This window comes from Podarcis bocagei (genome assembly GCF_964188305.1).
Source record: "Podarcis bocagei genome assembly, chromosome: Z".
Classification (NCBI taxonomy): domain Eukaryota; kingdom Metazoa; phylum Chordata; class Lepidosauria; order Squamata; family Lacertidae; genus Podarcis; species Podarcis bocagei.
Genome location: NC_138140.1, coordinates 26,273,064 through 26,400,674, shown reverse-complemented (window position 1 = coordinate 26,400,674; position 127,611 = coordinate 26,273,064). Strand labels below are relative to the sequence as shown.

The 127,611-nt window shown below is 44.6% G+C and overlaps 1 protein-coding gene and 3 long non-coding RNA genes across 4 annotated transcripts; 2 read left to right on the top strand and 2 right to left on the bottom strand.

Annotated features, from left to right (window-relative positions):
* Positions 1–9,665: 9,665 nt before the first annotated feature.
* On the top strand, positions 9,666–14,453 carry LOC308578812. The gene is made up of 4 exons (XR_014004130.1): positions 9,666–9,733; positions 10,956–11,048; positions 12,928–13,029; positions 14,243–14,453. It is a non-coding gene; the product is annotated as an uncharacterized lncRNA (long non-coding RNA).
* Positions 13,515–28,275, bottom strand: LOC308578824. Its single transcript, XR_014004144.1, has 3 exons — positions 28,123–28,275; positions 21,605–21,698; positions 13,515–13,993 (listed from the first exon to the last, which is right to left on the bottom strand). It is a non-coding gene; the product is annotated as an uncharacterized lncRNA (long non-coding RNA).
* Positions 28,276–28,724: 449 nt separating this feature from the next.
* On the bottom strand, positions 28,725–115,970 carry LOC308578784 (neuronal migration protein doublecortin-like). The gene is made up of 4 exons (XM_081179350.1): positions 115,838–115,970; positions 113,827–114,217; positions 93,758–94,098; positions 28,725–29,231 (listed from the first exon to the last, which is right to left on the bottom strand). The coding sequence occupies exons 2-4, from the start codon at positions 114,188–114,190 to the stop codon at positions 29,022–29,024; spliced, it is 915 nt and encodes a 304-aa protein (XP_081035476.1). The 5' UTR covers positions 114,191–114,217; positions 115,838–115,970; the 3' UTR covers positions 28,725–29,021.
* LOC308578818 lies at positions 83,668–96,471 on the top strand. Its single transcript, XR_014004138.1, has 2 exons — positions 83,668–83,892; positions 96,208–96,471. It is a non-coding gene; the product is annotated as an uncharacterized lncRNA (long non-coding RNA).
* Positions 115,971–127,611: the final 11,641 nt, after the last annotated feature.

Here is a 127,611-nt window from a genome sequence, read left to right as displayed (position 1 = left end):
GGTTGCACATCTAACCCACAAGACAGCAGTCTGGTGACAAATGTGGAAGACCCCAGTGCTTTTGCACTCCTTGGCTGACATACTGAAAAGAGGTGCAGGGGCAGTTGTGTCCCTCCATATGGCAATAATGTGGTAAGACTGGGGAAACATCACAGAACAATTAGTAAAGCAGAAGGATGCATGGGCAGTCAAAAACAAATTCACCACTAATGCACTGTTGTGCCAATGACACGTTGTGGAATTGCATCATTCTGGAGGGACCCTTTCTATTTGTCAGAGATGGATGTTCAGAGAACGAATTAGGGACACTTCCAGGTTATTATTATATTACATATGGGATTCAGTCACATACTCACAAATTCAGGTCGCAGAATTAAAGGGAATTGGGCATTAAGATAATATCCTGCCAAATCTCCTTCTCTTTCATTTTTTCTTTGTCTGGGTGTGTGGGACTTTGCCCAAGCCAGGCAGGACTACAACTGAAGAAACAAAATGGTGGTCCTGTTACACTGCCCCACCAGGCTTAGGTTTGTATAGCACTTCTGTGCGAACTGAGATTTTTGCTCTGCTTTGCGCATTAAAACTCTGTTTTAAAGTTGTAGCCCTCATTGATTATTATTATATTTTTTTGGAATTGTCCCCTTGTGCACCATCTACTTTGACTGCTGTTCCTATCAACAGCACCTGTGTAATATCACAGATGTAAATGTACATGTGTAAAGAGAGATAAGATGAGCCTCTGCAAGAGTTGTAAGCCAATTCTTCTTTGCAAAGCAGAACCTCTGCTTCTCTTCTCCCTCCTGTGATAGCTGATGCTTCTTATCCAATGCTTCTCTGTCCTTGTGAAAAGGGCTCCACAAGTGTTATGGCTTGAAATTCTAGAAAGCAAAGCCCTCAGGATAAAGGCCAGTCCCTCTGCGCTGAAGAGAACACCTCTGAGTTGCTTACCTGGACAGCCATGCTCTCTTGCTCTGGGCTCCCTTTTGACTCAGAGCATTAGCCTCTGGAGTCTTGGTTAGCTGCATAGCGACCTTGTGTGTAACTCACAGTTACCATTCCCAAGGCAGCCAACTAGTCAGCGGTCTTTGCATTTGGGTTCTGGCTCATAAAGATACTGTTCAGCAAGACCAACAAGAGTCATTTGGCACACTTTTTAGAAAATATTTTAAAATTATTTTCTCAAGTTACCATACAAGAAACTGTAGTAGAACAAAAAAAACCCACCTTTTGCAAAGATGTGAGGTAAGATTACTTTGGAGTGTACATTCCTTAAACTGCTGTATTTGCAACCGTGTTGCAGTTCCAGTTACCGCATGCAATCCTAGCTACCAAAAAGTTTTTGGTTTTGTGGTTAATTTTTCTATCAGTGCTAATTGCATGCCCAGGCGGAGACCCCCTGACCCCCAAGAGACCACCAGAAGGAATGAATAACTCATGAAGTGTTATGGGATTTACATTGGCCACAACTTTATTAACACTTTCAGGAAGACCTTGGCTTAGGCATTGGGTGTGTGTCCCTCCCAGCCGGGGGACAGAGGCACATCAGGGTTAATTGGATCCGGGGAGGGGGCACTGTAAGACGTTTGTTTACGCAGCAGCCAGGGCCCTTTTCTGTGCAACCCAGGGGAGTTAACTGACAACCTTTCAGTGTATGGCCAGCGACTCCCTTCACACAAACCCCTTTAACAGGGAACCCTGGAATCACCGCCGCACAGGGTGGGGGGTGAGTCACCACTTCACACCACCCCCTATTTAGGGAAGATAGACTAAAGGATTTCGCCCAAGGCCTAAAACCACCAAAGTTGTGACAATTGCTATGGGGAAGGCAAAACCTGCGGAGCAGGGGGAAATTCCTTTCTGGTATTTTTAACAACAACCATCATAACCACATAAGACGTGCCCAGTTGCATCAGTTTAGAGGTCCATCTGGCCCGGTATTCTGTTTCCTACCGTGACCAGCCAGATGTCCCGATCAGAGGCCTGCAAACAAGACATGATCGCAATAGTCCTTTCACACCCATGTTCTTGCAACTGGCATTCCAAGGCATACCATTATCGCTTCTCTGGAACCCTCAAGTGGGAGTCCAGCAAGGACAAGTTAAAAATAGACCATAATTTAATTGCCATTAAAGGAAGACCATCCACACAGCCCATAATATAGAAAGTTTGAGGTGGCTGTGGCACAAGACACCAACCCTGCACCCAAGAAAGCAGGGAGACAATTTTGGATGTTGTACAATAGCCAGTCATTCTCTGCTTTTGCATTGTGGTCACACGTCCAACACACATTGGCACTGGAAAGAGAAACTGCTTTCTCTCATATGTGTGCAGTTTGTCACAATGCCCATGTCAGTGCAAAAGGGGGACACGTTTTAAAGAAAATAGTGTCTGGGGCAGAGAACCAGAAGCGCACAACCATGGGCTCTGGAGACAACTTGAATTTTACTCAAGGCATGGCTGGAGACTGAAGGTGTGGAGGTGAAAGAGATTAAAGAGGAATGCCATACAATGTGCCACAAGGGAAAGTGTGTGTTTCTCTGTTCCAGAGCCCCAAAAAGGATCAGATAGGAAGGGGAACAAATTTCTTTTCAAGTTTTAAGGTGCTTGTGTTTGTTCATTCTGATATAGTAGTAAAAAAGCATTTTGTGTGTCTGTGTGTTTCTGTATTGAAATATAAATGAAAAACGTTTGGTTCAGTGCTACTGATGTGATACAAGTGCTAAGAAAGTGCAGGACGAATTGAAGTGTGGACAGAACCTGAGTCTCCTGGGCTAGAACTGACTGTTGAAGCAGCCACAGCATTCAGAGAAGCCGCTATTGACACACACGACCTAAACAAGCCTCTATGGCGCATTAACGCCTGGATACCCCAGGTCAGCCCTGGAGATCTGGCAACCCTGGATATAAGGAAACTTAGATGGTAAAGTCTTGTCATACAACAACTCCTTATTTCTGCTCAATGACTCCCATTTGTTCTGTAATAAATCTAGTTTTATTCACAAGTCCACCCAAGTCTATGATTACCAGACGTCCCCATTTCCTGGGGACAGTCCCCGGATTTACAAATCAATCCATCAATTTAGTAGGAAGTTGAAAAGTGTCCCCGGATTCATTGAAGAAAATCTGGTAGCCTTGCCCTAGTCTCTTCTTTAAAAACCATGTTTCTCTGTGCATACACCGCTGTGCAACCTTCCCTTTTTCTTATTGATTCCCCACCACCACCACCATTTTTTATTTTATGGACGCAAGCTGCCTTTGCGACCTCAGCCTGTCTGATGTATAGCATTTCTCTACGTTTGCTGACTACCAGTTCTCCTCATTTTATTGTGCAAAGGTGGTTCGAGTTCCTGTCATCTTTAATCTCTCTCTCTCTCTCTCTCTCTCTCTCTCACACACACACACACACACAAACACACACACATACATTAAACAAAGGTTTCTTCTCTTTCCCCTCACTATACTTTGGGAAACATTGCTGTTGCTGTTTCCCCCTGTTCAAAAGTATACCGTTGAGTATCTTTTAAATGTTATTCCCATTTAGTGCCTCATAACTGAACTTCTAAGTGACACTCTTCCCCACCTGACTTGCCTTAGCAATGGGATTGCTGCAACAAGGAGGGCAGGGTCAGATGGGAATTATAGTTGCCGAGCGGACCTGAGTGAAGCCTGCCTCTCTCAGGTCCATTCATCAGCCTTAAGGCTGCCGTGGATTGGCTCATTTGAATTAGCAGATTTGGCGGGAACCCCTGAGCCCCCACGGCAGCTGAGGGAGACGTGCTGCGCTCAAACTGGTGTGTTGCGTCTGAGCAGTGAGGGAGGCCCCAAGTCGGGCCGCAACCACCACTCACCGAGGAGATACAATAAGTGGCCCAGGTGGCCACTTGGGGGGGGGGGACCTTGTGAACATTTTCAAAATAAAATTCTCTCCCCGACTTTCGCTGAGTTTCTATGTTTTGTTCTTTAGACAATTTATTTGTGACACTCTGCTTTGGACTGTTATTATTACCAATGCTATTTTTCTAGAAATTGAGGTGCCTGAACTCACCATGAACACCTCCCTTGTTCTCTTATAATGGCAATGGCGCCCACTGGAGAGGGGCCAGAACTGAGATGGGACCTCAGTTGGCTTAGCTTCCTCTAAGCCTTAGGGGTTAACTTTATTAGTCTTCCTCCTTATGAAGCCCTGGAGTTGCCTGGATCTGGAACAGATCAGGAGGAGGAAAGGAGGCCTTTAATCAGAAATACCAGAAATGTTATTGTTTGTGTGTGTGTGTGTGTGTGTGTGTGTGTGTGGGTGTTAAAGAAGACAGGGACTCATTCATAAGAGTCAACTCTTAGGGGCCATGGTCCCTTCAGCCCCCACCTTCCAGAAAATATTTAAGGAGTCCAGACCCCCCACCCCAAATTGATAGGCATTGCCATTCAAATTATACCATTTGCATGCATGTGATCGATTGTGCAGGATGGGACTTAGGTAAAGGTAAAGGGACCCCTGACCATCACGTCCAGTCGTGGCCGACTCTGGGGTTGCGGAGATTGACACAAACACATGCTTAATACTGTTTTAGCTGTGTCTTGGTGTAGTACAACAGAAGTATTATCTCACCCCACATGCCCTGTGTAGCTATAACCAAATAAAACGATACAAGGATAGTCATCTGGGTTTCTCCAGCTCAGTAGGTGGTGGAGACAGTCACTCTGCTGACCACAAAAGGGAGTTTGGACTCAGCAAAGGAGTGGAGCACTAGGCTTTGTGACCTCCAAGAGGGCCAAGGATGTACGGGAGGCTCCAGGCCCTCATCCCAGAATATTCATAGATGCAAACTAAATTCTACTTGCATTTTTAACATTGTGAAAATTGTCTCTACTAAGATACCTTAGAAACAACAACCACCTGCATACTCTACCTACCTAAATACCCACCTAAGCAGGGATGACAGATGACATTTTGCCACCTGAGGCAAAATGGAAAATGGCACCCACATCCTCCTCCTCCACATGAAGTGACTGGAGGCGGCCTGGGGAAACCCCGGTGTGCTGAAGGCAGGGGAGAAAAGATGAGGCTGGAGAAGAGAAGGTGGTGTGAGCAGTGTGCTCCCTGGGGCAGAAGAGGAGGGAAGCGTCTCAGTGGGCAGGCAGCGATTGAGGTTCCTCAGACCTGCCAGCCCTCTCAACTGTCCCCAGCTTGCTGCCTGAGGTGACTGCCTCAGCAAGGCTCATGGGCCCGCCAGCCCTACACTTAAGCTGACACCACTCATCCCCTACATCTAACCCTATTATAAATAAGCATGTGAATGGCAAAATAAAGATATAAAACAAATCATAATAGTTCCATGTTGCTGATGGCAAGCTAGGCACCACTTGCATTTGTACCAATGCTTTCTTCTGTTAAAAAGAGGGTGTACTGAGAATCCTTGGCCACCGCATCGTTAAAAGTAAGCCCACTCCACTTCAGAGTTCTGAGCATTTTTACCCCCACACACTGAAAGTTGGCAATATTCCCTCCATTCATGGAGTGGGCTCCAGTCACAGACTGACTCTTCAGATTTCCAGTGGGACAAGCTGTGATGTGCATGGTGTGCTAGAGCTTTCTGAATATGGGTACTGATGAAACCATTTCTTCTGAAAATAACCTGGTTATCTTGTTTCCCTGTGGATAATTAGCTTCAAAGAGGTGGATAGGTGGATATGCTTAGATAAACTTTGAAGGTTATAAAGAGCCATCATGAAAGAAAGGAGGAAAGGAAGAAAGGAAGAAAGAAATCTGGTGCAAAGGCGAGCCCATTGCAAGGATGACAGGTGTGCTGTTAAGTTTGGTGTTGACTTCCTTATACTTGCTGCAAGCTTCAGACAGCATCGACATTCAGCCAGACCTTGATGTTCAAAAGGTAACAGCCTTACAAATGCCAGTTTTGCAGGACTGTGGCAACAAGATAAGTGTTCAATTTCTCCTTTTACTGCAACAGTTCAAGGCGTCAAGTCAACAGCGAGGCAATAATTTGGCACTGCCATTTGGGGGCCTTGAATTTCGGGGCACAATGCCCACCTGCCTTTGGCTGCTTGCCTGAAAGTAGGGGAATGATCAGGTAGAATCAGAATCTTCATTGCATCAGCCACTAGTCATAGCAATAAAATAAAATGTACTGAAGAAAGAGGTAAAAACTTAACTATAAAAAATACATTTTGGAGGTTTACATCAATAATCAAATAATAGATCTTATTCTAATTGCCCCCGCTAAGAACCTTGCAGTTTTTGCTGTCATCTTGATCACCTAAAAGAAAGGACACAGTTGCAATGGTTAAGTGACCAGGCATAGACAATAATAGAGGAATAATAACCTCACTCCTCATATCATTATAAATAGAGTGCAAGTACATGAGCCACTGACTCAATACTGCCATCTCCACGTGGACATAACCATTTTTCCAGTGGAATTTTTTGAAATCGACCCTCAAGTACAGTCATAGACAGTATATTCAATCTTGCGAAAGTGAAAGCATGTCTGTATTTTGGAATTGTTAAATTTTGCAAAATAGGGTGCCAAAATGTCAAGGTGGGAAATAATCATACCATGGATAAAATGTCCTTATTGTGGCCAGATTATTCAGTCGCACGGTATTATATTAAATTATTTGCTTTACTGAAGCCCAGTGTTAATAACTGTATTGGTGATAAACCAGAAAAGTAAAGCTTTTGGTTGACAATTTTAGTCCCAGCGCTCTCATGACAATCTTGTGATACAAAGTGTAGTAGACCAGTGGGGTTTAAATTTAGGCAAAGCCAATAAATAAATGTCCTACACCAAATCTGTAATTCTAAGTGCAATGAAGCATTTAGAACAAAGAATGGAACAGAAAAAAGTTTCCTTAGGATCTTAGATTGAACAGTTTCTCTAGATCCAAAGTGAGGGCCTGTCCAAATCTGAGCCGCATATAATAACTCTGCTAGGGGTTTAGTTTTAAACACTTCAAGGGGTGATGGTATGTGTTTGCCACCTTTTGTATGGAAAAAGCATGTCAGAATTTTGGCACTTTTCCTTTGCACATCTCTGATCGGATCAGGTAAATATTCCAACAATCCTTTAGCACAAGGGAGCATTAAATAGCACCATCTGAAGATCTTTGACATATGGGATATGGGACATTCTGGGATATGGTCTCTTATTTGCTTGTTCACTGTAAATCACAAACTCCCAGGTTTGGATTTTGAGTATAGATTTGAACTTGTATGAATTTTACTTCCAGCTCTTACTGTCTTTATGTCAGGGGTCTTGCAGCCTGCGGGCCAGATCTGTCTCCTCAAGAGAGTTTTTTGTTGTGCCAAAGATCTCTTAATTGTGAAACTGTTGCAGATTTTAAATAGACAAATTAATTTCTGTATTGCTGCTACCAATCACTGCCCTTTATTTTTCCTTTAAAAGTTTGTGATTATTTCATAATGTTCATAATGAAGCCCCATCCCACCAAACACTGTCTCCAGTCTCCACAATACAAAGCAAAAACTACTTCCTTACTTAAGAGTAATTCTGCAGTACTTGCTACATTCATGTGCCTCTTGTGGCTGATTTGTGATCTCAGACTAAAGCAGCATTTCATTTCTCTTCTCTTCTCTTCTCTTCTCTTCTCTTCTCTTCTCTTCTCTTCTCTTCTCTTCTCTCTGCTACGCAACCACACCATGATGTCAGAAGGAGATGCTTCTACATGGCATCTTCCTCCACATCATTGCACAGTAATCTTTATTGCTTTTCAAATAACACACAACTGAAACAAAGCAAAACCTATCTATAATGTGAAGGGTAAAAGTGCTGTGATGCAGAAGAGTAGAAACACAGTTTTACACTTTTCACATATTTTTTCTGGGAAGAGAAAAAGACCACATTTCCAGTAAATGTAAACTGTGTGTGTGTGTGTGAGAGAGAGAGAGAGCGCGCGCGCGAATGAATAGTGGATTAGTGACACACAGCACATAACATGGCCCTTACCTACCTCTGGTTGGAGAGCTGTAAAAATTCCCTTTATTGCCATGGCTGAAAAATACATAAATCCTAAAACAGGCCGCCTCCACATCAGTGACGCCATTTTCCCTTTGCACAGAGGATCCAAGAAGGTCATAAGCTATGTGAGAGAGTTCTGTTTGTATCCTCTGATTCTTCCAAGATAAGGTATCTTACACTAGTCGAGGTGCCTTAAGGAAAGGGGGGGGGGGACAGAGTGGGGATTGCTGCCTGGACTGATGCGAGTGGAAAGATGATCATTTCCCTGCATGCATTTCTGAAAGAGAAAAAAAACACTATACCAACTTCTTTTTCTAGTTGGCTGGAAGATGGACTCTCGTTGCACTGGTGCTAGATAGAGGTGAACTAACGCATTCCAACAGACATCTTGTTACAGTGGTACCTGAAAACAATGGAGAACTGGTTTATCAGTAAGTTCTCTTGGATTACTTTGATCACTACCTTTCTTTGTGCTTCAAGATTCATGAATACACTTTTCGAAGTGGGGTAATCACTAAAATTCCAGAGTCTTGACAGCTGCAATTCTGCAAGTTTGTAGGGACAGAATATTATGCAAGAAGATATGTTCATGCACCTTCCTCCCACCCCTGAATCCTTCTCTTTACATTTTGATGGCAAAATGTTTTCTGTGTGGGGTTCCCCATTAGCCGTCACAGTTTCCAGAACTCTATTCCCCAGGCAGCTACTTGTGTTGCCCATCATGTTGGGCAAGGAAACAATACCTGGAGAGTTGGAGACACCCCCCCCCATGACCCTCCAGGTCAGAGGATGTGATGTTGCTGGAGTTGTCAGGCTCAGAACACACACTTTCTAGGCTGTCCTTCTCACCTCCTTCCTGGAAGAGCAAGCAGATGCAGAATAGGGCAACAGGCCTTTGGATAATGTACAGTACACTGTCTGTTGGCTCGACACCTTCTCAAGAGCTATCAGACCAGCCTGTCATAATAAGGCCTCAGAAGGCATCAGCATGCCTGATTCTGAGAGAACTCTGTGCAAACATGCCAAAGAAAAGTTCTCCGAGGTCCTGCCCAGCAATTTCCCACATTGGATTGGACTTATTGACTCATCACTTGAAATGTAAGGACTTATTGACTCATCACTTGAAATGTAAGTGCTCTGGACTCTCACGCTCTACCAACCCCCAAGAACTTAGCCCAAAAGTAGCAAGAACACTCAAGAGCATTCCATTTGCTGTGGAACCATTTCAGAGCTTCATTGTCAAGAAACACCTGGTGCCCTCTAGATCAGTGGTTTTCAACCTTGGGTCCCCAGATGTTTTTGGCCTACAACTCCCATGATCCCTAGCTCACAGGACCAGTGGTCAGGGAGGATGGGAGTTGTAGGCCAAAAACACCTGGGGACCCCAGGTTGAGAAAGGCTGCTCTAGATGTTTTGGACTACAGTCCCTATCAACTCCAACCAGTCCAGTCATGTTCTTATTAGTTTCTGTATCATGCAGCCATGCCGGCTGGGGCTGGTGATGTTTAGTCTAGAACATTGGGAGGGCATTGGATTGGCAAGGATTTCCCTACATAGACTCACAAGACTTCCCCACACCAGAATTTCAGTTGGTTCAGGCATGGATGGGGTGGCAGGATGTTTCCTGTTGCAGACACTTTTCTGATCTTATATATTTTTTTCCCTTGCCAGAGATAATGAATGCAAAGAGGTGGTGAATCGATTGATTCTGGGTGAGAAGCCTGGAATATATAAAAAAGGTAACTTCAAGTGGCTCATTCCTCCCTTAGGCTGGAGGGAATTTATAATATTTTACCCACCTCCATGGGAAACCAATCTGTTCTCAAACCACCTCTGCTCTCTCTACCTCTCTCCCCACCAGTTAGGGCTTCCTAATGGGGGCTTAATATTGCAACTTGGTCCTTGAGGATAATCACAGATAGGTTGTTGGCAAGAGACTTTTTAAACTTTGGATTCCTCTGAGAAGTGATAAATACGGATTCAGTGAGGGGAGGGGATATGGCTTGTCAGCATTTTGATTCCAGTAACACTTTGAGGATGCTGCAAAAAGTGATAAAACGTTTAAAAACTAAAACAAACCCAACATGGCATGATGAAGTCTTTGCCCATATACAGGGGTGGTGGTGGTGGTAGTAGAATCAGTTCTTCATGGGACCGTCCTACTCCAAAGGATATAAGGTAGGAGAGGCATCCAGCGCAGCTAGACATGCCCTTCTTGAGGCCCATGCTTTAAATGGCTGCCTCTGGACATTCAAATGGGTAAGGTTATTTATTGTATTACACTATTTAAAATGAACATAGTTCAACACAGTTTTGAAAAATCAAACAAGGCTATGCCATTTTGTTCTTCTGAAGCATGAAACAACGTAGTTAAGGAGATCCCAGTTATTCATGTATATTATTCATCTTGCATGCAGTCTTGTACAATTTTCATTGTTTAGAGGGTTCCTGTACACCCCCCCCCCTCTTCTGGTATTTTTCTTCTTTGTTTTGGAAGAGTTAGCTGGGCAACATACAAATGTCCTTACTTGTTTTTCACTTGGGCATAGGACTTATTTGGTGTAAACATGCATATACTTGAGTGCAGTGTGTTCAGTGAGTCTAACTACATATTAGAAAAATGTTGTAAACTGTTTTGCTATTTGTTTTATAAAATTGTAATATACAATTTTTATGAATAAATAAATAAATAGGTGTTCATATGGTTAAAATGAGCATATAAAATAACTTGTTGGGAATTGAAATGAGTAAGTTCTTTTTATATTTCAGTTTTCGAGCTTTAAGACTCCCTCATAAGCTTTAATTGTGCCAAAGGGTTTGCATTAATTGGGGATTAGATTTAACTCATAAGGTTTCTATTTAGTCAAAAGGCTACATACCTATCAGATCTAGCAACTGTACAAGGAAAAGCGATATATGCACCCTTAAAGGATATTTTTTGTGGTTCTTTTTCACATCTAGGGCCGATCACCTTATATTTCGTGAAAGCAGATTACAGCCGTTATCACATAGTTCTCGTTGACACAACAATAATGAAGGCCCTTCATCTTTATAGTATGTGCCATTGGGGATGGGGGGGGGAGTGCACTGGTGTGTGTGTTTGCAAGGAGTGTGTGCTATTGGATGTGTCAGGTATACCTGCCAACTAAAAATATAAAAATACAGTGGTTATTTTTCTTTAGACCCACCAAAAAGGTTGCACTCACTGAAGTGCAATCTGAACTGGAAATGAAGTTGTTGGGGAGAGGAAAATATGTCTCTTTCTTCATTTCCACTCAAATCATCTTCTTCCAAGTTCTTCTTTAAAAAGAAAAATGGCAGCATTTGGTTTTGTAACATTCATTTGAATGAACTGTATGAGCTAAAACCTAAGAAAATGGAACTTGCTTGAAGTCGTGGCGCTAATCCGGTGCTTCAGCTAGTACTGCTCATTAGCCTTCATTGTTACAAAACATTCTCCATAGTTCAGTTGGTTAGAGTGTGGTGATGATAATGCCAAGGTTGCAGGTTTGATCCCTGTGTGGGACAGCTGCTTATTCCTGCCTCGCAGGGGGTTGGACTAGATGATCCCCAGGGTCCCTTCCAACCTGACAGTTCTATGATTCTATGACCTCTGGAGAAAAATGACATGGAGAACATAGCCAAAGTTTTTGAGCAGATCCAGGGCTTAAGATGGACTGAGCATCATCTTGAATCAATGTGAATTGTAGAGGCTTGGACGCTGCTGCATTATAAAAGAACTTTAGATCACTTTTCTCAAATTCGGAATATTCAGCAGCATAATACATTATATGAATTGGCTTCATGCACAAGCAGAAGCCATTCATAAACTATAAGCCACTGAAGATTTTATGAATTAAAATGCATCTGACCTGTTTTCAGAAATATGTCTGCTCCACACTATCTGCATCACCTGGATTTCAAGGTTGTGAGCAACCCTTTGTACTTTAGTGCTGTGGTACAGTTAGCATTTGAAAGATATATTCAGCCAGCACAGCTAGATATTTTAGAACAGATTCATGCGCTATTATACATTGTGTCTGCATTGTTATGGTAGGTTAAATGGCCTGTTATGGTAGGTTAAATGGCCTGTTATGGTAGGTTAAATGGTAGGTTTCTATTGGCCTGTTCCCCTTTTAAGGCTGTCCATGTTCCCCTTTTAAAGCTGTCCATCCTTTTGGTGGACGCGGGTGGTGCTGTGGGTTAAACCACAGAGCCTAGGGCTTGCTGATCAGAAGGTTGGTGGTTCGAATCCCTGTGACGGGATGAGCTCCCATTATTCGGTCCCAGATCCTGCCAACCTAGCAGTTTGAGAGCACAGAGTGCAAGTAGATAAATAGGTACAACTGCAGCGGGAAAGTAAACAGCATTTCTGTGTGCTGCTCTGGTTCACCAGAAGCGGCTTAGTCATGCTGGCCACAGGACCCGGAAGCTGTATGCCGGTGCCCTTGGCCAATAAAGCGAGATGAGCGCCGCAACCCCAGAGTCATCTGCAACTGGACCTGGATACCATTACATTTTGTCAGACATGTTTTCTGCATAAAGGCATACTCTTTTACCCCAGGAATGTTTCCAGTATCCATTCATTTATGGTAGGTCATAATAATACTACTCACAACAATGAATGATTGGTTTCAGGATTATGCAGGTTTTGTGTACTCAAACCAAGGTTATAACAGATTAACATTGCCGGATAAATAACCTAAATGGCTTTCTGTGAGCTTTGTTCAGAAAGTTGCATGTTATGAAGCTCACTAGATTCTCACTAAGTTTGTTAAATATTTATTAATCTTTCACTCAATCATGATAGCAGCAAATAAGGCTTTATCTTATACCTCTTTAACTATGTGCCCCCAACCCAAAATATGTCTGTTCCTTCCCCCTCTCTTTCCTTATCCTAATTTTCAATGTGACATCTTTTTGGGGTCTGAAGCTAGGGAACCAGTACCAGAAGCTGACATAATAGACATATACAAGGCTGTCGCCAAATCCCTGGATTTGCCAGCGGACAAGATTATCTATCTACACAAATCTGGTAAGAGTAGTTGTCATCTTATGACCTATTATTTCTCAATTTGGGGTAAATAATGGTGAAGTTTCTCTTTCTTTCTTTCTTTCTTTCTTTCTTTCTTTCTTTCTTTCTTTCTTTCTTTCTTTCTTTCTTTCTCTCTCTCTCTCTCTCTCTCTCTCTCCCTCCCTCCCTCCCTCCCTCCCTCCCTCCCTTCCTTCCTTCTCTTTCTAAAAATGGAACACAAATGAGATTAAGTTAAGGAACATTGCATTAAACAACATATGTAAAAACAGCCAAACAGCCAAATAAAAGAAAGGCAGATAAAAATATATACTGTATTTTAAAAATCTTCAATTGCATCCGCCATCACCTGATCAAGAGTAGTATGTCTAATGGAACAGGTGAATCCAAATAGCCCTGATAGAAGCAACTGGTGATGGATCCAGGGAGATCTGTCCAGCAGGGCATTCCACAGTCAGGCTACTTGAATAAGAGACCCGCCTCCTTTACCTCAATCAGGCATCTGACTGAGGTAGATCAGAAAGCAGAGGTGAGGCCATTGATCTGATCAAGCACAAACAGCTTCAGATGGGAAGTGCATCTCTCAATATATCCTGGTCCCAGGCGGTAGCGTTTGTTACGTTAGTTTCTCTCAGCAGTGTAAGCTGTGTGGGCTCTAGGGTGTTTTCTGGGGAAGGGAGGCTTGAGCAACACGCTCTCTATGTGCTCCCCTTCCTAAATGGGCCTACCTCTTCTGCACCATTGGTCCTGCTGCTCATTTGCTTGCCTCTCGCTCTGGATCCAATCAGCACTACCTCCCAGAATGAGCGTGACGGAGGTGTGCAATGGAGGTTGTCTTTCTTCTCCTTGCTCCTTTTGCTACTCACCCACTTGCAGAGTGCAGGTGAAAAGCCAGCAGCAGAACCGACAAGGTCTTACAATGGGCCTCCTACTCCTGTGTGGGCTTCAGCAGTGGTGCCAACCCTGCCTGTGAATTAATGGGGAAAGGGTTGCTGGTTCTCTTAAGCCAACTTTCCTTGTACAGAAAGAGCACCTAAAATGATCAAATGGCTACAGCACCTTCCCTACAAGGAAAGAGGATGAAGGAATCAGCATGTATATTAGCGCTGAGGTGTCCATACAGCTAGAGTGTCCCTATTAGCTAGTTATCAGGTTTCTGCTCCCTGGTCCCAATTCCACATCTTCCTATGAGACATTATCTTTTTTTCTTCCACAGCTCCATGCCCGAATGCATGAGTTAAATCCTGGAACCTGGGGTTGTGTGTGTCTGCAAATATGGCTCAAATTTGTAAAAGCATCCCATTTGGATAGAAAATCAACTGGATCACATCCCTAGAGATGTAACAAAATGGTGTATCAATGCCACTGTCAGTCATTTAATTGTATGAAAACCCATCAAAACCAATTAAAACCATCAAAGACAGAAATGTGTTCAATTTTATTTTAATCTATTTATTTTTAATTGGCAAATTTATATGCCGTCTTTCATGACACTGCAAGACAGTTAACACAATCACAATTGCAAAAACGGATGATATGTAAAATGCAAAAAAGGAGAGAAAAAACAAGTTGCCATTATAGCTTGAATAATATATATATATATATTAAAAATAATAATCTTAAAGGAATTCTCAGTTCTTTGTGGTTTCTCTGCAGTCAGTCACACAAAAAGTGGGTGTGGCCAGAGGCAAAAGTGGCCAGAGCATCTTTGTATTGAAGGGCCATAGCTCTTGCCTTCCATGCAGAAGGACCTGGGTGTCACCCCAGCTTCTTCTGGGGAGGAAAAAACTCAAACACATGGCAGAGTTCCCAAAAATAGACCAGAGGCAATTGTACTTCATCCAGCAGAGCTTTTACTTGCTACTGAAGGCAAATGAACATAATGGTCACTAATCCAGTACATTCAGGATTGGCACAGTCCATAAAAAATCCAGTTGCAGTACTTACAATAAAACTTACAAAAACTTATAACAAGACTAAAACTTAACAACACTACAGCATACAGAAAACAGAACACTGGAAGAAAACAAAAGAGAGGGAGAGAGAGAGAAAGTGAGTGAGACCAGGCTCCTCCTGGTCTTACTACAGTGGTGCCCCGCAAGACGAATGCCTCGCAAGACGGAAAACTCGCTAGACGAAAGAGTTTTCCGTTTTGGAGGTGCTTTGCAAAACGAATTTCCTATGGGCTTGCTTCGCAAGACGACAATGTCTTGCGAGTTTCTGCTGGTTTCCCCCCTCCCCCCCTTTTCTAAGCCGCTAAGCCTCTTATCAGCTGATCCGATCAGCAGATAAGCCGCTAAAAGCCGCTAATAGCGCTAATCCTTCAATGGGCTTGCTTCGCAAGATGAAAAAAACGCTAGATGAAGAGAATCACAGAACGGATTCTTTTCGTCTTGCGAGGCACCACTGTATTATAATCAGCACAATCTTGACAAAGATAACAGAACCAGTTTAAGCCAACTGTAGCTCAGCTCCCCAGCAGAAATAACCCAAACAAAAACCTTATTCCTGTTTCCTTCACATAGAAAGAAAACTTTCTTTCACAAAGAGAAGAAACCTTCTAGAACCCTCTTGAAACTAATCAGAATAGGAAAGACCTCTACACATCAGATCAATACTTTCTGTACTAAGAAATGCAAACTGACAGTGCAGTCACTGGGTATCTCCTGGTAGGGCTGGGAGTTTGGATTTGGATTTGGGAATGCCCCCTGCCTTAAATTCTGGAGATCCACTGTGAATCCTTGAAGAAAGTTCCAAGCTTCATGGACCTAGTGGTCTGATTCAGCATAAGTCGCTTCCTAGGCTACATTCCAGCCATGCAAAAGTCAGAAAACATTATCTCTATCCAAGATACCTAAAATGATCAAAAGGCTAGAGCACCTTCCCTAAAAGTTGATCTCCTATTGAGACAGACAGACTGCCATTGCAGGGATGTGCCACTTCCCCTCATCTTGTTATCACCTTTACCATTGTGTTTTGAGTCTGGATCTTCAGACCACCAAAAACGCTGAATTAAGCTGCAACCCAGCCAAGCAGAGGTTTAAGGTTCACACACACACAAACACACACTACTTTTTCATCCAGGCAATTAAGAGGCAATATCACCATTTGATAATACATTCCAGCCATGCAAAAGCACTTGAAAAGAGTGGGAATTAGGACCATTAACAAGTCTGGTTGGGGATGTGGCACTGTCTGAGGAGTTTCAATGGAGCCCTGCACCTGAAGTTCCACATCAATGGCACCATCTCCATGTATGCAAGCTGTTTTTTCTAATATAATGCCATTCTCATATACGTTCGATGCACACCATCTGCTTATATATGCATTTCCTTACATATTGTTTGGATGGAGAACTGCTGTTCCACCATCTATTGTTCTCTAATGGTGATCGTGGGGGAGAGTCCCACACCTTGGTGCATGTTACCTAGCAACCAGCACCACATAGTACAAGACATTTTGGTCAATACTGGGTGGAGCATCTATTTTCACTGGCAGCTGGGCAGTCAATAGCTCCTGTCTTTTTTAGTGGCAAAGGAGCCTAATGAAGTCTCTGGGGAACAATGCTGTAAAATGTCCGCTCACTGGGCCTTACATGTTACTGTTGCTATACTGGCTGTTTTATATATTGATTTTGGCAGCTCTGGCGTTTGAAGAAGAATCAGGAAGCATATTGCTGAGCAATCTCAAAGAGTGAAACACTGGGAATGAACAAAAAGCAGCATGTGAAACAATTCTTATTTTGTGCATTTTGCTGTATAACAGAGCTTCTGTTAATGGGGGAAGCCCTCATCTACTCAATAACTAAGCTGAAGAAGGAGCCTCTGTTATCATTAATGAGATAAAAATAAAAACAGAGAGCTGAGTGTTGTGATTTTTTGATATATATTTTTTAAAGAGACAAGAAGAGAAAGAGAACTAATTTGGTTGCTCTGAAAGGTTGTTTGTTCTGCTGATGCTCCAGCTCCCAGATTCCCATACAGTCAATGCTGGGGAAAGAACATCATGGCCGCCTGTTTTTCATTCCTTACCTCTAAATATTCAATTATATCTATTATATTCCTTAGGTTATCTTTCATCTGTCTTCCTGGAAGAAACCCTTATTGATCTTGATGAATTATTTCTAGCAAGGTGCCTTTCATTCTGTTAGCTAGTATATTTGCAAATAATTTATAATCCTTATTTTGAAAGGGACTTTCCTTCAATTTAATAATGAAATTGGTCTGTAATTTTAACCTCCTCCAAGTCTGTTCCTTGCTTTGGAATTAAAGGCCTCTTTCCAAGTTTTTGGTATTCGTCCTGCATTTATAATTTGATCAATAACATTTTGTAGTGGTTGAATTAGATAATTTTGCAATTCTTTAAATAATATTTCGCTGTTAATCCTTCTGGCCCCAGTGCTTTACCTATTTTTGCTTGTTTAATGGCATCTGAGAGCTCTGTGATATAGGTGCATTTAATATTGTTAATTTTTCATTTGGAATTTTTGGCACTTTGTCTTAAATATCTTTCAGTTTCTGCTTTCTTTTCTAGTCCTGCTCAGGATAAATCTGTAAAATATTTTATAAATTGTTTCCTAATTTCCTTTCGATTATCTGTTACTTTCCCTTCATAATAAATAATCAGATTATTTCTTTTCCTTTTATTTATTTGCAAATAAACAAATCAATTAAAATACTTCCAGCCTGCCCATCGGAAGTGACGCGTTGGTCAGTCCAGGTGGAGGGTTCCACTTAGATCAAATAGGGCCACCCCTGCAGGGACCGCTGTCTAGGGGAGCACCATTGGCCCTGGCCCTGCCTGGGCACACAGACATGACCTGGATCCCTTTAGCAGGATACCCCAGCGTTTGGAGGGGCAGGCGGAGACTACAACCACCCCTCCATCCAAGATAAAGGATTCCCCCGATGCCCAACCACCAATTGAGGAAAATGCTTACTGCCAAACCACTTACATCTGCATCCAAGCCTGATAACTGCTACAATGTCTGCTAACCTAATATCGTTTCCTGTGGAGGAAAGGTGCATGCGATCAGGCCTAAACAGAGTCTCTTCCAAGAATTTAATATTGGGGTACTGAATCACCCAGCCACCCCACTGCAATATGCGGCACCTAATTGCACAGTTAGGGATGCGGGTGGCGCTGTGGGTTAAACCACAGAGCCTAGGACTTGCTGATCAGAAGGTCGGTGGTTCGAATCCCCGCGACGGGGTGAGCTCCCGTTACTCGGTCCCTGCTCCTGCCAACCTAGCAGTTTGAAAGCACGTCAAAGTGCAAGTAGATAAATAGGTACCGCTCCGGCGGGAAGGTAAACGGCGTTTCCGTGCGCTGCTCTGGTTCTCCAGAAGTGGCTTAGTCATGCTGGCCACATGGCCCAGAAGCTGTACGCCAGCTCCCTTGGCCAATAAAGCAAGATGAGCGCCGCAACCCCAGAGTTGGCCACGACTGGACCTAATGGTCAGGGGTCCCTTTACCTTTAATTGCACAGTTGATTCCCACTGGGTCAGGGTTGCGCCATTGATGCCACTCAAGCATATTGGACCAGCCAAGGCATATGGTGGAGTACAAGTTGTGCAGCATCTGCAAGTCTTTGATTATAGCCCATGTTAAGTCAATTCCCTTGCGTTGGCCCAAATCGTTTCCCCCCAAATGGATGATGAAGGTGTACGGGAGCCCTTGTGACTCGATTCTCGCCATGATCAAGTGCATAAACTCTTGCCATTTCATGCCGTGGTGGCCCAGCCAATGCATCCCATTGGGAGGCTGAGTGCAGCTCCCAAGCCAGTGGTGACGGAGTGCATCTGTGCCCAATGCGCATTACTGTGCCCGCATATCCAAATGTTCTTGCTAGACGACCCTGGAATGAAATTAGGATAGAGTAGTGTGTAAGTTATTGTTTCTGACCACGTATATACCTCTTGTAGGCCTCCAACTGCCATCTGCCCATGGTCTTTATGTCCTCAGCTGAGGCACCCAAGCTCCAGGCAATAGTGGCTGCCCCAATTCTGAATGAATGCGTGACAAACTGTTGCGCTTGCAGGCCGCACTTGGCAACTGCCTTACGCAAGACCCTAGACTAAAGAATTCATGCCTGACCGGGGGAGATCCATCTTCATGAATGAAAAGGGGGCCTTGAACATCGGGGGCACAGCTGCAGAAATCACCTATCGTCCTTAACAGGGCATGGGCCAGCACTCCCAAATGTAGGGAGGCAGATGGCAGCACCCTTGGCTAGCTGGTCTGTTTTGGATGCCTGGATGTTAATGGACAAGGAGGATGGGGTAAGAGCAGAGGTCGGCAAACTATGGCTCGGGGGCCGGATGCAGCCCCCCAGGCTCATAAATCCAGCCTGCGAACACTGCCACCCGCTTGGTCAGTCCCCGTGCGCTGTAGATGCCTCGCTGTGCAGGGACTGACTTCCGCATCACTGGCACAGCATCTGGGTGGGCAGTGACATTGCCGCAGCTTCAGATTGGCTGCAGGAAGTTCCTGCAGCCAATCCAAAGCCTTGTCGCCCGTGAGCTGAGGTAAAACCGGTGTAGCCATGGATGGAGAGGCTGGTTGGCAGGCGGTGGGTCTGGGCTGTGCCATGGGCATTGTGACGGGCGTGTCACGGGGCTTCAGCCAGAGCTTGGTGCGCCTGGCTCCTGGCTGCTGCTGGTGGTGCACTCGGTGGCCGCGCTGGAGCAGCTGGAGGGCGAGCTGCACACCGCCTGCCCAGTGCTCCACGTGCGTGGCCTGCCCGCTGACCTGGCCTCGGATGACAGGCAGCAGCACGTGGTGCACGCCAACTGGGAGCTCCGTGGTTATGGGCCAATGGAGCTGCTGCTGCCCGTCAACAACCCCGGTGAACGGGCACTGCCAAGGCACGCTCCTGAGCACGTGCAGAGTGCATTCCTCCTCCAAGTCCGGAGGCATCTGTGGGACCGGTTTGCAGGGTATTTATATTTTTCAAAATATAGTCCGGCCCCCCACAAGGTCTGAGGGACTGTGGACCGGCTCCCTGATAAAAAAGTTTCCTGACCCCTGGGTAACAGCAATATCACATAGCTCCAGACTACTCTGTCTCGCCTGGCCCGGTCTGTTTTGCTCATAGACACATTCCCCCACTCTTAGTGCTCCAAAGAATGCCACAGAATATGCTGCCCTGAAGAGCCTATCCTAAGGTTACCAGATTTTTTTCAATGAATCCGGGGACACTTTTCAACTTCCTACTATATAGATGGATTTTGTCAGGGGACTGATTTGTAAATCCAGGGACTGTCCCCGGGAAACGGGGATGTCTGGTAACCTTAGCCTATACTCAAAGCAGGACCAGCAAATAGCCGGCAGCTTTTTCCAAATCTGCTTTACAATGTCAAAAGTTATAGGTTGTGCTTGTCAGGAGCTGGGAGGTTAAGTCTATGCCATCCTTCCAAAGCCTTTTTAACCAAGAAACCTGAGCATGGATTGATGGAAAATAAACATTTTGAAAATAAGGCTGTTCCTGCAGCTTGGACAGTTAAAGTCTTGGCTCCATTTCCTAGAAAAGGTGAGTGGACTTGTTCCATCATCCATGTGACAGCCCTTCAAATATTTGAAGCCGGCTATCATATCACCTCTCAGAACGTTGTATTGTGGAATAGAGTCTTTGGGAAGGAGGCAAGAGGTCTTAAGGACCCTCTCAGAACCCTCCTTCCTCCTTCCCAAAGCCCAGCACCTCACTTTGGGAAGGCAGTATGAGAGCTGGGAGCAGGGCATCAAATGTTGCAGAAGGCCACAAAAAAAGGCCTCAAGGGCTGCATGTGGCCCTTGTCCTGCGCATTGGACCACACTGCCCTACTTGCAAGGGTGCTCAGCATTCCCACTACATTTGCATCAGGAGCTGCAGACCTTGGTATTTCTGTCTGTTCCAATGCAATGAAGGGGCTTTGTTTTGCTAGGAATGTATCATGCGGCTAAATTTAGTGCTGGTCATGCCACAAAGAAAAGGCAAAAAGAAGCCCACAGGGCTTTTTTTTAAAAAAATGCCTTGCAATTATGCTGGAAATCACATGAGAAGCAGATGTGGCTGGAGATACGTGAAGGTTGCTCAGAATTAGTACTGAGGGAATATGCAACCCTATCCGGGTTCTGTGGCTGATTTAATTTATGAGGATTCCAGAAAAACTGGTACCTGCTTTTCAAAGGTACTGAATGCTAACAGATGCCATTGGAAGCCACCAGTCTCTGCATTATTCTGTTTCCCTTTTATGAAATGCAAAGAACATGCCCACTTTTACAGGAGCACCATCAAACCTTTCTCATTTGACTTCAGAAATAGCACATCTTGGCTCTGACTAAATCTCACTACTGAGCCAGATAGAAAGACAGGAAGCTGTGTTATACTGAACAAGACTAATGGCCCCTCTAGTTCAATCCTGCCTAAGCCATGGGTAGAGAATGTGGGGACCTCTACATGATGTTGGACTGCAGCTCTCATCATCCCTGATCATTGGGCATGCTGGCTATCCCTGGCTAAACTCTCTACACCCTCCAGCAGTTCTCCAGGGTTTCAGTTCTCCTGTTTCTGTCCTACCTGAAGACCTAGGCATCTTACCTCTTTGCCATGACTGGAACACAGGGCTTTTTTCCCCAGAGAGTGCTCACTGGAGCTCAGCTCCGATACCTCTCAGGTGAGTGCCATTGCCATTCTAAGGGAACAAGGGAGAAGTTTCTGGTGAGCTCCAGCACCTCTTTTTCTAGAAAAACAGCACTGCTGGAACACATATGTAACCAGTGTATGTGAGGGTAGTTGAAGTCACCCATTGCAACCACGGCAGTGACTGCGGTAATTTCCTTACAAGAGACCCTTTTCTAAAGTTATTGAACTCTAAAGTTATTACAGTGGTACCTCGGGTTAAGAACTTAATTCGTTCTGGAAGTCCATTCTTAACCGGAAACTGTTCTTAACCTGAGGTACCACTTTAGCTAATGGGGCCTCCTGCTGCCGCCGTGCCACTGCCACATGATTTTTGTTCTCATCCTGAAGCAAAGTTCTTAACCCGAAGTACTATTTCTGGGTTAGTGGAATCTGTAACCTGAAGCATCTGTAACCTGAGGTACCACTGTACTTTGGCCTTGAAGGACATTAGAAGCTATGCAGAAAGTTTTCAGGAGAGAGTGGAAAGACTCCTCAAGCAAAAGAACCCCAAAACTTCTACTATCCATTTCCCAACTAGTCTGCTGCAAAGGAGCAAGTGGTACTGTGCTCTAAACCACTGAGCCTCTTGGGCTTGTGGATCAGAAGGTCAGCGGTTAGAATCCACCCGATGGGGTGAGCTCCCTTTGCTTGATCCCAGGTCCTGCACACCTAGCAGTTTGAAAGCATACCAGTGCAAATAGATAAATAGGTACCGCTGTGGCGGGAAGGTGAATGGTGTTTCCGTGTGCTCTGGCACTTGTCACGGTTCTTCATGCGCCAGTAGCAGTTTAGTCATGCTGGCCACGTGACCCAGAAAGCTGTCATGCGGACAAATGCCAGCTCCCTTGGCCTGAAGCAAGATGAGCACCGCAACCCCACTGTACAACCACTGTACAAGAATGCTTCTTCTTTTGGGTGCTTTCTTGATTTCATTATACATCTCAAGAGCTACCTGAGCATTTTGATCAAGGAGATGATAGCAACGTCACCAGTCCTAAATTGCTCTTGAGGTGTAGTATAACAATATAGGGAAAAAATAAAACATTTACATATATGAAGATAGTTAAAGCCATTTAATATTTAAAACTCCTTCTCTGCCATCTGCTGCCACTGACTCATCCCCTGTCCCACGGACTCCTCTGCCTCCCCAATTATAAGAAAAAGGGGACCAAAAAGAGGCCGTGTGGAGGGGGGGAGGGAGTCAGCAGCAGCAGTGGGGAGGGGGGGAAGGTGGCAGTGGAGGAGGATTCGGCACTGGGAGGGCAGAGGAGTCAGGGGTGATGGCGCAGGAAGTGGCGGAGGTCCTCATAGGCCATGATCTGCTGCCTCTCCTTTTTTTCTCCAACCTGCCAAACTGATGCAATTGCTTTAGCTTGCCTTATGGGCAGGCTGGCCCTGGATGCAGGATGAGGAAGAGAATGGAAAGACCTGCCTTTCCAACTATTCAAGATCCAGAAAATAGCACAAGGCTTGCTAGGTCAGGCCACCTCACCCAGCATTCTGTCCTCACAGCGACCAACTAGATGATTGTTTGAACCCCCACTTTATATTTTGTTTACTCACTGCATTTATATACCACCTTTTTCTCAAAGGAGCTCAGTAGTCTGTCCCCCCCCCCACTCCACATTTAATTCCCACAACAAGCCTGTGAGGTAGGTGAGGGGCAGTAACTGGCCCAATGTCACCTATTGGCTTCGTGACTGAGTGGGGATTTGCGACCCTGGTCACCCAGGTCCTGGTCCTAGTGGTATCTGACCACGGCATCACACTGTCTCTCATTTGTGCCACCTTGGATACAAGTCAGAGGGTGGCCTAAACAGAAATGCCAGGTATATAATGGTAACATGAGATCCAGAGGTGTAGTAAAGGTTGAGAATGCAGTGAGGGAGAATGATGCTCTCATCACAAAGGTGATAGTAGAATCCACACCTGTTGATTCAGTTTATGAGATGTGAGTCATTTCTTCCACCACCACCTACAAAGGGCCTACAAGGTGTTTTTTGAACATCTGGCAGCTAAGAGGCAGACTTAATATAAAAAACACACCAGGGGAGAAGCCTTCAAACTCTCTTAAACATGAAAAGGTTTACTCTGAGTCTCTGTAAGGGTTAGAACTACTAGATTTTAAAGGGGTATGGCTCTGAGTTCTGGCATTGAGTCACTAATTGGAAAGCTTTGAGCAGTAAAATACCCCATCTCTAGAACTGCAAACAAAAAAACAAAAAGAAACCCTGATAATTAAAGGTCGGTATCTCTTAGCCTAAACTACCTCACAGGGTTGTTGTGAGGATGATCCAGCTCTTTGGAAGTAGGAGGGAAAGTAATAAATACCTGTTAGGTATTTTGGAAAGTTCTCTGCCTGTTATGCACTTAGACATATATTGAGATGTCATAACCAACTTTTTCAAGACGGCTCCTGAGACTTTTATTATTTTCAGAAGACAGTTGGATGCCATTTTGAATCAAAATGGTGGACTGAACCTTTCAAAAGTATACTGATTTTAACCACTGATTTCACAACTTCATTGATTTTTCTTTTTCATAGAATTCCTGAGCAATACTGGGTATGAGTTTGCTAGTACTTAATGAAATCTGGTAGAACAGGATAAAATACTTTCAGAGCCTTTAAAGGAAAAGTATCATACATTGAATAAACAGATATAGAAGAATAGATCTAAGTCCTCCAGATACAATACTCTGGCACACACTAGTTTTAATGTCAGGTTTTTTATGGGGTTTGGATATAAAGGCATATTCAGAATTAAATCATATGCTGTTAGCCAGAAATGACTCAACTGCGGGACAGGGAAGATTACTGTAAGCTTCATTCAGAGTTAACTCAACCCATGACTCCTGGACAATTGGATAGTCAAAGGGCAGTCTGTGTCTGAAATGCTTCTGGCTTAGTTTTCCATCAAGTCTGGGTTGATATATGGGTCATACTGGAGGTCACAGGAAACCCAGTTGGTCTGAAACTAGTCCAAACCTGAAGATTCTGGTTGTTCTTTGCTAAGGCTTGTGGGATTCATTTGCATCTAATAATAACAACCAGGAGATGAAAGAATATACCAACTGGGGAAGAAAGAGCACTCCATAAATTCCTGTTAATTTATTTGCCCTGCTTTAACGTCCGTGTGACACTCCAGTGATACTGCCATATTGCTGAAAGGCTGAGTTTCAAAAATGCAAAATGCCCTCAGATCTCATTGGTGTGTGTTTACTTACTTACTTACTTACTTATATCAAACATTTATATTCTGTAGTTTCTAAGCAGCATACAATGATGTTAGAAAAGGAATGCAGTAAGAAAAGATTACCTAAAACACATGCCAAAATAGACAAGTTTTCATCAAACACCAGAGCTTTAACAGGAAGGGGGCATGTCTCATCTCATCTGGGAGGGAGTTCCACAAAACTGGGTCCACAATGCACAACATACAGCTCCTTTAGCTGAGTTTCCAAGGCATGAGGAATTGCTAAGAGTGACTTTCCAGAAGATCTCAGTGATCAGGCAGGGATATTAGGAACCAGGCAGTTCTTAAGGTTTCCTGTACCCAAGTTGCTAAGGGTGCTGAGAGTTCTTAGTGGGGGCCTGTTCCCCCAACAGAGCTGCAATTCCCGGAGTTCCCTTGGAACTGGGATTGATTATGTACCCTCCAACATTTCTTTGATGAAAATAGGGATGTCCTGTTCTATCATCATCATCATCATCATCATCATCATCATACACCATTCATCTAACTGGGTTGCCCCAGCCACTCTGGGAGGCTTCCAGCATATATAAAAACATTGAATATTAAAAAACTTTCCTATACAGGGCTGCCTTCAGATGTCTTCTAAAGGTTGTGTAGTATAGTAACTTATCTCCTTGGCTCAGGGGTCATATAATTCCATACACTCCAACATTTCTCCAATCAAAATAGGGGTGTCCTAAGGAAAACTGGGACATTCCAGGATCAAATCAGAAACTGGGATGGCTTCTGTAAATCTGGGACAGTGCCTGGAAAATAGGGACACTTGGAGGGACTGTGATTATTTAACCACTCTGGTCCTAAGATGTTTGGGGCTTCAGACATCAAAGCAAGCACCTTAAATTGATTCCGGAAAACAACAGGGGACCAGTACAGCTGACAGATCTATGGCTACTGTCTATACCAGGAATCAGAGACCAGTATCCCTCCAGATTTTGTTGGACTCCCATTGGCCCTGCTGGTAAGGGCTTATAAGAGCTGGAGTCCAACAATGCATTGAGGAACACATGTTCCTTACCCCTGTGTATGCCAGGTTTAGCTTATGCTGTTAAGAATCTTCCTTGGTGACGTGAGGAATATGCGCCAGCTCTCTTTGGGGGCATCTGGGGGTGGTGGTCATTGGCACAAGGAGAGACTGAGGTTGCAAGCTGGGCAAAGATAATCAGTGTTGTGTCTCTCCCAGCCTCAGCTCTGCCAAATGACTCTTCTTGTTTACAACACAGCACTTGACCTGACGTATTTTACAGCCCTGAAGATGTAAGTGCTTCACAGCCTTGTGATTCTCACTTGAGAGTAAGATTCTCAGCAGCAAAAGAAGCCTCCCAAACACACACTTGAAGCTCTGCTTTTGTGTGAGATTGTAAAACAAAACCATTGAAAGAGAAGAGCAAGAGAGGCCAAAGACCTGGAAGCTGCACAGATACCTCAGCGCATAGCAGCTATGCTGACTGCTGTATTTGAAGGCGCAGCGTGCAGTGCCTGAGCCCTGTTCAGAAGGTGGGGAAATACATTAACAAAGCATAAAAAAATAATTTGCAACAAACAGTGTGAGCCTATGTATCTGGTTGCAATATTTTGCAATCTCGTCAGCACTCTGCCAGATAAATGAGCGGTGCCTGGGTTTCTTTTTTGTAGAACCCAATAAGGTTACAACTGTGACAGCGCAGTCTTTGGGGATACTTTCAGATGCCTATTTATTGCCATGGGATCAGTTAATGCTCCTCATGCTCAACAGCCTTCTTGTACAAGTGATGGAGGTGATCTCAGGCATGGTGATAAAGACATCAAGACTGTTAGTGTTACTTCTGGGTGGCAGTATTTGCACACAAAAATCAGATATCACAGGCAGTATTATCCTAACAGATCCAGCACTAGAGCTTTTAATTATTTGATCTCCTGATGACCCTCAGCTAAGCCAACCTGATCTGGTGGTTCTTCTGCTGGCAGCAGCACAATTGGAGGTAGCCAGTCACTGGAATTTGGCTGGACTTTCTATTAAGAGGCTGTCTGGACAAAATATGGCATTGTCAGAAAGATTAGCTTACCAGAATCATGTGGTTTGAGGAATAACTAAAAAAAGAGAAATTTGATGCAACATTCCGGCCTTTTATTTCTTATAACAAGGATAAGAATCACTTTCTGTAAACTGCTTTGAGTTTATTTGTTTAAAATCAAGCAGTATATAAATTTTATGAAATGAAATAATTAAATAAAATAAGGACGGACATTTACTACAACCTTCAATGTGTCAGGTTAGACTGTGGAGGGTATATCTAAATAGCCAAAATTCTGCCTAAGAACTTCTGCTTATAAGAAGAGTTTGGATTTGATATCCTGCTTTATCAATACCCTAAGGAGTCTCAAAGCGGCTAACAATCTCCTTTCCCTTCCTCCCCCACAACAAACACTCTGTGAGGTGAGTGAGGCTGAGAGACTTCAGAGAAGTGTGACTAGCCCAAGGTCACCCAGCAGCTGCATGTGGAGGTGCGGGGATGCAAACCCGGTTCACCAGATTACAAATCCACTGCTCTTAACCACTACACCACACTGGCTCCCATTATATTGGACACACACTCTAAATTCTCTTAAATTCTGACTCACTGCATACTTCCTCTGATATTCTGCGATATTTTGCGATATGAACATTGCTTTAATGTACTTTGTCTACATTGTTCTATGTTCATTTTATGTTTTTCAAAACTGAATAAAATAATTTACTAAGGATGACTGTTTGTCTTGGGAGATGTCAACATTCACACCAATGCCATATTGTTTGGAGTAGCTCAGGACAATCATGGGAACATCCCAATATTTCATCAGAGCAGTATATGTAGCTAGCACACTCTGGATTTCATTTTCTCAAGCAGGCAGGGAGAAGGTGGTCTGAAGGTGGGGGACTATAAAGCAGACCCTGTGTCATGGTCAGATCACCTCCTGGTGAGTCTCACAATGTCTCCTGGTGTGGCTTACAGTGGCCTTTCCCCACCCTATAAACCACTTTGTGGAAATAAAGAACTGTCCTCCATACGTTAGGTCAGGTGGCTACCCTGTTTCTACTTCTATGTCTAGGAAAACACAACTGAAGGCTTCTGGAACTCACAAATCTATCATTGTGGGTAGAAACTGTGGGTTTGCAGCTGAATTAAGGAAAGAAGAATGGTACTTATCTTTCAAGCAACTTACTGGCTGTAAGTGGGTGCTGAAGTATTCCTGCTCCTGAATCACCATACAGGTCTGTCAGCAATGGCAACAAAAACTCATCAGGAAAGGCTGATTATGTTCAGAGAGAGAGAGAATATGACAGATGGACACCCAAAAGACCAAACATATCAGCTGGCACGCTTTGTTCCTTGAGGAATCTGTGAGCTCTCAAAAGCCATCCAACCACTGAACTGAATCTCTGAGTGAACGAAAATCATTTCCAAAGGTTGCCTGTTCATGACAGTCAATATTCTGAAAAATGTCGTAGTTTTTAAAAAATGAATGAATTCTGAGGAGTGGTTTATCTTTGCCAGCACTGGGAAGCTACAGGATGGCCACCACATTGAATGAGAACCAGTGTAGGGGTACTTAGGGTGTTGAACTAGGACATAGGAGACCATGGCTCAAATCCCCACTCAGCATTGTATTCAATGCAGCACCAAGGGGAAGATCCCATCAGGGCAAGGATTTATCCTTGTGCAACATAATCTTCTCCCCTTCTCCTCCAGCCACACGTTCACCTAAATCTATTATGCGGTTTCCCTCAACCCTCTGAAGCAGATTTGTGTAGGGTGCTATGGAAGGGGGGGGGGAGAAGTCCCTCTGTTCAAGCAAAACGAGTTCTACTGCCATAATTATTTGGTTGAATACCATCCTTTGTTCCAGGTGGGTTTTGGTTGTGCACTTTTTTCAACTGCCAGGGTCACTCTTAGCTTAGGGAGTGCCTGCTACACCTCAAAATGCCTTGTTAACTGCACGATCCAACTCAGAAATAGGAGTGTTCCCCAAATCACCTTGGTTTACCTTGTCACAGAAGTGACACACACCCTTAGTATTTACTGGTACATGCATTCATGCCCACACATCTAAAATAAAAAGCCCTATGGCAATCCAACTTCAAGCTGATAAAGGTATAAAAAGATTTTACCCCTGCCTCCTACAACACACAAATTTATTGATAGTACAACAACAGTGTGATTGATATTACCATTTTCATCCAGAGAAAAGTCATCCTGTGCATAGCGGAATTTCTCTGGACCACAGGCAATAAACACATCATCGTCACCGAAGAAATCGTGGAGACAGGTCACCTATTGAGAGAACAAAGTCATTCATTGTAGTTTTAATTCATACCACACACTTACAGAACAGTCTTCATGCAAGCATAAAGCAACTTTTACCCCTTCTCTCCATTGCTATTTCTTCATTTCCCAAAAGCCTGCTGCTTAACGTCATATATTCTCAGAAAAACAAGGATAAACTATTGGTTTTTTGTAAAGAAGAAGACAACGACCAGGCACCTTAATACCTTACAACATTTTTTTCTGATGAAAATAGGGACATCCCATTCCATAATGATAATTTTACTATTTATCCCCCACCCATCTTACTGGGTTGCCCCAGCCTCTCTGGGCAGCTTCCAACATATATAATAATATAATAAGACATTAAACATTTTTAAAAACCTTCCCTATACAGGATTGCCTTCAGATGGCTTGGGGGTTGGATAACTCCATACCTTCTAACATTTCTCCAGTGAAAATAGGGACATCCAACCACAGCCTTCAAAATTTATCTAATGAAAATATGGACGTCCTAAGGAAAAGCAGGACATTTCAGGATCAAATCAGAAACTGGGACAGCTTCTCTAAATCAGGGACACCCCTGAAAAATAGGAACATTTGGAGGGACTGCACCTTGCACAATGCAAAATGGTAGTGGCAACAGGATTTCCCCCTCAGCAAAAAGAGACTAGCAACCTTTGGGCCCTTCTCTCCTTCTGCTGTGTTCTGTTCCATCTGGTTCTTGCAAGAGCTCTGTAACTAAGAACTAGTCCCTGAGTTGGCTTTGCACCTCTTCCCTCCCAATCCCCTTTATGTTTAAATTATGACCTTTAGATTATAAACCAGAGAGCAGTGTCTTCCACTTATATTAGTAAGCCTCACTGGGTCCCTCCACCTTTCTCCAGTTAAACAAGCAGGGCAAAAATGTTTTCAATGATAAATATGAACACATTGATTTGAGTGGGCTTAGCCTCTAGTCTACATTTCACAAGCCAAATTTTATTTGTGACATCTACAGGCATCCAGGCAGGTTTCCCAGTCCTGCACCCCTTTCAGTTAAGGATAGGGGATAAATTTGTTTGGTTTGCCTGCTAATGGAGAATCAAGACAGGATCCCATGTGCCCACCAGCACTCTTTCCTTCTTTAGATGATGGTTACATAAGAGCAATGGGGATGCTTGACTATGCTGCCATGTCACAGGGCGCCAAGAACAATGGAGGCAACACAAATAATAAGCAAGGTGTCAGAAAAAGCTCCCATATGCTCCTCAGTAGCTTCAGTCATGACAGCTTAATTATACCTTACATTTGAAATATCAGTTACGATTACACAGTAACAAGAAGATAACTAAGTTCTTCATTAATCTACTGGAAACAGCAATAATTTCACAGTAACTTGTGTCACCTAATCTTTGGAGAGCTCAGATTTAAGGTGAGTCAGAACAACAGAACCACCAGGATGGGAAACAATAGCCTCTGCACAAAAAGTTTCTTTAAAGAGTGTTTCAGAAAACCCATCTTGCTCAATATGCATTTGATTAGCAACTTGGGATAAATGCTTTGGAATTCTGTACAGTGGTGCCTCGCAAGACGAAAATAATCCGTTCCACGAGTCTCTTCATCTAGCGTTTTTTTCGTCTTGCGAAGCAACCCTATTAGCGGCTTAGCGCTATTAGCGGTTTAATGGCTATTAAAGGCTTAGCGGCTAAAAGGCTATTAGCGGCTTAGCGGCTTAGAAAAAGGGGGGGAGCAAAAAAAATCACAAGACTCGCAAGATGTTTTCGTCTTGCGAAGCAAGCCCATAGGGAAATTCATCTTGCGAAGCGCATCGAAAAACGGAAAACCCTTTCGTCTAGCGGGTTTTTCTTCTTGCGAGGCATTTGTCTTGCGGGGCACCACTGTATTTGTTACATCTATTTTCTGACATGGTGATAACCTATATTCCTGACATGGTGATAACCTATATTCCTGACATGGTAATAATAATAATAATAATTTTATTACGGCCGTAGGCCCATACAGATAAAAACAAGACATAAATAACAGCTTGTGCACGTGGGAAAAAACAGCCACTAAAACACTACTATAACAATAAAATACTATGAGATGGAATGGCATACTACGCCTTAATTAGCTTGTGGTGCTCCTTGGCAACGCTTTTGGGTAAGGACAGCGACCAGGAACCTAGCCACTTTCAGGGTCGTATGGGTATCCTTATCCTGCAAGATTTGGGCAAGGTGGAATTTTGGTGGGGTACCCTCTAGTTTCTGTATAATTGATCCCAACAAATTTGCCCGTGGCACATTGAATAAGGGGCAAGTGAACATAATGTGCTGAAGCGACTCCGGCGTCTCCTTATCACATTCGCACATGGTGGAGGCTTGGCCCTTTGAGAATCTATGTCTCAGGACATTGGAGGGAAAAACGTTAAACCTCGCTTTGGTGAAGGCCAGCCTATGGGCAACAGTCGAAAGGGAGGAGACATGGTGATAACCACTCTGTTTTTGGGTCAAAGAGTGTCTTGTTGCTAGTCAAAGTTGAGCTTTGATTTAGTGGAAACAAAAAAAAACCCAAACATGAATTGCAATCCTATTGGCATGTACAGATTAGACAGACGTGCATAAGATTTAGTTGTAATGCTGCAGATCTATACACACCAGGAAGTAAGTCTCATTGAACTCAATGGGACTTACTTCAGCACAGACATGCACAGAATTGTCCTGTAAAATTACATGAACGAACATAGGAAGAACGCGCTGAATCAGGCCAATGGCCCATCCAGTCCAGCATCCTGTTCCTATAACAGCAAACCAGATATCTCTAGGAAACCCCCAAGCACAACCTGAGCACTGGAGCTACAACTCCCACCATACCTGACCATTGGCCATGATGCCTGGGGCTGATGGGATCTGGAGCTGAATAACATCTAGAGGGCCATAGGTTAGCCAACCACTATGTACAGATTGTTTAGAATGCCTCTCCTAAAACACTGGGTACTCACAATCCATTCCCATCTTTCAAGATCAGGGCATGCCCTCAAGATGGATTTGGACTTCAAACCTTCCTCCATTGCACAAATTAAGTACCAGGCATGCCCTACACAAGCTATGTTGTAGCATTCACAGTTTGCCTGTGTATTTGCAGAGAGTGCCATGCCTAGTGGGTATACTGTGCACATCAGCTTACTGCCTACTGAGCTAGAAGTAGTTCATCTTCATTGCCACAGACTGATCTGAATTGGACTGTGATTAAATTAATTTCAGGCTATAATAAATCAGACACAAAGCTTTCCATTACCTCAATGGGTCTCAGCATTTCAGATGGGTGACTATTATTGCAGATTAAAACCAGACAGACAGATAAAACTACGGAATAGTTGCCATTACAATTCTTTGGTTTTCACACATCTTTCATTTTCCAAGCCAGGAACTTTGGGGAAGTCCCCCCCCCCCCCATCCACCTACATGGTGAAAACAATGAGACCCAGTTTATAGCTGATATGGGCAACATACCCACATAAGTGTTTCATGCAGCCTCTCTCCTTCAAATTTGCTAAAGGGAGAATGTCTGAGTTCTTCCCACTGAAAGATCTTCCCGGAGATTCGAGTTCTAAATGGCTTGATGTTCTCTTTCAAGAGAAACTGATAAGTCAGGACTCCCCCACAGCTCCATTCTTTAACATTTCAGAATTTCAGAAAAAACATGCTGGATCAGTCAATGGGCCACCTAGTCCGGCATCCTGCTCTCAAAGTGGCCACTCAGTTGCCTTCTAGGAAACCCACAAGCAAGACCGGAGCACTCTCCCTCTGTGGTTTCCAGCAACTAGCATTAAGAGGCACACTGTCTCCAACTGCAAAGACAGAACATGTCCATCATGGCTAGTAGCCATAGATAGCCTTCTCCTCCATGGATTTGTCCAATCCTCTTTTAAAGCCATCCAAGTTGATGGCCATCACTGCCTCCTTGTGGGAGCGAGTGAAACAAGTGGTATGTGAAGCAGTACTTCCTTCTGTAGGTCATGAATTTTCCATCCTTCAGCTTCACTGGGTGTCCACGAGTTCTAGTGATATGAGAAAAGGAGAAGCCCTGTTCTTTCTCCACGCCATGTATAATTTGATAAACTTAAAAGAGCAATAGGCATAAACACAAGGAGTAGTGGACATGTGCAATTACAAAATGGTCTGGGGCTTTGTGGGAGAAAGAATCCTGCATGCATGGAGAAGGTCCTAGGTTCAATCCTCAATATCTCCAGGTAGAGCTGGGAATGTACTCTTCCTGAAACACTGCTGCTCAGTGTAGATAACACTGTGCTAGATGGATCCATGATCTGAATCTGTTTAAGGCAGTTTCCTATGCTTTGGCTTCTTTATGTCTCCTCCCACCCTCACATTTCCAATTCACATGTGGACACAGACAGATAAAAGTTGGGGGGGGGGGAGAGAGAAGCAAACTTTATGTTATCTGCACTAACAGTCATCTTGATTATCAATGGTTATGGAGAAACTGGAGAAATCCAGTTCCCCTTCATCTTAGAAGCAAAGCATTGCCTCTTCCCATATATGTAGTATGTGCACTTCTCATTTTTCTCAGTTCATCTGCATGCAGTGTTTATTATTTAAAACATTGGCTAGGGGCTGCTTCTTATGTTGAAGGTGGCTTACACATGACATACCTTATGGTTGCTGGGAGACTTATATTCCAAACCTGAAAGAATAAACATCTGCCAACAATTAACACTTGCCAACATGCAATGGTCTGAGGACTTCACTGCCCTAGCTAAACTTGAACATGATTCTTCTAAATGGCAATTTTGTGTAGATACTTATCTGGACAGTTGGATGGCTTATATCAACTTGTATGTTTAAATTAAGATAGGTGCATTGCTGATGGTTGTGTTCTCTCTGTTTTATATATGGGTTGGTCATGTGCACAGCTGGTGTGCTATACTAATATATGTGTTGTAACAAAATCTAGTGCACATGGTGTGCATTTAAATCTGATGGGAGCCACATGGGAAACTTAACACTGGTGATGTCCTCTGCCGACTCTAAACTGAGGCTAATGAATACTTTACCTCTAAGTAAGCCTGACACACTTTAAAAGACTGGTTGCTACTTGTGTCCCCCCCCCAATCAGCTGTTCTAATTAAGTTCAATAATTAGCCAGAGAAGCAGAGGCATCCCAGGAGAAAGGGCATGTCAATGCAAATATATCCAAGCAGATATCCGGCACATCATTAATTGTTCTAAATGCTTCTTTATGCTCCTAGCAATGAATTTATTAAGTCAAAGAACAGGAAATATGAAAGCAGCTTGTTTGCAAAGGTAGCAAGCTGTTGAAGCTAGAATAAGCACAGCACTGGCAATAATGTCATCACAACAGCTTTCAAGCCAACAGCAACAAAGAAAAGCTGCAAGATTTCATTGTTTGAAGACCTCTGCTCCCTTTGTTTTGTACACAGTGAGTAAACAATGAAACTGCAATGGATGAAATGGGTAATAGCAGGACATTTAATATGGTACCTTTATGCAATTGGTCCATCCTGAGAAATGGGAATACTGAGCAGAGGCGGAGCTAGCTGCTCCAGCACCCGGAGCAGCACACATGCTGTGCACCCAGGGGCGGGGCTAGCTGCCCGCAGGGGCACGGCAAGCATCCCAGGGGGGTGGTGCAGCGATGTCACCCCCCCCATGGATGACACCTGGGGCGGACTGCACCCACCACACACCCCTTCCTGCACCAGTGACACTGAGGACTGGTTGAATGGTTGTAGGTCATACTGATGCAGCAGAGGGGAAGGAGAAGACTGAAGTTGGACAAAATTAGGCATGTCCTTCAGTAGCACAAAAGGAAGAACAGATACGTGGACTGGCTGGGGTAGGGAATTGTGGGGCAAATAAGTCAATGGGACAGTGAGGCAATGGAGTAAAAGGCTAGCATTTGGGAGAAGTTGAAAGTGGAATTGACTGAGCTTTTCCATACAGCATCCAGAATAAGTTGCACAGGCAGTAAAACGTGGCTTAGGTACAGTGGTGAAAGTTCCTAAATTACTGGTAGAGAAATTGAAGAATGGCTTGTAAGAGCAAATCAGCCAAGTAGAAGCAACCAGATTACGTTTCCGAGTACAATTCAAAGTGTTGGTGCTGACCTTTAAAGCCCTAAATGGCCTCGGTCCAGTATACCTGAAGGAATATCTCCACCCCCATTGTTCTGCCCGGACACTGAGGTCCAGCGCCGAGGGCCTTCTGGTGGTTCCCTCACTGCGAGAAGCCAAGTTACGGGGAACCAGGCAGAGGGCCTTCTCAGTAGTGGCACCCGCCCTGTGGAACGCCCTCCCACCAGATGTCAAAGAGAACAACAAATACCAGACTTTTAGAAGACATCTGAAGGCAGCCTTGTTTAGGAAGCTTTTAATGTTTGATGCATTACTGTATTTTAATATTTTGTTGGAAGCCTCCCAGGGTGGCTGGGGAAGCCCAGCCAGATGGGCGGGGTATAAATAAATTATTATTATTATTATTATTATTATTATTATTATTATTATTATTCTCTAGGCTTGATTACCTTCCTTCCAAGGTGAGGGTGAGTGATCTACCTAAGCCCGGCAGGATAGCTTAGACAGCTTACTCTATGGCATTAACCCATTTATGCAATAATTAGAATTAAGCATGTTGGCTATGTGAGGCTGGTTATCCCACAAAATCCTGGAGAACCACTGACAGCCAATGTTGATAGTACTGAGCTAGACGGACCAATGGTCAAAGTCAATGCAAGGTAGTTGTGTTATGTTACCTAGTATCCTCCAAATGTTTTGGACTACAATTCCCATCAGGCCCAGGCAGCATGGCTATTGTATGTTATGTTATTGTATGTTATTGTATTGCTAATTTATGTATTTTTTAATGAAACACTTTACCTCAGTATATGCATCACTGAATACATTATTTGGCTAGAGAACTACACAGCAATTTTTAGGGATGGCTGTGTTTAACTTTGCGTATTGTTTCAGAGACCATGGATTAGGTAGGGTCACTGAATCAAATTTCTCCCACATATGTATGTGCAGTGCTATTATCTCACAGGATTAAAAAATAATAATAATGGGAGGCTGAAATCTGGAGCCTAAGACCAACAGGGATATGACTAGTAATCTCTCACCCTCTTTGCCTTCTTTTCTCAAGATCCGCTCTCTGCACCCCCCAAAATCACAATTCCTCTTTGTCAGGGGTTCAGGAGCAGAGGCAAGGGCAAGGGAGGAAACAGAGAGCGAGGGGGAGGAGGCAGAAGAAAAGATGAGTGATGACGACGACCCGAGATCTCCAAGTCTTTCCAGTGAATCAGAAGATTCACAGAAAGGAGCACCAGTGGTCAGGGCAAGGGGGGAGCCTAGGGGGACACCCCAGGAAGATAGAGCCAGAGGGGACTCAGAGGAGAGCAGTTGGAAATCGGGACCAGCGTCACAGCCAGAGGGCAGGGAAGAGGAAGAGCGCCAGAGATCAAGCGCTGGCAGCTCGCAACAGGGGGGAGGGCACGAGTCAGGAGTGGCCACACCTCCATCGGGGAGCGAAGAAACGGTCAGACGGAAAGTGGAAGGTTGGGCGCGCGCGCCAAGTTCAAATGCACAGGAAAGTGACGCAGTAGGCAGCCAGGAAAGGGAGCCAGGTCCTAAAGCCCGGCGCAAGGAGACAGGGAGTTCCGGGGGGTCGGCGTCAGAAGAATCCCGGAAGGAAGAGACCCCGGGGGGCAGAGGGACCCAGAGGAGAGCAGTCAGGCGGAAAAGGTGGAGCAGGGCTAGGATATTAAGTTGGTGCACAAGGGGCGGAGACTCAGACGGAGCTTCGCCGATCTAGCCATTAGACGTAGAGTTGCACGCAGCAGCTTGGGAATGGAAACTGTAACTCAATAAAGACTTTTACTTAATGACCGCTGGCTAGCGTGATCCTCTGTGAGCTAGGATCTTGAAGCAGCTCTGACAGTAAGCTCCGTCTCCAAATTGTGGGCATCTACAGCCTCAAGGAGAGGAGAGAAGCAGGTGCCTACTAGCTAGCTCACGAACGGCAGACAACATGACGGCTGAGCAGCAGATAGAGGAACTCAGAAGAGCAGTGTCACAACTGAATGCCGAGGCTCTCGCATCCAGGAAGAGAGAGGAGGAGGCAGCTGCCGCCTGCAGGGATCTCCAGGTCAGGTTGGACATGCTTACGAAGCACGGGCAACTGACACCCAGACAGGAGGGAATTGGGTTGGCGAGACGAACAGGCGGTCTGGTCTCTCACTTCGATGGGAACCTGCAGCAGTACCCCAACTTTAGAGCAGATGTAATGTGCGCACTGGAACTGCTGAAAAAAGACTTTAGAGATGAGCAAGAGAAAGTGGGGTTCATCATGTCCCATTTGCATGGGGAAGCTAAAGCATGGCTGCGCAATTTGTGGAGGGATAAGGATCCGGCGCTCCAAAATGCGGATGCCTTTATTAAAGCGATGGATGGGTGTTTCTTATCAAGCATTGACGTGGATCTTGCTCGGCAGCAGATACATGGACTGAAACAAGGGAGGGCCAGCGTAAGGCAGTATCATGCCCGCTTTTTCGCTTTGGTCAGTGCTCTGGAATGGGACAGGGATTCGGCTCCTGTAAGAGACCTGTTTTGGGAGGGATTGCACGGCTCTGTTAAAGATGAAATTGCGAGGGGGGAGAGACCCCGGACCACGCAGGAGATCGTTCAGAGGGCGCTAGCCGTGGGGGTGCGGCTGGAGGAACGTCCGTGGAGCAGGGACGAAGGGCGTGGAGGGCGCGAACCAGCCAGGGGCTCCTCCTTCCTTCCCAGAGAAGCAGCGCGTGCGCAATCCACGCCTCCGCCAGGAGGAGGAGTGGAACCTATGGAGGTTGGAAGTGCAAGGGCTCAATCAGCAGCCAGAGCCCTAGCACCGACAACAGTGAAAGCGAAGCCTCCTAGAGGGAACAGGAAGTGTTACATCTGCGAGGATCCAGGGCATATGGCGAAAGAGTGTCCCCGGAGGCTCCACAAGCACACTGCAGCCTCAGCAATGGTAACTGCAGCAACGCAACAAGGAGGACCACAGCAGGGAAACGACGATGTCTGGCTGGAGGAAGAGGCAATGGGGCCCAGCCAGACGTGTCAGTGAAGAAGTCCCCGGAGATTTCACAGCCCATGGACCCCCCTCCCGCCCAAACCAGTAGTGAGGCTCACCGCATCGCTCCAGCTGCCCAATGGAATCACCATGGACGTGCCGCTCACCATTGACTCGGGAAGCAATGCGGACTTTATAGGGCAGGACTTTGTCGACCGGCACGCTGTACAGTTGCTGCCTGCCACGCTGCCCCTGCAGGTGGTCACGGTGGATGGCAGGGAGCTGCTAGGGGGGCAAGTGGTGAAGCAGACGCCACCAATGGTGATGCGACTTGGGAATCACAGGGAAATCATCAGCTTCAACGTCACTCAACTATCGGACACGCCCATTGTATTGGGCATGAGTTGGCTGGACAAGCACAGCCCAACGCTGGCTTGGTACCAGAGGCAGCTGACCTTCGGCTCTTCCTTTTGTGCTGAACACTGCATCGTTCCCCGGCAGGAAGGAGGGGAAGAGGAGTCACAGCTGCTGCTAGGCACGCTGCAAGCGATTCCCCACAAGTACGCAGAATTTTTGGAGGTTTTCTGCGAGAAGGAGGCGGACAGGCTACCCCCCCACAGACCATATGACTGCAAAATTGACCTGCTGCCGGGGGCGGCGCTGCCTAAAGGGAAGCTGTATTCCATGTCTGAGGACGAACTGCAGGAACTCAAAGAGTTCATAGATCATAATTTGGAGCGCGGTTTCATCCGGGAGTCCAAGGCAGCGGGGGGCAGTCCTGTATTCTTCGTTAAGAAGCGGGACACGCCCCAAAAAAGACTTGTGGTGGACTATCGCATCTTAAACAGTGTGACCAAGCCATCGGACTTCCCCATGGCCCGAATTGACGACCTCCTCGCAAAGGTACGGAAGGGCAGCGTGTTCACCAAGTTAGACCTGCGAGGGGCGTACAACCTCATTCGCATGCGGGAAGGGGATGAGTGGAAGACAGCCATGTTCACGCCGCTGGGCACCTACGAATATAGAGTTATGCCTTTTGGATTGCAAAATGGCTCCCACGTTTTTCAAGCGTTCATGCATCACGTGTTGGCGGGGCTCCTCTACAAGACGTGCGTCTGTTTCTTAGATGACATCCTGATCTTTTCGGAATCGCAGCAGGAGCATGACAGACACGTCAAAGAAGTGCTAAGCAGGCTACAGCAGCATAGGCTCTACGCCAAGCTGGAGAAGTGCCAATTCGACGTGACGGAGGTGGATTTTCTGGGCTACAAGTTGTCTGACAAGGGGCTCGCCATGGACAGCGCCAAGGTTCGAGCGGTGTTGGACTGGAAGAGCCCACGCAACCGGAAGGAGGTCCAACGGTTTGTCGGCTTCGCGAACTTCTATCGCAAGTTTATCAAAGGCTTCGCTATGCAGACAGCGGCCATCACGGACACGCTTAGCTCCAAAAAAAAGAAGTTCATCTGGACAGAGCAGGCGGAGCAGTCCTTTCAGGCACTCAAGCGTCTCTTCGCGTCGGAAGAGCAGCTGCTGCATGTCGACCCCAGCAGGCCGATGAGGGTGGAGACGGACGCCTCGGACAGAGCCGTGGGAGCAGTCCTGCTGCAGAAAGACCCGCAGGGGGTTTGGCGGCCGGGAGCGTTTTACTCCAGGAAGCTCAGCAAGTCCGAACAGAACTACACCATCTGGGACAGGGAGTTGCTGGCCATTCATGCAGCATTCAAAGCATGGAGGCACTTCCTGATCGGCGCCAAGCACACGGTGCAGGTCTGCACGGACCACAAGAATCTGGAGCACTGGCGCACGGCACAGTTCCTGAACCAAAGGCAGATACGTTGGGCTGAGTTCTTTGCGAACTTTAACTTCCGAATAGAGTATGTCCCGGGGGACACCAACATCATGGCGGACGCTCTCTCTCGTAAGCCACAATATCTGGAGGACGCCAAGCCAGCGGCCGCCATGCACATCTTCGCACCAACAGTGTGGGCGTGCGCTGCGGCAACAGTGGACCTGGAGGCGGTGCGGCGAGCGTTGCAGGATGACTCCTTCGCGCAAGCGAAGATGGCAGAGGTGCAAAGGGGCACGGCAGCGACCGACGAGTTCCAGCTGAGAGATGGATTGCTCATTCGCAAAGGGGCCATCTACGTGCCGGGAGACGACCTTCGCGCCAAGGTACTGCAGCAGCTGCACGACGCGCCCACTGCCGGGCACTTTGGCAAGGAGAAGACGGTGGAATTAGTCTCCAGAGACTTCTGGTGGCCCGGAATGAGAGGGGAGGTCGCGGACTACGTGGCGAGGTGTGACACCTGCCAGAGGGCCAAACCGGTGCACAAACCGCCGGCCGGACTGTTGGAACCGCTGCAAACTCCAGTCGAACCATGGGAGAGGGTGGCCCTGGACTTTGTCACGGATCTGCCCAGCTCGAGGGGCAAGACGGCCGTGCTGGTGGTGGTGGACTTGTTCTCCAAGATGGCACATTTCATTCCGTGTGCCAAGGTGGCCACGGCGGAGCAAACCGCCAAAGTGTTCATAGACCACGTGTTCAAGGTTCACGGTCTGCCACGGTCTATTCTGTCCGACCGGGGGCGACAGTTCATCTCGAATTTCTGGCAGAAGCTGATGGGCTTCCTGAACGTCAAGATCAACCTGGCGTCGGCGAGACACCCGCAGACCAACGGGCAGGCGGAGCGGGTCAATGCCATCATGCAGCAGTACCTGAGATGTTATGCGAATCAACAGCCTGCGACGTGGGTGGATTACCTGCCGCTCGCCGAGTTTGCCTACAACAACACGAAGCACGTGTCCACGGGGGTCACGCCGTTCTTCGCTAACAACGGGAGGCACCCCAGAACCTTCCCGGGACTGGAAAGGATGGGGGAGGGGGAGCCGCAGACAGCAGATGCGTTCGCGTCGGAGTTGCAGGAGGTCCACGATCAGCTGCGGCGACACCTGGAGCTGGCCAAACATGCATACAAGGTGCAAGCGGACAAACACAGAAGGGTTGGCGAAGAGATCCATGTGGGAGACTGGGTCTGGTTAGCAGCCCACGCAGTGCCGGCCAGGTCGTTGGCCAAGAAGAAGCTGGGGCACAAGCAACTGGGGCCCTACCAAGTCGAAGAGCAGGTCAACCCGGTGGCTTTCAGGCTGGCGCTTCCGGAGGGTTCCAGAATGCATCCGGTGTTCCACAGATCGGTGCTCACCCCCTACAAGGCACTGCACAGGTTTCAGGAACCCGGAACGGCACCGAGTCCGCTCAGAGAAGGAACCGGGCACGCGAGAGTGGCACAGAAGGAACGCATCAACGAAGTCACGGAGATTTTGGACTCCAGATGGGGGGAAGAAGGGGTAGAATACCTTCTCGCCAAGGAGGGCACCCCGGCCAGTGCGAACAGCTGGGTGCCGGGCTACGCCTTGGACGAACCTCTGCTCAAGGACGAGTTTCATGCCCTCTTCCCACATAGACCAATGCCAGCAGAATTTTTCGACGACTGGCTTTTCACGCCAACGCTTTCTGCCAGCACGTTCCGGGGGTTCGACTCGGACGAGGACCTGATACGAGACGCCCGTTCCCCGGAGGGGTCACCCTCGGGATCTGCCTCAGAACCCTCGTATTGGTGGGACGATAGACCAGAGGAGCAGTGGCGCAGGAAGTGGCAGGAAGGTCCAGGACGAGCAACGCCGCCAGGAGGAAGTGAGGGAGAGACGGACATGGACGTTTTCGGGGACGACCCTGGTTTCGAGCACGGCGGCACAGAGATGGAAGCGGAGGTGACCGTCGTCGACGAGAGCAGGGAGGCAGAACCGGGAGACTTCAGATGGAGGCCCGCCACGGGAAGCGAACTGTATCCGACGTTCGTCCCTCTGACACAGCAGCACCCAGTTCCCGCACCGGAAGGAGGGGAGGGGGGAACGGGGGGCTTCGAGGGGGGGATGGATGTCAGGGGTTCAGGAGCAGAGGCAAGGGCAAGGGAGGAAACAGAGAGCGAGGGGGAGGAGGCAGAAGAAAAGATGAGTGATGACGACGACCCGAGATCTCCGAGTCTTTCCAGTGAATCAGAAGATTCACAGAAAGGAGCACCAGTGGTCAGGGCAAGGGGGGAGCCTAGGGGGACACCCCAGGAAGATAGAGCCAGAGGGGACTCAGAGGAGAGCAGTTGGAAATCGGGACCAGCGTCACAGCCAGAGGGCAGGGAAGAGGAAGAGCGCCAGAGATCAAGCGCTGGCAGCTCGCAACAGGGGGGAGGGCACGAGTCAGGAGTGGCCACACCTCCATCGGGGAGCGAAGAAACGGTCAGACGGAAAGTGGAAGGTTGGGCGCGCGCGCCAAGTTCAAATGCACAGGAAAGTGACGCAGTAGGCAGCCAGGAAAGGGAGCCAGGTCCTAAAGCCCGGCGCAAGGAGACAGGGAGTTCCGGGGGGTCGGCGTCAGAAGAATCCCGGAAGGAAGAGTCCCCGGGGGGCAGAGGGACCCAGAGGAGAGCAGTCAGGCGGAAAAGGTGGAGCAGGGCTAGGATATTAAGTTGGTGCACAAGGGGCGGAGACTCAGACGGAGCTTCGCCGATCTAGCCATTAGACGTAGAGTTGCACGCAGCAGCTTGGGAATGGAAACTGTAACTCAATAAAGACTTTTACTTAATGACCGCTGGCTAGCGTGATCCTCTGTGAGCTAGGATCTTGAAGCAGCTCTGACACTCTTCTTCTGAATAAAAGGATTACAAAGTGGGATTCCAACTTTTCCATAAAGTTCAGGAAACAAAAGTATTCTCCACAAATATTACAATGACTTTTGCAAAACAAAAACAAACCTCTCTTAAATGAGTAGTGACCTCTCCAAAGCAATAGCAGAATTTGGCACGGTAAACAGGATACTCTCCCAAATTAGGTGCAGATTATACCAGCATGCTCACTGCATGCCTGGGGACATGATATATGAGGTGGATGGGGAGAAGCTTGTGCAGATATGCATTTATGTGCACATGTTCTATAGGGGATTTTCAGACCATTGTGGAATACAAAGAGAAACGGCAAGTGATCTTGTCATTTCATAGACCTGTAGAGCTAGAAGGGATGACAAGGGTCATCTAGTTCAACCCCCTGTAATGCCATTTTAACCTGCATTGAAGGGGCCATTAGAATATTGTTCTCTATATGATCCAAAAGAACAAAAGAAAGAAAACTGTTTAAGGCATTTTCTTCTCTCTCATAGGTTTTTCCAAAGGGGTGAGGTAAGAACAAGGCTTTCTCGCCTAAATGTTACAGGGCCCCTTGGAATGTCTAGCCTCGGCAGTAAAGAGCAAGGTTGAATAGGCTCAAGTTGGGGGGAGACTGAAGACAAGAAGGCGAGGGGGATAATAATGCAGGAAACAAAGCCCCATTTTATTGCCACTAGTATAAATCACACGTTTTACATTTGAGCACGTGTTGAGGTTCATGGCGTGGAGAGGTGGTGCAGGAAGGAGAAGGGGCGCAAGCAAGCCCATATAAGGTCAGCCCATATAAGGACATAGGAAGTTGGTAAAATTACGATTTCCCAGAAATCAGGTGGCAATATTTTGCAATGTATAAAAAGGGCTGGCAAGCCCAGAGAAGGCGGGCAAACATTGGGTAATGTGTGTCTGTACCATTACTTTGTCATGACAAAATAAAAAAGTAAATGTTTTACTGCTGTCTGATTGACTCTTTGAAGCGAATTCTGATACTCCAAAGGAAAGGTCTATCAGCAGGTGGTGTTTTGTAGAAATGCTTTCCTAAATCCAAATTTCAGTTTATCTTTTGGCTACTACATTTTGAATCATCATCCTTTGCATGTATTGCAATTCCTTCCTACTTTCCTTTCTCCCCCACCCTTTTAGAGTTGTATTTCTCTACACCTAACTATAACTTTAAGCTAGAGATTCTTGGAGACCATTAGAGTTTCCCTAAAGGCACATTACAGATCACAATCTCCTGAGTTTAATGTGTGGAATTCGTATGATTAACAGAAAGCATGGGAACCTGGACAATCTAGTTCCTTCCTGGCATATGCAGAATATAGGAGACAGAAATATTCTAAATGTATATTTTGCCTGCTTTAAAGATGCAATTCTAATCTTAAAATCACAGCTGAGCTGAAATGGCTCTCAGAAGACCTTTGGAGGGCGGTGGACTTGAGATTCTCTGCCCCCCTCCCCTTTATTAGAACAAAAGGAAAAAGAATGAGGAAAAGGAACAGTCAGCTAATAATCAATAAACATGTAAGAATAATCCATCAATTTAATGATATACATTAAATTTAACATAAGCCTATGGCTCAGAATGTAACAGAAAAAATATTTTTCTTTTTTCTCAACCCCTGAAAAAAGGACGATTTTGCAGAATCATATCTGAATATTCTCTGTGTGCGTGTCTGTGTGGGCTGCCATTTTCCCTGGAATGACACTATGGATGATGCAAAATGGTGGCTAGGCTGTCAGCACAGTTGCTGCTGCTGTCATTTGCAGCAGCAGCAGCAGACCCCACCCCAACAAAACTCGTTAGGAAAAGTCAAAGAAGCTGTGCTATGACCATTGCTAATGCTTTGCCCCCTCCCTTCCAAGAAACGGCTGGAGAATGTCTTGTTCCCCTGGAGAAGGCCTTTCCAATTTATCTTCATATATTAGGAGAGGTCAGTTGCTTATAGCTCTCCCCACAAGATAAATCTTCTTACGGAGCCTTCAGTCCTTTTTGCTATTTCTTATCTGTATAAGGTGTGGATCTCTCCTGTAAAACATTTGGCTAGCTCAAAAAGCAAACCCAGCCTCTTGCAGTTTTTGCATATTTTTAAGCTAACCCATCTCTTTTTTTATTTTGCATTTTAAATGCAAAATCCAACCATACTTCAGAGTTGGGGGACCTTGTGCTGGGAGGGAGTAAATGCTGCCCTCTAGGCCTCTCTAACTGGGCCTTAGATTTCTCCCCAGACCACGTCTCCTCATTGGTCCTACTTTAAACCCAAACATGTTTCTTGGGTTTCTTGAAGGTGTCCTTGAATTCTGATAATGCCTCTTTATCAGGATGGAGGACTGAGAGGGGTTGTGAGTCTATGTAGAAACTAGTCTACTGTACAAAGGTGAAGTTTACATTAATTGCTCTGCCCCCCTTTTGCCTCTGCCTTTGCCACCACTGACATAGGACTCTCGGAATGTTGTCCAGAAGGAAATGTGGCCCACAGTATCATAAAGATTCCCCATTCCTGCTCTGCTTGAATTCTTTAGTCATTCTCCGACTTGTTGATTATTTAACATTAACTTTTATTCTATTTGCCTCTTTTAGTTGTTCCTGGTTAGTACAGGCACAGGAAGCTTCCTTAAATTGGGTCAGGCCATTGGCTCCATCTGGCTCAACAATGTCATTTGGTGTTTACAGGCACGATAGATATTTTGCCCAATTCTAAGAGTACTTGAAGGTTTCTCTTCAAGCAAAAGTGAGGGATTTGGAAGGAAGACAAAGACGTTTTACCAGGGCTAGTGAAAGTTCTGAAGGCGTAGGTGTGTGTTGCAGCGACTTGTGGCACTGCCACTATTAGTATTGCAGTTTCAAATGTTTTTTGTAACACATGATATTGTGCACTATGCCATCTGTGCTGCCAAAATATAACAGTTGTTTCTTTAGCAATGTTGAAGAGCTGGAGTAGAAGAAGGAAGTCAGCAGATGGAGAATGTTGAGGAAAAGACCACACCGAGTTGTAGACTATTTCATGAAGCAAATTCCTTCTAAAATCTCATGGATTTCATTTTAAGCAGCAGAATCTAGCTCATTTAGATTTGCTACAGCTTGCCAAGTTTATTTTTGAGACTGAGTTAAATAAACAAATTCAAAACAATCCACTTGCTCTTAACAGTGACAATGTCAGATAGTCATTCAAGTATGTGATGATGTCACTGAGGGTAAACAAAATGAATTCAGAGCGAGGTCATTGCCCTCACTCCAAACTAGCTTCACAAATGATATTACACACAGTCAGAATGGGCTGGCAGCCCGATTATGCCATAACTGATTATATTTAAATAATAAACAGTGCCAAAAATGCAGTTGATTAGAATTCCAAGCATCAGCAAAATGGTGTGATAAAGGTAAGCTTTTGGAAATCTTTCAGGAAACAGTTTGGACCTATCATTTTTGTGCAGATTTTTTTTTCTTGCGGGGTGTATTCATTTCAGCCCTCTCACATGAATAAATAAGTGCTGCTCTATTTAAAGGCTATATAATAAGCTTGCTCACCCCCAACTGTGTGCCACTTTGAAATAAAGCCGAATGTAACTTGGCCAATTGCCAAGTTGCCCAATATAAACATTAAAAGGGAATTGAACATGTCTGGTGAACTTTTGGTGCCTCCAAAACATGAGAAATCCAATTAGTCCCAAGCTGAGATGCTATTTTCCCCCATATAAACATTGTATTTACAGCCAATGGTGTCAGAGGTTGGATTATCGACCTGTGTTGGAAAAGAGATTCATTGGTCTACAGTCAACATTTCTGGCGACGGGTCAGTGCTGCAAACATGTTGAAGCATTAATACAAAAATAGTTGTAGATTCCAATTCTGGTCGATGGCAAACAAGCATTAATTTCTCCTATTCCTCCACATTGTATGGGTAAAGTCCACATACATGTTTGAAACTCCTGGGTTTCTCTGTCCACTAATGAGACTTCCCTCCTTCCACCACTTGTAAGGAGTTGCAGAGACAGCATACAATAGGAAGTAAAGCTTTGTTTGTTTAGGAAATTTTTTAATATTTGTTGTTTTATTCTGTTTTTAATCTGTTGGGAGCCGCCCAGAGTGGCTGGGGAAACACAGCTGGATGGGCAGGGTATTATTATTATTATTATTATTATTATTTATTTGTTTCTAGAAAGTATACACCACCACCCCTACCATTAACTCTCCCACACACTCCATGAACATTGTAAACACAAGGAGCAAGAGAAGTGGAGACCCAGTTAGCTTAGAAGGAAGATTCCAGTGGCAAGCTGGTTCTTCAAACATTAGATGCAAAGTAAGTAATCACCACTTCATTCCCTTCATTGACTGGAACTCTGCCTTGTCTGGAGGCACCTAAGAGCATCATCTACCTTACCTACCCAGCATGCTCTGCTTCTTCCACCAGTGCATGCTCCATCAGGAGAAGCAGAACCTTTTCATTCCAGTGACCCTTACAGGTGTTAAAAGTTCACAGGAACCCACTTCATAAAAGGAGGTACAAAGCTACATATAATAACATTCATTGGCTTCACTGGATATTACCATTACACCTGTCGAGGCATTTTTCTTAGGCTAAGGATGCTCAAGGAATGTAATCTTAGTGAATTCTGATACGAACTGACAGGCCTGGTCCACCATTTCCAGACTAATGTGTGGATTAGGAAGTTGTTCTACCTTGGCTTTTGCACTTAACAAATGTTCCCAAAGACGCCATTAGAAATGAGCATCTAGAGAGAGAGAAATATCTGTTTAGATGTGATTTTTCATGTGGGTTTTTAAAAATACAGGCAGCTCCCCATTTGCACACGTTTGGCATGTGTGCGACAGCTGGTGCACATGCCGTTTTCAACACCAAAAGGGGGCAGAGCAGGCTTATGCTCACCCTGCTGATGTATGCGGTGCCTCAAAATGCAACCCCTGTGCAAATGGGGCATTGTCTGTACAAAAACAAATGGCAGATTACTGTGGAAATAGAATGGAACAGGTTTGTGAGCAAAAATGGCACTAACCAAAAATAGACTGATTTGCACATTCATGATTGTCTGTGAAGATGAGTTTACAACTGTGATATCAATGCTAACACAGGTAACACAGGGTTCACTTCCTGGGACGTCGCCACACAATAGGAGGCAAGAACATGAAATCTGGTCTGCTGACTCCATAGCAACAAAGATCCCAGCATTACTCTTTCACCCTGTCCCCACTGACTCTACCATCCCCTACTGATGCCTTCCCATACATTTTCTGCTTCCTACAATGCAAAAACAACCCTGTGTTGAGGGAGAGGGAGAGGCTCACAAAGAGGCAAGGAACAAAGCTTGGTTTTGCTCAGGGATGTGAAACTGTTGCTCTCCAGACATGCCTGGACTCCCACAGTCACTGCAGACCACTGGCCATGCTAACTAGAGCTAGTAGAAGATGGAGCCTAAAAGCACCTGGAGGTCCACAAGTTCCCCATCCCACATTTAGCATCAAGAGCACCACAGGCTTTTATTTGGTCCTGTTTTTCAGCATTCTCATTTGGCTATTTCTGTGCAAATTAAAGGGTCTCTCCCAAATCCACACCCCTCTTCACAGCTCTCTAGTGTGTAACCATAGAAACAATCAGTGCAGAACACATTCTCCAATACACGCCAGATTTGGAGTGCACTTCTCTCTCTCTTCCTCTCTCTCTCTTCAAAATCCCAGGCATACCCATCAATGTTAATGTGTGAAGCAGATGGGATGGAGGGAGGAGGAGAGGAAGAGAGAGTATGAAGCCCTGCATCATCTCACAGACGTGATTTAAGGGCAAAGGGACTCATTGACTGATGGGGTGGCCTTTTAACAGAAGTCTTTGGTGTCTCAGGAAAAACCCCAAAGCAGGAAGAGGAAACTGTATGAAACGTGAATGTGTTTTTGGTATCTGACAGCTCCGTAGGAACATTTCACTCAGCATGCCCGCCTCTCATTAAATTCTATAGCTGTTGCACATAGAGGCCTTTCCTGCTGATATCAATAGCTCCCTGCTGGAATAAATGCTGAAGGAAATCAATGTCAGCCTTGGTGTTATTGTTGTTATTATGGTATCAAGTCTACAGCCTGGTCTTGCCTCTGTCAGAGCTCATGTTTGTGTGTGTCTGTTAGGGAACGGGGGGCGGGGGCGGGGAGGAGAGAGAAATGGAATTCAGTTTGCATTAAAAGGTGAATTTACCAGGTTTGCACTTTCTGAAACAATACAAGAAGTGAAATGAAACCGTCCCTCAAAATCTGCACGTATCCGAATTTTGCAATGCAGTTCTCCAATCAATCAGTGTTTACAAAAAGATGCATATTAGGAGAAAGTGTATTACTGGGTTGATTACTTGCAAAAATGCAGTCAAAACTGCATACAGTATGGTGTTTATTAGGAGAAATTCCAAATTGCACCTGAGACACAAATAACATTGGGAAAAGGAGAAAGACAGAACTAAAATTGACAGATCTTTCCATCCGCAGTGTGAATTAGGGGTGGAGGTGTTACTGACTTTGGTGTGAAGAACTAGCTCTCGTACTACAATAATTTGACAGCTATCTGGGTTTCCAAATATGGTGCTTACAGCAAGAATCTTAAGAAATAATTTATAGATAAATTTTCCAACCACGCTATGCTCCCACAATGGATGAATGACTCTATCCTGCAGGTCAGCTTTACCCAGTTTTCCCCACCCTTTGAATGCCTGTGCTTGCATTTATTATCTTTTCTCAGTATTAATGTATCCAATACATGTTTAAGGGGATCTTTTTTTGCTCAGCAGACACTGAAAGGTGCAAGCAATGTGTTAAGCTAAATCTTCACACCGAGTGCTCTCGGTCTGATATGCATTTATAATGAGTGGTTCATAGCTCCACCACCCAGAGCCCATGATTGTGAAAACTGGGTTGATTAATGTTCAGAAATCTGCTTATTACCATGTGTAATCACAAAGTATATAGGCTGTGTGGTATGCAAATTAAGGGCATTAATATTATTACTAGTGGGTTTCAACAAGCTAATTATGCCCTCTTCCAAAATATTCCATTATAAACACATGCACACACACTTTTCCTCCTATTCACTCTTCCTAGGGTTGCCATACTTCAAAAAGTAAAAACCAGGACACCTTGAAAGCTGTTGAGCGCATATATATATATGATTTTTCTATTCACTTGTCTAAGATACAGGACAAAGGGCAGCCCTACCTCTTCTACAACAGGTATAACCACTGAACTTGGCACTTTTGTAAGGAAGTTCTGGACCTGAATGCAGCTGCCATATGTGGTGAATGGCTGAACTGTATCTCACAACCTTCCCACTGAAGAACTTTCCATCACTGAACTGATTCCATCCACTCAAGCAATCCATTGGATCCCCCTGGAGAGGAAGGTGTAAAAGAGGCTCCCTGTTTCAGCTGAGCAAACATAATTTGGTATGTTAGAAAAAAGGTTCACTAACACGTGGATGAATTCAATTGTTGGAATAACCAGGCCAGCTTCTTGATGATCGTCCCTATGTATGAGATATTAAGGTAACAGAGGAAGTGGTAACAAATGGGTCCTGCCCCCAATAGTCTGGTCCATGAGTAGGCAAACTAAGGTCCGGGGGCTGAATCCGGCCCAATCGCCTTCTAAATCTGGCCTGTGGACGGTCCAGAAATCAGCGTGTTTTTACATGAGTAGAATGTGTCCTTTTATTTAAAATGCATCTCTGGGATATTTGCAGGGCATAGGAATTCATTCTTTTCTTTCTTTTCAAAAATATAGTCCTGCCCCCCACAAGGTCTGAGGGACAGTGGACCGCCCCCCTGCTGCAAAAGTTTGCTGGCCCCTGGTCTGGTCCTTATGAGGTCAAAAGCCAGTGCAGAATTGTGTGAAAGGGCTGGGCTAGAAGTAGGCAGCAACTGCAGAGACAGAGCCATGACATATTTCTGCTGGGATCCAAGGCTGTGGCTATGTGAGAAGTAAGACCGGATTGTGTGAATGCTATGAGCCTCTCCATCAGACGCTCAGGTTGTATATATGTGTAAACAAACCATACTGTATATCCTAAAGATGCCACAGTCTCTGCTGTACCTCATTCTGAGGAAATTGAACCCTGGCTAAGTGCCTGGAACCCCTGGAATCTTGCATTGGTCAGAGATTGGGGTGGCCAATATCTATTGAACCCTCAGTCTTCCTTTGCTGTAAGAAATCTAACTGGTGGTTTTGCATTCAGCTTGTCCTCCAAAGAAGTACTTGATGCAAAAAAGACTTGCTGTTTTACATCTGTGACAATCAACCCTGAAAGAATTTGCATACGAGGAAATATTATATTCTTAATGAAGATTATCTGAAATTAAAGACTTTAATTACAAATTAAGCTGCCCTTAGCTACTGCAGAGACAGTGTACAGATGTTCTTAACCTCTGTGCAAATCAGATTTGTACTTTGTCATGGCAAAGCTGATGGCAATTATTGGTTAAGCACTGAGGTTGTAAGTGCTGACACAGGAAAAAGGGGTTTCATGCTGCTTACATCACCCTTTTGATTGGAAACCAAAACTTTCCTTCAGATTCTGACTTATTTTTTATTCTGGCAAATATTATTTACGGTATTTACAAGTTGGGCTCTTTTAAGCTGTGAGTCTCCAGCATGCGGTGCAATTCAAAGTTTACAGAGTAGGGAGAGGGAGCTCATGGAGGGTTGGTGGGCAGTTTACTACCTTAGTAGCTGGCACACAGCCACTCTGTTTGGCATTAGAGGGAACAAGGGGGAACCAGCAACAAAATGTTGTACCGCTTTCCCAGTCCCTAGCCAGAGAGCTCTGGCTTTCAGGGTTCCAGCCAGCCTGAAACAGGGGCCATGGAGGAGGCCCAGAAGAAAGCCACTGTTGGGGGCACCCTACCAGAGAGATCTGCAGAAACTCCATTAGAGGAAAATTTATTCTCTAATGTGCATTATGCAGAACTGCTTGCAGAATCGTGTGTACTAACTTCAAGAACTTTACAATCCATTGTAAAGATGTTGGATTCCTTGAATATACTGGTATCTCTGGCCTCCCAGAACTCTTGAAGTTCTCTGCCACCATGAAGGACCAGCCTAAAATTCTCCCCTTGGAGCAGCACCTTTAATTCCTTCACAATGCAAAAGGAAGTTTTAATCACACCCACCCTCCACAGCTGACCAAAGGCTAGGCTGCAATCCAGCACCAATTTAATTGGATGGCTTTCAAAGGGGACTGGACAAATTCATGGAAAACGGGGCTATCACTGGCTTCTAGTTACAATGGCTTTGCTCTTCCTCCCTTCTGACTTCCAGTTGCTGGAAACCACAGGACGGAAGAGCGCTCTTGTGTTCAAATTCTGCTTGCAGGTTTCCTACAGTCATCTGTTTGACCACTGTGAGATCAGCATGGTGGGCTAGATGTACCATTGCCCTGATCCAGCAGGCTCTTATGTTCTTTTGTTCTTAATGCCGTCAACAATTTCTGCCCAGTAATGTGACAACACAGGACATACCTACATCATGGTTGCTTAAAATGGCATGATACTGCTTTAAATATGTAGCACAGATGGAGGCAAAATCACTAGTCCATTCGAGCATCCACTTTAAAACATTGCAATATGCATTTATAAAAATTAATTCCCTCTGACAATTTAGGAAATGCCTGAGCACTGAGAGCTGATTTACCACAGAAAGGTGCAGTAATTGAAAACACATACTCAGCATTTGCAGGGAGGTGCAATAAAAACAGCAATGACAAGAATCTTCTATCCAATCCTGTTAACTAATATAATGTATAAATCCCACTATCAGCTCATTTCTTCTACAAAAAGGACTGCCTCTCTATCTTATACATCATAAACCTAGCACAAGCATATGCTTCAGAATATGACAGACAGAAAATATTTTTCTTTTTTCTCAACCCCTGAAAAAAGGACGATTGTCAGAGCTGCTTCAAGATCCTAGCTCACAGAGGATCACGCTAGCCAGCGGTCATTAAGTAAAAGTCTTTATTGAATTACAGTTTCCATTCTCACGCTGCTGTCTGCAACTCTACGTCTACTAGCTAGATCGGCGAGGCTCCGTCTGAGTCTCCGCCCCGTGCGCACCAACTTAATATCCTAGCCTTGCTCCACCTTTTCCTCCTGACTGTCCTCCTCTGGGTCCCTCTACCCCCCGGGGCTTCTTCCTTCCGGGATTCTTCTGACGCTGACCCAGACCCTTCTGCCTCCTTGCGCCGGGCTTTAGGACCCGGTTCCCTTTCGGGGCTGCTCACTGCGCCGCCTTCCTCTGCATTTGAACTTGGCGCGCGCGCCCAACCTTCCACTTTCCTCTTAACCGTTTCTTCGCTCCCCGATGGAGGTGTGGCTACTCCTGACTCCTGCCCTCCCTCCTGTGGTGAGCTGCCAGCGCTTCCCTCCTGGCTCCTTTCCTCTTCCCTGCTTCCTGGCGGTGACGCTGGTCCCGATTTCCAGCTGCTCCCCCCTGAGTCTCCTCTGGCTCTATCTTCCTGGGGTGCCTCCCTAGACTCCCCCCTTGCCCTGGCCACTGGTGCTCCTTTCTGTGAATCCTCTGATTCACTGGAAAGACTGGGAGATCTCGGGTCGTCGTCATCACTCATCCTTTCCTCTGTCTCCTCCCCTTCGCTCTCTGTTTCCTCCCTTGCCCGTGCCTCTGCACCTAAACCCCTGACAACGATTTTGCAGAATCATATCTGAATATTCTCTGTGTGCGTGTCTGTGTGGGCTGCCATTTTCCCTGGAATGACACTATGGATGATGCAAAATGGTGGCTAGGCTGTCAACACAGTTGCTGCTGCTGTCATTTGCAGCAGCAGCAGCAGACCCCACCCCAACAAAACTCGTTAGGAAAAGTCAAAGAAGCTGTGCTATGACCATTGCTAATGCTTTGCCCCCTCCCTTCCAAGAAACGGCTGGAGAATGTCTTGTTCCCCTGGAGAAGGCCTTTCCAATTTATCTTCATATATTAGGAGAGGTCAGTTGCTTATAGCTCTCCCTACAAGATAAATCTTCTTACGGAGCCTTCAGTCCTTTTTGCTATTTCTTATACAGTACTATCATTTTAGTCACCCGTAATTTGTGGGTCTCTCCTGCATAGCTGGCAATAGCTTTTCCCTTTTCTTGCAAGGAATCCTATTCGGAATAAGGGAATTTCCCTTTAAAAAAGGGAAACATTGACAGCTATGCTCTCCTGTAAAACATTTGGCTAGCTTAATAAAGAAACAAACCCATCCTCTTGTAGTTTTTGCAGTATTTGTAAGGTAAGCCATCTCTTCTTTTATTTTGCATTTTAAATGCAAAACCCAACCGTACTTCAGGTTTGGGTGACCCTCTAGGCCTCTCTAACTTAGAATTCTCCCCAGACCATGTCTCCTCATTGGTCCTGCTTTAAACCCAAGCATTTTTCTTTGACCTGAAGGTGTCCTTGAACTCTGGTATAATAATAATAATAATAATAATAATAATAATAATAATAATAATAATAATTGTGTACCCCGCCCATCTGGCTGGGTTTCCCCCACCACACTGGGTGGCTTCCAACAAAGATTAAAAAGACATTAAAATGTCACACATTAAAAACTTCCCTGAACAGGGCTGCCTTCAGATGTCTTCTAAATGTCAGGTAGTTGTTTATCTCTTTGACATCTGATGGGAGGGCGCCACTACCGAGAAGGCCCTCTGCCTGGTTCCCTGTAGCTTTGCTTCTTGCAGTGAGGGTACTGCCAGAAGGCCCTCGGCCAGAACGATGGGAGTGGAGACGCTCCTTCAGGGATACTGGGCCTGATAATGCCTCTTTGTCAGGATGGAGGACTGAGAGGGGTTGTGAGTCTATATAGAAACTAGTCCACTGTACAAAGGTGAAGTTTACGTTCATTGCTCTGCCCCCCTTTTGCCTCTGCCCTTGCCACTTGTCCCATGATTTCTACGCACGAGCCTGACAGGTTCTTTTCTCACACTGCCTCCTCTGGGAAAACCCACTGTTTACTGCTTTGAAGCAGAAGTCAATTGGTATATAAGGAGAAAGGTACACCAACATGGTAATGAATTTCCATGAGGACTTAAAAAGAAATCACAAACTGATGTGGTAATATCATCACCAAATAATTTTACTGTGACCATTATCAAATATTTTAATTAAACGAAGACCATTAAAATTTCATTTCAATTTGCCAAAATGCAAACCATGCCCGACTGCATAAGATGATTACATAATAAAAGGCATCAAGGGTTTAAAGAGAGGACAGCAGAGTTCATAAGTATCACCTGCTAACTCATACCGATCTTAACTTCCATTAGAACTCCAAATCTCTTGTGCAACTTGTGATATCGTCTATCTCTTTCTTATCTTTCTTGCAGCCAGAACATAAAGTGCCACTTTATGTGCAACAATTCTGTTAGTGTCACTCAAAGGAAAGGGAACCGTTTCTGCTATAGTAATTCTGCTTACAGGAATTAGCAAAGGTTTCGGGAATCAGTCTGTTGGATTCCTATATAAAGGGCACATTAACAAGAAATGGGAACTTTGGAATGCCTAATTAAATGCAAATGCCTTCTTGAATCATTCCCAAAGTTGTCTCTTATTCATTTTAAGTGTAGAATTCAACTATGAGAAGTAATAACTATCTATAAGGTTTTGTCTTATAAACTTCCATTATTGGTTATTACCCCATTCCAAATAACACAAAGCAGGAAAACGTTTGGCTGACAGGCTTGCAGTTCAGCTGGGTGCTGTCAGCTCTTGCCTTGATTGTTGGCTACCCCAGTTCTGTACATAAGAGAGCTCCAGAGGTTCCTGAAGGGAGGGACTAAAAGTTTCTGAAGAAATTTATTCTGCACTACTGTATTTCTGAAGTTTCTGAAAGACGTTTCTGAAAGAAATTTCTGAAAGAAGTTTCTGAAAGAAAAGTTTCTGAAGAAATTTATTCTGCACTACTGTATTTCATTGCGGGACGCGGGTGGCGCTGTGGGTAAAACATCAGTGCCTAGGGCTTGCCAATCATATGGTCAGCGGTTCGAATCCCCGCAGCGGGGTGAGCTCCCGTCTTTCGGTCCCAGCTCCTGCCCGCCTAGCAGTTCGAAAACACCCTTAAGTGCAAGTAGATAAATAGGTACCGCTTTATAGCGGGAAGGTAAACGTCGTTTCCGTGTGCTGCACTGGTGCTGGCTCGCCAGAGCAGCTTCGTCACGCTGGCTACGTGACCCGGAAGTGTCTTCGGACAGCGCTGGCCCCCGGCCTCTTAAGTGGGATGGGCGCACAACCCTAGAGTCAGACACAACTGGCCCGTACAGGCAGGGGTACCTTTACCTTTACTGTATTTCTAAGGCTTTGATGGAATTAGAACCTGAGCCCCAAATGTGATGTGCAAATGTGGAGAGCTGAAATTAAGACTGGAAATATAAGGAACCGAGAAACTGAAATTGTCATATTTGTCCCTCTCTATTCAGAACTCCAGTGTTGCTCCAGTGGAATTTACAGGTAGATAATGGTGACTGTTGCTTTTCATATGTAAGCTGAAAGAGAACTAAGTGTAGGGCTTTTATAAGAAAGGAACAAGTTAATTCCCAAACTTTTAATCTTCCTGAATTTTAACCTAGGCTATAAATATCCTTGAATTCACCACCTCCTGTCAGCAAGTCTTTAAATATGAGATAAAGATTCAGCCAGCAGAGCACCCTAATTAAGACATTCTGGTTTCACTGCCTTCCTCCCAAACCTCCTTAGCTGCAAGGTATTAGGGAGAAAGTCACTTGCCAAGCTATTCTGAAAGGGGCTGAGAAGAGTCTTTGACTGGCTAAATCTCAGTTTTCACACAGGTCTGTATTAGACTATCAGTTTTAGAGATTAGCAAAAGGCTAAAAACAGAGTTGCTTAACAACTAAATTGCACCAGAGGCTATACTGAAAAACAGGAATGGCAGCTATTGCCTTACAATGATGCTTTAAGGTTTCAGCAAATGTAAGTAGCTTCCTTAAAGATACGAAAACCTTCATTGTTTTGTAAAGTGGCACAGCATTTAAGCGTTGTGTTGCCTTGTTTCCCCTTGATTTCTCTTAAACCACACATACATCAAGTAAAAGCACTTTAAACTGAAATGCTTGTTTGCATGGTATCACAAGTAGGGATAGTTGTGGAATCTTCCTCAACCAGATTCAATCCTCTGTTTTGCAGTTGTGTTTTCAATATCTGCCCCAATCAACCAATGTGTTCTACCAGCACAAATATCTTTGCACAGGAGAACTCCTGGTCTTGGCTCCTGTCTCAAAAACTACAACAGCAGCTCTTACATCTGAAGAAAGAAATACTGATTTATTTGAGGCTTTCAACGGTACAGGTCAGGCTACAGGTGCAGATCGCCAAAGGCATGACTAGAGAGTTCCAGAGCAAAATCAGGAGTCCAAAACCAGATTAAAGCTGAGAAGATATCTCAACAAACCATCATGCCCCTCCCGCCAGCTTTAAAGGTGTGATGTGGCATGCTCATTCTCAATACTCTTTCTCCTCATGAGACTGGTGTGCTTGGAGGTAAGTGCTTTCCTGGGGGTGGGGAATAAGTCTGTTCCCAACAGCATAGATGGCATCAAGTTCTCAGTGACATGATGGAGAACAGCTCCTCTGGCTGTTTTTAGGTGCACCCCTTAGAAAGTGAAGTGTGTAGAGGCCCACAGCCCAATTTAAATACATATATAACATACTGTATATACACCCTGATACCTCCATTGGACCAGAAACAAGCTCCAATCTAGTCTCTGGTTACTACATGAATTGAGTAAGTGATGCAGTAAGACTGAAATAGATGGAGTGTTAAAATAGGAGGCTGCATAATTGGAGTGAGTACAAATATTTCTACAGTGAGAGAGAGTCCTGATTTATAATCCTATCATGTTCACTTGCTCCTGGGAATCAGGAAAAATTCATTTGAAGAGGATCCGAACATCCAACTAACAGCCCAGGGGGAAACAGTGGAGGCAGATGGTTTTAAGAATGGATCTACTGCTTCTCTTATCCCAAGGATGGCACAGGGCAAGGAGAAATGTGATGCAATATTTAGTATAATTCATGTTTCTTCCCCCCCCCCCCAGGATCTCAAAAACACCAATGGTTTTTAGTTTTTTTAGCAAATGAAAATTTTTTGGGATTGCTACTAAGACACAAGTCAAATTTCAGGCAGTTAATCTACACTTTCTGACTTCATACTTTTTTTTATTTACAAATGTGCAACTTGAGCAAGGTGTGGGAGAAATAGCAAATTTGCAGATAGGCAGCGTTAAATCTTAAACAGCAATTCCCCATCTCCCCAAAGGCACACAATTGCACTTTCTCAAGGCTACTTATTGTCTAACAGTTCCAGAAACTCAATTTTTTTTCATCTCAACCGAGATTCAAAATCGCAAGATAAATAATTACTAATTTATTATTAATTATGGAAATTAAAGTATTACTATTAACACCACCACCAAAAGCTTTTAGCCTGATCCTAAGATGAAGTCTCCATTCCAAATTCCAGTGACATTGACAGATCATTAGTCTCACACAGGGGTAGTCAACCTTTTCATAGCGCCCACCCACTAATGCATCTTTCTTGATGGTAATATTTCCTTAGCACCCACCAGTGCCCGATGGAAGGAGGATTCAGCTTGTGCTGTAGAAGCCCTTACCGCCCACCTAGAATCCTGAAACACCCACTAGTGGGTGGTAGGAATCAGGTTGACAACCCCTGGTCTCAGTTAACAATGCACCTTACCTCTCTCACCAGCAAAAGAATCCAAGCGAATAGTAAAGAGTACCCACAGAAGTGACACTGACACAAAACCCCACACATACACTAAGTAGAATAGAAGTATTGCCACCCAACTGCACCCCACTCACCACTCCCCCCATCACCTCTTTCTCCCTCTCCCCCCTTTCTTCCTAATGTAACACTAATGTCTCAACAAATGAAACTGATCTGTAGAAAATTAACTTGAAATAAGAGACATTGCACATACTTTTGTAAACCAAGAAATCTTTGATAGGGGAATAAATAAATAATCCTGGTTATAATACTCAAAACAACAATAACAACAATGCACCTTTATCTGTCATAATTAGGGTTGATTCAGTTCACACTTAAAGGTGAAGCTACTTTCCAAAACAATACACAAAGTGAAACATAGCTACCCTTCAAAATTCACATGTTCTAAATTTTGTGATGCAGATTTCTGGCCAAGTAATGTGTACAAAACTGCATTTATTGGGGTTAAATATGCAAAATATTGATGAACATATAATACAAAAATGCACTGTGTTGGGGAAAATCACTTTACTTTGCAAATAGTGTATTTGCAAGGCTATCAAAGGCTAGGCTATTGCCATTGTGGCTATGTAGCTGAAACCTAATAATGAGTTTAGCTCTAAGATGCCAGTCCTTCAAGGGAAAAGATGTCAAGTTATACATAGGATGGGATGGGATACTGGCCTTTGAGAATTCAATTGGCCTTTACTATAATATACATTCCAATTAAAAATGAAGGACCAGTACAAAAATATTTGCATGTGCAGCCTATGCCCAAGTGATCATCATGAAAAGTACAAGGAAATTTATCACATGAACCAGCCTCACACCAATCCTTTTGTTTTCATCGCAATAACTGTAGACATTTCTTTATTATCGAAACACTTCATACCAAGTCTTGGCTTTATCTCCTCCTTGACACCCAAATCCTACACATGAATAACAGTTCCCTAAGAAATGTATTATGTGAGTTGATATGGAATCCACGAACATCTACTCAGCTCTTACTTTGTCAGCTTGGATAGCTCAGTTGGTTAGAGTGGTGCTGCTAGTGCCAAGGTTGAAGGTTTGATCCCCATATGGAACAGCTGCATATTCTTGCATTATGGAGGGTTGGACTAGATGGTCCTTGGGTCCCTTCCAATACTGAAGTTCTATGGTTCTATACTCAGCTCTTTATAGTTATCATGGTCTAGGCATTTTTATTTTTTTTACATAATATAGCAGGTTTCCGCTGTTGCTAGGCTGAGATTATATGGATCTCACAGCCCTTCCTCACATTTACAGTTGTGTTCTTTTTTTCTTTTCTTACAATGTTCTGGGCTTTGTAAAGCCACAGGTTTTACTGGAATTACTTTTAAGTTGCAAAGTCCAGATTGATTGAACACTCAGAAGACTGGTACCATCAACTGTGCACACAGGTTTATGGCAAAATCAGGCATACTAATCTTCTGTTCTGGGGGGTAGGGGGGAATTGGGGGAAACGTAATGTTCTGTCCATGTTTGGTTAAAAATCAAGAAAAATCTCACACACACACTATTGTTTTGGCAAAAGCTGTAATATTTCACATAACATGATGACACAAGAGTCTTTCTCTGACATTCAGAACATGAGTTGGGTGGGGAAAATGGATAAAGTCAGCAGACCCCAGTCTTATTCCTAACCTTCCCTCTGCATGTGGACACTTTTATCCATGTAGTCAGGCATCTCAGAAAAGGCAAGGTCCCAGTTTTTAAGGAGACAACCCTCCACAGATATCTGTTGCACACGTGTAAACTCTATGCAGATGTTCAAGTGAATTGGCATCAATTGGGGGCAAGCACAGCACACAGAAACCTGCTGCCCATTCACGCTCCACGCTCACTGAAGTTCTGAAAGCAGCTAAGGTGATTGTCCAACCTATACCCTAAAGGTATTCTTTCCACATCAACTGACCTGTTGATGGGCTCCTGAGTGCATCCGCTGACTCCAGCTTGCTACAGAGGATTCTGAGGCTTGTTGTGCATGGGAACCTAAGAAGAACCCTACTGGATCACATTCATAAAATAATAATAATAATAATGTCCTCACAATTACATGCAAGTATGCCCTATGCCTATGACATGGAATACACTATAATATCAGCACACTAGAATGATTTAACAAGTGTTTTCCATTTGCTACATTACCCTGGACTCAGGCATGCAGAATTAATTGCAAAGGCGCACCACTTATTTCAGCTGCACATATCTTGTTGCTGCCTACCAGTAAGTTCTCCGTTAGTTTATTTCATTGAAATCACTTCTAAAATGAAAGAGACCTTTTCCTAGAACTGTCAGCTAATTAAAAGTTGCTGTTTTTATCTACCTTAACTAATTACACACACAAAGAAAATATTACACCTATCCGATGATGATGATTTATTAACGTTATATAATTTGATTAAAGTCAACCAATGGCCTTAATTTGAACTGATTAATGGAGGAAGCCTATGCATGTTTACTCAGGAGCAGGCCTGTGCTGAGTTTGTTTGAGGCCCTGGGAGGGAGCGTTGTTAGAATAAACTTATAAATTCTAACAAAAATGCAGCAGGTCCCTGGTGGGGGCCTGGGCCAGCTCAGCCCTCTGAGGCCTGGGGCAAGTGCACCTGCTTGCCCCCCACCTGCAGGGGCCTGCTCAGAAATATTTTCCATTGTGTTCAATGGAGGTTACTCTCTAGTGCATAAATGGACTAGCAGCCATCTTGATTAAACAACTGAAAGAAACAGGATACAAACTCAGCACAAGTGCTATGATAATAATAACTGCACAGGGATGTCATATTTCAAGAAGTGAAAATCCGAACACAAAGGTTGTTGAGCTTTTCTTGGCAAAGTTTTAAAGCTATTTTTCGTTTGTTTGTTTTTTGGAAATTTGCCAAAACTTTAAACTTCCAACATGGGTTGCCATATGCCCGGATTTTCCCAGACATTTTAACCGGTTTCCAAAAATTCTGCCCAGGCGCCATTTCTGAAGGACGAATCCCAGCTATGTTCAGAAAATTCCAGACATATGAAATCAAACTGTAGGCAAAGGCATAGCACTGAACTTGCAACGCTTTGTGCATGGAGCTAGTAGCCTTTGTATTTGTCCACTCCTCTTTTAAAGCTATCCAAGTTGATGGCCATTACACATTTTAAAATATATAGTAAATAATGAAATAACTCTGGCTAACACATTTGACTCAGAGGAAATGGAGACATTATCAGTGTTGAATAAAACACACTTCAAATCATTGCTGGCAAACTTTCCCCAATGTAATCCATTCAGATCATTGTGCATAGTTGAGCGTGAAATTTTCACCACTCTCCTAACGCACTCTTGTACTAAAAATTTCATGCTTTGCCGACACTTTGTATGAATGCCTTGCAATATACACATTTCATTTCTTTGCAGGGATCACTGTCCGAAATCAGGATGCAGCACGCCGCATTTGAGAGAGTAAAAGATGGAAAACATTCATACTCAAGCTTTAAACAGGATTAGGAAAAGATAATACCTTTGTCAAGGATACCATGGCAGCACTGTCTATACCGATATGTTTTTTTAAAACAGCAAGTCATTATCTTTTAAACCATCCACTGGATTGGAACATTAATGGCTGACTTCACAGACTTGTGGTGAATATAAATGAAAAATGGCTGCTCCGCCTGCCTGCCTTCTATGGTAGGGGTGGGGAACTGAAGCAGGCTGATAGAAATGGGTAAATATGATGATTCCAGTTATTCCAGTTTCTCATTTCCCCCCCCATCTTAAATTGAATTCCTCACATTAGTTCAGTTTTAAAAAATCACATGAAAATGTAGCAGCATTTCAGTGTGAATCTCTCCTAATATGCATGTGCTTGTCAAGGCTGCGCCATATATAACTATTCGTTAGGTTTACAGATCTTCCCTAAAAATATGGAGTAGAGTTGTTGACCTTTCCATAAAGAGGGATTTAACACATCTTAATTATCCAGTCAAAAAGCCCCATTATTCATACTGTAAATGTGTGAATATGCTTTTGTGAGTTGGGCAGGAGTTAGGCTGTATGTCTGAGTCCCGTCACATTCCTGGATCCAGCAAGGATTCAGTTGCTGGAATAACCAGCCCAGCTTCTTGCTAATGGCCCCAAAGTATGAGATGTTAAGGTAACAGAGGAAGTGGTAACAGAGGACAAATGGGTCCCGCCCTCAATAGTCCAGTCCTTATGAGGTCAAAAGCCAGTGCAGAATTGTGTGAAAGGGCTGGGCTAGAAGTAGGCAGCGACTGCAGAGACAGAGCCATGACATATTTCTGCTGGGATCCAAGGCTGTGGCTATGGGAGAAGTAAGACCTGATTGTGTGAATGCTATGAGCCTCTCCATCAGACGCTAAAGTTTTATATGTGTGTAAGCAAACCATATATCCTAAAGATGCCACAGTTTCTGCTGTGCCTCATTCTGAGGAAATTGAACCCTGGCTAAGTGCCTGGAACCCCTGGAATCCTGCACTGGTCAGAGATTGGGGTGGTGTGCAACAATACCTACTGAACCCTCAGTCTTCCTTTGCTGTAAGAAATCTAACTGGTGGTTTTGCATTCAGCTTGTCCTCCAAAGAAGTACTTGATGCAAAAAAAGACTTGCTGTTTTACATCTGTGACAATCAACCCTGAAAGAATTTGGATACGAGGAAATATATTCTTAATGAAGATTATCTGAAATTAAAGACTTTAATTACAAATTAAGCTGCCCTTAGCTGCTGCAGAGACAGTGTACAGATGCTCTTAACCTCTGTGCAAAACAGATTTGTACTTTGTCATGGCAAAGCTGATGGCAATTATTGGTTAAGCACTGAGGTTGTAAGTGCTGACACAGGAAAAAGGGGTTTCATGCTGCTTACATCACCCTTTTGACAGATTGGAGACCAAATATTTCCTTCAGATCGTGAGTTATTTTTTATTCTGGCAAATATTATCTATTTACAAGTAGGGCTCTTTTAAGCTGTGAGTCTCCAGCATGCGGTGCAATTCAAAGTTTACAGAGTAGGGAGAGGGAGCTCATGGAGGGTTGGTGGGCAGTTTACTACCTTAGTAGCTGCCACACAGCCACTCTGTTTGGCATTAGAGGGAACAAGGGGGAACCAGCAACAAAATGTTGCGCCGCTTTCCCAGTCCCTAGCCAGAGAGCTCTGGCTTGCAGGGTTCCAGCCAGCCTGAAACGGGCCATGGGGAAGATTTCAGGAAACCATGTTCTGCTGTGGAATAAAGGCCTCAGGTTTTGAATTGCCTCTCAGCTCTGTGCAGTACAGCCAAGTCTCTACAGGCCCCTCCCCTTAAGTTTTGTGTCAACACTGGACAGAAATTTTTCAGGACTCTGGTGAACCAGACGACATAAAACACAAACTGAATTCCAGGAACATTACAGTGTACTTGCTTTTAGATTATGTTGGTTGAATCTGTATTTTTGATGGTTTTATCCTGTGTACTTCTTTTTTGATCTTATTTTATCTCAATTTTTACATTTCTTTTGGGGTAAATTGCCGAGAGAGTTTTCTTTTTGGATTGAGCATTCCACAAAAACAGTTAAAACACATCAATGATCTTACTATCATTTGTACCTCTGTTAACTGGGAGCATATGGGTGAAGAGAGGGCTCTAGGTACAAATAATAAATACAGGTGGCGACCATTTTGCGTGGGCCAACTGATGCCCAGGTCCTTTTGGGCCCAGAACAGGGCAGAAAGGGGATGGGGTGGAGCAGAGCAGGTTTATATGTATGCCGCCAACATGCTTGGGATCCAGGAACAGAACTCCCACGCAAAATGATCGCTGTCATAACTAACTCAACAGACAAAGGCTGACAGCAAATGCATTTGGTAGCAATCCAGCACAACAGTACTGGAAACTAAACTAAACCTTTTAACATTCTTTTAGTTGTATTTTATGGTTTATATATTAACGATTGTGGTTTTTATAGTTGTATGGCCTATTTGGTCTTATTCTTTACTCTGCCCCGATATCCAATTGCTGAAGGATAGTTTAAAAATATTTCGAGAAATAAATAATAAATGCACACCACCTTTTAAAAGATAGCCAAAATTATTCCAATGGGCCCAGAAACTGCAGTATTAGTTCATCTGAAAGCATTTCCATTCAAATAGGAAACTGAGTTTATTTATAATTTATTGGCAGCTGTTAGGATTTTATAATAACAATAATAATAATTTATTATTTCTACCCCGCCCATCTGACTGGGTTTCCCCAGCCACTCTGGGTGGCTTCCATAGAAACCAAAAATACACTAAAATATCACACATTAAAAACTTCCCTGAACAGGGCTGCCTTAAGATGTCTTCTGAATGTCAGGTAGTTATTTATCGCTTTGACATCTGATGGGAGGGCGTTCCACAGGGTGGGCGCCACTACCGAGAAGGCCCTCTGCCTGGTTCCCTGTAGCTTTGCTTCTCGCAATGAGGGAACTGCCAGAAGGCCCTCGGTGCTGGACCTCAGTGTCTGGGTAGAACGATGGGGGTGGAGACGCTCCTTCAGGTATACTGGACCGAGGCCGTTTAGGGCTTTAAAGGTCAACACCAGCACTTTGAATTGTGCTCAGAAACGTACTGGGAGCCAATGTAGGTCTTTCAAGACCGGTGTTATGTGGTCTCGGCGGCTGCCCCCAGTCACCAGTCTAGCTGCTGCATTCTGGATTAGTTGTAGTTTCCGAGTCACCTTCAAAGGTAGCCCCACGTAGAGTGCATTGCAGTAGTCCAAGCGTGAGATAACCAGAGCATGCACCACTCTGGCGAGGCAATCCGCAGGCAGATAGGGTCTCAGCCTACGTACCAGATGGAGCTGGTAAACAGCTGCCCTGGACACAGATTTGACCTGTGCCTCCATGGACAGCTGTGAGTCCAAAATGACTCCCAGGCTGCGCACCTGGTCCTTCAGGGGCACAGTTACCCCATTCAGGACCAGGGAGTCCTCCACACCAGCCTGCCCCCTGTGTCCCAAAAAACAGTACTTCTGTCTTGTCAGGATTCAACTTCAATTTCAGGGCTTCAAGTAGGGTGGGGCAAGGAGACTCTGAGAATGAGGCAATGGGAAAATAAACTCTGGATAGCGATGAGGAGTCCAAAATTTACATACATGTAGCAGTGCTGTGGAAGGACAGAAATTAAATGTAATGAAATCTCTTTGGTGTCTCCTTTGCTTACTGGAAAAGGAGTAACAGGAGTGGGAAATTTTCCTGGAGTTGCATATAGTTATAGACAATTGTATGGTTTAATTATAGCTATGTCAAATTAACTCTAGCTCCACTCACCATTGACATACACCCTCAAGTTCCCCAGGAGGGAATGTGGCCCCTAGTCAGGAAAAAGATCCCCAACTATTGCAGCAAAGGTATATCCAAGCCATTGAGCTTATTATCTGCCTTCCTGTTTCTATTTATATTAAATGAATGCAGTGATTGAGAGATGCCACCCCAGGATAATGATCAGAGTAATGATATTTCATGGATAGCATGGCTCTGTGTCTTTGCAGGGTGGGGACAGAATGGCAACCACTGGGAATTCCAGTGATGGCAGTGAACCCCTCCCTTGGTTGTTTTTTTACCCATCTCTGGTGCCCCCAAACTGAAGCTTAATCTTCATCACTAGTGGTGACGGTATTTTTCAAGCTCCCCATCCTCAATGAATGCTTTCTGCACTGTGATTTGTCTTCTAAAACACCCTGATGTATCTACCATTAAATCACTATGCATTGTAGATAAATTTATCAGTCATGCCTAGACTACCACTGAACATCTCCAGTGTTCTCTCTGGAGCACAGTTGGGAAACATCTGTAGAAATGAATGGAGTCAGAGACAGTGAGCTCTTTTCCCACCAAGGGTCAGGTTTACAGTTGTAGAATCCAACCCAATACATATTTAATTCTTCTGATGCATATTTCATTCTGTTTACACTTTGTGCTGATTGCTTCTGCATTTCACTACCCTCTCCAGTGGTGCATAATGAGTGGCAGAATTTGGAAAGCACATGGAAAGGAGGTTTTCTTGGTGTGGATGGAGCAGTCTATTTCTGCTTCATATCTGCTCCACCTCTGGATTAATCCCTATAAACACATCCACCCACCCACCCACCCACCAATATTTTAGATGCATATATTAATCTGTACTTTTGAACCCCCTTTTTAAAAAATAAATGAATGAATACACATTTCTAAATGACTTCTCTAACAAAAGTCAGAGAAGTGTGAAATCCAAAGAACCAATATATTCTGATCTGCGCTTTGGTCCAGGAGGTTCACATCAGATCAGTTTGCATCAGAATCCCCAAAAATAAATTACTCAGGCATCCCTACCTTGGGCAGGAATTGGATAATTCACTAGTGTGAAAGCAACACATGACAGATCCTTCACTTCATGATCTTCCACTTCCTCCTCACCCCACATTAGCCATGAGCCTTGCTTTCTTATTTAGTAATGGCACATGAAGCTGTTTTATTCATTGTCAAACTGCTGATCCATCCAGCCACTCAACTACTAATATAAAAATTGTGCAAGCAATTAATCTATAAGGATGGCAACAAAGCCTCATATGGCCAACACTGTGTTAACTTTTGCAGGATGGGTATAAAACACGGGGAAATGTACACCAGTGCTCAATCAACAAATTATGTGTGTATTATTGTGACTGACTGAGACTGTGATCCATGCAAATTTATCATCCTACATGGCAGGGATAAATCTTGCATAAACATCCGAATCAAAGTCCCAAAATGATAGAAACACAATGAAATGGTATACAAAAACTGAATCAGTGGCTTGGGTGTTAGGTGTTGTTTTTTTGTCTGTTACTATGGTATGTATTTTTGTGCCTTTATATTGTAAACTGCCCTATGAGCCTCAGTTGAAGGGCAGTGTAGAAATTTAATATATAATAATAGTATGCTTTTTGCCAGGGTACCATTTGGTCTAGGGCAGCATTTCCCAAACTTGGGTCTCCAGTTGTTTTTGGACTACAATTCCCATCATCCCTGACCATCTGTGGCCCTTCAGGTGTTGCTGTACTCCAGTTCCCATCAGCCCCAGTCAGGCTTGTCCACACTTCCGGTTGTCCTCTGATTTCTAGGCATGGGTCTGAGAGGTTTTTCTTTTGTCTCGTCACTTTCCCTGAGAAAACCTGCTGTTTACTGCTGAATCACAACTAATGTCAACCTGCAGAAAACCCAATTGATGTTTGTTCCAATTCCAATCAGGTTTTCTGTGGTTGATGTTTGTTCCAATTCAGCAGTAAACAGTGGGTTTTCTTAGGGAAAGAAAAACCTCTCAGAACCGTGCCTAGAAATCCCAGAACACATGGAAATGTGGACGAGTCCTCAGTTGGGCCAGTAGTCAGGAACAATGGGAGCTGCAGTCCAATGACATATGGAGAGTCATGGGTTCCCCATCCCTTGTCTACTATGACTGACAGCAGCTCTCCAGATATTTCTACAGCCTTCACACCAAACACCCTTTAAGTAAAGTCTCAGGAGACTAAAACAGGGACCTTTTATATGCAAAGGATGTGTTACTGAGCTGTGGTAAAATGGAAGGGCATACCCAGGAAATAAGCAACCAACAAGTTTTCCAACACATGATTTATTGAGCTCTGCTTAAATCATCTATCACAGCCGTTTCAATATCAAATTAGCTGAGTTTGTGATTGTCTGGAGAAATCATCATTGGTATCCATGACTCATGTTATGTTTTAAAGAGCTCTGGAGAAGTGCCAAACCCGAGGGATATTTTTAAAAGAATAAATTATGTTTTATTTATGCTCCTGTAATTATTTATCAGATGAAATTTATCCTTCCCCCCTGCCTCCTATGATGCATTATTTTGTGGCATCAGATTTTCCCAGATAAAAGAATCATGTTGAAAAAATGTGTATCTTGAATATCTATATTTTAGCTTTACATATCTATCTTACCCTATAGCAGATGCACTTTTAACTACATTATAATGGATTTTTTAAAAAGTGCACTGAGGAAGGATCAGCTTGTAACCAATGATATTCCTTTTCATAGCAGACCTATTGAAAATAATGAACATTACTAACTTAGATCTATGAATTTCAGTGTCTTATTGGATATAACCCACCAGCATTTTTCTTTGGCTACACTTTTGCTAACCAAGTTTGGGGCCAGACCTCCAGCTATGAGATTCTGGAAATGACATTTGAGTAGAGAGATTTTATATAATAATATCCACCAGCTCTCATCCAGTTTCTCCTTCTGGACCGCTTGGCTGGTGCAGGTGGAAGAGGTATCACCTGGGAGCTTACATCAAAAGCAGCAGAGGCAGAGGGAAAGGAAGAGAAGGGAAATTGCAGCTAATATTCATCCACCCATTCATAACCTACCTTTATCACTATATTTCCATGCGTATCCCTACCATGCAAGTGACATCATAGGAATGTAAGCCAAAACATAAGAATATAAGAAGAACCTGCTGGATCAGGCTGGTCACCCATCTAGTCCTGCATCATGTTCTCACAATGGCCAACTAGATGCCCATGGGAAGCTAGCAAGCTTAAGCACAACAACATTCTCCTCTCCTGGTTTCCAGCAACTGATGTTCAGAAGCATTCCTACCTCTGACTGGAGGCAAAGTTAAGCCATCACGGCTAGTAGACTTTGATAGCCTTATCATCCATTAATTTGTTTAATCTTCTTTTAAAGTCAACCAGGTTGGTGGCTATCACTCCTTCCTGTAGGAGTGAGTTCCATAGTTTTAAGAGCGCACTGACTGATGTTCTTTCTTTTGTCTGGTCTGAATATCCCAACAGTTTCAAAGGTTGGGGTTGGGGGAGATAGGCTTGAGGTCACCCCAATTTACCTTTTACACCACCATCACTATCATCACCTGTTGCATGGGAGTGTTGCTTTTCCTGATTGCCACTGGCTAGCTGCCCACCTTCAAAGGAGCTCACTCTACCTCTGACCCAAATGCTACTAAAGGGAGCCCCTTTGAAGTCATCACCTGGCCTCCTAATTGTGCAAAGTGACTGACAGGTGGATGGCCCCAAACACCTGTCAAAGTTGACCTGTGGGGAGTTGAGGGAGGTAAGGATCTGGCCCACAAGCTGGATCCATTGGTGCTTTAAATGATACATTGTGAAGCACATTTTGGAGGAAGCATTAGACACTATGAAGTAGGGATATTAGGTTTTTTGCCGGAAGTGGAAATGGGAGGGGAAATGGCGGTTGAGCACTTATTTGTCCCATGTCTGGAACAAAAATCAATCCAGCAAATATTATCAGTATTTGCTGTTACTTTCAGTCTGGAGATGATACTTAATTGATTATCCTCCCCACAATTGTTTTGCATTTGCTTTGCATTGAAATGGGTTGGATTAGAAGTTGTCATTTTATCATATTGCAGGATAATATTGCAGTTTTAGTAAGCATATCATTCTCTCTATGTTGTTTTATATTTGCATCATTATGGGGCTGCTGTTTCTTTTTTTAAGCAACTGTAAGTTGCTTTGAGACAAGTTATGTAGTAAGTGATGAATAATGGTTAATAATAGTAATAATAATTTATTTTAAAATAATTTTCAAAAAGAAATTAAAACTCAGGTATCTTCTTCATACTACTGGTCTTTTCTGCACCCCACTGCATAAGTTCCAAATGTGCCAATCCAGGATTTTGCTTACCTCGTCCCTTCACTCTGCTTTTGCTTCATTTATCTACTTACACACCTTGCCAGGCAGTAATAGAAAATGTTCAGATGGCCTATGACAGTGATTTCTGCATCAAAGATAATCCGTCCACTTTTGCACCTGTGATTATGGTATTTGAGACCTCTTCAAGGCCCTAGCTATTTGGACATGTCACATTCCTTCTGCCACATGGCCGAACCATATGCAAAGGCTCATCAGCTCCCTGCTGCCTTCTATGTCCATAGAAAATCCCTTTGCAGTCTTCAGGGAAATGATTTAGACCCCTTCTGCTCTCATTTGGCTAGGTCAGGCTAAGGGCTGGATTTGGTAACTCAATATAAATATAGTCCTCAGATTTTCTGGGGTCCTGGACCTTCTCTGCATATAGGCAGAAGCAAATCAACAGAGCTATGTTTTGACAAAATGTAGAACTTGAAGAGTCTTCACTTTTATTTGGCAGGCAAACGAGAAAGATGCAAATAAAAACATTTGTATCTTGAAGGTGCTACAGCAAAAAATGGAATGCATTAGGTACTCAAGAGCCAAAGGGTAAAATTCTATCCATGTCAATCTAGAATCAATCTGTCATCATTACCCACCATCTGCCATGTTCCTCATACCATTTCAATGCAGCTCTTCTTTCCTTATGAGTGTGGGGTGGTGGGTGGGTGTGAATGTGTGTTTACTTCTCAGTGGTCATTCAGCAATTGGAGTAAAGTAGTTGAGAGGGTTAAAGAGCAGCCCATGTTAGAGAGAGCTGAGCCCCCACCTCCAGCTTTAGAAAAAAATAGGTAATTTTGGCGCAGTTTATTCTGAGCCATTCCAAACCAATACGGACTTGTCAGGGGAGCAACATTGTTCAGCCTCTTCCTCAACCCTTAACCAATCCTGAAACCTTTCTCATTCAATCCAAATCAATCCCTACTATTGCCATTGATTCCCCTACCCTCAGCTATGGAAGGTGGGTTTGAGAAGCACTGGCGGGTTGGTGGAGCTTGGGGTTTGGTTGGTTGGTTGGATGAATGGATGCATGAGAGGGTATTTAGGAGCTGACTGAATGGATGGGGGTGGGAAAATAAGTATTCTCTGACTTTGGTCTGAATCTAAGCCGTGGAGCAATCTGGTTGTCATTATATTTCCTTTATTTGCAATACGTGTTATAAGCCCCCAAGATTCATATTTCTGGCCTGCAAAACCAGAGACTTGCTGATATTGCTAGCCCATGGCTCACAAATGTACCTTCAAGAGTTGTAAAATGGGGGTGGGGGATATGCCAAGTGTGGCTACTTCCTTCATTTCATCAGTATGACAGGAAATACAGAGCTGGTGATATTCTCCCATCTGTTTAACTCATACAAGAATGAAGATCCCAATGGAATTTGACAATGGCCATCCTAAGGAGCCAGAGTGATCCAAGAGGCAGAGGTAAGGAGGTAGAGCAATCCCTGACTAGGGGGAGAAGGGCTTAAGCTCAGTGATAAGAGCATCTGCTTTGCATGCAGAAGGCCCCAGCTTCAGTCCCTGGCATCACCAGGTGGGGCTGTCTGGAATTTTGAATCACTGCTCCTAGTCAGGGTGGACAGTGCTGAGCTAAATTGGCCAATGGCAACTTTCTATGTAAAGGCAACTTCATATGTAAAGTCATTGTGATAAGAGTGCAATAAATTGGCATGCTGGTTGTGCAGGTAGTGCTTGGGTTGCTTTGGCAATGCAGAGAGTAGAATGGCAAGATGCAAATAAACTACAAGGACTGGAAGCTGCAGCACCACGCTTTGAAGAAAATTTAATTTGGAAAAAAAAATCATGGCATGGTGGAGAATTCATAATACGTTCACTCCACTGTGGACTAAGTAATTCAGAGCTTTGAAATCCAGTGAGACATTAAGGGGAGGAGAATTTCAGAAGCACTGCTAGCAGTGTAGATTTGCTGCTGATCAGTAGCTCCCCAGGATTGCTGATACTATTTAAATTTGTACCATGAATGTTTGAAACCACGGATTGCTGCCAAGCAACAAGGAAATAAATTATTTTTTAAATGAAAAGATGGGGGTCTTTCTCACCTTACAAAACAAATAAGCAAAGCGAAGGGAAGGCCATATTGACAAACGTTTTCCCTTTGGACATCTTTCCCTATTAACAAATCCAGAAGGTTGGCTGCAGACCAGCCTGTTCTGCTTTTTTTTCTGCACTGCAGCAGTTGCCGAAACAAAGAGTTTATGGGCAACTTGGTTATGGCAGCAGCAGCAGCAGCAGCAGCTCAGGCTCACAGCTGGAAAAGATGTTCCATTACCATTCCAACACAATTGCTGAACGTCTCCTTGCAGGCAACAAACAGCTGCTTTGGGAAGGAAACTGGTTCAGGACCATCACGGTGCTCTTTAAATGGAGCATAAGAACATAGGATGAGCCCTGCTGGGTCAAGCCAAAGGCCCATCCAGTCCTGCATCCTGTTCTCACAGTGGCCACCCAGATGCCCCAATGGGAAGCCTACAAGCAGGACTTTAGTGCAACAGTGCTCTCCCCACTTATGATACCCAGCAACTGGTAGTCAGGGACATACTGCTTCCAACAATGGAAGCAGCATAAAGCCATCATAGCTAGTAGCCATCAATAGGTTAATCACCCATGAATTTGTCTAATTCTTTTTTTTAAAGTCATCCAAAATTGAGGCCATTACTACCACTTGTGGGAGCAAATTCCACAGTTTTAACTATGCACTGCTCTTCTTTTTTCTGCCCTAATTCTTCCAACTTCCAGCTTCATTTGAATCATCAATTCATATGCTGAGGAAGGCAATTATAGCGTTGAGATTTAAAACTATGCCCACAGCATATTTGGATGGGAGATATGCCAGGATACCTGCAAAATGTCATTTGCATACCTGTTCCATGAAGAGGTGGGAAATATTGTTCATTATGTGCTGCGTTGCTCCTTGTATTAATTCTCCAAGGAATATGTAGCTGCTACTTGCTGATGGATGGGAATAAATGCGGTACACCTACAGTTCACCTTAGCAGCCCAACAGCCCAAAATTTCATTGCACAACATAGGGTCCCATGTGCTGGGGACCACCTATTCTAAAATAAATTTCTATACTGTTTGCATTGTGATGGCCAATGGTTTCTAACAAATAAATTTGCCTGGTAGCCACTGATAACCTTCATAGTTACTAACTCCAGATGCCAGAATATATGTGTATACCAGCACATAGGAGCATTTAATATACAATTAAAGGTAAAGGTACCCCTGACCATTAGGTCCAGTTGTGGACAACTCTGGAGTTGCGCGCTCATCTCGCTCTATAGACCAAGGGAGCTGGCGATTGTCCGCAGACAGCTTCTGGGTCATGAGGACAGCATGACGAAGCCGCTTCTGGCAAGCCAGAGCAGCACACGGAAATGCCATTTACCTTCCCGCCAGAGCGGTAGCTATTTATCTATTGCACTTGACATGCTTTTGAACTGCTAGGATCCCATGGTTCATCCCCCTCATGGCAACCATGTGAAGTAGGTTAGGCTGAGAGACAGAGACTGCCAGAGGTCACCCAGGGAGCTTCATGGCTGAGTGGGGATTTGAACCCTGATCTTCCAGGTGCCAATCTGGCAATCTAACCACTACATCACATTGGCTCATCCATGCATTTACCTGGCCCCTTTAAAAGACATCTATGCTGGTGCGGCAGAATCTTTACAGCTTTAGATCATGGTTCCTCTCCTCTCATCCTTTCTTCCAACCTCAGCAATACTGGGTGGCAGCATTTTCATTGGGCAGCAGCAGAATCACTACATACTTTCACCAGAAAATAATGGAGTACCTAAGTGGATACAATGCACTCTCTTTTTTATCCTACCAAAAGAAAAGGATAATGGCTGAAACAAATCAAACAATGCTCCTATTATCAGTATGAGGATAAAAATTCCCTGAAGCCCTGTGTCTAAATGAATTTGAAAGTGTAAGTACTTAAGCAGTGGAGATAAGCAGAAGACGCAATGGGACGGGTCTATGGAGAATGTTTTTGAGGGTGTTTTCAGAGAGCCTTTGGGGCTCTGGCAATAATTTGATAAGGAGCCATGAACTGGCTCTCTAAACCAACTCCTGCAACAGAATCAGGAGAAGCCCTTTCAACTTATGTGAACGGAAGTGTAAAAATATGAAAACCACAATGGGGATATTTGGGTCAAACATACTGCAGAACTGCAAAGGCTGAAGCTAAAGAGAATTAAGTCAGAAGGATTGCATCGCTAGATGCTAATAACTAACAGATGCTTAGTATAGATTTGACTCTGTATTCTTTGCAGCTTATATCCTAGTCACTTCCGATTGGCCTGGCTTCCATAGCACAGGGCCTCATTGTGCCCAGTGCCAAGAGGGAAGGAGTGGCAAGCACTCCTGGCTATGGTGTTGCTGGCTATGGTCCCACACAAGGTGTGACATGGTGGGTGGCCATGTCACCTTCCTTGAATGTCCTATCCCTCAGCCAGCACTGCATGCTTGTTGGAGGGGTGGAGCTTGCCTGAATTGGACTAGGGAAGAGAGTCCAATCCACCACAGAGAAAGGATTAGTGGCAGAGCCTCAGTCATTGACATCCCTTCCTGTCTGCCCACATTTGCCCACATTATTTGTTCTACCACTTAACCTCATTGGCAAACCACCAAGGTCAGCTACGGAATGACTGAGCCAGACACCTTGGGAGCTTCAGCCATAGAGGAGGAATCCTGAGCCACCAGAGAGCCCAATGCTGGTAAAAAATCTTTCTCTGGATCATAGGAAGCAGCTGCTAGAGAACTATGTTCTGCAGAGATCTCTGCCAGAGGTTACTGAGAAGAACTTCCATGGATTGTGCTTCCCACATCATTCATTTTTGAAAATGTTTCCCTGCTGACATCCTCTGATGCCAATGATTCAGCCCCAGAGATTCCCTCAGCTCCTGGCATCATTGTCTCTTTATCACTTCATTTCCAGAGAGTACCTGAGAACCATGCTCCTGCCTATACCCACCTAGCCCAGGGCAGGGCCTGACAGGCTTCATAAGGATTGCTGCTGTTGCCGCCCTGCCCTCGTGCCTCTATCCACCTGGCCCAGGTAGTCCCTGCTGCTGTTGCACAGCGGGGACCACCCTGCCGAGAGCCTGGGGGCCATCCTTGTGCCTCTATCCACCTGGCCCAGGGCAGGGCCTGACAGGCTTCATAAGGACTGCTGCTGTTGCACATTGGGGACCGCCCTGCTGGGGACCGTCCTCGTGCCTCTATCCACCTGGCCCAGGTAGTCCCTGCTGCTGTTGCACAGCGGGGACCACCCTGCCGAGAGCCTGGGGGCCATCCTTGTGCCTCTATCCACCTGGCCCAGGACAGGGCCTGACAGGCTTCATAAGGACTGCTGCCGTTGCACAGCAGGGACCACCTGCTGGGGGCCACCTGGCCCAGGTGGTCCCTGCTGCTGTTGCACAGCAAGGACCACCCTGCTGAGAGCCTGGGGGGGCATACTCCTGCCTCTATCCACTTGGTCAGTTAGATATGTAAGGGCATTTGGTGGGATGTTCCTGGAGGAAAGGAGCGGGGGAGAGCAGGGGGAGGCACAATTACAGTGGTTCTAGGGAGGGGGAGGTCTTGCATGGGAGGAGGGGCAGGCTGAGTAAGGGGCATATGGCCCAGGTAGTTAGTGACTGTGCTGTGTGCCAGCTCCTACTCCAACCTGGGGCATTGTGGTTGTCATATCAGCCATCCCTCAGGTCTGCGACTGTTGCTGTTGAATGCCAAGTCAGCCCAGAATAAAATCTCCCTCATCCATGATCTGATTTTGGATGAGGAGGTTGATCTGGCATGTATCACTGAAACCTGGCCTGGGGAGGGGGTGAACAGGGTGGAGCTGGTCTTAACCAGCTGTGCCCACCTGGGTACTCAGTGCAGCATCAGGTCAGGCCAGACTTGAGGGTCGGGGAGGGAGAGTTGCTGTGGTTTATAGAGATTCTTTCTCTTATCTTCAGGCTCTCTGTACAGTTGGGGGGGGTCTAGAGTGTTTTCTGGCATTGGGCAATCAGGACAGATTAGGGATTCTGCTGGTTTACTGCCCGCCCCGCTGCCCAGCAGTCTCCCTGCCTGAGCTGACAGAGGAGGTATTGAGGACTCCTAGACTGCTGGTTCTGGGAGACTTCAACATCCATGCCAAGGCAGCGGGCTAGCTCAGTACTTCATGGTTGTCAAGGCAACCATGGGGCTGTCCCAAAATGTCACCAGCCCAATGCACATGGCAGGGCACAATCTGGACCTTGTTTTCTCGAGTAGGCAGGAAGCGGGTGATTTGAAGTTGGGGGACATCAACATTAGTCCCTTGTCATGGGCAGATCACTTCCTGTTGAGATTTAGGCTGTCAGACCTTTTCCTATTAGGAAGGTCTGCTCTTGGAGGCTGATGGATCCAGTGGGATTCCAAATGGCTGTGGGTTCAGCTGATGCCCATGTCGAAGCCCTAGCTGACCTCTGGAACACCCAAATGGGTTCGGGTATTGACACAATCACCCGAGTGTCCTCTTCCACGTTGTGGAGCCCCTTTGGCCCACTTCAAAGTGCTGCTTTTGACCTATAAAGCCTTAAATGGCTCAGGACCGCAATACCTCAAGGACTGCCTCTTTCCATATGAACCTACCCGCACTGGCGTATTAAGGGGGGCAGGGGAGCGCGCCGCACTGGGTACCATTTGGGGAAATGGTGCCATCACAGCTGCACCCCCAGCACATGCAACCCTGGGACACGTGCCACACCCACGTGGGCAATGCGCCATGCCCCCAGGACGTGTGCCATGCCCACACGGGCGATGCGTCATGCCCCTGGGACACGTGACAACCATGCCCCCGTGTGTTCTCCACTCCGGGGTCTGCAGCATGTTGCTCTGCCACTGCCTCCCCGGACCCTGAGATCATCTTCTGAGGCCCTTCTTTGTGTGCCTCCTCTTCTAGAGGTCCGGAGGGCGGCAACACGAGAACGGGTCTTCTCTGCTGTGGCTCCCTGTCTGTGGAATGCTCTCCCCAGGGAAGTTCACCTGGCACCTTCATTATGCACCTTTAGGCACCAGGCAAAAATATTCCTTTTTAACCAAGCCTTTGGTTGATTTGATTGACATCCTGTGCCCTTTTAAAATGTGGCTCTTGGGGGGGGGCATTGGGTTGTTGTTGTTATTTTGATTATATATGTGGCTTTATATTTTGTTTTTGTCCTGTGAACTGCCCTGAGACCTCCGGGTATAGGGCGATATATAAATTCAATAAATAAGAATATGTCTGAAGGACTATTCCTCAGTGATAGAGCACAAGTGGGTCTGGGAGTGGCCCTATTCTGAAACCTTGGAGAATCACTGTTGGTCGGTGTTGACAATATTATGCTACATAAGGTTATGACCTCACTCAGTATAAGACAGCTTTCCACGTTTGTACTGTATGAACTCTTGTGGATATATAACAATTTAAAGTACCGTAGATTCCGGCGTAATAGGCGACCGGGTAATTGGCGCTGCCAATTTGGGGGGTTGTCTTATACGCTTCAGCAGCTTTGCTGGGCAGCGGTAGTGAGCGGCAGGCTCCGCGCTGGGAGGAAGCCACCCAGCAAAGCCGGCTTAGCATCGCTGGGCAGCTTCCCCGGGCACCTTCCTCCTTAGCATCGCTGGGCAGCTTCCCCGGGCAACTTCCTCCTGCCGCCCACTGCAGCCATACCCGGCGTATAAGATGACCCCTGACTTTTTAACCTCTTTTCCGGGGTTAAAAAGTCGTCTTATACGCCGGAATCTACGGTAAGTAAGTAAGTAAGTACACTTATGAACATGCACCAGCAGTTGATCTCACATGTTTTTAATGGTCCAAACTCAAAATGAAAAGAAGCATTTAGATGAAATGAAATTTGTCCACAGTGCAACTGTATGCTTTGGATATATTAAGATAACCTTGTGATGGGGTTTTAGAAAGTAAGCATAGGTGTGTAAACATAATGACATCTCATCAGCCAAAAGGGGAAACAGTTCAATACTTAACATATTGAAAGCCAGTGTGGTATACTGGCTAGACCATTGGACTGGGACCAAGGAGCCCTGGGTTCAAATCCTAACAAAACCAGCTGGCTGGCTTTTGCAAGTTCGTGTATGTCTCTCAGCCTAGCCTACCAACTTCACAGTTGCTATGAGGATAAAATTGGGGGGGTGCATGCATGTCATCCTGTGCTGTGTGAAACATCTATTTTTAAAAAAACACTTAGAGGAGGAAGTTGAATATTAGTTTAAATTTAAATTGTAGTGCAAATATAGACAAAAAGAACCTACAGTGTCAAACCTTCCTGCTTTCTTCCCTTTTCTGGCCGATTGTTCTATGCATACTGAATGTTAATGTAAATATTACTTAACATCAGGATAAACTCCTCTCTTTTCTTCAGGAAAGTGACATGACTATATGCCAAAACATAAACATTTCATAATTGGTTTGTTAGTTTGTATGGCTATCAGGATGATCAAATAATTAAACTAGGTCTTGCAAGAGGATGTGATATCAAGGGTCTTCCTAGTTTATTTCCCTTTCCATTGCCCAGAGTTGTTTTGATAATGGAACCTGCATTCAGCACCATGAACAGATTTTCTCAGATAAAAAGTGTTTTGTAGAACCATAGAACTGCACAGTTGGTAGGGACCCTGAGGATCATCTAGTCGCAAAACCCTGGAATGCAGGAATATGCAGCTGTCCCATACAGGGATTGAACCTGCAACCTTGGTGTTATCTGCATCATGCTCTAACCAAATGAGCTGCTCCCTGATCGCTGAACATAAGGGTAAGGGCTCATTCACACTTTGGTTTGTTGTGTGATTACTAGGCATAAGTCTGAGAGCTTTTTAATTTGTCTCACCGCTTTCCCCAGGAAAACCTACTGTTTACTGCTGAATCAGAACAAACATTAATCTTCGGAAAAGACAGTAATGTCCCTATAAAAATGTACTGTTAAATGCTATTTCTGAAAGGAAAGTAATATCAAAATTCTCTAAGAGGGCAGCTGCTTTTTGGTTCACATGCAAATCCTCTGTTTCTTCTGAGTCTGATAGGAGTGGGATGGAGTCTTGAGCCATGGTTTCATGCATGGGAGAAAGCTAGGTTGAACTTCCATCTCTGCCATGCTAGTTCGCTATAGACAGAAAGGGGTGGGTGGGTGTATGTATGGGTGTATACGTAAAGCATTTAGGTATGTAACTCTAGGAAAAGCATGCATCCTTTGATTCTGCTGAATGTATCATTCAGGGCATGTTCAGTCACACTCAGATGGTTTTTAAATTACAGTTTTCAGAATGTGGATGTGCCAGCCCCCACTCCACAGGACTTTATGACATAGCAGTATAATTCCTAAGGAAAACCACAACTGTTTCTGAGAACTCTAGTTCATTTTTTAAAGGTCAAAACAAGCATTTGTAACAGTTTGGTGACCCACCTTTCCCCCTCTGTATGCACGCACGCACGTGTGTATACACACACAGAGAGAGAGAGAGAGAGAGAGAGAGAGAGAGAGAGACAGAACTGCCAGCTGGCTCTGGTGAGCCCAGCTTATGTTTTGCTGATTCTTTTGTCTCTTTTACATGAGTTGAGTCAATGCACGGGAGTATTTGGATCCAAGAAAGGCACAGGTCACATGAACTTGGGAGAAAAAGAGAGAAAGGACCAACTTTGCTAATAGTCTGGACGTGCATGTTGGGGAGATGCAGTTCCAGGCTGAAAATGGAGTAACAATGGGGTGAGCAAGAAGCAGCCAAGAGGAACTGAAGCTCCAGTGAGAGGAGGGGGCTGGGAATCAAAAGAGCTCTGCGGTGAGAAATAAGCTACAACAAAAGGCCAGCTTGGGAAAAGACTTGGCAGCGGAATTAATAAGCCACATGCATCCAGCATTCCTTCCAAAGGACCAGCCAGCCACAGAGACTGGCAAAGCTACGTTGACGGGATGTACCAGTTCAGAGGAAAAGCCTCAGTCCTGTCTTTGTAGATGCGGCTTAGCACATACAAAAAGGAACCACATGTAATGTGCCTCCAGTTTAGGCTTTAGAGGGTACATGTTCTGATCATCATCCATACCCCGTGTGGTCTATAAATACTACAGTGGTACCTCTTGTGAACGGGATCCGTTCCAGAGGCCCGTTCATGACATGAAAAGAGCGCAACCTGCAACAGAACATCTGCGCACACGTGAATTGTGATTTGCTGCTTCTGCGCATGCGTGTGACATCATTTTGCGTGTCTGCGCATGCGCGAGCGGCGAAACCCAGAAGTAGCCCTTTCTGGTACTTCCGGGTTGCCATGGGACGTAACCTGAAAGAACGTAACATGAGGTATGACTGTATTTGGAACGTGACACATATGACCCTAGAGTCTGAATACTCTGGTAAGCTACTGGACTTGGCTGGGGCAAGATCCCTACCTGAAACCCAGGGGGTCACTGCCAGTCATTGCAGACAGTACTCAGCTAGATGGAACAGTGACCCCTCTCAGTATAATGAAACTTCATGTGTTTGTGCTCAAGGCAGGGGTGGGAAAGCTTCAGCTAGCCAGATGCAGACAAACTACTTGCCCCCCTCCTAAGTGGCTTGTACTACATCAAACCAACGACCCATCTTGCTCAGTGTTATCTATGCTGATAGTACTCCAAGGCTTCAGGCAGAGGATGTTCCTACCCTTTCCACCTTTTAACTGGAGATACTTGGGATGTGGTACCATAACCCCAGATAAAGTTTCCTTGGAGACAGAGTTCTTTGGCAACTGAAGCTTGGATGGATCCATGCTCTGTGGATCTGCTGGCAACAGAGCTCTAGTCCCCTGGGCCCTCAGGAGACACTTCAGCTGCCAGACTCTGATGGCTGGTCTACTGACTCTTCAGTGCCCCAAGGGAACCCTAAGCAGACATCCCCACAGCTGCCACAAAGAAGTTATTGTTTACAGACGAAGGAACTGGCAACTGCCCTCTGACTAATAATCATCTAGTACTGCTTTGAAACTCAGTCAGATGCTCCAGAACTTAGGCGAGACAACTTGGATGTCCAGCCTCAGTGGCAGGAACACTGCGCTTGGTCCTGAACCAATACCTTGAACTCTCTCCACCTTGAACTCCCTCTGACCTTTACCTTGCCTCATCTTGGCTACCACCCCTCCTTGTTGGTGGCCTTCCCCTTGGATCATGAATGCTATACATGCAAAATATATGCTCTATTACTGTGCTATGGCCTCTTCCATTAAAACAGATTCTGAGTTTAAGCCCCTGCAAAAGCTAAGGTCTGAGCAAGCATACGGCATCTTGATTAGCACTGGTGCATCTGAGCTGTTGCACTGCCTGATAGGAAATCAAAAAGAGGCAGAAACCTCAGTGGGCCCTGTGGTCTTATCTGCTGTGTCAAATCCTATGCTAATTGAAGGATTTAATCTTCTTACTTCTAGCAGAGCCAGATACACAAATCCTTCCTCCCAATGCACAGACGGGCAAGAATGCAGCACCGCTGTGACTACTCTGTTTTTGTGATGTGGGTGGCATTTGACAAGTAGGCCAAAACCCACAATTAAGAGATGTTTCCTCCTCTCCAGTAGCGGAGCAACACAACTTAATCTGCCCCACTTGCAATAAGACATATTGGTCTCTACAGCCACAGCAGGTGCTGTAACTCTCCAACCATTTGACTTCACCCCCAAAGGCACACTCTTCTATTGTCTCCAGAGACAGACATATGTCAACCTGTGTTCCAAATTGATGTCTGGAGGGGAGGGATTTCCAAAAGGCAGTGCTTTGTCCTGGATCCTAGGAAAGTCAACCGAAAAGTCACTTTTTTCCAGCTCAACAATTTTGGGTGTTTCCTTTAAAAAAAACTTTCGGGGTGTCCTGTTTTTTACTTTTTGAAATATGGGAACCCTACTGTTAAGGAGACAAAAGCCCAGCAGATCCAGCTGTAGTCTGTATCTAGCCAATGAACTCATTTCCTAGAAATTCAGTCAAGGTGTGTGAGCATTATAATAATAGATGGAACAGGGTTAGCTGAGTGAAAGAGGATTAGAATGAAGATCATCCTAGTTCCAAATGGCCCACCCACTCATGTGCTCATGTTCAGGTACCATCTGTTTATCTATCTCCATTTGCAATTTCATTCAACTCTGAAAATCAACATTTGATGATCAGGGTTCCACCTTCCCCTGCTCCCTGCCCATAGAAGATAAGACTTTTCACTCTCTGTAGTCATCACACTTACAGACACACAGCCATTGAATCCCATTGATTCAGTGGGTCTACTTTGAGTAGGACTAACATTGATTACAATGATGCCATCTAAGGAATTTGGATCTGATCTTCTAGCAGCGCACAGAGACAAAATATGTCTCTGGAATGGCTCTCAACTTTGCATGCTGGCGAACTCTGTTTCAATTAGAGCAGTCATCTCCTCCACCTTCCCAAGAACCTGCCTAGGAATGGCCTTCTATACCAGGTGCAAGGAACATTCGGCCCTCCGGATGTTGCTGAACTACAACTCCCATTAGCCCCAGGCAATGGGAGTGATGCAAGTTCCAGTTCAGCAACATCTGGAGGGCCAAAGGTTCTTCAATTACAAAGGGAACACCCTTGGATTACTGAGGTCAGCCAACTGGCTCCCTGAAGTGGCAGAAAAGCTTTTTTCCCTATTAACAAAGAAAAGGAAGTTAAGTTCATAGCCCCCTTGCAGAAATACAGAAAGTTGCCTTTTATAGAGTCAGACCACTGGCCCATACAGCGCAATAACTGTTCACTAACCAGCAGAAGCTGTCCAGGATCTCAGGCAGGGGACATTCCCAGCCCAAACTAGAGATTCTGGGCATCAAACCAAGTACTCTGCCACTGAGCTACAGGCTACAGCTCTTTCTCCTTCAAAGGTAATCTTACCCCACCTGTTATTTGATTTTGCCTGTCCACAATGAGTAATCCAATCTTTTGAGTGTATTTACACACACACACACACACACACACACACACACACACGTGCACACACCCTAAATGCCAAAAAAATACTCTGGCCTGACATTAATTTTTAACCCCACTGCTCTGGCTCTAGTCAAAGACAAGCCTACCCATGTGCAACCTCTTTTCACCAAAGAAGTGTTTTTAAAGAAGCATAAAGCAATGAGAATAAGTGCAGCCCTTTAATCTCCATTAGATGTTTTATGCCGATTCGGCGCCCTGTGATTTAGCGACAGTGAGAGAAAGGCAAATAGAAATTATGCACAGCTGTCTGAAAATGGCAGGACTGACCTGCCCAGCCGGAGCGCTTTGTGCTGCAGAGGCTGTCACCTAGCAACTGGTCCTTGCAGCTGCCAGACTACACAATGGGAGGTTGGGGGAATAGGAATACACACACCAGTCAAAGCCATGAGTTATGGGAAGGAAGCACATGAAGAAGGGAAGGTGGGAGACATTGAATCAAGAAGGTTTTTGTCCTATGGCCTAAATATTGCCCTTGGATAGCCTCTCGTGCTGAGGGTGGGCCTTCAAAACACTTGTGGCTTTGCAGGATGAGACTCTGGGTTTTTATTATTATTTATTTATTAGCTCTAGCACAAATTCGGCTGTCAAAGGAGGCTAACCCATAAAGGCAAATGGAGCACTGCCTCACTAAACAGCCTGCCCTTAGCAAGCTCCCACCTGCTTATCTTCTTACAGTGGTACCTCGGGTTAAGTACTTAATTCGTTCCGGAGGTCCGTTCTTAACCTGAAACTGTTCTTAACCTGAAGCACCACTTTAGCTAATGGGGCCTCCCACTGCCGCTGTGCTGCCGGAGCACAATTTCTGTTTTCATCCTGAAGCAAAGTTCTTAACCCGAGGTACTATTTCTGGGTTAGCAAAGTCTGTAACCTGAAGCGTCTCTAACCTGAAGCATATGTAACCTGAGGTACCACTGTATTTACAAGCAGTCCAGTGATTGTCCAAGACAGGGGCAGAGGAACTAAAATTGGTTGGTGCTGAATGCTATTTTGCTCTGGCTTTGCCTGTCAAGGGCTTTGTCTCCACTTACTGTTGGGCTCCTTGCCTTCCCCCTTATCATTCCCAATGGGCAATAGGTTGAGTTTTGTCACCATCCTTTTCCTTACTGAGTTCTACAAAGGCAGCACTGAGACCAAGACCCTGAGGAAGACATTATGGTTGGAATTCTTTATGAGAGCTGTGCAATATTTTCTCCAGTCAGTTGTACTGTCTTGGTACTCATGTTTGCCTATAGATTATATATATATTTGCAGTTGTTTACGGCAGTGGTGGCAGCAAAGTGGGCACTGTCAGCTCTTGACCAACACCCATCAGATCAGGAATGATGAAAGTTGTATTCCAATAAAGATCTGGAGGACACCACACTGACTGCATGAATACAGTTTCTAAAACAGGCATCTTGGACCTCATAGCGCTTATAGTCTATATTGTGCCCATCTCTTCCTTGGACCGTGACACTAATTAGCATGCAATGAGGATGATTTGCCAATTGAATACTTAACATTAGTAATTAAGAGGTATCCAAATCCTTGCTATTATGCACAGCTGAGAGTTTGCTTTGCTGCTTAAAAAACTATGCAGAGAACATGCAATCATTGGTGATTATGGGTGATTTGATGGCAAGTCCCTAATCACACCGAAAAACAAGGATTAAAGATCTAGGCTAGCAGCATCAGCAAAACTCCATTTCAAATTTTGAAAAACAAATGATGCCAAAAAGTTAAAAATAAAAATTCCCTACACAGGCAATGAAGCAGTTTGTTGACTGGCATGTTTGGCTATAATAGTCTCATTGCTTTCATTTCATCCTGACATATGCTTGTCCAGATGTAAACCTCAGTGACTGCAGTTGTCTAAAATAATAGAAAATCCATAGTATCATAGAAAGTAATAACACCATATTAAAATTCAGTGAAAACAGTGCCTTAAACTTTCAGCAAGAATTAAGAGATGTAGGCTAGGATGCTTTTAATCCACTGTGAAGCCCACTTGAGCATGCAAAAGTCATATTCATCATAGCTAATATTCTAATTCTAGCCTTTGATACTTCATTTACATGTAATCCTGCAGTCTGCCAGCAGTTGATAAGGTTTCTGATATGGCTGCATTAGGAAGGCGAGAGGAAGTGTTTCAGTCCCATTACAGCTGAGTTGTCCAGAAATGAACTCTCCAGGAAAGCTTTTCAGGTTTAAGAAGTTCACAAATCTTTCAGTATATACTCAAGTAATTTTTAATCTGGGTCAGGATCAGCACCTGGTGTCCCAGGGCAGTTGCCGTCACCCAGCATCCTGGTATGGCCCAGGGCAGCTGCCTGACATGGCCCCTTTTAAGTCTACTGCAATTTAAATTTCCCATAATGGGAAAGTGGGACATTGTCTCAGGACACCATGTGAAATTAAAATGGCAGCTAAGCCATCTTGTAACACACAGTGGACTGTTGCTCTCTTTCTCTAGGTAAGCCCCCCAGGGCCCATTGATGGAGAAAGAGACCCACCAGAGGACACTTTGCTCAGGGCCCCCTCAGGCCTGGAAACCTCAAGCTTGGAGAAAGTGGACAGAGAGAGGTCCCCCGCCCCCATCTCTCATAATATTAGAATCTGATGGGGTTACCCAATGAAACTGAATTCCGGAAGAATCAGAACAGATAAAAGGAGGCACTTCTTCACACAGCACATAGTTAAACCTTGGAATTAGCTCCCACAAGAGTTAGTGATGGCTACACATTTGGGTAGCTTTAAAGAGGGTTGGAGAAATTCATGGAAGGTAAGTAGGATAATAGTTACTAGCAAAGATGATGGACGTTTTAAAAACTGGTTGCTTCAAGACCATTTATGGTGAAAAGCAGTCTGTAAATATTGGAAGTAAATAAATAATTGACCCCACCCTCATTTACTGTTCCAACCAGGTTTTTTGTTTGGTTGATTGGCTTTTCATTTTTTGCGCATGTCTTGATTTTTTGACAAACAGCCAACAAAGCAACCTAGAGCATGCAGTAAATCAAAATATAAAAAGATCAGATCAGTAGAAGCTTCCATAAGTTCTTAGACCAAGATCAAGAAAGCCTAATGCAAAAAAGTTTGGCAGAAAAGTAAAAGAATGTGCATCCCAGAAATTCACCAAGTGCATAAGAATCCTCTTCGTGGAGCCATGAAATGTTGGAGGACAGTACGACTACATTTATTTGTATTCACATAGCTTAGAAATAGGGAACATAGAATTACACCAAGCATTCCAGCCAGATTTTTTTTAAAAAGATGCATATTTCACTGTCCAAGCAAATACTTTTATTTACATAAGTTAGTCAAAAAGGAGAAGGGATGGAAAGACTGTGCCATTTGCCCTTCTACCAGACATGGTATCTGAGGTCAAGTCCCTCTACCAGGCTCTTGAGCCTTCAAGCCCATCAGCACATGGTAGGGACTGATGTCTGTAGATTGCCAAGAGAAGAACAAGCTTTTTCAGGCCCTGCCAGTGGACCAGATATCAGCTAAGTGGCAGAGAACAGATGGCGAGGGATGGGGATGGAAACGAAGGACCTCACCGTCCTGTTCTCCCCTGCTGCCCTGCAGGCAGACTGGCTGCATAATTATTCCTGTGGAGTCAATACCACTTATTATTTCCATTGTTCTTCATGGAGCAGAGCTGCAAAAGCTGTGACCTTCTGCACTGCTCCAGCTGCTGTATATTTGCACTCCGTGTGTGTGTGTGTGTGTGTGTGTGTGTGTGTGTGTGTGTGTGTGTGTGTGTATTCCTCTGTGTATGTAATATAAACTATCCCCCCTCAAACTGGTTTTAAATTATCTTCCATTTTGCAAAGTAGGATATAATAGAAAAGTCATGATTCATTGAAAAAGATCTGCTCCCTGGTGGTGCCATTTTAAATCTCTAACCATTTTACAATCGATATTATCCCTGATATCAGTGGCTTGAGCTGAAAAACAACAGACTCCTAATATATTAGATACCAAACCTGGCCAATCCAACCTTCCTTATGATCCCTATGATCCTCTGGCCAAGCCCATATTTCTCTCTGGATTTGGGGACCTTGCCTACTTTCAAGGATGCAACATTTGGTCCCCTCATCAGTATGAGCTAGCAGGAATGGCCATCATCCCTGACCATTGGTTATGCTAGTGGAGGCTTATGGGAGTTGTTGTCCAACAACATCTTGAGGGGACCAGGTTAGCTGCCCCTGAACTACTGAATACCCGCATGTCAATGTGTAGCCAATGTTATGGGTCTGAAGCAATCATGTTAGGCATTGTTTCTTGAAGAATGGCACCACCATAATTCTTGAAACAATGGTTTCATTTGTATTTGTACTTTCTGTGGAAATGGCTGTTCACTAACTTTTCTTCTTCTTCCACTGCTTGAACTATCTCACTTCACACATCATCTAAGCAAAGGTGGCAAATTCACAGAGTTCTGCAGAATCTAGCAGTGACCTAGCCTTGGTACACATTTGCATCTGCTTCTCTAGCAGGTATCTGGAGTTCACCTATCACCTGCCACATTACATCCTTGTAGAGGCAAAGACTGCTAGAGGGAAACATTCTAACAGGGCTAGGAATTCTCTGGTGTGTAAAACCACAAATGTCCTGACACATGAATATAACTTCATTGGAAAAGACAGTTAACATTTAGAAGCAGCAGCAGCACTTAGCTAAAGACTTGGGAAAATAAAAGCTATGGAACAACAGGCCAATGTTCCTCCTCCCCCTTTTGTTTTTGTGCATATGATAACCCCAAATATGGATCTTATATGTGCAGAAGGAGCAAATAACCTGTCCATTAAGAGAGAATTAAGCACGTTTCACAGATGAAAAGAGCCTGCTAGACCAGGCTGATGGCCTATCTAGTCCAGCATTCTGTTCTCACAGTGACCACCTAGATGTGCATGGGAAACCCTCAAGTAGGAATCAAGCATCTTCCTCTCCTGTGGTGTCAAACAGTCGGTATTCAGAAGTGTTACTGCATCTGACCATGACCTTGGGGAATGTGGATATATATGTGGAATTTTGTCCAGTCTCTGGTTATTATGCATAATCTCCAGCAGGCCCTGCACAACATGCAGATCCTGAGTGCATGCTGTACATTCTCAAGCCATTACTTATAACCCAATGGAACCATTCAATTGATGAGCAAGTCAAGAACTTGAGATGTTCAGGCTGTCAGAGGTTAGGAAAAAGAATGCAACTTTAGGGAGATTTCTTGAAGCTAATAATAATAATAATAATAATAATAATAATAATAATAATAATGATGATGATTTTTTCATACCCCGCCCATCTGGCTGGGTTTCCCCAGCCACTCTGGGCGGCTTCCAACAAAATATAAAAAATACCATAAAACATCAGACATTAAAGACTTCCCTAAGCAGGGCTGCCTTCAGATGTCTTCTAAAAGTCAGATAGTTGTTTATTTCCTTGACATCTGACAGGAAGGCATTCCACTGGGCGGGCACCACTACCGAGAAGGCCCTCTGCCTGGTTCCCTGTTACTTCACTTCCTGCAGTGAGGGAACCACCAGAAGGCCCTTGGAGCTGGATCTCAGTGTCTGGGCTGAACGAAGGGGTTGGAGACGCTCCTTCAGGTCTCCAATGATGCCAGTAAACCAGTTGGTTATGTGGAACTCTTTTGATGCCCTTTAAAAAAAATTCCACGTCAGGCCTGCTCACTAATGTGAGCAATTAGTACATTGGCTCTGTGAGCTTTATGTCACTTTAGTCCCTAGTTGACTCCCCTTGCCCTCCGTTGCACACAAGTCGGAACAAAGCTGTAAAAATATTTGTACTCCAAAGTCTGTGAGGGAAGGCAACATTGTCAGTTTGGCTGAGCAGAAGTTTTGTGGGCAGGGGAAGTTTTGTCGGAAGGAGAAGTTTTGTGGAACAGATGTGGACGGGGAAGAGGACCTAGGACAGGGGTCTGCAACCCGCGGCTCCGGAGCCGCATGTGGCTCTTTTACACCTTTGCCGCGGCTCCGGGGCGGATACTAGCGAGGGGAGGAGGTGCATTGTGTGCACGACACTCCCCACTGTGGCGGGTGCTGTACTGGCTGTGACGTTGCATAGGGACGGTGCGTGCATTAGTCACGCACCGTCCCAACGTCACCTTCCCGCCTGCCCGCTACATTGAAAGGGGCATGTACGCTGGTCACTGCATTGAAAGGGGGCATGTACGCTGGTCACTGTTTTGAAGGGGAGTAAAGAACACACACACAAAAATAGGTAACTTGTTAATTTAACGTTTAAAGAACGTTAAAGAAATAATAAAAAGTGACAAAAAAGTTATTTTTATAATGACGAGTTTTGCGGCTCCCAGGTTTTTTTTCTTCGGAAACGGGTCCAAGTGGCTCTTTTTGTCTTAAAGGTTGCAGACCCCTGACCTAGGAGGTAGGGAAGTCAAAGGGCAGGGAGTCCAGAGGGTCCTAGATCAACTCACCTCGAAGTCCTTTTCCTCATTTTGAAAACTATCCTAAAGAAAGGCGCATTTTATTTGAATGCATGTATATAGCTAGCTAGAGAGAGAGTTTGGCATTCGCATTATGGAGAAGGGCCACAGTTCAGCACTAGAGATTCCACTTTGAAAGCAGAAAACCCCAGGTTCAAACCCTGGCATCGCCAGGTAGGGCTGAAAAAGATTCCAGCAGTACTGGAGTACTGCTGTCAGTCAGCGTAGACAATACTGACCTAGATGGACCAATGGTATGAGTCAATATAAGGCAGCTTCCTATGCTCTGTTTTAAAATTTTATTTCTGGACTTCATTCAGATTGCTGGACATGTGCGTTCTCAGTCCCTTGTGTGTGTTCAGTCTAAGGGCTCATCCACACATCAGCTTGTTGCCCTCTGCTTTCCAAGGAAAAATCTGCTCTTTAGTGATAGATTGGAATAAATGGCAACCCGGGTGAAACTGGATTGAACACTAAAGAGCAGTTATCCCCAGGGGAAAGCAGTGGGACCAGAGGAAGTGTGGATTAGCCTTCAGTTACCAATGAAGTACAGTGCAAAAGGAATTGCATCCACATTCCTTTTCGCACTCTAATTTATCTGCACGCACTAGAAGCAGCAGGGTGGGGCTGAGGAGAGTGAGAGAGTGAGTGAGAGAGAGTGAGAGAGAGAGAGAGATAACCAATGAACAGCAGGACACTTTAAACCTTCAGGAAACTGTCCATGTGCCAATTCCAGACGTACTTTTGGAAAATATCAGTAATAAACCCAAAGGAAAGAGGAGCATGACATTTTCAGCTGACTCCTCCACAGCAATAATGGGATGCAATATGCCGGGGAATCTGTTCACCCCAAATGATCTCTACCCATTCCTCCAACTCACTTTGTTTCTAGACAGACAGCAACCTATTTTGCTTTAAAACGTTCTGACTAGTGTGAAGCCTGAGAACTGTTGAGACTGTACCCTAAAGCCAAAATAATACTCTGGTACAATCTGCCTGCATTGTTTATTTCAAAGTGTGTGGTGGCAGCAGCAGCAGCAGCAGCAGCAGAGGGAGAATCCTTTGGAGAATATTCACAGTTCAGTGGTGCTCAGGACAGTGGTGTTGGTGCATCTGTTTTCCTCCAATGGTTGGCTGCATTCTCCCGCCTGATACTAATACCAGTGACAATTTAGTAACATAACCACTGGCATGAAAAATCTGGCTTCTATAGGAACAGATGGTGGCCACTTTGGCAGGTTAATTTTAGGCTTCAGTAGATGTTCACTTAGTCAGCATGGCTTTAGTATCAGAGAAGGAATATGGAAAAACATGGGTAAGGGAAACGAGAAGAGGATATTGCAACAGATTATAAAATTGTAGAGTGTGAAGGGGCTAAGGCTGCAATCCTGTGCCTGCTGACTAGGGAATAATTCTGATGAAACACAGCGAGAGTTACTTCTGAGGAAATATGCTTAGGATTGCACTCTGCAGCTTTCAAATATCTGAAGGATGTTCAGCTAAGGATTCCCTGTTTTTCATCAACTACATTTAAATGTAGTTGAACCATGGGCATAGCCAGGCTTTGTATTTGGGGGTGGCTTTATGTTGGGGGTGCAGAATCTCAGTTAGTTAAATATTTTTATTGATTTACTTGATTTAGGGGGGGGGGCAGCTGCCCCTACCCCACCCCCCTTAGCTGCCTATATATTGAACATACTCGGTTGACGGGTATATCTACATACTAGATTCACTCATTCTTTTTCCCAGGGACAAATAAGGAGGTTTCAAAAGGAGGTTAATGTGATTTTCTGACAGCTTTCTCCAACATGGTACCCTTTGGGTGAAGAACAGTTTTCTTTCAGCATCAGCCAGCATGTTCAGGCATAAGGTGGGGAAGGCTGAATATGTATGTGGGAGAAAGGAAGGAAGTTTTATACTGATTCAGACCACTGTTCACCTAGGTCAGTATTATGCTGTCTCACAACCAGTGGCGGAGCTTCAAGCTCTGGCGTGGGGGGGGGGGCGGAGAGCAGGCGGAGGTGTGGCTGGCACGCTTCCTGGGGGCATGGCTTGCTGCTCACAGGGGCGTGGCACACATCCTGGGGTGTGATGCACTGCCTGCAGGGGCATGGCACGCATCCTGGGAGTGTGGCACGCTGCCCAAAGGGGCGTGGCACATGTCCTGGGGGCATGGCACGCTGCCTGAGGGTGTGGTGCCCAGCATGGGGGGGCAGGTGCGATGGCACCCCACCGGGATTGTGCTGCCGGGGGTGGTACGCACCCCCCGCACCCCTGTTCCTCCGCCAGTGCTCACAACAGTGATTTCAGACAGGGATGGATCCCATATCTAACTGGTGATTGAAGCTGGGACCTGATTTGCTTGCACAGGATGTAATGATGACTACTAGTGTGGATGACTTTAAGGAGAATTAGATAAATTCGGAGTGGAGAAGTCTGTCAATATGCCTCTAAAAACCAGCTGATTGGAATCACAAGTTGGAAGAACACTGTTGCACTTAGGTCCCACTTGCAGGTTTCCTATGGGCATCTGCTTGGCCTCTGTGAGAATAGGATGCTGGACTAGATATTCCTTTGGCTTGATCCCGCAGAGCTCTCCTTATGTTCTTATGCCAAGCAGGTACTCTACCAGTGAGCTAGGACCCTTCCCTAGAGCCACCTGTGACGCAGTTGTGAAGGAAGCTAACTTATGCCAACTTATGCCAGACTGTGTACACGTGGCATTTTATTCTAGAACAAATTGGAGACTCAGTACTTGCTTTTTCGATATAGTCTACACACAATCTAGATATATTGCATAATTTTATTTATTTATTTGCTGAATTGCGCCTGAAAAGCAGTTCAAGAAACTGGTTTCATTTAAAAAACAAAACTTCTTGCAAACTGATTCTGCATTATGCTGCACTGTAATTTGAAAACAGATGTAGGATGTCCCGACAAAGTGTGTGTGTGCACAAGAGTATATCCAATGACACTGGGTGGTTGTACACCAATACTACAAACCCCACTTCCTACTTCATTCACCTGGGAGATGTGCAGGGTGCAAAAGGCAAGGATAACTTAATCAAGGGGCGAGTTTTCAAACAAGTGACAAGTAGCCACACCCATCCTTGAAGATGGCAGGACCTAGAATCAATCTAGATTGAAAGCAGCATGTTAAAGAAAAACATGAATTATTTTGGACTGATATTACACAGCTTCAGTGTAGACACGAGCATCATGTGACCAAGGCAGCTTACCAGCACACCCATCATGTGAGTAGGGCTTGCTTATGATCAAGTGGCAGGAGTGGATGTGGGATAGGAAATGAGACCTTCCAAACAGGACACTGTCTCAATTTAGGAAGGAGTTCCAATCCTGGCTTCTAAACTGACTGAAGACTCCAGATAGCATGTGGGAGAGGAGAAGACACCAGTGTTGTAACAGGTCTCCCATTCTGAGGCTCGCTGGTTAAGAATTTGATGGTGTTTTTAAGTACCGTATTTTTTGCTCTATAAGACTCACTTTTTCCCTCCTAAAAAGTAAGGGGAAATGTGTGTGCGTCTTATGGAGCGAATGCAGGCTGCGCAGCTATCCCAGAAGCCAGAACAGCAAGAGGGATTGCTGCTTTCACTGCGTAGCGATCCCTCTTGCTGTTCTGGCTTCTGAGATTCAGAATATTTTTTTTCTTGTTTTCCTCCTCCAAAAACTAGGTGCGTCTTGTGGTCTGGTGCATCTTATAGAGCGAAAAATATTTGGAGCAAATGCCACACAATTCTACGTGTGTATTTCCTTCCACTCTTTGTACTGTTGTGAAACTTTGGAGGTCTTGGGGGCATTTGAACAAAATGGTCTTACCTGCTTTCCATCCAGCGTGTACAGCTTTTTGACGACTCCTGTTTCCAGCTTTATGGCTTCTGTGATATCGGTGAGAACTTGCTCAAAGGAATGTGCCGTCTTCTTATTCAGCAGCACACGGACAGCCTTCCTGGGTTTCACCCCACTCCGAATGATGGTCACCAGCTTGGGGCGCACAAAATCCTTGTTCTCCCTGGCCTGGCCACTGTTGCTACTGGCCAGGGACTGAGGCGCTTTCATGTTGGCGGAGGTTTTCACATTGACAGACCAGTTGGGGTTGACATTCTTGGTATACTCCACTTTCTTAAAAAAGTTGTCAGATGAACATACGTAACTTTCGCCTTTTGAGAACGGAAAAGAGAGAAGGGGTTAGAAAACAACAGTGACAATATAGCAATGGGGTATTTCAAATAAAATTAGAGCCAGAGGAAGAGAAGTTCCTCCTGTAATCACATTTCTTAAACACAGATGGATTTCTAAAACAGTGGGAAGTGCCCACTGGGCATTATCAATTTATCAACCTTCCTGATACAGCAACAGTTATTCCAGGAGAGGGCCCAGTATTTATGTAATTTTAAAGGCTGTAGTAGCAGGAGCAGAGGTGGGCAAAATTCACCCTCCCCTTCAGCAGTACCAGAAATACCTCCCTCCTTCCTCTCTCTCACACATTCTATTCCAGAGGTGGGGAATGTTTGGCCCATGGATGAAATTTGGCTGACCAGCCCACCCTCCCTCCCTTGCAATTGCTGCTGTGATGGCCCACACCAGAATTCAGATTCCTCTGTTGAGGCACCAAGAGAGGAGTGATTTTTGCACCCCACCCCCACCAGCTTAGCCAACCCCTAGGTACAACAACAATGAATGTCATTTTCACTGCTCCCCAACAACCCATTCTGCACATGGGTGCTTCTGTGCCCTCATGATTCCGCCATGAAAACTGCAGGAAAGATCTGCACGCTGGCATACCGCTCCAGATTTGTTCACTTTACTTCTGTGATTTTCCAGGTAAAGAGGGCTGCAACCTTCCTGCAAACACATTCCACCCACCCCCTTGGAATCAAATAACATGGAAATGAGCTTTGAGTATGCTCTGTGTTCCATTAGTTTTCCAGAAGTGGCTCTTAGGTGATGTGAAAGCTCAAAAATAATGTGGAAATGAACAGAGAAGCATCAGGGAAATGGAATAAACTGCCAAGTGAATGCAGCCCAGGTGTGGAGCAGCAGGTAAGAGCAGGGCTCTGATACACCATCCATTCCCTCCCCCTCATTCTGCCTTTTCACTTTATTTCCTTTCCCCTCTCTTCACCCCTCTTTGTCCCCTCCCTAGTCTCCCCATTTGGACTTAGAAGACAGTTTCCAATGGGACATACGTAAAAATATATAAAACTAATAGTTGTTCAGTGGATGCTGTGTGTGTGTGTGTGTGTGTGTGTGTGTGTGTGTGTGTGTGTATTAAGAAGATTAACACTTTCCTTCCCAACTGCAACCCCCACCATAGCTGTCAACGTTTCCCTTTTTTAAAGGGAAATTCCCTTATTCCGAATAGGATTTTCCCTTAAAAAAAGGGGAAAGTTGACAGCTATGACCCCCACACTCACCCAAAATTGCTTCCAGATTATAATTAGGTTTAACAAACAACTTTCATTGACACCAATTTAAACTTAATGCACACTTGACCATTTTAAGCACAATATAACACTGATTAAGCAGCCATTAAACACTGAAACAGCAGCGCGAGAAAGGTTTTAAAAATGCAGCAACCAAAAAAAAAAGTTAACTACAGCAATTAAAAGCAGTTCCAAAAGGGAGCAACCATTTATGCAAAAAAAAACCTTCCCCCAAAGAACAAGTTTAGAATACTATTAGAGTTAAGGTGATATGAGACATGCAGTCTCATACACAATGGGACAAACAGTCAAGACCAGGGGAGGAACATTGTTTGATTGTCTGAGGTGGTTGTGATGTCACGGAACATTCATAAACATCTGAAGTGCTAAGGAAAAGGCTTTTATTTAAACACACATCTTTACAGAATAAAAGAGTTATAGAGCTGGAAGGACCCCGAGGGTCATATAATCCAACCCCCTGCAATGCAAGAATCTCAATTAGATCATATATGACAGATGGCCAGCCAACCTCTGCTTAAAAGCCTCCGAGGAAGAAGAGTCCATCACCTCTTGTGGGGGTCTGTTCCAGACTCATTTTCCTAATTGCTGAGTGCATTTAATGTAACTATAAAGAGGAACAGTATTTCAACAAAAAAGGAGCTGTTATCCATATTTTAGTAAGAAACTACTTTCAAAACATTCCTCAAAGGATTACAACCAACAGAATAGTTGCCAAGAGGATACTATCCCAGATCAAAAATGAGACACTTGTTATCATGTACAATAAGAAATTCTTATATACATAAAGGGAGAGAATCTGTCTCTCTGATTTGCTTCTTGCAGGAACAGCTATTCTGATGAAAACTGGAGCCATAGAAAGATGTCTCTGCTACACTGTTGAATCTACTGAAAGAGATATGACCTTGAGGCAACTGCAATCAAACAACCTGTCAACTAATACTACGGCTGTCAATGATATAATTACTTCTCTACATTGCAACATATCTAACAAACCAACACCTTATGCTCACTCATCACATGGGAAAAATTAGACCATGCCCAAAGTCAACAGACAAGCTAGAATAAAAATCAATAATTTAAAATTAATTTCAGCCTTCCAGTTTAAGAGCTGTGATCATATCACTGACTATAGCAACAATCCTATGCACATTAATTTATTTCGGCCTACTTCTGAGTAAACAAACACCAGATTAGGATGCCTAGTATGTTTTGCATCACTGCTAAATTTTGTTCTCAGAAGAATCCCAAATGATTTTTCACATGCATAACCAGGCACGGTTTCCACTGGTGCCTTCCAAATGTTGCTGGATTGCAACCCTAAATCTGGAGGACACAATGCAGGAATATATAGAGGCCAAAGCACAGAAACACCCTGGTTGAAGGAAGACTTCAACCAAAACTCTTTCTGCCCCTACCATTGGTAACCAGGAGTCAGAGTCCTCTCCAGATCATAGAGCCACAGTCTGAACCAGAAGGATAAAGGCATGCTGCTACAGGATAAGCCTCTGGGGTCTGTCCCTCCAGCCCAAGAATGTGGCACTAATGGCCTCAGACTTGGATTACTCCATTAGAGACAAGCCACCAGGACCAGAGACCCCTACATTTCTGCCTTAGTAGGAGACTACAGGAGAGGGCTAGGCCCCTTTAATTAAAGGAGAACCTTCTAGTGCAAGTGGGGAAACAATTGGGATTTTTTTTGCTGAAGCAATGCCAGAACTCTGTGCTCCTTGAATCTTGCATCTAGAATGAACCTTGCCCTGCCCTGGCCCCTGGCTCTCTCCTCATCACAGAGCCAGTGGCCTACATTCAAGTATTATTGTCATAGAGAAGGGTAGGGAACATCAGTCCCAGGGGGTGTATGTAGACCTCTATTCATCCCTTAGGGCTCTTCCCCATGCCACCTCCCTCAATCTTCTCTGCTCTGTGCTCTACTTAAGTGAGAGCTTTTGCCTGGCTGGAATCTGTCACTGAACCTTTGTAATGCCTCCTGCTTGCTGGGATAAAGAGATGTGAGTGTGCAGAACCTCTGCCTTTTGCCTGGCTGTACAGAGGTAAGTGCCTACATTGCTCTGCCTACTTTTCCCTCTGGCCCCACCCACCTTAGGCAGGACCTCGGGTTTTTCCCACTCCTGTCATACACAACTGGTGGATTAAGGCAAGAATCTATTTCATAGAATATTAAGAGTTGAAGGGAGGCTTCTAGGCTGTCCAGATTAACCTCCTGGAGCCACTGCTGGAATTGTAGCTAAAGATGGATTTGTGATGGACCTTTAGCCAGTTCATTAACTTTGTATTTCAGGTGTCACAAGACTCTTTGGAGGGTTTTTTGCAATAGCAGACCAGCAGGGAATTTCAGACCTCTGGAATCTCATTAACTTTGAAAGGGAACATCTAGGGAATGTAACTGATATCTTAATATCTGTTGATGGCTGAGATCTGCAGGTCCAGGACATCTTTTCAGCTGGAACTTGCTGGAACTCAATTCCGGCCCCTCTCAGGTGGGCACCATTATCATTCTAAAAGAACAAGGGAGGTGTTCATGATGAGTTCCAGCACCTCTTTTTCTAGAAAAATAGCACCATGCAGGTCTATTGTGTGCTAAGAAATACTGGTGCATTAAAAGAATATGTATGTTTTCACATCAGCAGAGGATGAAACAGAAGACAACTTGTGTAAAATAAACCAATTGCAGCAGAAAGGAAAATATCAGATGAAAACCTGAGTGAATGTCAGAATCAATTAAGGCCCTTTTGTACATCCCTTCTGTGAACCCCAAAAGCTGATTCGCATCATGATCTTCAGAAGGAAAAAGAAGTCCATCTTCTACAGCAAAAGATGAGCAGGTGTCACTGGATAAGGATATTTTGGACTACAATTCTCCTTATTGAGGGTCACTAATTAATGCTGACTTCTTTTTTCTTCACTGTTTCCTCAAAGCACCCTCCCCAAGAGCCTGTGTCCTTGCATGTCCTTAGGTGTTTACAGAAAGCTCAGGATGCTGAGTAGGGGAAGCTTATTTCACTCAGCATATGGCAAGGTTTATAGCACAAGGAAGCCTCTAATAAGCTTAAAGCAAATGAATGAATAGCACTTACTTATTCTATTGTTTCTACAGCACTAATGCTCATACAACAGCATAGGTGAGCTGGTGTGGAGGAAATGCATTTATATATTTAGTCATGTTCGTGTGTGTGTTTTACTCCATCTTCAGTCAAGCAAACCTTCCTTCTCCCTTTCTCCTTGGAGGGTGTAAAATCTGTTCAACATCTCTGCCAAGCTGCTAGGCTTTCCATAATGAACATTTTATTGTTGCTTTAATTGAGTCACTGTTGTTTCTGCTTGGATTTTACAAATGGAATTTTATGGAACTAAATTGCATATATTTTAAATCACTTCTGCTTGTAAATTTTCTTGAACAGGGAGTCGATGGATCAAGGCAATCATTCAATCAATCAGCACATGGTACTAGAATACCCTAATGGTATGCAAATTGTCAGTTCAGGAGAACTGGGAATCAAGTGGATTGGTGAGAATGAGTGACAAAAATACCCTTGAAGGGGAGTGGGAAATATGTGTCAACTTTCCCCCGCCCACCCAATGATATTTACAGCAGAGACGTAATCCTATCCACGGACCATATGCAACACCATTCAAGATGCTGAAATTCTTTTACTACTCAGTGCAATACCAGAAGTGTAACAGGCAAGTCTGGCTTTGACAACTTTAAGTGGCTGTACCGCGATTCAAGAAACACACCCTAAATATTAATTGCAATGCCATAAACATTATGCTTCTGAGTACCAGTTGCTGAGAATCACAGGTGAGAAGAGTGCTGGTGTGTTCAGATTCTGTTTGTGGGCTTATCATGTAGGCATCTGGTTGGAAATTGTGAAAACAGGATGTTGGACTACAGTGGTACCTTGGGTTACAAACACCTCAGGTTATAAACACTTCAGGTTACAGACTCCGCTAACCCTGAAGTAGTACCTCGGGTTAAGAACTTTACTTCAGGATGAGAACAGAAATCACACGCCGGCGGTGCGGCAGCAGCAGGAGGCCCCATTAGCTAAAGTGGTACCTCAAGTTAAGAACGGTTTCAGGTTAAGAACGGACCTCCAGAATGAATGAAGTTTGTAACCAGAGGTACCACTGTATATGGACCATTGGCTGATCCAGCAGGGTTACCTATTTGCTTTGTTTTGTTCCTAGCTTGTATGTAGCTAACCACTCAGACAACCAGACTGCTTGTCTGGTGAAGAAGAAGAAGGAGGAGGAGGAGGAGGAGGAGGAGGAGGAGGAGGTTATTATTTATACCCTGTCCATCTGGCTAGGTTTCCCCAGCCACGTTAAAAACTTCCCGATACAGGGCTGCCTTCAGGTGTTTTCAAAAAGTTGTGTAGTTCTTAATCTCCTTGACATCTGATGGGAGGGTGTTCCACAGGGAGGGCGCTCCCAAGAGATATTACCAAAACTCCTCCACCCTCCACAAGCTCAGAAGTCTGAGTCTTGGGGGACTGTGACACTTACCTCCAATACAAGGCAAATGTATTTGGTTGTCTTAGATATCAACTGAAAACCAGTTCCCCACTACATGAATGATCCTACCTGACGTCTTTTTGTACATCTATGATGAGGAGAACATTTCTTAACGTTCACTTCTGCTATTATTATTATAATTATTATTATTAGTAGTAGTAGTAGTAACAAACCACCATCCCACATTACATCCAAACTTGGGAGAAGCTGCCATCAACCTGTAGTATGTTCTGAAACCACTGTTTAAGCAAATCACTTATTCCTGAGTTTGGAGGTAACGGAAAACTATGGTTTGCTTAAAAGTGGAAGTTAAAGTTTCTGATCTCCTTTTGGTGGTTTTTAAGAGAGGAGTGGGAGGGATCATGCAAGCCATTCTATCACAGGTCCATTTGCAATATCATGGTTGCCTATTAGGTCTGAATTGGCTCTGTGACTCTGGAATGATTGTCCAGCTTGTATTTCTATTCAAGTCAGAGGAGAATTCTGTTCCTTTTTCTCTCCCGCTTGATTTTTATGTTGTGAACTGCCTGTTTGGTTGAAGGATGGTATACAAATGAATGAATGAATGGAGAAGCACCAGCTGGATGGGAAGGAAGGAGAGCAGAGCGTTAGAAGATAATGGCTGGGAGGAATTAGAGCTTATTAAATCTTGGCTGGGGAAATGGCTCATCTTAATGAAATCTGATTTGAGCCTGGCAGAACTCAAAACATTACTACTATTGGGTTGGTGCTAGACTGCCTCCAGACCACTCTCAACCTAATTCTGCCCCACGGGAGATGGAGGAGATGAAGAAAGAGCAGACCCGGGGTCTGCATCTTTTCTTAGGATTTTCGAGCTTTTGAAAGGGAAAAGCACACTCTGATTATGACATAGTTATGACATAGTTGCATACTTCCCTTTTAAACACTGATAGCACCTGTGCTCTATAACCAGATGTCTTCGTTGTGTTGTTTTTGATGCTTGCTAAAAATGCTTTTGTTTAGGCAAGGCAGACATTCTTAAACTCTCTTGATTTTATATATGCAGTAGAACCTCGGTTGTCGAACGTAATCTGTTCCGGAAGACCTTTCGACTTCCGAAACATTCAACAACTGAGTTGCAATGGGCGGTTGGCAATTTCAATGGAGAAAATTGAGAAGTGTGCCTCAGAAGCTGGTTGGCATCCAAGACGCATTCGAAAACGGAAGCATTCACTTCCAGGTTTTCGGCATGATTTCGTGTTCCAAATCATTCAGCTTCAGAGACGCTTCAGAGACCGAGGTTCCACAGTATACTGAGAGTTTTATTATGTTTGCTCACCTGCTTGTTTTGATAGTCTGTAAATCCTATTGGTATTTTCCTGTAAACATTTTTTACTATTTTATATAAACCCGGTCCTTTTCTTTCTGGGGATACTGAACCTCCCCCCACCCACATATTAAAAGTGTGGTGCTTACTGTAACAACTTCATGGTGAGTGCCGTGTAAACCAATTGCAGACTTTTGTTTTATTTTATTAAGTAGCCTATAAATTTTGTTACATATGTAAAAGCGCTGAAAGTTCAAGAGTTTTTCAAAAAAGACTGAGAGACCACAGTTGCAGACTAACATTTCATGATAGCAAACCCATATTTCCCATGATGTATTACAGAGGTGGGAATCCAAGGCTCAGCTTTCACTTTACAGGAATTTACTATTTGAATGTGCTCCTCCAGGGCTCTTTATAGAAGCTGAGGCTGCTGAAGAGGCCAAAGATTATTCTTGCTGTGAATCCTGGAAAACCTGCTCCCTGACTTGCAGGACTTTTCCCACCTGATCAGGGAAGGGAAGGCCTGGACTGACTCCAGCTACAAAAGCTGAGGCTGCTAAACAGACTCTTGGGCTGAGGTTTGGGTGGGGGTGGGGATTGCTGCTGTAATTGATATTAAATTTTTGTATCTTTATTTTAGATGTTATGATTTATAAGGAAAAAAATCAATTTGGTTGTGTAATTTTTGATGTTTTACTCATTGGTTATGACTACTTTTGTTATATTTCTAATTATGTATTTTTTCATGTGGTAAGCTGCATTGAGCATGGCTTTAACCATGGAAAAGCAGCATACCTATAAAATTATGTATGTATATATCCGGTGCTATTTTTCTAGAAAAATAGGTACTGGAACTCACCATGAACACCCCACACCGCATTCTGAGAGGTGCCAGAACTTAGTTCCAACTCAGCCAACTCCTAGGGGACTAAGTCCCTTTGCCCCCACCCCCCAGTAAAATATTTGAGGGCCCCAAAAGTTTATAGGTATTGCCATTCAAATGGTGCATGTGCCACACCTTGTGATCAATTATGCGGGACGGGGCTTACCTGCCCCCCTCCAACATTTTATTCAAACTGGCATCCTTCGTTCCGGTGAGTTCTGTTCAAAAAGAAACCTGTATACAGTGGTACCCCGCAAGACGAACGCCTCGTGAGACAAAAACTCGCAAAACGAAAGGTTTTTTCGTTTTCGAGTTGCCTCGCAAGACGAATTTCCCTATGGGCTTGCTTCGCAAAACGAAGCTTGCCCCGGGGACAGCGGGTCTTCTCTTTTGAAGCAAGGGGCGGCCGGGAGATCGCTTCTCCCCACCGCCCCTTGCTTCAAAAGAGGTCCGGGGGCAGCGGGAAGCGCTCCCGCTGCCCCCGGACCTCTTTTGAAGCAAGCGGCTGCGCTTCTCCCCGCAGCCGCTTGCTTCAAAAGAGGTCCCAGACCTCTTTTGAAGCAAGTGGCTGCGGGGAGATCGCTTCTCTCCGCAGCCGCTTGCTTCAAAAGAGGTCCGGGGGCAGCAGGAGCGCTTCCCGCTGCCCCCGGACCTCTTTTGAAGCAAGGGGCGGTGGGGAGAAGCGATCTCCCCGTGCTCCGAAGCCGGGCGGGGGGTGGGAACACCTGCCCCAGCCACCCCGCTTCGGAACGCTGCTCCGAAGCGGGGTGGGGGGGGGGCGGGAGCACCTGCCCCAGCCGCCGGGCTTCGTAGCGCTGCTGCGAAGCCGGGCGGGGGGGTGGGAACACCTGCCCCAGCCACCCCGCTTCGGAACGCTGCTCCGAAGCGGGGTGGGGGGGCGGGAGCACCTGCCCCAGCCGCCGGGCTTCGTAGCGCTGCTGCGAAGCCGGGCGGGGGGGTGGGAACACCTGCCCCAGCCACCCCGCTTCGGAACGCTGCTCCGAAGCGGGGTGGGGGGGCGGGAGCACCTGCCCCAGCCGCCGGGCTTCGTAGCGCTGCTGCGAAGCCGGGCGGGGGGTGGGAACACCTGCCCCAGCCACCCCGCTTCAGAACGCTGCTCCGAAGCGGGGGGGGTGGGAGCACCTGCCCCAGCCGCCGGGCTTCGTAGCGCTGCTGCGAAGCCGGGCGGGGGGGTGGGAACACCTTCTGAAGGCGGGCGGGGGGCGAAAGTCTTTGTCCCCCCCTGCCTGCCTTCCCAGGGGCTTTTAAATCGCCCCGGACAGCGGAGAAGTCCTCCGCTGTCCGGGGCGATTTTAAAATGCCGCCCGCCAGCATTTTAAGATCGCCCGGACAGCGGAAAAGTCCTCCGCTGTCCCAGGGTTTTTTAAAATGCTGGGGGTGAGAAGAAAAGCCCTTGTCCCCCCCCCCAGCCTTCAGAAGAGGTCCGGGGACAGACTGTCCCCGGACCTGGTCTGAAGGCGGTTTCCCTAGGAACGCATTAATTGATTTTCAATGCATTCCTATGGGAAACCGTGCATCGCAAGACGAAAAAACCGCAAGACGAAGAGACTTGCGGAACGAATTAATTTCGTCTTGCGAGGCACCACTGTATATATGGCCCCCCAGACTCTCCCTGGGCCACACCCCTCATCAGTCCTGCTTTGTGCCCTCCTCACACACTTTTGCACACCTATAGTGTGTCCGAGAACCGTAGTGATACCTCTTTCTTTCCTGGATGGAGCGATGTGTGTGACTGTAGAAGCCTGTGGTTTGTGGGTAGGCTTAGAAAAATAAGAGCCACCATGGGTACTTGCCCCTCAAAATGGCTGCCTATGAGGGAAAGAAGCCCTCTGGAGGAAAAGGTGTTAGTAGAGTCACTTAAATAACAGAAACAGAGTCAAAAGAGAGAAAGAAACACTGATAACACTTTGCTGAGGAAAACCGAACATAAACTATATAACTGGAGGAGACATATAGAGAGGGCTTTTGTCTTTCTTACTTCAGGCCTCATACATAGCAGGGAGAAACTCAACCAAACATACAGATCAAGAACTCATTCATCAATCAGAGCACATGCTACCTCAGCAGCAAACATAATGGTACTCTGCTTGGTTGCTAAGCAACACCTCTACCTGCCCCCCTCTTCACTTGTGAATACTAACAGAATTAACCCTTTAGTTGTATATGGAATGATCTCTGCTGATGCAGCTCCAACAAAAGGCAGACATCAGGGAGCTACAGACAATCTCACCTCATGACACATATAACTGCAAGCGTGTGTGTTTGCCTCATGCACAGATTACTTTCACCTCCTGTAATAAAAATACATTTTTACACCTCAAAACTTCAAAAAAGCAAACTTCAAAAAAGCATCAGGTTCTGCATTGGCAATCAGTTGGATATGAACACTTCGTGTTGAGGCCATTTTGAAATTCAGCCATGAAAACTCATTTGAATGAATACTTTCCAGAGGGCAACGGCCAATTTCTCTGACTGTCAGCTGAGCTCTCTCCCATCATCCATTATGTGCCATATTTGGATTGCATTTCTCAGCTTTCCACTTTATAGGGATTTACAATTTGAGTGGGAATTACACATGTTTAGAACCCATTTGGAATTTCTCTACATCTGCCCTTTCCTCTGTCACCTGAACTTTAAATCAACCCACATAAGAAGGCTCTGAAAACCCCTAAAATATTGAGGTTTGAAATATTTCAAGCTTTGTCTTTCCTAGAGCCTCTGTCCTTGTTTGTACAAATCAATCAGACCCTCCAGGGACAGCTGCTAGCATAACAAATAATATAATATCTGCACAGCAGGGAGGGCATCCCCCCTGAGGGGGCATGGCTGTATCCTTTTCAGAATGACGCAAGCTGTTAGAAAGGGGGCACCATACCACGCTGAAGCTAATTCAGCTAATATTTCTGGATTCTAGAAGTGTGTCTAGATAGAAAAGGGAATGTTTTGTGAATATGCTGGCTTTTAGAAAAGAGGTGTCCCTAATAATATACTATAGAAACAAAGGAGTACAGAAGTCAGATTCTGTGATATTTTGGAGAGACCACCAGCACTGCTTCCTATATAGACAATGCCACATGTGACTATAATTGCATCAATGCAATTAGGATGTATGCTTTTGTTATGTAAATGGCATGTGTGGGGAAGCCTCTGGACTGTGGGGATGAGCAGTTTCAGTCTCTCTCTCTCTCTCTCTCTCTCTCTCTCTCTCTCTCTCTCTCTGCCATGATCCAAACAAAAATACCTCTCTATTTGCGTTTCAAGGGAAGTCTGCAAACAACAGCTTTGGGGAGCTGCACAAGTCCATGAAAGGATGAGAAGAAGTTGAACGCCCCACCTCTGATGGACCTGGGGCTGTTCAGGTTATGCTATTTGCATAACCAAACAAATGTGCATCCACACAAAATTAACATCAGATCAAATTGAGCCCTAAGCTACAGACCTATTTACATGCCTGCCTTGTTTGTCCATCAAAGGGGAAATGCATGGGAACAATGTGCCTAAAGTCCATACAATTTACATCTGAATTTTCACGTGCATGTTTTCCCCCCCTTTAAATTAATCAAAACCAAGATGGAATAGACCTATGATTGAAGACATGCAAAATTGACAGATAATAGAAATTGGCTGGTCCACCCATCCCTACTGGTTGGCTACAGTTCAGTTTGAATTGTCTTAAGAAAAATTAACTCATCATCTTAAGGTTTCGAAGGGGAGTACTAAGCCAATGGACTTTGCTGCCTATTGGAGGGCACTTGTGGTGCACATGAGCAAACAACATATGAAGCCACTTATCCCAGTGAAGTATGACTTTATTTGGCAATACCTATGGCATATGACTTTGCTTGATTGATAGGTCCATATATTGCCCCCTTCACCAGACCCCACTTAACAGGAGTGCCAACTTGGCTCTGCCTGGGGCCATGGGTGGCATGCAGCGTGCCTGGCCCTGGCACCGAAACTTGTGGATGCCTGGCCCCTTCATGGGAAATTTTGTGGGTGCTCAGGCACTCCAGGGAGTTGGCATCTATGCTGCTTAACAAGATGACAGTCCTCCTTTTCACTGGCTTCCTTATGCCTCCCTCTCTGCTATCTGCTTACACATTGATTTTCCACAAAGCCATTCCAGTGGCTGCTTTATTGGATTTTGGGTTTTTTATTCACCGTGTTTAGCATTATTGTCGTATGATTTACTAGTTCTGTTGTCCTTTTTAAGGTTTCAGTAATAAAATGTGTCAGTCATAAAATGAATGAATGAATGGACTCTGTTCAGTTGCTACTAGACCACAACCTGTAGATCCAACATAGAGAACCTCTGGCCAACAGACCTATCACAGCCCACCAGACCTGTTAACCAAGCCCATGCATTTCGCCTGAAGCACATCCACTCCCCTCCCCCTTCTCCACTTCTCCCATTCTACAGTGAGTTGGCAAAGCAGACCACAGACCTCTTTCACTTGAGGGATCCAGTCTTCAGGAGAAAAAAAGTTCCCCAACCTTGTTGTAGATTCTGCCTACAATTTATAACGTTACAGGGTGGAGACAGATGAAGCTTCTCACTTTGTTCATCTTCATGGACAACTGCATATTCCTGCCTTGCAGGGGGTTGGACTAGATGATCTTTAGGGCCCCTTCCAACTCTACAATTCTATGATCCTTCCATACACCCTCCCACCCTGCTCATCATGAGGTGAAACTGAGATCTGGTTTGTCTACAGGAAGCAGGAGATACAAAAGGGCAAGTGGAAGAATCAGATGGGAGATGCAGCAGCTCCACCATTGCCCATTGCACTGGCATTTTGAAACCATTTAGTTTGGGACAAGGTAGCCTAATAAACCAATGTGCAAGGACAGCCAACCCTACTCTGCAAAGGACTTCGTTTTCCTTATGGAAGCCTGTTTTCTTCTAGCATTCCTGATGCATGAACCTTGCCTCAAACCATGAGCAAGAAAGTCACTCCCTGAAATGAAATGCATTGTGCTATAACTACTACATCAGGTGCAAATGCTGGCAATATATCATAGATCATAGCCCATTAATGTCTATTTTCATTTCTAGCTGGCCTTCAGCAAACTCAAGGAAGCACGGCTGCTCACTCTGCTGCCGACAGCCCTTTCAGGCATTAAATATAACATTGGCATTCACATTCCCAGAGTCATAGCAGAATTATTTCACTGAGTTCTCTATAGCTACCTATGCCATTCTAGCACCCTCCAGGTGTTTTGGAGTTGTAGTCCAGAATATCTGGAGGGCACCAGGATGACAAACGGGCCTAGTCATTCTGGGCATTCTGTAGCCCTACTGTCAAAAGTCCTATAACACCTTTTACAAAGTCTGCATGCAGAACATAAGATTTTACCTAGCAGTACAAGTGTTGAACGTACTAGATGCTATGTCAATTATGTTTCAAACTGCAGTTTTACAGAACTTTTAGAGAAAACGGATTATGCTTTACTTTGCTCCATCAAGCTCCATCTGAACTCCTCAGGAGACCAATGACTGTGAAACTGGCCAGAACATAAGAGTATTCAGAGGTTCTATTAAGGTGACCATTTTTGCACTGTCAAATGAGAGGGCAGAAAAAGCACATGTGTTTGCATAAAATTTGCATGTGCTGAATCGTAATTACAGGTGTAAATTTAGAAATAGTGATTATAATTTAAGCAGAAGTACAGTACATAGGAGGGGAGATTGAGATCAGGTGACCTAATAGGCTTTCTCAGTCTGCTCTCCAGGTTTTAATGATTGATGGGTAACTTCAAAGCTCCTGTTCTCTATTCTTTGCTTCTACATATTTATTCTTAAACCTGACTTGGAGTAGGCAGTCCTTCAAATAAGGACACCTTCAGATAGAGTTGACTCTGATGCTTCACCCACTTTTGCCTCTGGCCACACCCACCACTTCCATGTGATCCCCAAAAGTTTCCCCAGGAGAGAATGTGATCCTCAGGCTAAAAAGATTTCCTTACCCTCAGAGTAAAGGCATCTGTCTCTTCCCACTCAGATGCCAACTGGGGTGCTGAACATAGAATTATTGTACTGTCGAACCTTGGATCCCAAATGCCTTGCGTGTCAAATGTTTTGGCTCCCAAACGCCGCAAACCTGGAAGTGAGTGTTCTGGTTTGCGAATGTTCTTTGGAAACTGAACGTCCGACGCGGCTTCTGCAGCTTCTGATTGGCTGCAGGAGCTTCCTGCAACCAATCAGAAGCCATGCCTTGGTTTCCAAACTTTTTGGAAGTCAAACGGACTTACAGAATGGATTCCATTTGACTTCCGAGGTACAACTGTAATCTCAACCAAAGCCAATGGTCTTCTGCTTCTGGACCAGCCCCTACTCCATATACTGCCCACCTGAAAGGTTTCTGTAATGTGGCTCTTGTTCTGAAACAGCTTCTCCACCCCTAAAACAGAGGACTGTCCCCTGTAAAGCAGGACCAAGACACCCCAAGTCTGATTTGGGCTATCCTAAAAAGTAGCTACTGATAAACTTCCCTCCTCCATTAATGTATCTAATCCCTTTTAGAGTATTATTAACTAGTGATCAGCATCACATATTTTGTAGCAGGAAATCCCACAACTTCATTATAGAATCCTTTGCCACTAGGTGCAAAACCTTGTTCAGCAACTATTGTTTTTTGGGGGTGGGGGCCATATTTGGAACCGAACATTTCTCAATATTAGCTCCACCTACTGACACACCTCCACGCATGGTAACACAAGCACAGGGCTCTAACCCTCTTTCTGCTCATGTGAACAGTAATAGAGGTTCCGGTTCCTGCATTTGAGGGGGTTAGACTAGTTGGCCCTTGGGGTCCCTTCCAACTCTACAATTCTATGAGGCTTTGACAAAGCTTTTTGTATTTCAGTAGATCCTGGCAAAGTGCTGTTAGAAAGCAGGGTGTGTGCTTAATGAAGGGCTGTGTTTTGGGACTGGATTGAATTCCTCTGGACCTGTGCCTGGAGTAACCAAGAGAGGCAAATCAGTTTGCCAGATTTCCCAAGCACATCATAGGGGTATCTGCACATTACATTCAATGAGTGTACAGTCTATGTACCTGTTCAACAAATATTTGAATTGTATATTCCTACACATGTAACATTAAGTGTATGGGCATTCTGTGTGTTACACAATAGATGAACTGTACAAATAAACAAGAATACACATTTGTACATGTGTAGAGAGGCAGCTTGTACCTGTGCACGGTATATAATGTGTGAACAACTCATTGCATTTAAATACCAGGAAAGATAAGTGAAATGTAGACATTTAAGTGGTGTTCACATGTTACATTCAACAAATGTACAGTTTGTGGACCTGTGCTCAGAATAGTTGAACTGTACAAATCAACATGCAATCATTCTTTCATACAAACCTGTGTAATCTTAGCTTGCACCTACACCCAGTGTAATATATTTGACTGATTTAACAAAATTTATATACCACTTGATTGCGGTAAAGCCACTAAGCACTTGGAAATAAATATTAAAATTATTACAAATCAGTTCAAATCAATTAAAAACAATTCAAAATAATTAAAATTAATGGGAAAAGAGATTAAAGCACACCAACATCTATATGTCTGTATAGGCTTGCCTAAACAAATGTGTGATGTATGAACAAGCCTGTCATAACCAAAGTATGGTATTCTGCATAAGCAGTACTTTTCAGGAATTGGAAATAAAAATTAGAATCATAGAATTGGAAGGAATCCTGAGGGTCATCTAGTCCAACCCCCTGCAATGCAGGAATCCTGCCCACAGCCATTCCTAGGCAGGCTCAAATCACCAGCCTCCGGTTTAGCTACACAACCTCCAGATTTCAAAAGGAGGTTATAGAAGAAGTAGTGAAGCTGCTGAAGAAAGCATATAGAGTTCTGCTAGAATGGGAAACAAAAGATGAGGAGGTCAAAGCAGTTCTGATCAAATGGGCACAAGATATAGGGCACAATATACAATTTGAGGATTGGGAAAATCTGTAGAAGGTGGACTTGAAATTTACAGATTGTTCTCTTCTGAAATAAAATTACATTAAAATGATGTATAGATGGTATATTACACCAGTACAAATGGCAAAAATGTACAAAACTGGGTCAAATATATGTTGGAAATGTAAAGAAAAAGAAGGTAACTTGTATCATATGTGGTGGGAATGTAGAGAAGTTAAAAAAATTTGGGAGATGATATCTAATGAATTGAAAAAGATGTTTAAAATGACATTTGTAAAGAAGACAGAAGTGTTTTAGTTAGGGATTTTAGGACGAGACCTGCCAAGAAAAACAAAGAATGATTGATACTTGTTTTGTTAAAATGGTTTAATAAAAATATTTTTAAAAAATAAACAAAACAAAACACCAGCCTCCTGGTTACCAGCCAGATGCAGTGGCCCTTTCTGCCACAATGCCCCCTGCGTGTGTGTATGCACTCGTGCATGTGGACAAATATGAATTATATAATTACAAGGGTAAAAAACTCATCCTGAACTTGTTTGAGGGTATTGTTCCATTGTAACTCTAGCAGCAAATCCATATTGTCTCCTCCACCCACCCAAAATCCCATATGAGTTTTTAGTAGTAAATCCTTGTGGCTGTAGGATTATGATTTTGATTATCTCAGTACTGTAGTGTCTTCAGTATACATGGGACTTTACTGAGTAGCAATGCAAACACATCAGCTCCCTGCCCCAAGTAGATTCCAATTTGATTTCGCTAGAAAATATGGGCGGGGGGGGAGGATCAAGTGAATCATAGAATCATAAAGTTGGAAGGGAAGAGAAGAAAAGACAGATAAGGCACATGTAACAAAGATAGAGGGGAACAACTGCAGTGGCTTTGCTCCAGCTATTTTCAAACTTCATTATCCCCACTCCTCTCAAAGACACACAAATGTACATGTACAGTTGAGTTTATTCTCTTTCTTTCTTTTTCTGTAGTGCAAAGATGTTGCTTCCTAAGAGAGGAAGGCAGAGCAGGAGTCATATGTGTTAACAAAAAGCCAGGAGGCAAGGTGAATGGGGAAAACACTTGGATTTCTGCTTTAAAGATGGAACTCAGGTGCTGAAACAAAGCATGAAGACTTACAGCAGGCTCAGTACCATCAGCAGCCACCGCAACTGGATGTTGCCCCCTTCATGTTCAATGCACATCAGTTTCCTGCCCATGGCAAAATGGTAACAAAGCAGGCCTGGTTGATTGCTGACACCATGATGTCATTATTGGAAATCCTAGCTTCAGGGACAGCATTTCCATGGGATGACATCATTCAAGATGGCAACTCACTGGCTTAAAGACAAGTGGCAGAGTACCTCTGCAACTTAAGAGTACATGGAAATGTTGCCTGAGAGGGATGAGAAGCAACATGGAAATGTTGCCTGAGAGGGATGAGAAGCAACATTTAACCTTTGCATCTCCAGGCACACAATGAGCAGAAATCTATTTGTGCATCCACCTTGACAAACAAAAAAGGTAGCAGCTGTAGACACGGATATCCAGAATCTCCACCTTTAGAAAGGACTGGTACCATACAATCAAGGCTTTTAAAGATGCTTATTTAGATATACATACTAGGAAAAAACCTTTCATTTGCCTCTCAGATATACCGTGGAGAGTGGCGATCTTTTTTTTAAAAAAGGATGACTCCTCACTTTATCACAAAATATGACTCTCTGCAGGAATCTCCAAACTCGCCATGGAACGCTGTGAGAAATATTAGACATGCCAGACTCTGCTGCATCACCATGCCTGAATTCCCTCTTTTAGTCCATCTCTCTATCCATTCCTGCCTCCTTTTAACAGGCATAGCACTGCAAACATTCCTCCTCCGCCCCCTTTCATACTCCAACTGCCCCCATTGACAGATCCACACCCACATCTGCTACACCTCTCTCACTTCAGCAGACACACCTTCCCCCGGGGCATCTCCATGTAGCTTCCCTTCTGAGCTGCCACAGATGCACCTTACAGAGACACTGAACACAGTCGCCCCAAACAAAGGGACACACCCTGCAGTCACACTGATGCACATGGATGGCAAATCCTGTGGTTTTCACCCCCTCCAACCTTGTTCCCCCCACCCCACATGAAAAAACGTTTTGTAAAGCCACAGGTACTGGAAGCATGAGAAAGCTCAACTTGTATTATAAAACATTTTTTAAAAAAATTGTTGCAGTAATGAGGAGCAATAAAAAAGCATCCTTTAGCACAAATGATAAACTAAAGATCACATCAGCAATGTGCTTTATTAAATCATCTTAAATGATCTTACAAGTTTTAAGGCAATCTACTTTGGGTTTTTTGCATGACTCACAATGTGAGGTTTGGGCATTTGGAGTTGGTGACTTTGCATGCTGCAGACACTGAGTCACATTTACAGACCGGCGACTCCGCACAACTATGCCTGTATGCTCCGCACAACTATGTATGGCTACATAAATGCATGTATATACCTTGCAGAACATAAATGCATGCATATACCTTGCAGAACATAGTGCAAATTGTTCACATACACCCTACCGAGACACAGCTTCACCCAGACACACCCATGTGGAATAGTACTTTCCACAAATCCTCCAACCACATGGATACACATTCTTATTCACACTCGCTCCTACAGAAATCCTGGGCACACCCCCTTTAATACAAAGCAGAAGCACTGATGCATTGGGTACAAGGCGGCACGGAGAGTGATATTGCAGACATGGTCCTGAGGGAATACTCAGAACAGCCTTCTCCTTTCCACTCCAAATCAACACACAGACAGACATAATTCCAAATGGCATAACACAAACACCATGCTTTCTAGTAATATTTCCAGCCCAAGAACATGCATCCTGCAAATATACTGGGTATGACTACTTATGTGCACACATGCTCTAAACACATACATGGTCCTTAATGCCCCTCCATATGATGGTAGTTGCCCTGTACACATACCACCCTCAGGCAACCTCACTAATGACCCACAGAAGGACATCCCTATGGACAGACTGAACATAATACCCAAAAGCCACAAAAGACAAAACCAACATACAAATTGTTATGTACATATTTGAATACCTGGCACATTTCCCCCTCCTTCCCCAAATGAACTCGACTTCAAATGCATATACATGCAAGCACACCCAAGCACAGACATAGTACAGAAACATGCCCACAATTTGTACAGAAATCATGCAAATACACTGTGCATTGAGGACCCCCCTGCCCAGAACATCATTTAAATGATGGGGAGAAAAGTCCTTATTAAACAACCAGTGGAGAACTTCCTGCTCCTTTTAATAGGCACTGTTTTTCTTCTCAGTCCCTGTAGGAACTGAGCACATGATTTGCATGTGTGTCCAGTCTTCTGTGAAGTGGTCTCAGGAAGGGGGGCTGAAGGGAGACATCCACCTGAGACCATGGAAAGCTACCACCCATCAGATATTGGGCCAGATGATCAACAGTCTGGTATAAAGGCAGCTTCATAGGATCCATACCCAAGGTTCTGAATGAATTATATTGCCATTCATGAAAAAGAACCCATGGATTAAATGCTGCTTCTTTTAACAATCCTGTGAACCAGGCCCTTGCCATTCATATACTGGATCATGACCCATGCTCCTCTAATGAGGGCTAAAGTAGTGGGACTCCTATGCGTTGCTTTCTAAGCTGATCATGCCTCTTCCACACACCCATGCCCTCCCTGCACCAGCAAGCAAGCATTGTTTCCTACTAATTACCTTCTTCCAGCTCATCCATGCTCCCAATCTTTCTGGTGCCATCAATGGTGTAAATGTAGCGAACTCCCTGAGGCAGGTTAATGTTATCAGACAGAGACCGAGTCAGGTCAGCAAGCAAGGCGTCAAAGCTTCGGAAGCGGTCTCCGGAAACAGCGTACACAATCCCCTTGAAGTAGCGGTCCCCGTTGCGGTAGAAGCGCACCTTCTTGGCTTTCTTCTCATTGCTCAGCGCTTGCAAGGTCCTGGTCCGGTAGAAGCTACAGTGGGCACTGTGAGTGGGGCTAGGCAGGCCATTCATACGGGAGCCTCGCATGTTTCTGGACGCCTTATCTCTTTCGTCAAAGTGTCCAAAATCAAGTTCCATAGCTCGGTGAGCCCTAGAGGTGTGAAGCTGAGGCAGAGGAGGAACAGGAGAAGGGAAAGATGCAAAGGGAGGAATTAAGTGAGTCAACCCAATAACTGGCAATTGGTGGTCCTGGATGTGGAAAGAAACCCACACTTTTGCTCTTATGTTTTACTTCCCCTGGAGTAACACCATAGAAGGTTTCTTCCTTGTATGTGGGGGTGTGGTTCAAGTGCCGGGAAGGGTGGGTGTACTCTAGGCAATACAATGGAGCAGACTTAGTAATAGGCAACCAATTGCATGGAGTTGGCCCCAGGGATTCTAAGGATCCCTTGCTATATCTGGCTTAGTAGGTGAGACTGGGACAGAAATGTCCAGGGTTGCCATTTCAGAATGCAAGCCATCCACAAACTACTAAAGACCAGTGAACAGAAGTTCACTGCAGTGTAGTTGGGGCTGCAGACTGAAGGCAGAAAAAAGAACTTCGGCTGGTAGGTGGATACAAGGAAGTGACAGACTAAGCAACCCTGAGGGATTAAGCATCCCAAAGACTGAACCACCAGCTTCACTTGCATGGTTTTCAACATGCCCATTCACAGATGGGGTGACAAGCTGAATCACAGGGCTATGTCAAATGGGGGACTATAAATTGAAATGGCTGATAGACCAGGAAGACATCTAGCTAGGATCCAGACTTCTTTGTGACCAGTCCTTCATAGACCTCCTCTGATCTAGCTATCAGTTTCAGATATTAGAATCTGGGAGGCAGTGGGTGGGAATCCCTGACATTCAAATGGCATTGGAATAAGTTTATGTTAAATTGCAAGATTTCCCCCTGCACAGTTAATCTGCTGCATCATCTAATCAGGAAGAGGGGTTTTTTATCCCCTCCCCCACACGCCTTCCCTCTTAATGAAGCATTTTTTAATTGCTGAAGGTATGTGCATCACACCACTACAAGCGCACCTTTCATTGTTCAGAGGCTGCGGCGTAGTACTACTATAGGAAGAGGGAGCGGACAAGAGAGTCAATTGAATTTCTGCAGCGGAGCGGAGAGGGGGGCGGGCGGAGGAATGACAGAAATAATCCCGAGCATGAACTAAGACACAAGAGAGTGTATCCTCTTGCAATGGAAAACTCCAAACCAGAAAGAAAGCTCTGGGTGACTGGAAACCTTATACCGCTACCATTTGGCTATGCAGGGCTATTAACATGCAGCTCACATCTTCTCATCACAGATTCACACAACAGAAATGGGATTAAAGCCCTAGACTCAGCAATCAGGTACAAATCCTGGAAAAATCTGTTGCTTTCCTTCTGCCTCTCATCCGGCTAGCCAAGCCCTGTCCCTTCATTCATTCTCTTCCGTGCCAGTGACCTGTCTCTGACCCTATTGTCACTGTTGGGTAGCAAAAGGAGTTTCCATTCCCACTAGCCTATCTTCCTTTCTCCAAGTTTAAGAAAATGCTTCCCCCTGCCAGCACTTAAAGACTCTCACAGGTCTAGAAACGATGTTCTGAAAACAATGCAATCTCAGCACAACTTTTGCAGTCAAGAGATTTTTGTTGGGAGGCATTGTTCACTTGCAATGCGAGGTCTTTCTTTCTCCCTCTCTTGTGCATCTGGCATCTGTTACTTTCTGCCTGGGAAAGCGTAAGCTCTACTCACCGGTTTTTCAGCTCGCAGGGTGGAGATGCTAAGAGAGAGAAACCCAGCCACACTCTGTCTTTGTTGTCTGAGCTCCAAGCAAGAAATTCCTGCCAGTTTGGCTAGGACTCCTCCTAGGTCCTAGTGCCTTGAGTCACACACACACACACACACACACACACACACACACACACACACACACAGCCCCCTTCTGCAAAGTATTTTTGTGTCAGTGGGCTTGCTGCTCATGATGGATTGACTCTCTAAAATTCTCCCTCTCCAAACTTAACAGAGGAAAGAGAGCATGATTCCAGATTTCATTTCCTTAAGCAGATGAAGAGGGCTGAGTGAGCTACATCTTGACTGCATTGTTCACTATGTTCCAAGGCAAACCTCCCATTGTCTCTACTTGTCCTAATGACCTTCCAGACCCAGCTGGAATCAGCCAACATTTGATTTATGCCACAGTGCTACGAATCTGCAGATGCAATGAAGGTGTTAAGTCTTGTAAGCTGAATTTCTGATTCCTGTTGAAAATCACACATGCCTTGTGGACTAGGAGGGGGAGGTTGTGAGCAAATGATGGCATAAGCTGACACTCCCCAGCCACACTCATGAACAGAATCTGCCCACAAGGCTGGGAACAAGGAGGCACTTTGTTGGACTGATTTTTAAAGACCACAACTTCATCCATTATAAACAATAGATCTGCAATGGGATGGCCTCCCCTGATTAAAAGCAGCCCCAAGCCCACAGTACGGGTAACTATTTAGGTTGCAAAGGCATGCCTTAGGCACCTGCCAACAGCAGCACCTTTTAGAGCAGGCATAGCAGCCAACAGGGTGCCCAATCTAGTGATATTAGACTGTGACTCCCATCAGCTTTAGCGAGCATAGCCAATAGTCAGGAATGATTGGTGTGGGAGTCCACAATTTCTGAAGGGTACCAATATTGACGACCCCTGTTTTAGGACAACCCATCCCTGTTTCTGAGTTCAATCCCTTACTATCAGCTCCTCTAAGCCACACCTCATTGAGATAAGCTTGCCCTCCTTACTTACTTCCACTTAGACCAGAGGTCAGCAAACTTTTTCAGCAGGGGGCCAGTCCACTATCCCTCAGACCATGTGGGGGGCCAGACTATATTTTGAAGGGGGGAGAATGAGTGAATTCCTATGCCCCACAAATAACCCAGAGATGCATTTTAAATAAAATCACACATTCTACTCATGTAAAAACATGCTGATTCCTGGACCGTCTGCAGACCGGATTTAGAAGGTGATTAGGCCAGATCTGTACCCCGAGCCTTAGTTTGCCTACTCATGACTTAGACCCTGTGGCATTGCATGGTTGCTAAGGTAAGTCCTCCATTCACTGCTTCCACCTGCCCTGCTCCAGGCCTTCATGTCCAGCATTGAGTTCCAAGAACAGGGCCTTCTCTGTGGTAGCCTCTGTATCTCTGGAATGGCCTCTTCAGGGAAATTCACATGTTAAACTTTGGGGAAACATTCAAGAAGACCTGGATTCAGCCAGATTTATGCTTGTTTTATTTAATAACCGCTTTAGTTCCTCCTGTTATTTTATTGTTTTTGATGTTTAGTTTTTTACTGTCATCCTAAATTTTAATGTTGCACTGTAGCCTCAGCCTCAACCAGCACCACCATGCTGGCTGGAGCTGATGGGGGATGTAGTCCAAAACATCTGAAGGGCAACAGGTTGGGGCAGCTGCTGTACTGATTTCTTGAAGTCTGCTTTGAGTATATACCTTAAAACATGGGCTAGAATAATAGATTCATAAAATTGTAGAGTTGTAAGGACCCCTACAACTCCAGGGGTCCAGTTGTAAGGGCCCCTACAACTCCAGGGTCCAGGGGTCAGCAAACTTTTTCAGCAGGGGGCCGGTCCACTTTCCATGAGACCTTGTGGGGGGGGGGCTGGACTATATTTTGAAAAAAAATAAATGGATGAATTCCTATGCCCCACAAATAAAAGCACACATTCTACTCATGTAAAAACACGCTGATTCCTGGACCATCTGGATTTAGAAGGTGATTGGGCTGGATCCGGCCCCCCGGGCCTTAGTTTGCCTACTCATCATCTGGTCCAACAGCCTGCAATACAGGAATAATAAAATAATAATAAGAACAACCAAATTCCTTACTTTTACATCATGTTTTACATGATCTGGCAAATCCACTTGTGACCTACTAATTGCACTGAATTAATTGCAAATCTCTGAAGAAATAAACCTGTACCCCATACACTGTCTGTTGCAGGCAGAAAAACCACAAGTGTCTTGCCCAACGGTGTGCTGAAGTGGGAGGGAAATGGTTACTCAGTCCCAACAGCTGTTCAGGAACCCCCATACCATGTCTTTGTTTGGGTACATGGGAGCGAATAGGAATTGCAAATGCATCTGGGGAAAAGAGGCTGGGCTATTCTATGGGCAGTCCAGTGTACTTTCAATTGGCTCCAGCCTTCATTGTGGACCCACCTCCAGTGGTGGACCTTGAGGTCTCAATTTCAACAGTGCCTATGCGGTGCCCCCAACCTCTGTTGCTTCAGCCTAAATAATAGTTGTGGTATCCCCTGCGGTGCAACCTCTCAGTGCAACTGAACTGGGGTGGGGACACCCCTAAATCCACCTTTGCTGCCTCCCCTTAATGTCTATCAAGACAGGCCCTGTTTACAAGTGTGAATGATGTCACCTTGCTTGCTTCTGAATGGTCACAGGCACAGCTGACCAGGCGATGCTAACTACTTGTACCCCACCCCCAAAATGCTAACTTCAATTTTCAAAAACAGATGTCTAAATTTCAATTCCAAGTATACATAATTAAACAATCTTGGATTATCTTTCTCGAATACAAAAGAAAATGTTTTAGCACACAAATCACTTTTAATCATCTTGTTAATTATTCAAGGCTCTTAAAAGTTTCAATTTCAGACACACCAGAATTGCAATTTGCATGCCTTTTTCTTTGGAAATTTGGTCACCAATTCCTTCAAGCCAAGTGCTGATGCTCTGGCATGTTCAATTGATATTGTTTAGGGTTGCCATACATCTAGAATTTCCGGGACATAGCTGGTATTCAGCCCTCCTAAACAGCATCTGGGTGGATGTATGGCACGTCCGAAGTGTAGATTTTGTGTCCGGATTGCTTCACTTTTTGAAATATGGCAACCCTAATATATTTGCCAAGCCAGCAAGTCTCTTTTACTACACAGTTGAGCATATGTGAGTTTCTATAAGTTTGAGTTCTGAGAAACTGTATTCAATACTTGTCACTGACACTGGAAGTGTGAGAAAGATCCTTAGAGGAACAGAAACATTAGGCAAATTATACATGAGTTTTTGTTGAACCGTAAGCTCACAACCTACATGCATTTAGCTTGTGTGCATTCAGCTTTCCGTGCTTGGGGGGGAAAGTTAAAAAAGAAGAAGAAGTAAAAAGGGGGCATTGGAGGGGCATCAAGGGGGAAAGACTTTGGCAATCCCATCCACCATTGCAGCCAATCTGTTTTGACAATACATGATTTTGTTCCCCAGAACGTTAACCCCTGCATGTTGCAGGGTTCCTGTAGCATGAGGAGAAATTTTCCTTGTGGTAGCAGAGACTATGTCAGTCTTCAAGCTATTGCTGTAACTTCACAGCACAGATGTTCAGCATCAATATCCTATTTCCCACTGTGCATCAATGGTTTTCCTAAATTCTTGCAGGCCTTAAGTACTGTATATATTCAGTAGATTTGTTGTTGTTGATACTCTATATATCATGCAGGAGCCAAATTACATTGTAGCTGTTGGACTCTCTCTTGAACAGATTGTATGGCCCATGACTAAGACAGCATCGTAGAAACTTATATCGAATTGTGGCTTTGGAGCTTGTGGTGCGTCTTCTTGGGCCTCATTCTCAAACTGCTGTTTCTTTCTCTGTTTTCTAACTTGTTCTGTCCCAAAGTCTGATAGAATTTCGAGCTCCTTTGCAGTAGCATCTATCAAAACCCCCAACACACCTGCAGCCCACAAGGTCACTTCCAATTGGTCACTTCCAATTGGCTTGTAGCTGAATATAAATCAGTTTCCTTATTCTGTAGTAGCTTGCTTGTAAGATTGACTTCCAAAGGGAGGTTGTACCATATAACAAGGGATACCACAAACTTGAACTTACAAATTTCATCAGCAAAGGGCCTTAGCTTCAGTTTGGGAAGTATTCCCAGCTAAACCTTTTAGGCTTGTGTCATCAAAGACCTTTATTAAAGCATCACATACCAAAATGGTATCTCTGTGGTTTCAAAGCATTAATATAAAATATAATAATAAAAGTAAAATATTATTGGAAATTTATAAGATACTGTAAAAGAAAAACTAATCTGTATAAAACTGTGCTCCTCAAAGGTCTGCATCCTAGGCTGCTGCCCAGTTGGCCTAATGAGAGCAGTGGCCCTGGGGGAGAGGAGAAGAAGCAGAAGCAATATCAGCTTTTGTTCTAAACAAACATGTTATCCTTTCCATTCTATTGCAACTTATTATTTTTTTTAAAAAAAACCTGAAATTATACCCGTTGTTGTAATAATCTTATGTAAACCACTTTGTGAGGTCCACCTGAAAAGTGGTCTATAAATGCTGTGGATATAAAATTACTGCAACAGCATCTGAGGTAGTGTAGTAGGATGGAGAGATGACTGGGTCTGTACAGGTTTCAGCTCGCACCCCGCTCAGCACCAGCAGCGCCACAGCCGCAGCCAGACAAAGCAGCCTCAGCCCGGCGCCCGCCATCGCGACCAGTGAGATGCGACGAGGAAAAGCCCCTCTTTTCGGTCGATGTGGATCATCGAGGTGCCTGGAGCGGACCATGGGTCTCCACTGAGGTGCTGGCAGCATTCATTGGTCTCCTTGTGTATTACATGGCTTTCAGTGCCAAGAGCAACATCCAAGCATAATCTGTTTCAATAAACCTATAAAAATACTGCAACTAATATTAAATAAATAATGTGCATAATGAAGTCAAGTGCTCCTGAAGATATGGCTGCTGCCCAGTAATTGGTGTTCAGAGGCATACTACCTCTGAATGTGAAATCCATCCAGCTATTACTGTACTACATTACCCATCATCCTTGACCACTGGCCATGCTCATTGAGGCTGATGGGAGCTGGCACCCAAAAGCAACTGGAAGCCAGCAGGTTCCTCAGCCCTGCTGTTGTAGCAGCCAGTGACCTGCCTCCCATAAGTTAGTCTACTCATTTCTTAATTGTCAGATGGCAATGGTGGTTGCTCGTGAGTAACCAGTCAGGACTCCGACCTGTCTTTTACAGGGTTTTCAGCGTTTGAGAACCAAGGCGGTTGAGAAGCAAGCAGTGGCAGAGCTTCATGCTCTGGCACCAGGGGGCAGAGAGCAGGCAGAGGCGGGGCTGGTGCGCATCCTGGGGGCGGGGGCACTGGCCGCAGGGGCATGGTGCGCATCCTAGGGGCATGGCACATCGCCTGTGGGGGTGTGGCGCCCAGTGCTAGCAGGGGGGCAGCAGTGATGGCACCCCACCAGGATCGTGCTGCTGGGGGTGGTGCGCTCCCCCCGCACTCCTCTTCCTCCGCCAGTGGAAGCAACGTACCACTGTAATAGTTTTGCTTTGTTACAGAACTGTGGCTTTGGGGCCGAGAAACTGTCATGCCATGCTAATTTTCATTTACACCAGTGGAGGTGGTATGGCACTACAACATTGCATTGGACAACATCGCTACTCCCCAACACTTTCTGCATGTATGTGTTTCTGTTCCCCCATGATTCCCTCATGATTTCCCCATGAAAATAACTTTCACAATTGTTGTTACTTTACTCCCATGATTTTCTCAGTTAAGGGGGCTGCAAATGCATTTTTTTTCTAGAGTCAAATATCAGAGTCAGAGTCAGCCCTGGGGCCACCAGGGTGAACCCAGCTAGTGCCTTGTTGGAGCCTCACATAAGATAATCTGATGCTTGTTGAGACACTAATGGGCCTCAGTGATGTTGCTGTCCCTGATTACATCACTTTTCGCTGGGCAGAGGGAAAAGGCGGTTTTGTGAAGCCCTCATTGCTTAATGACTTCAGGCATGGCCAGTGACTGAGGCACTGGAATTGCAGCCATTTCCCTCCCATCAATAAATTCATTTAGATAAAAAGGTAGGTTAAATTTAGTTCCTTGAATCCAATTACTTGGCCTAAATGAAGGAAACGCTCTGTCCGCCAAGCAGTAGCAGAGAGTCAATGTTTACCCTGAGCAATTTAATCTGGCTAAATATATATAGCTGCCCTGTTCCTTGAGATTTCCTTCTCCCCCACCCCCACTCCTTTGTTTGGAAAAGGGCGATGAAAGAAAATATGGTTACAAGCAGCCATCATGGAAACTCCTGGTTTGAATCTCACTGCACCACATCCACAAAGTCTCTAGGTGGCCATTGACAATGTCCTGCCTTCTAGACATAACTTTATGTCTGAATTATGGAGCTGATGGATGAGATCCAACATTAGTCATACACAGAGTATAGCCATTGAAATCAACATTTACTTCAATGAGTGTGTTCTAACTAACATTAGATCTTGCTAGATTTGATTTACTAAAATAAATTGCGCAAACTGTAAACTGTACAAAGTGTTAGCATTCAAAAGTGCCGTATGAATGCCAAAGGCAGGGCCAGCCTACCCACTGGTCTACTTAATGTATGATATTTTAGTTTAATGTATGATATTTTAGTGTTTTTTGGTTTCTATGGAAGCCGCCCAGAGTGTCTGGGGAAACCCAGCCAGATGGGCGGGGTACAAATAATAAATTATTATTATTATTATTATTATTACTCTGAGTAGCTGAATACAACTCCTAGTTTCTACTTGAGGGGTTCTGCAGCAAAGTTCTTCAACACTGTGCCCCCAGATATTGTTGAACTACAATCCCCATAATCCTCAAACAGTTTAGCCAATAGCCAGGGGTGATAAGCATTGTTAATCCAACAGCCTCTGGAGACCCACAGTTGAATAAGGATGCTCTGGGGCACAGGCAATTAGAGTGCATTCACACATGAGCCTTGAATAGCAGTGACTTCACCTGGTCCTCCATCTGGACCAGGAATGACCAGAGATCAGAAAACAAACATGCAGTAAATGGATCAGATATATTGCTATGGACTGGCTGGATGCAAGAGTGGTGGGAGGCACCAGCTGGCAACCACCAAGGGAAGAAAGCTCAGAGCCAAGGAGTTGGTGGTGGGATGAGTGGTCAGAGGGGGACGAGGAAGCAGAAGATGTCAGAAGCTGAAAAGGTAACAGGGTTTAGTGAGCAGGAAGAAGCTGGAGCAGAGAGCAGTCCAGAACCAGAGGCAGAAGAGGAGGCTGCAGAGGAGAGGGCCAAGAGGCAGCAATGAGGCAGGCTGCTGAAGAAGCCAGAGGCTGTATATATTATTCTGTATACCCATTACATTCCAGAAAATGTAGAACATAAATGGTCTATATTGGTCATATAAACCAGGACAGCCAATATGGTGCCACTAGATGCTGCTAGACTATATGTTCCGTAACCCCTGGCCATAGCCATGCTGTCTGAGCTGATGGGAGCTATAGAGCAACAACATTCATGTTGGCATGTTATAAAAAAAATGAACTGAGTCTTTAGACTGTGGTCCAAGAAATTTCCAGCTGCTCAAAAATATTATGAGGATATTTTATCACCTCATATTAACTGTGAGATGGTGCCCAGTTATTTCATTTGTATATTCAAATCACTGTGTTGCTGCAGAACACAGATAGCTAATGGCTAATTTGTTGTAGGACATAGGACATCGCTAGCTAACTACTAGAAACAAGAACATCTGGCGTGAATGGAAACTTGGAAATGTAAGAATTCAAAAACTATGCTGATGCGTAAACAGGCTTATTTCTAACATGTATAGGAAGTTGAGAGCTATTCATCTGAGACTTTGTCAAAACAATGGATTCCATTCATAGGTTATTGGAGCAGGATTATACCTTGGACGGGGGTAATGGAAGTTTTAGCTGTCATTCAAATCTGAGTCGGAATCAATAGGACTTTTGATATATGTGATTATGATAGGAATTATTTCAATGTTTTCCTTTCTCATACTCAATTGCAGCAAGAACAGCTAACCTGATGTGCTCCACGTGTTCTGGACAAGGACTCTCATAAACCCTAGCAGCATGACCAATGGATGTTGTAGTCCATTGGATGTGAAGGGCACTACATTGGCTACCCCTGGTTTAGGACAAGTCCATCCTGGTTCACAGCTCAAGCTTCATCAGTCTTAGTGGCTGCTCACAAAGTCAAGTAGTATGGTGATGTAAGCAGATTCCAGAAACCCTCTTGGTTGTGAGGTTTTGGGGTTGATTTGTGAGCTTGTTTGGGCCCTGTGTGAGAGCCAAAAGGGTGGAGTAAGGAGGTGTGTCAGAATGAGAAGGAACTGATATCAGTAACTTGTATTAAAGGTTTTGCTGTGCATTTCCGTAACTTTTGTTGTTGGTTTAGTTAAAGACATCTGTACATTAAGTGAAATAGGAATTGTCTAAATAAAAATAATAAATGAAATATATAAATATTGCTGATTCGCTCCTCCAAGCCACACCCTCCTTGGGGGAATCCTATCCTCATCATTTGTCTCTACCCACACTCTCTTGCACTATGTGGGTGGTGAAGTCAGTTCTCCAGGGGCAAGTGCACTCAGCATCCTAGATTGCTTTTCCCCAGCAGTGCCAGGGGAAGGGTCTTCTCTGTAGTAACCCTTATATCTCTAGAATAGGTTCCATGGGAAGATCCATACTCCATATGGAGGACACCAAGTTAGCTATCCCCCTCTTATAATATTGGTTTCATATATATATATATATATATATATATATATATATATATATATACACACATACACACACACGTAATACAGGAAAAGTAAATTTCACACAGAACAAGAAAGCCAAACTGAAAACGTGGGTCCACCTTAGCCCACAATGGTTCATTTAGAAATTATCACTTGAAGGTGCTGGAGGCGATCCATTTTCTCAATGGCTGCAGGTAGGCTTCTGGTGCTGCCAGTGGCATGGTGCCACCATTCATATTCCCAGTTTCAGAAATATGAATTGGGTTAATTTTAAAGGTCTGTGATTTTTCTTCTCCTGCTCAAATTTTATTCCACAATAGAGAATTTATTCAACTCTATCTGCATGCCTGCCTACCTACTCCATGACCTCCAGACCTCTTTCATTTACCTTTGTTTCTGCTATGGCAGTATGGGAATAAAGGGAAGGAGGAAGGTATCCCTCCCAAACCTCCCACTACACACATGTGCTGGTGTCTCACACACTTCCGTGGCTACATATCAGGGGCCAGGAGCAATGGCAAATGCTTTCCCTTCCCAAGTGCAACTCAAGAGAGTAAAAAAACCAAAAAAACGGAGAGACAGATCTTCCTTCTGCTGCCAGCAGAACATCAACAAAGGTAATTAAGCAATGGGAGAGATGGACTGATGTGCAGGGGGGCTCGCTGGAGGGACCAGTCCCTGTTGTACTCCTAATGGCTTCATGAGGGGTGTAGCATTTACAGCTGCACTTTGGATTGGGTTCAGGAGTGAGTAGGGAATTCCCCAATGTTGCGGAAAACATTTTACATAAGAACATAAGAGCCTGCTGGATCAAGCCAGTGGCCCACCTAGTCCACCATCCTGCTCTCACAGAGATCAACCAGGTGCCCATGGAATTCAAGCAGGATTCAAGCACAAAAGCATTCTCCCCTGCTGTCCTGAATCTTCTGTTGGATTGTCTTGGGTTCTAGTATGAGAGAGAGGCAGAAAAACTTCTCTATATCCACTTTCTCCACACCAAGCATGACCTTATACATCTCTACCATGAGCTTGTTTGGAGGTTCTAGCAGGGGAGTGCAGCTATCATATACCCTTTACCAAAGAATGGTACACTCCTACCTGGGATGGTCTTCCTCTTCCACTGAGTGTGCAGCTTCGGGAGGGACACACATGGAGAAGGAAGGGAGAGAGGGGACACCCGCCTAGCCAGCCAGATTAGCCGAATCAACCCTGGTGATCAATGGGGTGACAGATGTCGCAGCCAGATCGCCCTCACATCCCTTACACACCTCTACCAAGTCCTTCTACTGTTCCCACTTCTCTTGGCCTGTTCTTTATGTCCACGGCTGGCTTTGATTCAACTGTGGAAACAAAGGGTGACACCTTCCAGCCACCCTGGGTCAGCTTAGCTTTCCCCCGTGGCCCCAGCCAAGTTAAGTGGCCAAGTCCTAGCAATGGACCTCATCAGTAAAAAAAAAGTAATGACTGAATGAGCTACATCACTGGGCTTCAACAAGATGCAACAGGAGTGCTAACACCCTGCAAATACATGGTAACCCATTAAGAAATGGGTCCACATATGCATTTTTGGGTTAAAAGTGGGTCCTGGGCCTGAAAAGGTGGAAGACACCTGAACTACTTGATACACATTTTCAGATATGCAAAGGATGATTGAGATGTGAGTAGTTGGTATTACTTGGTCTGTGTTAGTCCACTGGTGATAGTACATGTGATGATGAATGGCAGGGGTGGGAAGGAGAGATACCACAAAACTGAGCGAAGAAGGTGACCTCCTGGTTAAACACAGAACTGCTTGGGGGTGATTATGTGAAGACTGAAATCAACTTTCACCTTAATAAACATGCCAGGTGGCCTTGGGCAAAGAAAAACTGAAAGGATCTCTTCAGGGAAATTGTACACTACTATGTATTTATCAAGCAGTATACATCGTACACACAGTGTTGCATCTTACACAGAGATGTGCATGTTGTGTATTGGTTAGAGTGTTGAACAAGGATCTGGGAGACCATGGTTCAAATCCCCTCAGACGTGAAAGTCACTGGGTGACCAGTCACCATCTCACGGGGCTGTTGTGAAATAAGGTGGGGGCAGAGAACCATGAACATGACCTTGAGATGGGATATAAATTATGTATCATTACCCTTTTAGAGAAATGAAACTTGAGTCGCAATGGCTACCAAATCCAATTGACTTCATGCTTTCATGGCATTCTCCTGTTCACTACATCATACCTGACTGGATGGGATTTATCATACACTTTCAGAGAAAACAAACTCAAGTCATCAGAGCAGCTCCCAAATGGTGGCGTTAAACCAGATAATGTGTGGACAACACCAGTGTGTGATTGACAATTTGTCCTTCATTATGCATAAATTAAGATTTATGCTAAGTGTTATGGGGAAAATGCTAGTAATGGGGGAGAAATTCAGTTTGCATTATTTATTTATGAGATGTGTGTGCCACCCTTCATCAAAAGGCCGCAGACAACTTCTCATAAAAGCAGGAGGAGGAGGAAACTGTTCATAAATTATTACGGTCATAATTCCCCTCATGTTAAAGTCTGCTGGAAGAGGTGTGTCTTCATTCAGTTCTATCACTATCAAGCTCATTCTTGCAACCATAAGAGCTAAAAACATGGAGCTTTATACAAAATAAAAAAATAATATGTTGATATTTTCAGGATTATAATTATTCTTATTTATTAATTTTGTATAGTGCCCTTCATTTGTAGAACTCAGGGCGGTTCACAACATAAAAATACAAGATAAAAATACCTAATACAGTGGTACCTCGCAAGACGAATGCCTCGCAAGATGGAAAACTCGCAAAACGAAAGGGTTTTTGGTTTTTTGAGTTGCTTCGCAAGATGATTTCCCCTATGGGCTTGCTTCGCAAGACGGAAACGTCTTGCAAGTTTGTTTCCTTTTTCTTAAAACCGTT

Coding starts and splice junctions, on each gene's coding strand:
- LOC308578784 (XM_081179350.1), bottom strand. CDS start 114,190: ATGGAACTTGATTTTGGACACTTTGACGAAAGAGATAAGGCGTCCAGA. Junction 94,099..113,826: donor CATGGATGAGCTGGAAGAAG/GTAATTAGTAGG, acceptor CGTTCTCAAAAG/GCGAAAGTTACGTATGTTCA. Junction 29,232..93,757: donor ACACGCTGGATGGAAAGCAG/GTAAGACCATTT, acceptor TTCTCTCAATAG/GTGACCTGTCTCCACGATTT.